The 144,179-nt window shown below is 37.6% G+C and overlaps 4 protein-coding genes and 1 long non-coding RNA gene across 18 annotated transcripts in view; 3 read left to right on the top strand and 2 right to left on the bottom strand.

Annotated features, from left to right (window-relative positions):
- bcas3 (BCAS3 microtubule associated cell migration factor) overlaps window positions 1-27,819 on the top strand; it is a 207,671-nt gene extending 179,852 nt beyond the window's left edge. For 3 of the 4 annotated variants that reach the window (XM_052577233.1, XM_052577237.1, XM_052577236.1), the window contains 2 exons: window positions 13,821-13,988; window positions 26,280-27,819. In XM_052577233.1, the coding sequence (XP_052433193.1) occupies window positions 13,821-13,988; window positions 26,280-26,431 (320 nt within the window). In that variant the 3' untranslated portion in view covers window positions 26,432-27,819. The remainder of the gene's footprint in view (window positions 1-13,820; window positions 13,989-26,279) is intronic. The other variant, XM_052577234.1, reaches the window with a different exon arrangement.
- A 401-nt stretch (window positions 27,820-28,220) lies between these two features.
- LOC127973144 (uncharacterized) lies at window positions 28,221-35,777 on the bottom strand. Its single transcript, XR_008157251.1, has 2 exons — window positions 35,111-35,777; window positions 28,221-28,537 (listed from the first exon to the last, which is right to left on the bottom strand). It is a non-coding gene; the product is annotated as an uncharacterized LOC127973144 (long non-coding RNA).
- A 14-nt stretch (window positions 35,778-35,791) lies between these two features.
- tbx2b (T-box transcription factor 2b) lies at window positions 35,792-43,759 on the top strand. Its single transcript, XM_052577238.1, has 7 exons — window positions 35,792-36,718; window positions 37,540-37,807; window positions 38,945-39,091; window positions 40,163-40,239; window positions 40,425-40,591; window positions 41,116-41,726; window positions 42,284-43,759. The coding sequence occupies exons 1-7, from the start codon at window positions 36,357-36,359 to the stop codon at window positions 42,716-42,718; spliced, it is 2,067 nt and encodes a 688-aa protein (XP_052433198.1). The 5' UTR covers window positions 35,792-36,356; the 3' UTR covers window positions 42,719-43,759.
- An 11,680-nt stretch (window positions 43,760-55,439) lies between these two features.
- Window positions 55,440-73,695, top strand: tbx4 (T-box transcription factor 4). Its single transcript, XM_052575566.1, has 9 exons — window positions 55,440-55,844; window positions 59,030-59,175; window positions 59,554-59,648; window positions 64,082-64,201; window positions 65,610-65,757; window positions 70,541-70,693; window positions 70,806-70,894; window positions 70,970-71,205; window positions 72,394-73,695. Exons 2-9 carry the CDS (start codon window positions 59,032-59,034, stop codon window positions 73,023-73,025), a joined length of 1,617 nt encoding a protein of 538 aa, XP_052431526.1. The 5' UTR covers window positions 55,440-55,844; window positions 59,030-59,031; the 3' UTR covers window positions 73,026-73,695.
- A 1,723-nt stretch (window positions 73,696-75,418) lies between these two features.
- Window positions 75,419-129,207, bottom strand: brip1 (BRCA1 interacting helicase 1). Of its 11 annotated transcripts, none has more exons than XM_052576928.1 (24): window positions 129,038-129,206; window positions 128,511-128,630; window positions 128,253-128,364; window positions 127,082-127,270; window positions 126,828-126,970; window positions 126,573-126,737; window positions 120,507-120,809; window positions 117,812-118,033; window positions 117,058-117,257; window positions 116,701-116,833; window positions 116,464-116,618; window positions 115,722-115,890; window positions 115,475-115,615; window positions 115,076-115,237; window positions 105,063-105,234; window positions 104,868-104,989; window positions 100,144-100,256; window positions 99,960-100,042; window positions 99,382-99,660; window positions 97,658-98,326; window positions 95,031-95,351; window positions 94,852-94,942; window positions 94,716-94,771; window positions 75,419-75,656 (listed from the first exon to the last, which is right to left on the bottom strand). In XM_052576928.1, the coding sequence occupies exons 2-23, from the start codon at window positions 128,601-128,603 to the stop codon at window positions 94,741-94,743; spliced, it is 4,068 nt and encodes a 1,355-aa protein (XP_052432888.1). In that variant the 5' UTR covers window positions 128,604-128,630; window positions 129,038-129,206; the 3' UTR covers window positions 75,419-75,656; window positions 94,716-94,740. The 11 variants fall into 11 exon arrangements, with proteins under 11 accessions (XP_052432888.1, XP_052432880.1, XP_052432885.1 ...); XM_052576920.1 differs by having other exon boundaries at window positions 94,852-94,945; window positions 95,031-95,354; window positions 128,511-128,697; window positions 129,038-129,195; XM_052576925.1 differs by having other exon boundaries at window positions 94,716-94,768; window positions 94,852-94,945; window positions 95,031-95,354; window positions 128,511-128,697; window positions 129,038-129,195.
- Window positions 129,208-144,179: the final 14,972 nt, after the last annotated feature.

Genomic DNA, 144,179 nt, shown 5'->3' with positions numbered 1-144,179 from the left:
GACAACTTTTTTGCAAAATCGACTTTTACATGGTGTTTGGATATAAATGTGTTGGCCACTGTAAATGAAATAAAAATCCACCCACTCCTCATTGGTTAATTCCCTTTAAACCAAATCAGTCATGTCGTTATAGTGTTTAATTGTATTTGTGTGCTTACATTCAGTATTTTAAGCTTGTGAGATTAGTTTGTGCCATTTGTAGCATGAGATTTGTTCAGTAGCACAGTCGCGTGACAGGTCTGCGAGGCGCGATCTCTTTAACGTTTCACTGTTTCTTCCCAATTTCAGTGCATTTGGCTTTGCATATGTACGGCTAAACACCGGTTCTCTCACTCTGTGCCATGTTATGTCTACTGGCTGTTTATTGCTGTAGACATGAAATGCAGAGAGATGTATAGGCAACACCCTATTCTAGGAATGGGGCAGGAATATGCAGCTCATTTGCATTTAAAGCCATACACGCCAAAACAGCTCTCTTTTTTTTGACACCTCAAAAATGCCATATTCTAGCTGTTATAATAAATGATCTGTTGGGTATTTTGGGCTGAAAATTCACAGACAAATTCTGGGGACACCCAAGACCAATATTACATCTTTTAATGCATGCCCTTTAAGAATTGTTTTTATTATAGAGTTTTTATTATAGTTTTTATAATAGTTTTTATTATTATTATTATTATAGTATGTTGTTACAGTATTCTTAATAGTCATAAAATTATGCAAAAATTTGTAATTGTAGTAAAATAGGCATAATTGTCATTAATGGGGAATTTTGTGACTTCCCTTGACATTTTTCATGAGAGTCGCTTAGTTTAGTAATGATTAGCATTACAGAGAATCAGCAGAGCCCATAAAGGATGTCAGCTCACATTGTGCCCATCTGTCCACCTTTGCATCTTTCCCCTTAAACACATCAGAGTCGCGTCTCCACACACTCATCAGTCTCCGTGTCTCGCTGTTTGTAGTGGTGTGGCGTTGAGACCGTGGTTAGGATGATATCAGGCTGATATAATGAGGCCGTTCCAGCTTCCCTCTCTGTTTCTCCCTCTTCCGCTCTCAGATGATGTGGTTGTGGTTTTTGCAAAGAGGTCGCTGCCTCAGACATTAGCTCAGAGCTCATTGTCCGTCACAGAGCCTGAGCAGATGCGGCGGCTTCCAGTTTTTCACCTCTTTCTCGGTTCTTCTCCCCAGGAAAGTTTACACAAGACAAACTGTTCCCGTTCTTTGCTCTGAATGTAACAATCTAGCTATTGCTTCACTTTTCCACACCCAAAACAGATGACCTTCATCCCAAAATGTTGAAAATCTGGCCCATGTGTTGATGGAGCACAGTGCTGCTGTATGTTCGTTCTCCTCTGCTGCCTGCAGTCTGGGTGGAGGAAATCCGACCGCCGCTTTGATCAGGGAAAAGCCTCGCTCTGCTGCGGGCTGCCTTGCGGTGGATCAGATCTAATTCTGACACTCTGTCCTAATTCTGGGTTCAGGGGCTGTGTTTGTATGGAGTGGAGTGTGTGTCTCTCTTGTGCTTTTGCTGGATCTTCAGTGAGTGAATCATCGCTCTCGTTTCAAGCTGTGGAGACAGAGGTTCCTGCCAATGAGGCATCCTTCATCCAGTGGTGTGAGCTGACCAGGCGATTTATGTTCTACCTCAGCAAAAAAAAACTGTTCCATTTGCATCTTATTCATTTCATATTGTTCCTAGCTTGTCTAGCGCTAATGCAGACCACATTTTACTCTGTTTACAAGTCTTACTAAGTTTTGAGAACATTGCGTTTTAATTTAGCTGACTTTGATGTAATGGCAGATAGATAGATAGATAGATAGATAGATAGATAGATAGATAGATAGATAGATAGATAGATAGATAGGAGCGTAAAAAATAAAAAACAGTTGTGATGGTGATGGAGAGAGAAATAAGAAAGTCACATTGCAAGATGTAAAATAAGCTCACAATTACCTTTTTGTATGTTTTTATTTTGTTTTATTATTTTTTTTAAGCCTGTTTCTGCCTTGTAGGAAAAGAAAAATGGAATTGTGGATCAAAAATAAGAAATAGTCACTTTTCAAGATATAAAATTATGGAATGTAAAATTTTGGAATTTAGTGACAGCTATGAGAAACAAACATACAATAGCATTTATATTATATTATATTATATTATATTATATTATATTATATTATATTATATTATATTATATTATATTATATTATATTATATTATATTATATTATATTATATTTATTTTTTACTTTAATGCAGAAACATTTTTTAGCAATTTTTATTTTATCTGATATTTACTGGTTCCTGGTTTGAGATTAGCTGGTTTAATGGTCTGGTGCAGAGCTGAGTTTTCTGTTTCTTTGACATTAGTGTAGTTTCTCTGTGCCTCCTCTCTGAGCAGAAGTTTGCAATGTCTGTAGGGACTTCTCCTGCCTGAGTGTTTTTGTCTTTCAACCTCATTAGCTCACTCAAGTATCAAAGTGAAAGTTTACTCAGTGACCGAGTCCCGTCTTGTCTCATTTTTGCAGAATGCCCAGCCGTGCTCGGCTCTTTTGGCTCCTGCAGCATCCTCAGCACCGCCGCTGCTTGGGCTGTTCTCAAATCAGATTAACCCGTCTCCATTTTCCATCCGGCACAAACACTTGTGTGCAGGAGCCTTGTTTCTGCACTCGGTCACCCCCTCAAAAAAATCAATGCGGTCTTTCATTTATTATTCTTCTCCATCTGGAACTGTTTTATCATTGATAGGTACATTGTATGCTTTAGTGAATATGCAGTTCTTCCAAAAATAATATTTGTTTATTTGTTTATGCACCTTTTGTGCTGAAAAGGCTGCCAGAAGTGGTGATAAATGGAGTATGAGAGTATCTTTGATCCAAATTAGATCTATGTGAAGTGTCACACATTAGTGCCAACAGATACGATTTAACAGAATCATTCATCTGAACTGATCATCCCACCATTGTTTGTTAAATTAAGCATCAGCCTGCAGGTGTTTTTGGGTAAAGGGTGTGTTTGACAGTAGGTGGGATGGTGTGACACTATGTTGGGGGGATCCGTGGACTGTAGGGGTCACTGAAAGAGACTGACCCTGCTCTGCAGACTCCTGTCCTCCTGTGTTTGGCTTGGCCTGGTCCAGGGCAGATCGATGGTCTGTAAAGTGGATTTGTTATTGCCTTGTTTGCTTTGGCAGGTCTTGAAAGCGTCCGGCTGATTACAGTCCCAGATGTCATTGCGCACATTACTGCTCGGCGTTGCTCCTTCTAAAGGCGGTTTCTTTTTTTCTTCTACTCAGGCTGCCTTGCTTCCGACATTTTATTTGCATTCATACATGTCTGTGCACACTTGGCTGCTTTCAGAATTTAACCATCCAGGTTATGTTTAAAATCTAATTTTAAGTTGCCTAGCATTGATTCTGCTGCTAGTCCTTGACCCTTCATAGCTCAGGGTGAGTTTCTCTATTGTTTGAGTATTTTCAGATTCAGATACATCATTTTAGATTATGTACTTTTTTAATTTAGTAATGGACTCTTAATACATTTCAGTCTTATATCTTTACGTCTTATTCTGGAGCTAAGACTGACAGGTTTATAGTTGACCACATGCAATGTCAAGCTAGCCATTTCTATAAACTCAGTTATAATCATTCATCCAAATTACTTATATGAATTATTTAAAATAATCACTAAATAAAAAAATTCAGTTTAATTGCGCTGACTTTTTTAGTCTATTTCATTAGATTAAGTTTTTAACGGTGATACATAATTAGTTTAAGTGACATTGCCAATGAAAAGATAAGTCAAGTTCCTCACTTTCTATGACTAGTTATAGTACAGAATACAGTCTGTTCAAAGCGTTAAAGCATCGCATAAATCGTTTTAGTTTGCGAAACTAAAAGTGTTGAGCGGATCTGATTTTATTTGCAGCAGAAATAGGTTTCTGTGAAATTCTTTACAGTGTTAGGTATCCTAAATAATAGTTGGTTTTTCAGATTACTGGTTTAAACCCCTTAGGAGACCTGGACTCCCAAATGAGGAGATTTGAGACAAGTCGGTGGAACGGGGTGATGTGTGCGTGATAAGCAGCTTTGAGTGCTGGAAGGAGAGAATGAGTGAAGTCCCAGGTGGACGGCTGGATTTGGCCACAATCATCATATCAGATGCTCCTCAGTGGCCTGCAGCACACAGTCCTAAACTCACTGACTGATGAGACGTCACTTCTCTCCTCGGTCTCTCCAATAAGATTACTTTCACTTAAGAGGGTTTAGACTTGACAGTGGAGAGGAAATATAACGAAGGCTGCATAGTCTGCGTAATAACTCGAAAACGCTCAGATTAAAGACACATTAGGCGATGATTTCTCATTATCAAATGGGATTGTGACAGATTGCACCATGTCGAAATGAAAATCCTCTCTGCCTACTCTCTTTGGTGCCAAAGTGGGCCGTGACCTCTGCCTGTACCCTGGGGACGGCAGGCTGGCTGTTTGGCAGTACGGATGGTGCTTGTCCTGCATGGCCCTGGAGTCTGGAGATCAGAGCTGTTATTACTGCGAGGAGGCTCTGCTTCACGCTGCCACATCAGAACACAGCGGTCCTGCGCACGGCTCCGCTAACCCTATAATTCAACTTTCGGCAAGATGCAGGAAGTGTTTGTAAGTGATTATAAGCAATATGTTTCCCTAAATCAGGCCTTTCATTAGCTCCACAGCTTGTTTTTTCAGCCTCATCTGCAACAAGTTTTTGTTTTATTGTAATGAAAACTAAGGGTGAAGTTTTGGCCCTTTTCTTTGAATAACAATGAGAAGAGGGTTTGTGTCACTCAGCCGTCCAATGAGAAGAAAGTGAGACTGCCTCCCTCACAGAAACTTGTAGACAGCTGTTTTTAAACTCGGACTCACACAGTGCTAAACTTGAAGTGAACTGTCCTTCACAACCACTGTTCGGTAATAAAGAAGGATGTTTAATGAGAAAATGTTTAAGATGGGACTTGATTTATTATATGGTTTTTTTCAGGGAATTGATTGGACTGTGAAAAGAGGTGTTACATGTCAAAACGAGTTCATATTTTCTGAAATGATAGCTGAATGGCTATTTGTAATATCACATTTCCTGACTTAATTTGGAATATCATCGTATTTTCTGACTAAATTTGAATTCTAAGTAAATTCGGAATTATAAATGGATAACCATTCTTATTATTGTATATATATAGAATTTAGTCAGAATTCGTATTTAGTCAGACAATATAATGAATGACATTTCAAATTTAGTCAGGAAATGTGAAATGAGATTTATTATTTTATGAACAACAACTATTTATTATTATTATAAGAAAAAGAAGAATACATGAAGAAATAAATGAACAAATATACATACTATTTTGTTTTGTGTACCATGTGGTGTATCGGTTGCTCTGAACAAGAGAAAATGCATTTAAATCTTTTATTATTATTATTTTATTATTCAGTGCTGTCAAACGTTTAATCGCAATTAATCGCATCTACAATATAAATTTTTGTTTACATAATAAATGTGTACTGTGTTTGTGTATATATATATATATATATATATATATATATATATATGTATGTATGTTAAGTATGTTAAGTGTATATATAAGCATATGCATGTATATATTTAAGAAAAAAGTTATATTTATATATTAAATATTTATATATTATATAAATTATATAAATATATGCATGTAAATACATACTTGTAAATATTTTCAGAATATATACTGTATGTGTGTGTGTATCTATATATACACAATAAACACACATATATTATGTAAATAAAAACTTTTATTTTTGATGTGATTTATCATTTGACAGCTCTATTATTATAATAATAATAAATGGTGATGATGATTAAATATACTTCAATTGTTTTGCTTATGTACCATGTGCTGTGTCAGGTTTGCTCTGACCAAGATAGGCTTTTCTATGATTTTGTTTATTTGTTTGTTTGTTTGTTTAATTGTAGTCAGAGTGTAAATTAATTGAAGGTTGTTTATTGTTGTACATTAATGCACATGTGTTTATTAGTTATTACATCATGGCTTATCAAATAATATTTAACAGCTAAGAGCTACAGTATCTGTTTTATAAATACAACATATACAGTTCTTCCCAATCATTATCTGATTCGACCTAGTAGTCCACTGCTGCTCTGTCATGGAAGAAGAGAATCCAGGGTCCACAGTCCTGGTGGCCAATCAAGTCATTGTTCCAGTCAGGTGTAACAGTGCTTCCAATCAATCAGATCACATTCTCCCATAGTGCAGCCTCTGTGGTGCACTTCACCAGTCTGATAGATAATGCCATCTGACAAGGCCAGGGCCCTGTGGACGTGTCTGTGCGATGGTGGAACTCTACGGCGCTAACCTCCCATCTCACAGCCAGCTGAGACCTCTGTCCTCTGCACGTCTTCACTCTCTCTCTCACTTTCTCTCCTTTTCTCTCGTCCCTGGTGGACATGAGACAAATTGTTGTCCATGCAATCCTAACTTAGTTAGCCGGACAAACGCAGGAATCACCGTCGCCATGTCTGTCTGAGCATCCCTCCTCGTTACAAATGAGATCACAAAGCCCCCTGAGTGCCCTGAGCGTGACTTTCCATTTCTGCTCGCTTGAGAATATCTAAACACACTGCTATTTAGTCATTGTGCATTAAGGCAACAGTAAACAGAACGCAGTGTGAGTTTGTGTTTGTACTGGGTCATTTCCTGACTGAAAGTGTGAACTATCAAGACGCTTGGAAATGCAAACACTGTAAATAAATGCTGAAAGAGACAGGGAGAGTGTCTACAATTTGTTGCATGAATTGGAATGCTGGGCAGTAAAATGTATTTGAATGCTTAAGTTTCACATAAAAATGTATACATTTCATTACATAGGCATAAACTGTAATAAAAATGCTGACCAATAGTGATAAACCAGTAGTTATTTTCATTTTATAGGCCTTAAATGACCAGTATGCTAAATAAATTTAAACTAAAAAAAACTAAAAATAAATCCTTTTATATGCTGCAAGTGAATTTAGGCATCACAAAGTGTAATAAATCCTGGTGTCATGCAGACGATTTATTTTTTTATGAGCACAAAGTCCTTTGTATTTATATCATGGATGTATTCCTGTAGTCAGACCAGATGTAACAGGAATGTTACATTTCAGATTTATTGCATGAACCTAATGCATACTGTATTTGTCCCTGTGTGCATCTTCATTGCTCTGAGGTATTAGAAGTATGTGTGTGTGAGACTGACAGAGAGAGTGAGTACAGGTGTGTGTTTGTGTTATGTGGGGATTAAGGCCATGTCCATCCGTCAACTGCGGGTTGGCAGTCTCAGGCGATGCGTGGGCTCGGGTTTCCGCCGGCAACAGCGGTCTGATGGATGGGGTCTGCTGGGATGGGCGGTATTGTGATTAATGTGGATACTCACCCCTAGCGCCAGATTTTACGCGTCTCTCATAGATCTGAGAAACATGTTCATGTCCACACACACGGTATGCTTTGATGACACCCTGTCTGTCTATCTGTCTCTCCATCTGTCTGTCAGTCTCTGTGTCTGTCTATCGTTTGTTCATTTGGTAGTTTATTAATTTGTGGTTTGATGGTTTGTTTGTTCGTTTAGTAATTTGTTCATTTATTCGTTTTTCGATAGTTTTTCTAATTCGTTTAGTAGTTGGTTCATGTGTGGTTCGATACTTTGTTTGTTCATTTATTAGTTTGTAGTTTGTTCATTTTGTTTAGTAGTTTGTGGTTTGATAGTTTTCTTGTTTGTTCTTAGTAGTTAGTTCATTTGTGGTTCGACAGTTTGTTCATTCGTTTAGTAGTTTGTTCATTTGCTAATTTTTCATTTGTTGTTCTAGTTATTTTGTTCATTGGTTCGTTTGATGTTTGTTTGTTTGTTTGATTTATAAATCTTCAAACAAAAAGGCTTCTTAAACATTTTTCAAAATGTTTAAACAAACCTTTGTCAATCCTTTGACTTCACAAGCTTTTTTATTCTACTTAGAAATTTCTTATATGAATTAATTTTAATTTCAGTTCATTTTAATTGTATTTCCTTACGTTCAAATTGCTATTCTGCTTTTATTTACATTTAAATTACATTAAGTAAAATTTAAAAGATTCTTAGTTTAATTTTGAATAGTGCACAAAATTATTTTATTTTCTAGAAGTCTTTGTTTTATTATCAGTTGAGTTGGAACGTTTAATTTTACAAGTCTGATCACAGCCCAAGTGACATTTTTGACAAATATTGCAATTTGCCACCTGTAATTACCGTGAACTTCAGCCAGGCTGAATTTATTAACAAATACAGCTTAAATATAAGTAACTGTCTGTTGTTGTTTTTAATAAGATTTGATAGTATTTTAAGTGCTGATTGTTGAGTCAAGCCCCGGCGTCATGTTTTGTTCATGGATCGGTGCGGCCCTGTAGAGTTTGGCTCTGACGAGCTTGGGAGGGGCTCGATATGTTCCAGCCTGTCAGAGAAATGAATGCACTCAAGTAGCTGTGAAACACATTAGCTTCTCAGCATAAACAAGACGTCTGCCTCATTAAGTTACAGCGTAATACAATACTCTTCCATATCAATTAGGCGTCCCTGCCACTTTGGCTGGTGGAAAACGGCTTCTCGCTCGTTCGCTCTCCATCATTAGGCCGCTTTCTGTTTACACCGACTCCATCAGCTTCATTTATTAGAAAAGCCTCGGGACACACCTAAGACGCGAACACTGTTTAACTCAGTAGCATATATTACGCTAATGTGCTGAACTCCGGCATGAGTGGTGAAAGACTCGACTGATCAACACTCGGATGTGTGTATGTAGTGTGTTTGCGTGCATATGTGTGTGAACCCTGCTGAACAGGGCCATTGGAGTACGCTCTCTCGCCCGAGCTGTCAGAGAGCGGGGCAGTTTGTCAGCAAACACACCCTGCAGGGTCTGCTCTGCGTCAAGCGTATCATTCTCTTTTAATCATTGCCGGGACCGCGGCGCTCTTTATTATTAACGCGGTCCCGTGGCCCTCCGATTCGAAGTGAAGGAATGGGAAAGGAAAAACACACAGCAGTGTTGTCCCAAGTGAGGTCGCACTCATTTCTGCCCTCGTTTATTTCCCGGACATTGAGCGAGAACCGCAGAGGCTGCAGCAGCCACGCTGTTCGCTAATGCTGATGTTTGATGTTGAGTTATGGGGTTCTGAGGGCTTCTGCGAGCAAATACTGAGAAGAGTGGCTTGAACTTGGAAATGGAGGTGGATGGGACGAGTTCAGCAGCCCCACTCCTGCATGGAATTGCTCTTAGGGAGGGGAAAGGGAGAAGCTGATCCTGTATAAACCAGTGGGTTTTAATACTGATGATGCCCTCACCAATCACAACATCACCCCTGTTGCTTTAATCATCAATGAAATGGGTTTCTTCTGACATTAGCAAGATACACATAGCACCTGTGCACTCAGTATCAGATGGGGGCTTGTGAAAGCTCCTGTATGTTTTTACCATTTGACATGGACGCACATGGACATGAACATTCATTTTGTATATAAAACTTTACACAAACTTTGATTTTGATTTCTAGTGCTGCATTTCAGGCCACCTTTACATCTTAGCATTCTACTAAAGTAAGCATGTTTTTTTTTTAACCAGAATGATTTACATTGACTCCAACTCTTCCATCAAAGTGACATATGATTATTAGCAGTGTGAAACTTAATTGCATATAATGCACATATCTGTAATCTAATAATAAAATCACATTTGCATTGATATCTTCAATAAATGTGGTCATAAACTATTTCAAACCATCTAAAAATGTGTTTTCAGTAATGCGCTTCCCTATCCTATCACCTAAAACGCATGTTAATGCCAGATGTAGTGGATGAATTTTTGGCTTTCCTGTTTGTGCCTCATCTCCATCCCATCTCTCAGTGGAATGAATAAGTGTTTTGAAACCATATATAATTAAAGAAGGAGAATACAAAGGGCAGAGCATGTGAATACATAAAAACACAGGCTTGTCTTAATCTGTTAAAGGTGTTCGGGAGCCCAGGCAGGACTTTCTAATCCAGATAAGCTCAATGGGTGCATTATGATCCAGTGCTATGATTGTTTCACAACCCTTTTGTGGAGACACCAGGTCATCATAACTCTTAGCGGCATTATCATGGATTTAACCCTGATTTTTGATCCTCCTCCTGCAGGAAGAGCCGTTTCACACCCATGGAGTGAATAAAGGTGTTTTTATGAATAGGAGACAGAATGTCTCTGAATACACTTTCGCACTGACAATTTAAGGAATCGCAGCCAGCGCCACACACGAAGCATTGCTCTCTTGGCTATTAAAGGTTTAAGGCTAATTGCCAGACGGCGCTCTGTTTTTCTAAGTTTGCCGACCTGGCTTTTGAGCGGGGCAGAGAGTGGCGTGGCTGAGTGAGCCGGAATCCATTGTGTGAACGAGAGTGTAAAAGCCCAGTGAGGGTATTGATGGGATTACTCAAAGTCTCACAGCTAAAGAGCGAGAGTGAAAAGAGAGAGTGAGGGAGTAAATGATTTAAAAGGCAGTGTAATGTAATGAGGATGGGGGCCTTGGAGGTGAGGGAAAAGACTTCCTTATGGCCATCTATCTGACTGCTAATCCTCAGAGCTTACATCTACATTAACACTCACACATCGCCGCTAACAACTTCTGGCAGCTTTTGGGTCCGTATCGCTCTAGCCGTGGTGTGCTCGTCTGCAGCGCTGTCAGACTGGCTTTTAGGAGCCGTTGATGCTGTGTGTGTCTGTATACCGGCGGCACTTTAAAGTGGTCTCTGATTAAGAGCCAGTGAAAGCAGGGTACATCGAGGAGCTGGAGGGCACGGAAATAAAGCCGGCCTGAGTGCCCAGTGTCGCTCTTATCTAGAGAGTGGGACGGCTTGATCTCTTCAAAGAGGACACTCACTCGAGCAAGGCCATAATCAACTGATAATAAAGTTTACTTGACTAACTAAAGGACTCAATTGAATTCTGGCCATATTATTAGCAGCTAGTCATAGTACTAATATATATATATATATATATATATATATATATATATATATATATATATATATATATATATATATATATATATATGTTTTGCTTTTTTTTTAGTCAGCTTTCATTTAACTTGGAATTAGTTTTTGTTTATTTGCATTTATTTTATTTATTTTTTTATTATTTTTTTTATTCAGTCAGCTTGTAATTGGTGCATATTGTGTTGATCATGTGGGCACTTCCCTGTCCTCCGTCTACCCTCTTCTAAATAAAAGTGGCAGAAGGCCAGAAAATGGTGGAGGTCTTCTCAGCAGATGCCTTCTTGGACAAATGGCAGCCTGTGATTTACACACTGTCCATTTTCCACGAGAAGCCTGTTTGTTTTTAGATAGAAGTGAGCAACATTACACAAGTCTAACACACTTTCCTAGGGATAATTGCTTGTTAGCTCAATTTCACTTATGGCCCCTTAATAAAACCTAATTGAATTAGCCCCACCTTTGCTGTTCTTCTAGGTGTTTACGCTTCTCTGGTACCCCTTGTAGCCCAGAAACGGGATAATGTGTGTCCCCAGCATGCCTCAGTAAACCTGCCGTAACCCGAGGCTGTCAAGGTGCATGTTCTTTGAACTATATAAAGAAAATCTCAAAAATGAGATAAGTAGCCCTGCGTTTGCCAACATCTTAGAGATGACTAACCCACATGGGTTTTATGATGATAAATGTTTTTTTTTTCTCCGGCCTGTTAAATGTTAACATCACATCCTCATACCTCAGTGGTTCAGACAGGATTTCCAAGTGAAGAATCAAACGCAACACGCAAGGATCCACGTGGATCCGCTCAGGCCTTTCGTCTCACCCAGAACCTGCGGCAGGCGTTTTATTATTGAATTGGTGAGGCTGAGCTCTCTGACGGGTGTGAATAATGCGGAATGTGGGCTGTGGCGGCTGTCAGCCTGTCTGATGAAGAGATCTTCCCTATTGGTGGGGATGAACTTCTGACCCCACATCTTCTGTGCCATTCTCCTTCAGCTGTTGGGCTGCTTTAAAATAATGCTCACAGACATACAGCCTCCTAAACTTGTTTCAAACTTTCAGGAGTTTGATGATACAAAAGAAAGCACTTTGCACTGGTCAGGTGCTTGTCTGTCTTCTGAACAGGTTGCTCACCATTAAGCTGAGCAATCAAAGTTTAGGAAAATTATATTTATTTATTATAATTTTTATCCAGCACAGGTTTTAATCAATAAAATTGATTTTAAATAACAGGAGAGACATTTGTAATGTTTTTAGAATCCTAAAAAGAAACATGATTTTAACAAAACATTAAGCAGCACAATGATTTAAAACCATAATCAGAAGAAATTTGCACCAAATCAGGATCATGTGACACTGAAGACTGGAGTAATGGCTGCTGAAAATTTGGCTTTGCCATCACAGGAATAAATGACATTTTAAAATATATTGCAAGTAAAAAAGTTATTTTAAATAATACTTTACAATATTACTGTTATTATTGTATTTAAAACAAATAAATGAAGCCTGGGTGAAAAAAAACAACAACAACACTTACTGGCCACAAACTTTTGAATGGGCAGCGTATATATCAGCTACATTATATAGAGATTATCATCAGTATTATTACTTAAAAAATACTAAAATTCCATATGTATATATAATTATGTACTGATCCAATTCCTTTTGTTGGTGATTTTAATTCAAATTCTTTTGTTCAAATGCATTTTTATTTTATTTTAATTTATTAAAATTTTTTGGTATTTTGAAATATCAAATTCCCATTAGACCAAAGTGCTGTTCAGTATGTGCTTTAGTATCTTTAGTATTTTAGAGCTGTTGATTGTGGGCAGCAGGCACGGTGGCCACTCCCACTCTGCCTGCAGGAAGTTGCTTTGATGGCCGGCCTGTTGACTTGGGCGATTTCAGTGCTTTGAGGAGTCAATGGCAGACACAGGACAAACAGCTTTTTATGAAGTGGTATGAAGTTATCTGCTGTCTGTGAGTCTGGCCGGGCTGGTGTTTTACAGCAGATAACAGCAGGCCTCTTGCCTCCCTATCAGCGCTGCTCCACCGGCCGCCCGCGCATTAGCGCCTGTCAGAGGCCTCGAGTGTGGCTGAAGGTTTGCAGGGGAGGCCAGACAAAGCCAGATAGCCGTTGGCCTGCAGATCAAAGGGTCTCCCTACAGGCCATTCAGATAAAGCAGCTGTATTTCATGCAGCAGGTATCTATAACAGAAAGACGCCACTGTCTGAAATGCAGCATCACGGGAGACAGACAAACTGCGCTACCTTAACACCCCCCTCCTTATGCAATATCTCTTTTATTGGCCTAGGCGCTTATTGCTGGAAAAAATGAGCCCAGTGTTTTTGTTTGAAGTCATATTGGCCCACAGTGGTGTTTTTCAGGGGTCAGTCATTTCCTCTTTGCTATCCCAGTCAGAGGAAGGCTGGGGGGGTCGGATGTGTGCCAGATAAAACACAGATAGCTGTTTATGACCTCCGAGTTACACCAGCGTAGTTATGGACACTTTTTCAGGTTCATTATGTGTTATGACTTCAATGAGACTTACAGAACTGAAACATTTTCAAGTTGGTTACTTGTGTGTTTATTTTGGTGTGATCATCAATTTTATAAAAATTGATAAGCAACAATACATAAAGAACAGACAAAATTGCAATTTGCAGTGATAATATGTACTCGTTATGAGCTTTAATGCATTGCGAATCAAAATCGTGGTTTGAACTGTTGTTCTTCTCTCTGTTTTTTGCTCTGGCAGGCATGTTTGACCGCAGCGTCACCCTGCTGGAGGTGTGTGGCAGCTGGCCTGAGAGTTTCGGACTGCGTCACATGTCCTCTGTGGAAGCCACTGAAGAGGGCCTGAAGGAGAGGCTTGCAGACGCAATGTCAGAGTCGCCCAGCAGAGACATTGTGGGCTCTGGGACAGGTGAGCGCAAACCCTGTCATTTATGGTATTATGCACATCTTATAGGCACTGGATGTCAGATAACATACCATTAATAAATGCAACAGTTAATGTCACAGTTTTAAAAGGGATGGTTCTCACAAAAATCTTTTTTGTTTTTCAAAATTTTTATGACTTTCTTAAAAAGTAAAAAAGTTTCAAATCTTTTAGTCCATATAATGAAAGTCATTGGGCCCCACTGAATTTCTTTGTATGGACATTTTATGTGATGTTCAAAAGTAGAATATGTATTGATAACTCTGTATACTAAGATAAAAAGGTATAACACTGTCACTGGGATGTTTCCCTTTCATAAAGTACTAACATGCACTTTAGCTGCTGCTACGTATTTTTAAAGTACTAATATGTAGCATGTAAGGTACGAAGTACATATGAGGTACTTACCTTTTAGCTTTTGTACCTTAGGGTACCACCCATTGCCAGCTTTGTACCTTTTTTTCTTGAAGTGTATAGAAAAAAAAAATATATATATATAATTTCTTTTTTTTTTTTGTTAAAGACCTACAAAAAGAACTTCAGTCATGTTTTTTTCTTCTCATTAGTAGCTCATTAAGCTCGAAAGCAAACAAAGTCCCTCAGAAGTTAATATGGTAAACCCTGTTTTGTTCAATTGTTCTTGCGTACTCCTCCAGTGACTTGAGGAATCAGTTATGTCTCCTCAATTCTGTTTGAATTACACAGAGATTAGAATATGTCCTGGCGTATATACGTGATTTCTCGGACAGATCTTGGAAAAGACACATTTCAGAGGTTTTACAATAACAAATTAGGTCATTCGCATTGAGGCGGCCGAGCGACGCGCAATGAGGGGGGAAATTGCCACTCTTGACAATCCAAATATTTAACTCAGTTAGGAAGCTGCTGCTCTCCGGCCCTCCCCCTCATCTGAACAAGACTTTCTTTGATATCTGGAGAAGATGGAGGTTGGATCCTAGACGCCGCTGCTTGGAGCAGCGAGGTCACAAGGCCCTAATGCATTTAGCATCGACTGGCCCTCTCTCGTAGCGCGTCTATTAGGCACTAATTTGATTTGTACCTATTCATTTGCAGTCCCTGCAGCAGCACCGAGTTGGCCCTCTCCATAATTGGTTCTGTCTCTATTTTTGCATCATTAGATTAAGCCCGACTCCCGGACACTTGTAGTCTGCGCTTGTCCATCCATTTATACAGCCTAATGTAACACAAAATTCATTACTGATCACATTACTCTCAACTTTTGGCCCCATGGGCTGGCGGATGAATGTAACGTTAAGCATCTCCTGAAGCAGGAAACCCAGAGTACGGACGAAAAATGGATTGCGGCGAGAGGCTCTAAATAAACAGCATGGTGGCTGGGGACAGGGTGCTGGAGCCTCTGATGAGCGCTAACCATCCGTTATGTCAGTCTGTGTCTTTTTCACCCAGACGTCCGGCTGCAGTTAGGAATCGGTGCCAGACTTTAAGAGTTCCCATTTGGGTCTTTGTTGAAGGTACCGAATAATGTGGCAGTAAGTGCTGAGAGTAACGGGCGAATATTGGTAATTACCCTATAGTCATCCAGAGTAGCCTCTTCATTTGTTGCCATGGGTCGTGTCTGGGATGTGTCTAGACGGTAACTGGTGTTCTGTGAAAAATCTTGCAGGATTCATGTGCGACAAAATACAGTGTGTTTGTATGTTGCAGCAACTCGCCAATTATGGTCGACAGGATGTACGAGAATGCAATGAATTTGTTGATTTCCATGAAGATTGCACATCAAAAGAAAAGCAGAGAATGTGTCAAAGTGATGATCTGACATGTGACCAAAAGTAAAAAAAAAAAAAAAAAATCAATTTTGAAATTTCATGACCACTGCCTGAAGTCTCTTATGCTTACCAGAGCATTATTAGTTAGATAAAAATATAGTAAAAGCATAAATCACAAAAACTTGAACTATTGCAATTTCACTTTATTTGTTTACATATATTTTAAAATATGGCGGTAAAATCTGAATTTTCAGAAGCAATTTCTCCTTCATTAAATGTCACACAAATCATTTGAATATGCCGATAAAATTTTTGTGTAACCCATGATTCAAGGATTACAATTAATTAAAATGAATACATAAATACTTTACTGATCTCAAACCTTTGAACAGTAATGTGTCTGGATGGATGGATGGATGGATGGATAGATAGATAGTAGTGTAAATAACATTTATTTTCCCACAATAACTCTTTTGGTCTCTAAATGGGCCCCAAATTCAACCTCTTTTATAGTGTGTCATAAGTGCCATAATTTTATTCTTAGACTTTCACAGATTGAGGATTGCCATCTAGACATGACTGTACAATACAGCTGGTGTGGGATTTGTCTGATCGGTTGTAAAGCAGGGTGGGATTGTGTCCTTGAGCTGTTGGTGAGCCAGTGCATCTGCATATGTAATATCTGAACAGCTTTCTTTGTAGCTGTGGGACGCCCCGTTTAATAAGACAGGTTCAGCCGGGAGCCTCTTTGAAGGGTCGAAAGCAGATGGTTCAACACTTAGCATCTCCTCACGCACAGGCGCTTCTTCAGAAGAGGGTTGTAGCATCAGGGGACGTCTCAGACTCTTCTTCTACTTTATCAGCCGCTAACTACTTCTCCATGTTTCATTCCATCTATCCCCTTCCTCCACTCCATAGATTTTGCATTCTTGCAAAGTTTAACAACAATGAAATTGGAAAACTGAGAACTGGGAATTTCTTTCTCATGCAGGTAATAGAGAGCGAACGCAAGACTCCCAGTTTACCGTCACGCAAGGAATGTAAGAGAAAACTCTTGAAATGCAGTCATCTTAAAATTAGATTTTGGCCGGCGGCATAATGTTGCAAATTGGATTTTTGTCATTGGTGCTAACCTAACATAAATTCCATTTAAGCAGGGGGAAGAGGACAGGGCTCAACCCTGTCAAGCGCGGCGTCCCTCCCCACACCACCGCTGCCAGTGTTTACTGAGGTTACACACAGGGATTATGTCTCTGTCATTCTTCATTACTCCAGCCGCCCCAAAAAACACATTTATATCTATTTCCCCGTTAAGCCTACAGTACTGAGTGCACACTCTCAAATCCCCATCCCCCTTCAGCCTTACAGAGCTCCCAGAAAGACACGACTCTTAAAAATTTGATAATGCTAATACACTATCTGTCTTTAAACAAAATGCTGCAGCGAATATTTTTCTCACGTTTATTTCATTTTAGTGAATCGGTTCATTTGGTTCACAGTCCAAACGGTTTCAAAATCAAATAATGCAATTGTCCTACTTATGATACCCAGTGTTTTCTAGTAGTGGTGTTGTAATGACTTGTGAAAATGAATATAGCAATGCTAAAATGTTGTTAATGTTTCTTCGTTGATATAAAGATTTGAATGCATGCTTGTATGTTTTGTGTGGGTGATTAGCACAGTATTGTGATTATGGAAAGGTTTTACAGAAATTGTGTGTCAAAGTTGAAAGGCCCCTCCTTTGTTGTCCACTGAACCAAATATATGTGTTCTTTTAAAATTATTAAGGCCGATGGGTTTTTGTGCACTTGAAGGAGAGCCCACACTGTCAGAGTGGGACATGCCACAATAGCTTCATTGTGAAGAGGATGTTAGCGACAGCTCTCAAGCACCCTCTCTTTCTTTCTTCCTCTTCATCCTTGAGTATTCAGTTCGACCCTCAGGGCAGAGCTTCACTTTGACAGCAACACACATACATACACTCTCTAAAACACACATACACAACACCTTTATATATACACACGTCAGTGTTGTTAGCTTTTTAGTCATAATTTATAGTGTTGCGAACTGCTTATTCAGCTTGACTGTAGTTGAACTACTTTAATTTATGAATATCTAGTTGCTTGTTAAACTACAGTTTTGACGTAGGTTCCCAACACTGAAACATTCACATGGCTGGCCCTTAAACGGTCATGCATGGCAGCTGGTAAAAGAAAGAACACATGTACATGAGCATAGTTTTCCCGACATAAATGGACACTTGCATGCTGTGACCACCACTGAGCTGACTGAACTGTGACCGGCTGAACTTACGATGATTAGAGCTTTTGTCACGAAACTAAGAACAATGCGCTTACATCCTCCAGTAACACTCGTCTGCACATACTTCGCCAATGGCTAGACACTCCAGGGCGCCAAAAATCTGTCTTCCTCTCGATTGGCTGTTAGCACTCATGAAAGAAGCAGGATGTTTGTTTTCCAACCTCTCCAAAGCCATCAAAACATTCATCACTCGATATTTTAGCCTTTGCACACTAGTTTTCAAAGTTTCAGAGTTAATTGTAAGACCAGGAATTGGTTATTGGGTCTCATGGAATCTGCGTGCAGAACTCCACAGAAAGTTCCTCGGGTTTCCATAGAATTAGAATGACGTCATTCTGAAAAGTCCCCGAGTGCTCGTGTGTTTGTTTATTTAATATTTTTGCAAATTTGATGATGCTTTCATCTATAAATAACCATGTTATATTCTCAGCTTTAAACTTTTTACTGTTTTAATTTATTCTTTCATTTTCCTTCCCAAATAAGCACAGAAATGTGAACGTCTTGCTGCAGACTGACATCACTGATAGTTTGAACTTTAAGTAGATTTACAGTAAATGTCTGTGGTAATGCTTACTCAGACGGAGCCTCACCATCTACTATTTATTTCATGCATGCTAACAAAAAAAAATTGAGGTTTGATTGAGAATTGGGCATGAAAATGTATCAAACAAGCCTTAAGTTGGTAATGTGCAGCAGCTAATTACTGGCATGGCAGATTATTCCAGAGCACAATAGGGTAGATCCTGTTCTGGGTGTACTGAAAACCCTCTATTGTTTGCTTACCTGGTTAATGACAGTAATTTTCCCTGTTTGAATTGGACAAACTCACAAGTATTATTTCGCCAAATCGCAAGCTATTATCAGAAAGAGCGTTCCGTGTCTTAATGTCACGGCTCATTTTAATGTGGTGCGATAGTCATCACTAAAGCAACAAGACACAGCTGAAAGCACAGCAGCCCAGTCACTCGCCACGCAAAGGACTTAGCTTGTGCTAATCAATCATCTGCCACCTATACGAGGCACACGGACGATGGATTGCATAAACAAACCCGGCTCTAATCTAGGTCTGCTCAATCTCCTGCCAAACCCAAGTTCCTCAGTGAAAGTGTGCTGGACCATGAAGTTGTGCTGCAAGTTTATAGTGTTTAGCTGCTCTATAATGCCTGGTGCATCTGAGTTTGGTAAGTGTAAATACCTCCATATGTCATTTCAATCTTCCTTCTCCTGAAACTGCCCCTCTGTAAACTGCATTTCTTCCAGCACGCAGTGACCCTGCATTTGTGGGCTACAACACAGGCGTGATCATAGAGATATTAGGTCCGTTTCTGTATGCCGTGTTGATCTGACCTATGTGGAGCTGTTGCTGAGGATAGGGCCTGCAGCTCTCAGTGAGTTTACTGGGCCATTGACCCTGATGTTGAGCTCAGCTGTAGCTGACATCATTACTTACATTGTCTGAGCTCAGGAACACAAAAACAAATCTCTGTGGTTCGTCATACTGTGAGGATATCATTCTTCTGCTAGCCGACAAACTAGTTGCTAAAACAGTAAAGAAAAGGACGGAAGCTGGGATTGAGGGTAGAAACCGAAGCTTGCAGTAAATGGGCTTTTTGTGGGATTTTTTGAGACTGCACTTAACAGCTCGCTCAAGGGAGCGACAGTCAGAAAATAGCGTCTCGGAAAGAAAGAAGGGGAAAAGAAAGTGAGACAGCTGAGGGGGCGGAAGGGGCACTTTTAAAAGATGTTCCAGGATGTCTAGACATGGTGTTGGTGAAACATGACGAAAGCGGCAGGCATTTGAGAGCGCTGCAAATGGAAGCAAGAGGCAGGTGTCAGTGAGACATGCTACGTGTCTCAGCCGTGATTCCACAACCGATCCGGACTCATAGGGCATTTACTGTGTTTAGCCTCTCCAGAGTATAAGGAAGAGTTCATTATTCAATACCTCACTTACTTAGCTCTTTCCTACTTCTCCAAACTCTTCCTCCCTCTCCTTTCACATCTACACATGTGCATGCTGTATATATATCAGTAAAAGAGGTTGCATGAATTAGAGATAGAGGACATAATGGAGGGTTTCTTGAAGGTGCAGCTGAGAGGCGTTACAGCGCCAGCGGTCCGCACCGATATAAGATCACTGACCTGACTGCAGCACTTTCCAGGAAAGTGAAAAGAGGAGAGAGGATGTGAAGCGAGCGAGGAAGAGAGAGTGTGAGTGTCGCTGCCTGCGCCGCTGCCTCTCTTTCACACACACACGGTTCTCTAATGGCCTCACACTTAGGGAAAGCACTCACACACACTTCTCCCGGAGCTGTGAATAAACATTTTCTCTCTTTCTTCCTCTAGAGGCGTTCCGACACTTTCAGGTGATTGTGCGCTCAAAGAGGACAACATCATTTAGTGCTATTATTTAATCGCTTAGTGATGATCGGACTAATGCAAATCAAAATGGCAATTATGCAAAGCAGAAAGCCCATTGCTGTTTATTTTCTAATGTGTTTGTGGCTGGTAAAGTCCGGTTTGGTATTGGTGAGCACATGCGAGTTTGAGCTTCGGGGTGAGTGAGTGAGCAATGGTGCTTTTCAGTGAAAGACCAGCTGAGTGCAGGATTCCTCCTTGGGCTACAGGGCTTTAATGAAACTCACTCCATCAGCAAGACTGTGTGTGTGTGTGTGTGTACATCTTAGGATGCTTGGCATGGCGTACAGCTCCGTGGCCGTCACATTGACCATGCCCATCAATCAAAGAGACATAAAGCGGTATGGACAGCAATTAAATCAGCTAATTGAATCAAAACTCAAATGAAGCCACCAGCCTGAGTGGTTTGTAATTGTAAATGGCATGAGCCTTCCATCCCACTGGCTTAAATTTGAGACCTGCGCCTTGAGCAACTATTTAACCAATTACTCTGCAAGCAGTAATAGACCTTCTTAATGCCGGCAGAATCGGAGTGATTTTGTTTGACTTGGGTTTTTATTCTGAGGCTGTGGTCTAGTGCGATAAATACGAAATCTGTTGTGTTTGTTATCTCAATGGATTTGGCCACGTTTAGTCCATTTAGCACATTTGGAAAGTTTGCTATCACTGTATACTATTCAGAAACAATAATAAGAATAATCCAATTGAATCACAAACTAAATCATTTGAGAGTCATTAGTGACGTTGTTAAGACAAGAATCGCTATAAAGTGTAACCATGCCTGCCCACTCTGGAAGATTCATAATGTAAGAGTTACAAGGTATGTCACAAAGGTGAGTCCCAACTTTACAAACTGGATTTTAAAGCTATATATATATATATATACATATATATATATATATATATATATATATATATATATATATATATATATACACACACACACACACACACACACACACACACAAAACAATGGTACAGCATACTTGCCATTTTAAATTAGAATAAGTCAAGAAATTAATGTTTTCAGTTCAGCAAAGATGCATTTTTGTTGATGTTTTCTTTTACTTTTATTCATTAAAGAATCAGAGAAAAAAGTATCATGGGTTTCAAAACCAAGAGTTTCAACACTGATGATGAATCAGCATATTAGAATGAATTCTGAAGGATCGTGTGGCACTGAAGACTGAAGACTGGAGTAATGGCTGATGAAAATTAAGTGCTGCATCACAGAGATAAATAATATTTTGAAGTATATTAAAATAGGAAGCCAATATTAGAAACCGCAATAATATTTCACAATATTACAGTTTTTTTCTGTGTTACTTAACAAATAAATACAGCCGTGATTAGCATAAGAGACTCCATTAAAAATCTTACTCTTCCCAAACTTTTGAATGGTAATGTATACCGATAATTAAGTTGTCAGCGTGATTTGTGAAAAGTTCAAATAATACAGACTGATGGTATTAATAGAAGTTTATATTATTGATAAACAACCCCAAGAGCCTTTAGTAGATCTGCATTTAATGATTTAAATTGTCACCCTAAAAATGAGTTTTGTACGAGCAAAGACTGTTTTCTCCTTTCACGTTTTCTCCAGCAAATCTAAAAATCTAGTTCAGACTCTGCTTCTGTGGAACAGCACAAGCAGCTGATATATCAGATACGGCAGACATGAGCATCCGAGGACAATATTTCCTCTCATATTTCCTAGAAACATTCTCTCTGGCTCTTCCGACTCATTCATCACCATGGTGTTATTTCAGTGAAAGTAAGGGAAGGAAAAAGCATAGTAGAAAATGAATGATTTAAGCTCATAAGTATATGTGTGGAGAGTCATTCACACCTCTGTGCTAATGCTACACTAGAGCCTCGTTGAGCTCGGATGTTACATGCAGGGACATGAATATGCTTTCATTTCAGCATGCACTCAGCTCACTGTGCTCTAGTTAGAAACGCCACAGCAATGTGAGATCTGAGAGTGGTGCACTGCAAGTTTTAACATTCATAACTCATATTCCTGTATGCAGCAGTTCTTCTTTTTAGCACTCACTCACTAGATTTCTTTCTTGCTTGCTGGTTGTTCGGGTGGTCGACAGTAATAAAAAGAGCTTTTTGTGAAATGATCATGAAGCGATAGACTCCGTTCGGTCTGTCTTATGTTTGTACCCTCCAGGCCGTCTGTATGCAGTGAGATGATGTCTGGTCCCTCACACGCATCACCATCGCCTCCACCAATAGCGTGGCTCTGTTTCTAATGAGTAAATGAGAAATGCGCCCTTGCTGGAGGATGGTATGTGTCAGGGCAGCAGAGGTTACAGTAGGTTTTCATTAAATATAATTGAAAGCATAATGGAGGCCAGCCACCTTTACCTGCACTGCTCATAAAAGCTCATTTTGTAATGACCATGAAATATGGACTTCTGCATGTGGGCTGGGCTTATGTCTTCCATCCGTTCTGATAGGGTCTTGTCGGTTTGGCAGCGACTTTGCTTCTTATCTGGAAAGGGGTCTCTCTTTCTCTCTCTCACACACTATGTATAGCCCAGACAGAATGAGTAAACTGGATGCAGGATGAGGCCCTGTCCCAATAATCTGACCCGTACACACTCACAATGCCCCTCAGCTGGGGTGTTGCAAATGCCCACTTTTTGAGAGGATAATTCCCTTAATGCCAGCTCTTCATCTGAGTGATAAACTCGGAGGGGCTGTGAAATAACCATCAAGTGTGTGCGTGATTGTGCGCACACCAGAATGTGTAATATATTCTGTAAAAGTCCTGCTGGGTTATGCAAAACACTTCACTATGCATTATTCAGACTCCAGAGATCATGTGTAAACTTAAAATTGTATTACGGGTTTTGCCACAACCCTTTTTTTTTCAGTTTTCTAGTCACATAGCATGGATTTCAAACTTGTTTGAGTGTGTTTCTAATGCATAGACAGCCAGGGTTTATTAAAAGCCCATCTTGTCAGGCAGAGACAGATGACCTGGAGAGAAGAATGACGAGTGTGCTAATCAACTCCAGCTGCATCCATGCTACGATTAAAGCACAAACAAGAAGCTGAACTCTGTTTAAAGAGAGTATATCAGAGTAAGTTACGGCCTCTGTCCCGTTCACCCCCTCTTTCCCCCATACTGAGGGCACAAATTGGGTCCACTCTCTCATTGGCATTTACACTGGCAGCAGTCTGATGAAGGGCTGTTTGATCCTGTTTGGTTTCCTTCTAATGATAGCTGACTCCCCCTCAGTGCCCGCATGTTCTCTGTCACTCAGTCGTGTTCTTCTGAGTGAGTCGAATGTGTAAGCATGTGTTGGTTACCCACAGCAAACAGTGTTCTAGGATCTGGAAATGTCTGTTCCACGCTGGACTGGTGTTTACTGCCGAAAAGCAGCCTGTTTGATAATGTTCTGCTGGAGCCTGCCGCAGGGACCCTACAACAGTCAGACGTGCCTGCAGGGATGCAGAAGAGGGAATAGAAACAGAAAGAATTTCACTGTTTGTGTGTGATGTGCCTGTAGTTTTAGTTTTAGTTTCTTTTAAAAGAGATGGCTGTTGGTGAATACAGTATAATGAATTAGATTGTGTATTTTACAACTTGCCACTCATTTAATCATAATTGTAATGTATGTAAGTGTTTCCACAACTAAGATTTCTGTGCTTTTTCTCTGAATTCTGAGCATAGGTCTTACAATGGAATAAAATAGTTAAGATAATTGTGACTTCTTTATTTCTCACAATTCTGACTTGACTTCTGGCTTTTCTGACAGTTCTCAGAAATGCACCATGAGTTCTGGGGGGAAAAGTCACAATTTACTTTATTTATTTATTTTTGTATGATGTATGCATGCATGAAGCCACTGTTTTTTATTATTACTGCTTACATCAAATTATAGAATGAAATTATTTGATTACATTTGACTGTAAATACCATGCAAATTAATAGTATTATATAATAGTTATAATTACGCAGAAGTATACTATTTTATTATATATGAAATATTTCACAAATAAATAGTAGTAGTTGATATAATTCTATTATGAAATATTTTCATTCATTGGATTTTACTGTTAATAAAATACTTCACAAATAGCACTTTAACAATATAATTAATTATATGAAGTGCTATTCATTTGTGAAGTATTTTATTTACGATAAAATCCAGTAAATCAAATATTTTAATAATATAACAATATAATTTAATTTACTGGATTTTACTAATTTGATAGATAGATAGATAGATAGATAGATAGATAGATAGATAGATAGATAGATAGTGAAACTAAGTAAACAGTGACTGTCTGCCCCTGGTGTATGACATCATTATTTCTTCTGCGCTTGAGTTTCCAGCGGAAGCGTATCATTGCTGGCTCTCTCCCTCACATGCAGATTCACAAACAAACACACACCACACCGGCACATTATCCCGATCCAGGTGTGGGCTCTGCCTCTGATTACTCCAGCACCGCACGGCATCATTTAAGCTCTGTTTATTTGCGTATGCCCACGTGCGAGCGGCTTTTGGCTCTGCCCCACTGTGTTCCTGTGCTATCTGCTGGGCACACGAGGAAAAGCAGAGTCACCGTCTCTTCCCTGGCACGCTTCTTTCTCTTAGGCAGTAGAACAGGATTTACGAGCACCTGTCACAGGGGTATGTGCCTCCTCTCCTCCTCCACCAGTGCAAATCATCAGGGGGAATGTGGCCACCCAGTCCCTGCTATCGCTTTAGCACCGTCCAGTGTGCGTGTTTGAGATCTTCTGTATACACACCAGATAATAACTGAAAAATTATGGACGCCACCATTCTGCATCTGATGTATGTTTAAAACACTGCATATATCTCAGCGGTTATGAGTCCCTGCTGGCCAGGACTGTGTATGCAATGGACAAAGTTTAACAACATGTAACATCCACAACATATACAGTACAAATCATGCTGAGAATAACACTCTCCACAACGTGCCAAAACACAGTCTTCGGTCATTATGTCCACAAATATTTCACTATTCACTTTCTTTCCTCTTTCACTTTAGTCATCTAATTTTTTTTTTAAACAAGAAAGGATTATTTCCCCCCCAAACTGATAGCATGGTATCTCTGTATTTTCATGCAGCTTGTTTTGAGCAGTGTGTGAATTATACAGTAATTTTTAGGGAGGTTGATTTTTCCTCTGGAAATTTTCAGGCTGCACAGGTAACTAAACATCAACTCATATTAAAGATATTTGAAACAACAAAGAATCATTTGTGTGGAAACCATTACATTTTTCACTTACTCCTGAACATAAATGATGAATAGAAAGTAAAAAACTATTATCAAATTATATTTGAAATAGTAATCTCTTGTATTAATATAAAAGTATTTACTGTCTCTCTCTATCATTTAATGCAGCCTTATGGAATAAAATTTAAAAAAAAAAAAATTATAATACTTTACTGTCTCCAAGCCGTCATATATCTTTCGATTTTATAATTTACTTTAAAATCCCATCTTATAATTTACTTTAAATAGACCAGAAATTCTTTATACAGTTAATAATCATTTCCCTTTTATTCTAAAAGCTGAAACATTGTTTAGAAGTTATGAATCTTCTTAAACTGCAAACGTTTCACTTATATTTAAAAGAATTAAACACCTTCAGGAGACTAGTGAGATCTTTTTACAGCAATACAGTGAACCATTTCAAATCTTTAATGGCTTCAAGCACTTCGGTCATGTTTAATGTTGTTATTTGCTTCATCCTTCTCTCTCTCTCTCTGTGTGTGTGTGTGTTGAATGCAGCAGAGCTCCAGAGGGAGGGAAGCATCGAGACGCTCAGCAATAGTTCTGGCTCTACCAGTGGCAGCATTCCCCGAAACTTCGAGGGCTACCGGTCCCCTCTCCCCACCAATGAGAGCCAGCCCCTCAGCCTCTACCCCACCGCCTTCCCCTAAAACCAGCCGTCCTGCCCCAAGGAAACTTCTCTGTCCCCTTTGAACAATCTTGACAGTACAACCACAACTCCATCCTCCTCCGCTATATCTTCTCTCTGTTCTTTGAAATGTGATTTTCCTTTAATCAAACCTGGCATGCAGGAAAACCCTGTTCAATCAGGCCCTGCGTTAACATCCTTCGTCATTCACTTCCCTTGTAGATTAATGTTAAAGAGAGAGAAAGAGAGTGCATGGATATCGGCTGAACTGTAGAACTGTTTTCTCAAAGATGTCATATTACCAATATCATTTTCAATCGAACTTCCAGTGCGCATCTTCATTGAATGCATGCGTGTGTGTGAGTGTGTGAGAGTGTGTCCTAATTAGCTCTCGGTAGTTGAGTTTAGCTTTGAGCTTACAAAATGCTACGCTGATTTAGTTTGATCAACACATCAGTAGACAGTGTTTGATATATTTTAGTAGAATGTATTGTAGTTCACATTTGAATTGATTTGGCTTCGGTCATGGTCGTGTTTACAATCGAATCTTGTTACGTTATAGTGTTTATTATTATGCACATTTTTCTGTATATTTGATTTCATTATTTTCAAGAGTCAGTTTCTTGGATTCAGTTTTATTTGCTTTATAAATTCAGTGGATACAAATGATTTAAATTCCTTTCAATTTATGCGTAAATGACATGTATGAATGATTCTTTCAAAAAGGGATATTTGTGTTCTAATGTTCCCTTGTTTGACTGGCTTTTTTTCCGAGTGATATTTAGCAGTGGTGGTCTCAACGATCCACAGCAAACTTATTTTGACACTACCCAAATGTGAAAAATGTAGTTCCATCATTATCATTCTCATCATCTATATATCATTCTGTATTAGATTGTTTGTTTAACTGTTTTAAATGGCTTTGTTTAAAGAATGTCTTTTAGCTTTGCCTGACTGGATGTAACGTTCCTCACACACACACACACACACACACACACAACCCACAGTTATTGATAAATACCAATTAAACAAGAAATGTGAATACTTGGTCCTAGTCATCAGCTTGTCAAAAGGTTTAAAGATCTCGCTGTTGGCTGGCAGCTCTGTGCGTGTTGAAAGCCTCAGAAGCTGGAGAGGAAACATCAAGAGTTTGTTCACCATCATTTATAACACCATTCAGTTTGCCATGACTTAAAATCTGAATGCATTGCACATGCTTTGTATGGACTATATATTTTTTGTAATAATACGCAATGTGATCTTGAAATGGGTATAATAGTCATTTATGTGTTTGCTTAATACAGCATATCCGTTCTGACTTCCTTAGTTTGTTGTTTTCCCTTGTTAACTTACCATGCTCTCTCTTGAATATATTTGTTATACAAAAAATAAATAAATGCATTTAAATGACGAGGTAAAAATGTGGGCCTGAGGCTACAAATCTCAATCACTGCCTTCGTTTAGGGAACTGTTTTTTATCATCATGAATCTACTACAAGCTTCAGGACACAGGCTGAGATTTCTACCATCGCTGCTTTAATTGCACGTGTGTACACTTTGTGTTATGATATTATAATGAAAGGTGTATTTGCGATTATATAGAGCAGCTGAATTTTCTAGCAAATGTATCAATATGTTCTGTTAAAATATTGAGTGTGTGAAATTAATAACATCATAGAGTAATTATATTTAAATTTATCAAATTGGCAACAATATATAATAACAGGTAACTTTGTCATTTAATTATTTAAAAAATAAAACAATTCTTATGCAACTTGTCTTGATAGACAGAGAGTATAAAAAAGCCACTGTTTTGTCATCATAGTGATCTTTATTGTACTGAGTCAAACAAGCAGATAGATTTTTTTATGCAAAGCAAAAGGTTTTTTTTTTTCACTTTTCCATCCTCTCCAGCATCTTCAGGCGTCTTCTCATCACTTCCACCTTTAAAAACAAACACACACGCACACAATCACCCTTAAACTGGAATGCTTCCCACAGTGTCTCTAAGGTGACGTGAAGTGGTCATCTAGACGGTGTAGAGGACAGTGGCAGAGCTCAGGTCAGCCCTCGTTCCTCTCTGTCTCCCTCCAGACCCCCAGTGCCACCTTATCACCGGAGCGACAGCCTATAAATACCAACAGAAGATAGCAAGCATTTCAGTGAGGAGTGTCAGAGGTTTCCTCCTCTCTGCGGGGTCAGAAGGCTGCTGTGCAAATTTGTACATTTAGTTAAAGCAGCATTAATCTATAAACAGTCTGCAGTGGCACTGATACACAATCTACCATGAGTCAATCTGTCAAGGCTTGTTGGCAATCCATGTAAGATTTTGTGGCTGTTTGTTCCAAAACACTCCTGGAATCCTCCAGACTCCATGTATCCCAATGGGAACGAGCTCCATTCAGTAACAGGCTGTTTTCTGGCAGGACTGCAGGTCTCTCCCCCCTTCAGAGGTCATGCATCCCTTAACTTCTAACTGAACTAATGGCTGCTCCTCTTGAACCATAAACAGAAAACATAAGCTTTCTTTAAAGGGGAATAAATTTGAGAACAACCACCTTAGAATAAAGTATATTGGAGTATTTTACTGTTTCTTGTAGGTATTATTATTTTTTTAAATCCAGTAACTTGTTTTTCATCTGCATCAAGTTGTGCAAAGAAAAGCTTGTACTTTGCAGTGGCTTCGCTGATTTTATTTGTATTATGCATGTTTTTAGAGTTTAGTTGGAAAGTTATAAAAAAAAAAAAAACATCAACCTGGTTCAAATTTAAAAAACCGTTATTAATAAACATCATTCAAGTAGCAAGTGTCTCTCACTATATTGTGTTAGGTATACAAAATATAATGCAAATATCTTTTATTCAATAAACAGAGCTTATATTTAACACCTTGTAGTCATGAAAAACTGTCAACCCTGTTTCCTTTTTTTTTTTTTTTTTGGAAAAGGCAGTAGACTATCTATATCCAGACATGTTATTTACATTGTACAATCCCACTCATTATATTTTAAAGACACTCTTTGTCTGAAAATAATGTTGAGAAATGCACCTTCTTGCTTTTGTGAGAAAAAAAAATATTACGATGCAAATTATTCGAGTGAGCTAAAGTTCACCACATATTTTATTTGCTGTATTCTTCATAGGCCTATACGACATGCATATTTACATACACGAATAAAACAACGTTTTTCCAGGGGCTGGATGACGGGAGGTTGTCTGTTGTCTTCCAGCAAACCGTAAACAGTATCATTTTGTAATCGCTTCGTGTTGTAAAAGCCTGTTACTTGTCAATCAGACGAGGCGTGTAAAGCACTCATCTCCATGCACAACTGTTTGAGAGACAGTAAACGGGATCATTTCTGACAGCTCCTGGAGGATTAAAGGGGTCAGTGTTGACATTAATGTGTGACATACACTATTCTCAATTAGCTGCTGAATAGCCTCGATTAGATCAACTTATCTTCAGGATCCCACACCTGGATCAGCGTTCTGATCGAAACGATGGGCGTCTGCTCGATGCTTACAGACTCAGTGAGAACAATCTTCCTTTATCTTGAGGTCATTCTCACTGAATAGAGCCAGATTGATTGTGAAAGGGTGGTGGTTTTGTATTATTGATGTTATAAATTAAGAATTCCCCTCTCATCCCTTATTTTGTATCCTATTACAATGACAAGTTGAACTTTCCTATTTGAAGCAGTCTGTGGAAAACCATTATTTAGCAGTCTAGCCTAAAAAAATGCATATATATTTAATGTAATTAATTATAAAGCAGGAAACTTGCAAATCGTGCATGCAAATATAATGTAGAATTTTTGTATTTTTTTATTCACACTGCACACGACACATTTCTCATCGGAGGTGATCATATGACTTAAATGCCTTTGTATTTTACGAATATTCTTGGAGAGAAAAAATACGTCAGGCTATTTGCTAATCGTGAGTTAATATAATCAGCACTAATGTTCAGAGTAATAACATCTAGTCTTCGATTGCTGTTTTAAAGCAGCAGGATAACAGCACGTGTGCCACAGAAAGGAAGAAATACAAATAAATGAACAATTATTTAACGAATGATAAGTCCTATTTTATATATAGGGCTACACACGATTCAATAGAAGAAAACTAAATTAGGATAAATTGTATTTTCATAAAATATGCAGCAAATTAGTTCCTTGTTAATTTCTGATTATACTAAAAAGTAAACAGACAGCAATTGTTTGTTAAATGCATGGAAACAAATATGTTTAGTAATAAGCCCGGTTAGTGTGTAATTACATTAGATGTGAAGGAAATATAAATCAACCACAAATAACTTTAAAATTTACAAAGGGGTAAGCACTTGTTGCGTGTATTGCAGAATGAGGCTTCAGTCAAGTCAGCATCACACAACACAAAAGTATGTGCGCGCGCGCGCGCGCGTGTGTGTGTGTCATCATAAAGGAAACAATTAAAACACTGATGTAATTACTAATACAGTGTGGTATTAACATCTAGATACATCTGTACCTGTACATGTTATTTCTTGTGATTATAACATTTTAAAGGTTTTGGGTTACACAATGTAAGGCTGTATCAACAGGTTATCCCTACTACGACTAACGCATTAAACAGAGACTATTATTTTCAGTTGGTGCGGATCTAATGCTTGCAAAATACAATTATCAATGTGTAATAGGCTACTTAACATTATTTAGTATAAAATAACCGAGTTAGCACTCAGGGTGCTAAACCCATGCTAGAAAAAAATATTAAAATGAGAGAAAAGACCAGGATTTCCATACTAGACAACATTTTATGGTTTGCTTTGGTCTCTGATGACTCTACACGGCAGTGAACGGGCTGCAGAAGCAGGTAAACTTCTTCCCTGAGGTCATTAGAGCGCCCCCACCTGTTACCTGAGAAAGGTGTAGCTTCTAATAATCATCAGCCCTGCTTCGACCAAATCAATTTAAGCGTCTTTATAATAAGAATAATAATAATAATAAGTCATTTTGAGTGGATTCTGGAAGTTCAGAATTATTAAAGCATTAAACTTAAGGATTTCCTGATACTATTGAATATTTAATAAAACATTGCAAGAATAACTGACCATTTCCACCGAGAAAACTAAAATATCTTTTTTTGTTTGTTTGTTTGTTTTTTGCAGCGATTGTTGCTTGATCACTGATGCCCGTGCATATTTTTCGTATCTTCCTTTTTGCCCTAAATGCCTAAAACCCGGAAACCTATGATCTTTACAAACTGTATGTGTCCCCATTATTAAATTACTATAAAGATAAGCGAGACTCGCTTTCAGCATATGTCACCTGTCTTGTAAAATTACAACATAATTATAGAAATAGGAAGCTTTTTTTTCAGTATTAGTAGACTACTTTTTCAAAAAGTTAAACCTAATGTTAATCCGTATAGCCTATCTCTAATATGAGTTTGATTTGGTTTTGGTTCTCATTCAAGAAAATAATGTTTTGTTGTAAATCTATTAAAATCAACAGGTTTATGTGAGGATAAAGATTATCTGAGATCTTCGTTAATAGCCTAGTGAAAGCAACATGCTACGTGTTTTGGAGTTTGTCAATATACTTTTGGGCAAAATGAGAGTGTGGAGAAGAAGCAGAGCACCAGAGCTGTCTCTAAAACTGTTGCTGAGCATCCATCAGATACAGCATGTCCACGTCCAGAGGAGGTTCTGCTGACTCGGTTGGATGATACAAAATGGGCTATGCGAAAAGCAAATTGTACGATTTGGCAAAATAAGCACGAACATATCAAATACGCTGTCCTAATAAAAAAGAGGAGACTTAGGGAAATGTATACAGGGTGTGCGTGGTAGGAAGATTGGAGGAGAGAGAAAGGAGGAGAGAGGGGGCTGCTAGCTGGTATAGGCTACATGTGACAAGGGGAAATATGAGGGACTTTGACAGGTCTTAAACGGTCTGGCGCCAAGGCCTCAGTCTACTGGCTAAATATAGCAGGAGAGATGATGCAGAGAGATGATGAAAAGATGAAAAGAAGGAGCAACAATGTAAAAGCTGAAAAAAAAAGAGCAACGGTCATTTAATGATCAGCCCTAGAGGATCATCTGGTTTCATATATGTGAGAGGTATTGCAAAGGTTTGCGTTATCTTTTTGCAGGAACATATTAATTTCCTAAGAACCTGGAAACACAATTAGACACATTGTCTTCTAGCGGACACCGTCTCAAGGACACAAAAGCTGACAGAAGCAGATCATGCAGAAAAGTTTGGCACCGGGCTATTTTTAACTAATGAAAATGTCCTCTGGTCGAAGCTGATGCGCATAGACACTTTTCTGCATCTCCTGAAAAACTTTTAACGATGATTTTCATCAGTAAAATTATTGGGAATGGAAGTGGTCATTGGTTTTCCGACGCCTCGTTGTTTTGGCAGTAAACAGTGGCAGTGCTGTGAAAAGTTTTCCAGCATGAACGCTTTTTAAATCATGTGTGATAAGAGCTCAGCGCATGATTACATTCTTGTCGGTTTAGATGTGTACAGCAGGAAAAATAAACCTGGCGTAATTGCAGAGACTCTGTTGATGTCATTACTTCCTTAAGTATATACATAGAAAACCATTACCATTCCCATGTGTGGTTAATCTCTTCCCAATCCAAATCAGTCTCTGTCGAGGTTTTAGCCCAGAGATCAAAGAAGACTATTGATTAGTCCAATTTCAACAACGTGCTGCAGGTAACACTTTACATGCAAAGAAAAAAAAAATGTTGCCCATATTTTTCATAAACGATCTTTAATATGTGCATGAAATGCACTCGATAGGCCTGTTGAGTAACAGTGGAAACGGCATTTTCAGTGTCAGAAAAAAAAAAGTTTAATCACTAAACCAGGAAGTATATTGATCATAAATTGGCAGTTTCTCCTCTAGAATGTGATTTCATATTAACATTTCACAGGCTTTTTGGGTTTGTCAAAATGACGTTCGCATAATTAATTCGATATTATTTCAAGTTATCACTTAATATTCTAAATGACTATAAAACTCAGCATAGGAGAGTTATGTGCTTATTTTATTCTCGTCTGACTTTGAAATAATCATCTAAAATAATGTATTTAAGCATGGCTCTTACTTTTAGCTTTAAATAATTAATATTTTATATCAAGAGACACCTACTTTTTGATTTGCCATTTCGTTTGGCTATATTTAAATATTCTTTATCACAAAAGCAGAAAAACGTTTTATTGTTATATTGTCATACAATACATATTGAACATGTTACGTTCGTAATAGTATTGATTTATTTTCATTCTGTATCCTATTATGTTTATTTGGTAGGCTATTGTTTTCACGACTTTTAAAACTGTATCCTGTTTACATAATTAGCATACCTGTCTGGTAAAGGCGTGCATATCCCATATTTTACTGTCAGTTTCAATAAGTCCCGCTTTAGCTCTGTGTCTGTTCACTCGTGGCTTCGGCAACAAGTGTCTGCCTACTTGTCTCTGCTTTCTCCGTTCACGGCGCGGATTTAGCTTCTAATGCAATGTTATGGTGTGAATGTGTAATTTAACTTGTCAAAAGACAGTCATGAATTAGATAAACATGTTATCCTTGATTGATATTTAATGTTCAATTTGAAAATGCGCGTTAAAATTATTTTTCACAAAGATCACATTGTAAGATTTAATGACATTATGACGTGAGCGGCAATGCGTAATGCAACATATGCTCTCTAAACCATTTTATGTCCAATTCAGTAAATATCACAAATCGTGCAACTAAACAGCTAAAAAAAAAAAGACTATATTAAACGTCCTCACTACCTTTTTTAAAGAACAGCTGCAAACGAATCAAGTTTCTGGCCAGCTGTTGACAATAAATAAATTAATTAATACACTGATATTTTTACTTTGTAACTTTTCAGTAGTAGGCTATTTTATAAGCAACATTTAATCACGCCATCAGGACCTCTCTGGCACAGTAAGGGTTAAACATACAGCCTGTCATCATGTTCTGCTGATTTGTATCGAAGTGTAAAAGTGACAACATTCCGCAACCGGTTGAATCCGTCCGCACAAAAACATAGATTGGACACTGATGCGTTTTGGAAATATTGGAACTATTCAGTGCGACATCTGATCGAAAAGCATACACTGAAATACTAATCTATAAAGATCACAAGTCATTTGGAGACAAAGAAGGCAAGCGCAAGCCAAAACTTTTGGCGTAAATGCTAAAGGGATTGGAGTGCACTGTTAGAGGATTTTGGAGTAAATATGAACTGACAAGAGACGGTTCTTACTGCGGTACGTCAGCCGACTGGCGCCAAGCGGCTATCTAACAACCCCAATCCCAGTAAATCTAGAGTCCACGAGTGGATTTCTTAAAGGTATAGACTACACTTATTGGTCGATCCACTGCTAAAACTACTGGTCGAAAATTTATGGTGAACGTTTAGTAGCGTGGCACTTAATCCTAAATGCATTGAAATGTATTATTATTTTTCCGAGAATAGAGCCGAGCATAAACTTTTATCCGCTCACCTGAAGCTCATCAGCGTTAGGATCAATAAAACATGTAAATTCGTGAATGCAAAACCTTTACATTCCCTAAACAGTTGTCTTTGTATATTCCCACATAAATAGAGTAAATAAAAATAATATTATTAAAAGTTAACCGCGGATGCCTGTTAAGAGTTAACAGTTAAGAGTAATGCAGCACTCACCAAAATGATCTTTACATTGCTCTTTAGATTCCATCAACTCTCTTCCTCTTTCTTCAGTATAGCGCTCGGCTGTGCGCTTTGAATGACCCGGGGCAGAATTTAAAGTGCCAATGTCCCATTATTGGCTGCTGTTCCTCACATGAAGTCTGTCCGGACACACGCAGGAAGCACGGAAATAGTTATTCACACAGTGAAACGTTGAATTCAATTGATACGCACAACAAGGTCCTTTGGCTATGAGTGTGCAGTGCTAGGCTATATCATGAACAAAATACTAGTACGCGTCACTTTGACATGTACAGCGAAAAAAATCTACGTCATTTGGTGTGTTGCTGATATTTTTATTGACCATTACGAATAGTTATCCTCAATTTGCAATGTTTTAAAATGTGCTACCAATGAAAAACATATATTTTGCACTACTTGATCATAACAATATGCACTTTTTGTTAATTTACACGTTAATAATATTAATTTCTAGTTTTCAGTGTGTCGAAGGGTGAGTTTGTTCCTCGAACAAAGAGGCATCGTAATTATAAAGCGTAAGCCGACCGAGGTGCAGTCACCACCGGCTAAGCACTGAGGGCTGACCCGCTGCTTGGCTTGGAGACGGGGGTGGGATTTCCCGATCTTTTCTGTCATTGGTTAATATTTTATTCTGTTGACATGTTTTCTTACTGCTAATGCTTCCGACACCTTCTTGTCCACCCCCTCTCCTTGAGCCTGGCCGGAGCTGTCAAAACCACGCCTATGGAGGCCCACAATTGGTCCAGAAAGCGTAAAATCAGCAATCAAGGGGGCTTGGTTCATTAGTGCTGGGATCAGAGCAGGAAGGACATGTGAGATAGTTACAGTTGTACAGTGGACAGGGCAAGATCTAACCATTTCAACTCCGTGTCTGCGTAGAATGACTGCGCTTGAATGGACATCTGCATCGAAAGAGTAATCTTTTTATGAGAGCAACTGTTGGAGAACAGGAATCCCCAAATCTGCCTTTATAGCGTCGCTGCGCTCACTTTGACTGATATTATTGCGGGGACTTCGTGGAAACTAGCAGCTACGGGAGTTAAAGCGGAAGATCCTTAACACCGTCTTTGCTCGCCTTTTCGCGAAACACATTTTGCCTAATTTGCCTTGTTGCGCTTTTATCCCTCGTAGTGAGACAATCTATCGCCTGGATACGCGCTGCTTTTGGCAGAAAACACCACTAAATATATTTTTTTCACTACGATTGTTGGATGCACCGATGAGAGATCCAGTTTTTACAGGGACTGCGATGGCTTACCACCCTTTCCACGCTCACCGGCCGACCGACTTTCCCATGTCAGCTTTTCTCGCGGCCGCGCAACCCTCCTTCTTCCCGGCGCTGACCTTGCCTCCCGGGGCTCTCACAAAGCCGATCCCGGACCATGCCCTCGCCGGAGCCGCGGAGGCTGGGCTCCATCCGGCTCTGAGTCACCATCATCAGGCAGCTCATCTTCGCAGTCTTAAGAGCCTGGAGCCAGAGGAAGAGGTTGAAGACGATCCAAAAGTCACACTGGAAGCGAAGGATCTATGGGACCAGTTCCACAAATTTGGAACAGAAATGGTTATTACGAAATCTGGCAGGTGAGTTCATGGTTGCTATTTTTAGCCTTTTGTTTCAGTCTTTATATGAGGGAATGCTATGATGCACTCAGTGTTTCACATAATACTCCAAAATAAATTCGCCGTCTGTTGCTCGGACGTGTCGGTCGACGGCTGTGTAGCTACAGCAGGCCCAGTAAATTTATTACTTAATTTCTCTTTTTCACATCGATGTCGTAAGCGATTTCCCCTTTATTCCACTATTCATGTTTTGCGCCCTGAACTAGCTGACCTAATTATTATGTCAAAGAGACTGTAGAAATGAATGTCTTACTGTCAGAGCATGTGTAGCCTACCTGAACGATTCATCTGCTCATTTGACTTGTGAAAACGAACTGGGGAAAGTACAAGCGATGTGTATTGTGTGGCTAGCAAAAAGAAAATAGCTGAGGCTTTTTGTTGCTTACATTAATGCCAACAAATAATGACTTTCAAGATACGGTGTGGCACAGTTAAATCGTGCTTTCATGTATTTCGTAAAGAGAAATGTTTCTCTTGGTCTGCTTGTGCACTGAGGTGAGAAGAAACTATTTTATGTAAATAACCTGCCACTGTCATGGAAGATTTAAGTCTTGCGGCGAGCTAAATTATCTGCAGCCAAGTAAAATGTTAATATTTGTTGAACATGTATTTTTAGTGCGGTTGTTTTATTTAATAAATAAGGTAAACAAAAACGTTTACATGTGATTTGGTTGTTTTGTTAAAACGTTAAGCTTGCATCTGCCCATATTCGCAAAGAAAAAACGGTTTTGATTTATGGACATATTTCCTTTTTTTTTTTTTTTTTTTTTTTTTTTTTACAGGAGAATGTTTCCACCTTTTAAAGTCCGCATCAATGGACTCGATAAAAAAGCCAAGTATATTCTATTAATGGATATTGTGGCTGCCGACGACTGCCGCTACAAGTTCCACAACTCTCGCTGGATGGTCGCGGGGAAGGCCGACCCGGAGATGCCAAAGCGAATGTATATACATCCGGATAGCCCAGCTACTGGGGAACAATGGATGGCTAAGCCTGTTGCTTTTCATAAACTGAAGCTAACCAACAACATTTCGGACAAACACGGATTTGTAAGTAAACCCCTTTTTTTTTCCAAATAACTCGTTTTGTGTGTTGCATGTAGGCCTGATGTAATTGTGTGTTGCTGTGTATAATATATAAATATAAATTGACTGCCATCCGTGGGCTGTAATGCTCACGGTTGTAATGATTGTGCATACTTATAATTTCCCTGTTAATTCGTGGGCGAAGAGAATTATGGATGTTTTAAAATATATATTTAGCAGGCTACTTAATTTCTTCGGCCCATGCACAATTCTTTACTACCGCTACATTCATTTCTTTCTTTGTTTCGGAAAGCTCATAAACCAGATATGAGGTATTAAGTCATAATTTTATTCGTTATGAATAATGATGACATTGACAACTTGGTTATGTAATGTAAATACTTCATCCTGAGTTTTTTTTTTTTTATCTTGGCCACTGTTACTTCTATTGTTTATGATAGGAGCAGAGCGCTATAACTTTTATGAGGGGGAGGAAGTGACAAAAAATGAGGTCAAAGGAATCTGAGACCTTGAATCACGCTACAGTAAATGAGTTTGGAAATAGCAATAGTGAAAGTGTAATTTGGGCTGTTTTGAGTAAGCGCAGAGCGACCTGTGCAGTCTCTGATAGTGCAAACGCAACGATGCTGAGCAGTACTCGAGCATGCAGTCAAATATAGTGTGTGACCTGCTCCCTTACACGACTTGCAAACAAATCGACTGGAAACAAATGAAACATTTACATGCATGGCACAACCATTTGATATTTGTACAGTCAAACAGAAAATATATACATATATGTTTGTGTGTGTGTGTGCGCGTGTTGATCATCACATTTTATTGTTGTAAGGCTTTCTTAAAATGTAAAATTAATAAACCTTTATTTTTATATATATATCTATTTCAGATTTAATTTGTGTTATAATGATAGCACCACCAAATAACTCATGTTGCATGTTCGCGTGACTGTTTTCTGTCTACCTGCCACTGGCTAGAGGCCTGTTGTTATGTGATTTAACCCAAGAACAATATTTCCACTATTACTACATATATTATGCGGTATTTATTGTCTAAAACCATTTTAAAGACTAATGACTTAAATGGATAATTATTTTGACAAGCACTAATGTTTTCCATTCCTCTTCCTCTCCTTCTCATTAGACCATCCTGAATTCAATGCATAAATACCAGCCCAGGTTCCATATTGTGAGAGCCAACGATATCCTGAAGCTTCCGTACAGCACTTTCAGGACATATGTTTTTCCTGAGACCGATTTTATTGCTGTCACAGCTTATCAAAACGACAAGGTATGTAGGCTACTCAAACTATAACATTTATTAAAGCAACCGTGCTGTGGACCTTATAGATGTGCACTATATAATATAGTAGAACAACTTCACAATGTTCGCATTTTTGCTTTCGTTCTGCATGTTCTATATTTGATGGGATTTATATCTTATGCTCACTTAAGATGAGTAATATTTATTGAAGTAGTGGGCCTATTTTGAATATGTGGACGCAAAAGAGTATGCTATCTCTAAAACATTTCACATTCCTCGTGTCCAGTGCTACTTCAAGCTACTGCTCATGTTAATTGTAGTTTGTGTCCGAGGGGCCTAGTGAGCTTGTCGGTATCGTAAAGTTTATGACATAGAGTCACAATCGATTAGCAGGCACTTAAGCTCGCCGGTTTGTCCGGGAGCTACACACTCTGAGGCCCAGCAATCAAAGCGTGTCAGTTACTAAACGCAAAAGCAGGGTCCATCTAGCTTAGCAATCTATGAACTTTAAGGCCTTGGTTTCTCCTGAATTTATAGCCTACAGCTTCCAAATCACTTGGGCACAACGAAAATCCTTCTGTTACATCGCTCTGTATTTTCATGGAACTTGTAAAAACTGGCAATGATTCAAACCACACTATTAATTATTGATAGCAGGTCGGCGTCACTCTTCTAGTTCGCCTCTCTTGTTCTCTCTGCTGTGCTGCGGAGAATACCAATTTGACAAATGGAAAATGTTTACCCGTGGAATTTTCTCAGGGGGGTCGTGATTTGATCTTTTTCATTAAACATATTTAATAATTAAATTATCACTCTAAAGTTGTCTGTGCAGCGTGTTTAACTGTTTGGAGATAATAACTGATGATCAGACCACTTATAAGGCCTTTGCCTTTTATGCATTTAAATCTGAATATAATAGGCTATGTTTGCTATGCATTCGTGCAGCATAACTGATAAAAATGACCACTACTACGTTTAATAACATTTTAATATTAGTAGACTGCTGCTGTATAACGATTTTAACTATGTACGAACACATTACGAAAAATTATATATATATATATATATATATATATATATTTTTTTTTTTTCATTCAGATAACACAGCTGAAGATTGACAATAACCCCTTTGCCAAAGGCTTCAGAGACACAGGGAATGGAAGAAGGGAAAAAAGGTAGGTTTTGGTTGGAAACTTTATAGTTCACATGAATTACGCAATGTAAAATGACCAAAGAAACCGGATTCAAAGCCTAGCGAATTTAGATTGTAATGGGTTTATTTATTATTTGTTTTATTATGTGATGTGGGTCAACTTAAGTTATTTTTCTTATTTTTCCACTTTATTTTAATTTTTTTAAGGAAACAACTGACCCTTCCATCATTACGCATGTACGAGGATCAATGTAAAGTGGACCGTGATGGCGCGGACTCTGATGCTTCCTCGAGCGAACCTACAACCGGCAGAGATGCTGGTCATTCACCTGGACCGGTTTCCAGCCCACTTAGATTTAACCGGAACAGCAGAGGTGAGTCTATGAATAAATTATATTGCTATGCTTCACGATCACTGAGCATAAACATGCCTAAGTGTCATATCATTTACAAGCCGCAGTATTATGCCTTTAGCGTTTTTCAAGCCTACTTTAATAATTGACAAAGTCTTTTAAAAAATGTTTATCATGAAACAAATGTGCTGATAAATTCAATTTCTCAAACAAGGTATAAAATGAATCAGACTGGAGCAACACACAAACACACCGATCATTCAAAGCTATTCCGATTTTTAAAATTGGATAATAATTTCTATTTTATCGAAATTATTCTCAGTTGTTATCATAGTTAGTATACCACATATTATGTTTAGCAATACACAGTATTATAAAGTAGCCTATTATAAAGTGTACAAAAATTGTCAAACGTTATGAAATTTACGATTGGAATTGGGCGACTCTAAAACGACATTTGAGCAAATTATAGCTAACTATGTAAGTAGGCCACTATATATATTTTTTTGAACATATGGATAAAAAAATATTTTGTCCCACCACAGACGAGAAAACATGCACTGACAGTGAACAAGAATTGGACCACCAAGACGAGAGGTGTGGTGGCTCCAGCAGTCCTGGACCAGAGCCTCCGTCTCCATTCAGGTCGAGATGTGAGGACCGGGACCGGGGACGGGAGAGGCCTGTTCTGGAGAAGAAAGACGATTATCCGGACGCCCGAAAATCAAGCGATTCCATATTTAGCATAAGAAACCTGGAGAAAGACAAACTAGAGAACAGGCCGAGGAAAGACACGGACTTGTCAAAGAAGGACACGGAAAACGGTGGTCTTAGCGGCAGTAAAGACAGCTTCTCTCCTCTAATGGTACAGACAGAGAGTCCTTCACATTTTGGGGCAGGGCACCTTCAGAGTTTGGCGCTTTCTGGCCTACACAGTCAACAGTTCTTTAACCCACTAAACACCGGACAACCTCTATTATTCCACCCCGGACAATTTGCAATGGCACCTGGAGCGTTTTCAGCCATGGGAATGGGACATCTATTGGCTTCAGTAGGAGCTGGCGGCCTGGAGAATGGAAGCCTGTCGGCCCAGGGAGCTGGGAGCACCCCGAGTGCCTTTCCCTTTCATCTATCGCAACACATGTTTGCCTCTCAGGTAAGGGAACTCTCTTCATTCAAATTTAAATCTAGAGCTATGCTATCATACATCCTGTCTGGTTACGGAAGCACGTGAATAAAACAGACTTCTTGCGATATACTTTTTGCAGAGATGCTTTGATTTTGCTTGCCTGTAAATCTCAATCTTTTTGCATCACTTAGAAATATAGGCTATAAAGGATTACAAAACTTTAGCTATTGAATAAAGCCAGATAAAGATTTAAAAATATCTCAAATTGTTCTTGTAAACGAGTAAGGCCTATTATTTCATGAAAAACGATTCGTGATGATAGTGACGCAGATTGATTGGCACGTATTATCTTTGTGTTTTACAGTTGTCACGATCAGCAATGATTCCCTGTTGCGTTTGTATCTATGCGCCCTAAAAGTCAATATAAATACGCCTGCCATTGAAATCAGATGGACTGCGAACAGGTGGAACTAGTTAATCTGCGCAAATAGCTCTCTGAAAATTCGCCATGATGTAGACCTATCAGATTCTCACCTTTCAAACTGTTGCATGTGCTAGTCGCTAACTAATGTCTCCTATTACAGGGCATTCCGATGCCAACCTTCGGTGGACTTTTCCCGTACCCCTACACCTACATGGCCGCGGCAGCTGCAGCGGCCTCCGCCCTTCCCACGAACAGCAACACGGCCTCCTCGCTCTCAAGGAACCCGTTCTTAAGCAGCTCCACCCGCCCTCGTCTGCGATTCAACCCTTACCAGCTCCCCGTGTCGATCCCTCAAAGCAAAAACCTGCTCACCACCGGATTGCCAAGCGGCCTAAACCCCTCATCCGAATCGTCTAAATGCGGTAGCAGGGAAGCGAGTCCCGTGCCTGATCACAAATCGGGGGCGAGTCAGAGAAACGGCTCACCTAAAACAACAATGAAGGAATCCGTCAATGAACTTAAGAACATTCAGAGACTAGTGAGCGGCCTAGAGAGTCAGCGGGAGACTTCCTCACCCAGGGATTCGCCCAAGTGATCAAGCATCCCCAAACCTATCCAGGGCATGACTTGAATCGCCAGAGGATTTTATTAAGTGGTTCTCTGCTAGAAATTTGCGCATGGATGACTGGAGTGGAAAAAAGCAAACAGCAGTCAACAAGTAACAATTAATAAAAGAAAACGTTGGACTCGGTGCTCTTGGTGGTAAATATCTACGTAGGAAGCGCTGCGAAGACAATCTATGGTGTAGCCTAATTGACTCTTTATAGAACATGCTGACAAGACCACATCAATCTATATACAAAAATAAAAAAACAAAAAAAGAAAGAAAGAAAAAAATGAATTTACAAATACGTTTTGCGAAACGTCAGTAGGATCACTGCTGGTTGCAATATCTAGCCTAAATGGTGATTAACATAAAACATGTAGACTAAAAACATCCAAGCTACATCCAAAAAGGAAAACTTAAAAAAGAAGAAAAAAAATAAAAAAGGATATTTCAAAAGGGACTGACATGACAGTTGGACCGTTAGTTAGGCTAAATCCGACAGACAGTTGTACCTGAACTATTTAATGTAATTATTAATAAAAGAAACCTAATTCTGTAAATAAGCTACAAGGACCTAAGAATATGCAAATTGGTATTAATTTATTCAAAGCTGTACATTTGCGTGTACATAATATTTAGAATTTAACTCGTTGCATTTTCTTTTCTTTTCATTTTTCACTATGGTTGTTGTAAATGAAAGCTATAGCGTTTGTTGTTTGGAGACAGAAAGTGTTCCTATTTGTGATGCGTTGCTGTTTAATCTGCCTGTGACACGTGATGAAAGCGTGTGCCATCATTGCATTGTAGCAGTCGCTGTAAAACACTTACCACGCTGCGGGACTCACCAGGTTTGGGAAGCCTCAGGTTAATGTACTCCATCAGAAGAGACCCAAATTCCTCTTCTTGAGCTGAGTTTATATAAAGAAATATATGAACGTGTCCCTTTGTGTTGGCTGTCCGGATTTTTCTGTTGTTATTGTTGTAGGATTCTTTCACAATTTCAATAAAAAAAAAATCAACGTGTTTAAATATTTTTTATAATTATGGCACTACTTTATCTCAATGACAAGTTGCACACTTACTAATGGCATGATATCAATTAATAAGGTATGTAGCTTATGGGAAGTGAAAATGTTTGTAGAATTCTTGAAGATTCCTATGAAGAAGAAAAATAGCAATATTTGGATAACTGCAACATGGAAGCAGAAACAAAGTGTTTATATATATATATATATATATATATATATATATATATATATATATATTATTGCTGCTAATTAAGTCACCCATTCCCTCATTATTTGTGATTACTAGTTAGATGTAATAATAATAAACGTCATGTTTTGTAAGAAATAATATGTGGAAAATATTACGTAGAAATACTTACAAATTCATCATGGTTTTTAAATGGGGTTTTCAAAAATGAAAAAAAGCATTGCAGCCTAGCCAAAGCAAAAGCTAGTGCGCCCTCTGTCGTAGATTAATTTTCCGGCTTATTTTACCCCTCATCGACATCAGCGTGATTCTAAGATAACCACCGCTACAACAGTAGCCTAGCTCTTCAATTAGGCCTTTATAAAAAAAAAAGTTGATTTAGGGTTGTTTATTATAATTATTATTATATTAGTATATTTATTAGGCTACATGTAAATCCGTAACAATGTGAAAAAATGACAGCGTTGGCTGTCAGATGAAAAAAAGTGCTGAACACCTTATTACTTACAATCTAATTAATAATGACAACAGACGAATCATAATAAAATATAATATTCATAAAAATACTACATCGTTGTACAAAGAACAGGGGTCTAAATTAGACCCCTTTATCGTTTCCAGTGTTTCCTGCGGAGTACAATGCAAACGATTGTGTTGTTTTAAGCCTATTTATAGTCGTCGAACTGCACTGTACGGGTATTTATAGAGCAAGCTTGACTCGGAAGCAGAATACCCTCGGCTCTCCCCACCTCCTTTCCTTCATTATCTTTCAGCGACCCAGATATGTTGTGCGCTTTTTGGCACCGACCATTAATGGTTCGAGCGCGCCCAGAACGTAGTCTTCTAGGCTGTCCAGCCGTAATGAGTTGATAAGCTGCACAGCAGAGTCGAAATATTAGGGGGGAACTACTCTCATGTTATAGTGAAAGGGTTAAGTGCTGCGGATAGGAGGTTAGGGAGGATGAGAGTTTGGACGCCGAGCCTCTTTGGCAGCAGACAGCCCTTTGTCCAGCAACCGGCGCCTGTCGCCTGCCTGCCGGCCTCGCAGCTTCCACACACCCGCGTACAAAGGGACAGATCCCGAGAGTTACAGCTCCTAATTAGAGATCCCCCCCTTGTTTCTCTTCTTTTCTTTCGCGTGCTATAACCACAAGCCCTCGTTTTCATTAAGGGGCCATTGTTAAACGCTGTTATATTCAATTAACAGACCGAACAACGCAAGCTAACTCTTTGTCGAAACTAATCAGTCAATGACCAATCAATAGACTGCGATGACAAGCAATTACGCTTCTGGAACACGACAAAAACCAGCCAAGTGTTACATATTTAGCTTTAAGTCACCCAAATCGGAAAGTGAGAAGGACCGAATCTTACGCACACAGGCCGAAAGTGACATTAAGCGTAGAAGCCAATTACTAGTTGTTTCTTTTATATTAAGGGGAAAAAACAGACAAAAAGAACCATTGACAACGTCGAGTTTCTCACAGTCGTCTGGGTTTGTTTTTATCTGATCTGCAGAAGCTGAAACTGAACACTGAGAAGCTTGAAAATCTATGAAGGCACCGAGGGGTTGAGATGACTTGTTGCCGATATCATTCAATTCTATGAGCCCCAGGAATACCAAGTAGAAAAAAAGATCAAGAAAGAACCTACAGGCTTAATTGCTAGTTAAAATAATAACAGTACTGCATCAAAATTTTAGCTCAGATGCACTTGATCAATCTCTACTGGTTTATATGAATTGTATGAAGAACTGTGGATCACACATTTTTTTTAAAATACAGATTTAAATTAGTGTATTTATATACTAATGTTTGACAGTTAAAACTAAAATGCCTTTCTACACCCAAAATGACACCTAAAATGAAATAATAAAAAATATATACAATTAATCATATAATTAATGTACAGTTTCAAAATAATAAAGGTAATCAAACATGTCACCTAACATTGATTTTACACCCACAGTTCAGAATGTTCCTAAATTAGAATATATGTTGTAAATGTAAAAATTCCAGTGTTATATTTTTGACGTGTTGGGTGAACAAGTGATCAAAATAAAATCCTACTGGGATACATTCAGGCAATTGCTAACAATATATAATGAATGTGGTTTTAACTTAAAGGAAAAGTATTTTCATAAACGTCAGGCCAGGGCAAAATGTCACAAGTATTTTAAATATTTAAATTTGTAGAGTTTATAAAGTACAGCATTTGCTAGCCAAAACAAAGGTTCAATATATATATATATATATATATATATATATTTTTACATTTGTTGCTGGATTATCTCGCTTTCAATGAAAAGCCTGTAATATGCTGTTTAATGATGACATCTTACACCCTATAGAGTGACAACACTATCTGTATGTTCTGTGAAATGTACCTGTTTGTTTTCTAGGCGATAACATTGAAAATGTAAACAAGCACTGTAGCCAAGACAAGAAGAAAGAGACTTTCCAAAAAAAAAAAAAAAAAAAAAAAAAAAAAAACCCTGATAAATTTTTCAATGCAGTAAAAATGTGACAGCTGACACCGGTTCTGACAAGCTATAAAGTTTTATTTCGTCTCTGTAAGTGGGAGGTGAGGAGCAGTAGGTTTCATAATGTACCAGGTAAGACAAAGTGATTTGATAGATTTTTTTTAAATATTACAATGCTCAAGACAAACATGTAATTCTCATCACACCTACTTGTTGAAGCGTTTCAAGCTTGAGTGAAGCTGTCAGAATCTGTATAGATCCTGGAGAGGAGCCTCATTCTCGCACAGGCTGTGGATTTCGAAAGGCTGATGGTGGGTTTCTCTGTTCTCCTGTATTTTTTCAGTGCATTTCAAAGGCATTCTGTTAACACACACAAATCACTTCTTGATCAATCAGAATAAATACAATCTGAACAAGGGATCCATCGCCACCTTCTGGACATATTAACGAATATAAGCGATTGGTAACATTTAAAGTCTACATTTATGTTATTGGTGCATGCAATTCATAATAAAATTGAGAGATATCACAAATTTAGTGGAAATTACAAGGACCTGTAGCTGAGAATACATAATGTACTAGAAGATAACAATACACAAGTACAATTCAAAATCCAAATAATAATTCTGTATCTATTAAAAGTCAAAAAAAAAAAAAAAAAAAAAAAAAAAAAAAAAAAAAATCAATAGGAAGAAATCGCAAAGCTTTTAACTTAAAAAAAAAATGCTTTTAGTGAAGGAATGTGGACAGATTACAATCATTGTTTGTGTAACAATGTATGATATATTACAAGACCCAACACCCAAACATCATATTGTCCTTAATATAATTGTAACATTCAGCTTTTTTTTTTTTTTGTTGCTGTGAACAATTTATTGATGTGAAGTTACATATCGTCCAATGAGCACAGACCACAAAAGGTCTTCCTCTGTATCCAGCGGGTTGTCACCATGTAGAAAAATAAATAAATAAATAAATAAATAAATCAGCTCACCATTTATGCAATATATTAAACCACCACTAGGTGTCGCAAAAACCTTCTAACTTTTCCTTCACTTTGTGCAAATCAAACAATTCTGCCTCATAATATACTGTATATATATATTTTTTTTACCAACCCTAACCTGAAACGATTGTAAATACTTATGAAAGCACTCCAAATTCATGCCTTTAATGGTACAAAATCCAAGTTCATGATTGCTCAAAAGAAAAGATGCACACTAATGAGTGTAAATCCCACCTTAGAAGCATTCAAACATAAGAAAATAATAAGATTTTAGAATGAATAGGGCATCAAATTTAGCTTCTTAGTAGAATTTATACTATCAAATCTTCACCACAAGACAGAAATAGGACCAACTGATATTATATAAAAAAAATAAAGACAGCCTTTTCTGTTGAATGTCTCAGTGCTATTCCAGGTAAAAGAAAGAGATCAATGATTATCACCATTCAGTCACCAGAGTGGCTCAGGCAACAGGCGTCTCCAGAATCCCACCACAATAGATGAAGTTAAAGAGGGATTTGTATGTCTGACCCATACTTGCCAGCTCAAGTCCTGCCACAGAGATGAACACGAGATTACTAAAGACTAACAGTTGATCATGATGAACGAAGTGTCAGGCCAGGGAGGGTCTAAGACTAAACTAGTCAGCCCTTCTCAAAACATACAATTCTCTCACACTTAAGAGGCTACAGTGTATGCAAACAAAGCCTCAAGTGCCTGGGTAGTTTTTGGGGTGTTTTATTAGCTTGCTAATTTTAAAGTTGGGAACTAATTAAAAAAATACCACAAACATTTAACTTTTTTTTAATTATTATTATTTGCTCTGGGTCAGAGCTGGTCAGACATGATAATGCCTTTGACATGTGCATTAGAGAAAATCTGCCAGGTTCATTAGTGCTGGAGCAAAATTTGGGAGGTCAATGTCAAAGGTCATTTAAAAGTTTTTTTTTAGGATTATAACCTCTGATAAGACTTTTTGAAAATGATATTATGAACCTTAAGGAGTCTATGCCAGTGTGCCCTCACAGGTTTCATCCAAAGAACAGAAATTGTAAATATATTAGCACACATTATAATAAATGCTATCATTTAAGTTGTCTTAAGTCAATTATCTAAGGTTAATTATCATCGACAATGACAAGCATAATAAACAGCTGAAATCAGACTTCTGGCTAACTGAAACACAACAACTGCTAAAGGCCAGACTTTTGAACTGCAGCTTTTTATTGCAACACAAATCCATGCATATATGCAATAATTTACATATCTGTGAAGTATTTAATGGGATTCATATATAAACTGTTCTTTGAGTTTAAATTGTGTGTTTATTTTAGATAATTAGCATTTGTGCAATACGATACAAACATACATTAGAAAGAATTCTTGTTCATTTTATAAGGTTGCTAATGCTGCAGTTTTAGTCATATTGTGAGGCTAACAGATAATTCAAATATGTATTTTCAGTGAATCTACAGGAAACATATGACCCATGATGACTCACGTGTTGATTGTTTAGAATGATGCCCCTCCCAACTTTCCCTATTCATCATTTCCACTTTGCAAATCAATACTGCAGCAATACACAAATGTTTGTTGTTTGAAAGCAACGGTGCTTATGGGCCATGTGCAGGCTTTTCCTTGAGGCTGTATTCAAATCCCGAGGCAGAAGATAAATCACTTTGTCTGTAGCTGACAGGTGGTGAAACATTTGAGAACGACACCTGTGCATGTCACACGAGGACTGTAAGAAATGAGACGGGAGCTGAAGAGAGAATGGAAACTATATTTTATAAATTGATCTATTGACGTGCGATAACATGTTTTCATTTGGACAGCAGCTACGCAAAAACACTAAACATAATTAATGGTTTTCAAATGTTTAAAGTGCTATAATTGACTTCAAGATATATTCAATCCTAACACCAATAAACCTAAAGAAAAAAGTGCAGTTGTGAACCGTGGCCATGAAATTCAAAAGTTCATGCATTTGGTTTTCCTATACCTCAAAGATGTACTGCACTTCTCCCCGTAACCATCTGTGCTACATCATTTTGCAAACATGAGATCATCATACTGTAAGATCTATCAATGTACAGATAGGTATTGCCTGTGACCATGGAGTTTGACATGAGTGTGAGGCTAAATAAACCACTGAGTTTTTATAAAGATTTGTACTATAGCACCTTCACTCGATGACAGCCTTGGGTCAATGTTTTGCTAGCTTTCAACTAAGCAAATCCTGTGTATAAACGGTCCATTTTTGATGATGAAATGCTGCCATGTGACTGTGTATGAGCACAGTTACAGTACATTGCCCAAAGTGGTCAGTGGGTCGTTTCCCGCCTAATTTCTGGTTAAAAGGTCACAAATAACAGCACTTGTGTAAGAGCGCAAAAGGTTTTGCTCAATTAAAAAAAAAAAAAATAATAATTAAAAAAAAACTTTTACCAAGTTTTGGGCAAAATTGATAGATTTTGGATTTATCAGTTTAGAATGACAAAGTTAGCTATGCAACATATGTCGGAAATTAATCCTGACCATTTAGGCTGTAAGATTTTCCTTCTTGTTCTTGCAATCATAACTTTTACAGTTCTTGCATTATATCTTATAATAGCTTAATAAGATAAAAAAGAAATATGACTTGACCATTTTCAAATGTTTTCAGTCGCATGAAATAACACAACCAAGCCAAATAAGTCATTATGACTTTCTCAGCTTAATCAGACACAGGCTGTTTTCCTTAATTGGACATTATTTCTTGGTGTGTTGAAAAAAGACCTGTTCAAGAAATGTTTAGGACTATATAAATATATTTGTAGGCCATACTTTTGTGTCAAAGGCAAAACCAAACCATCTGTGATTAGATGGTTTATCCCACTGATCAGTGCTGCATTCGTCCAATGACAGAGAGGCAGTTTATCAAGTCTTCTGTTAACTGAACAGCCTGAATAGAGCAAGCATATGACTGCCATATTAATATCTCATGACAGTTGATACATAAAATACACTGAATTTAATTATCTTAATTATATCATCCTAATGTTTATGTTAAATCGAGTAAAAATCTGAAATGAAACTAAAGGGTAACATTTTCAAGACTCAACGCCATACAAAACTACAGTGAAGTATTGTATATATTTACATACTTAAGGCCTATAACACTGAGTAATTCTACTATTGATAAATCAAAGTTGTAGTGGTATATCAAAGTTCAGATGGTTCACATCACTGTGCAGGTCATGACAGAATTAATAAACATTTGATAATACCAGGCAAAACTCATAGGCTTACATTAAATAATGATAAGATTAATCCGTCCCAGTTAAACAACCAAATTAGGACACTAGATCTTTTTACGCATATTTAAATACTCAAGCTAATTAAACTTGATAAGATGGAAACTAGCCAATGAAAGGATTTCAGAGATAAAAATGCTAATTCAAAGCATATGCACCCTCAGAAAAAAAGGTACAAAGTTGTCACTATGGCGGTACCCTATAGGTGGCCCTAGATGGTAATTTCCTCCTATTTGTATGGTAAAGGTACATATTACTGCTTTAAAGTACACATTAATACCCAAATTGCACATATAAGTACATTTTGAAAAGGCACCACCCCAGTGACAGCTTTTGCACCTTTTCTGAGAGTGCATATGCTTTGAATTAGCATTTTTATATCTGAAATCCTTTCATTGTCTAGTTTCCATCTTATTTAGTTTAATTAATTTACTCTAAATATAAAAAATCACTTACAAAAGCATGCAATCAGTTTTGCTTTCATATTACATTTTGAAAGACACATGCAAAAAAAAGTCAACAACATATTTTTGCATGCACCCAGGCAAGCCTGCCATACTATGAAAATCTTCTTAAGTGTTCACTGCTCTACACACAGGAAGGGTGCTTATGGGAAAAAGACACAGCATACATGCTAAGCACACTGACTGCGCACAGACATCTGAGCTAATGACTATGGCAGTATGGGGTTATGCTGGTTCCAGGGTGGCGGGTCGGTCGGAGGTTTTACTATGAAGCCATTGTGATGTCACTGCTCTGTACTGACTATCTGCCGCCGGGCATAGACAATGACCTAGTGTAAAGCCAACTGCACATAATGCTCTTCTGAGAAATACAGCAAGCCGAGAAGAGACGAGAGCATCCTCACCCGATAATTTCATGCCAAAGAATATACTGGGCACTGTGTTACCACAGAATAAACCAGTTAAGTAGTGTGAAAAGACTGGATCTGTGCAGGATAAGCAGGATTTTGGAAACATTTGAGAACATAATGCAACAGTACTGAATGAAGATTTCAGGTATGAGAAGGAAAAAGGAGAGAGAAATGTAGAACGATCAGCCTCCTTACTCTTTGTTGTTTATTAGCAGAGACCCCTCTTGCCCATGACCAATTATACAGGCAAATGTTTTTCTAAGGAAAAAGAGCCTGCACTCCCATACGCATTAATCACTCACTGATGCTTCCACAGGGATACTGATTCAGCTGACAGAAATACAGCAGTTTTCTTAAAATCTAATTTAAAAATCTTTAGTCAAGCCATTTTTATATTAGGAATTAGGTAGATAAAACCCCATCACAAATAAAACAACTTTTTACAGTAAAAAAATATGGTAATTTATATGCTAATTTATGAGGGTACCATAGAGGTTGAATACAGGCTAAAATGAACCATAATAATAACCTCATGATGGTATTAATCTCCACTTCTTCTAAATGACAAAACTCAACAAGAAGATTAAATCAAGGTAGGCCTATAGCCTAATCATTTTTGCCAATTTAAACCTAAAATTAATTAGTCAAACAAAATTTCATAGCATTTTATGCTGAATATTCAACCATGGACGCTAAATTTGATTAAACATGTTAACATACTAATAAAAAAAAAAAAGTAAAGCCCAGAGGAACCACAAATATATAGGCTATATATTGTAAAACGACGCCGATTTATTTACAATGTAGGCTATGCTACTTCAGTAATCAAGGTTTCAGCATACATTTTTAATGATTATAGCATTTGTATTATTAAATGAGATTACTGATTTATTATAGCATCTATTTGATGTTTCCATCCGTAACAGATGTTGTTAACGGTAAACATTTTTTCACGAGGCAGATTAGCTAAACGAAAAAGCAGCGTTCTGACGGTAATGCTTCAACTGTAACGTGTAAGTTTTGAGAGCATCGCTCAGTGTCCATTCGGTAACACCCTGCTCTCAGTACATAAACTAACCCTACTGCTGTTCCTAATTTCAAGACCACGTGACGGTGGGAGTGAGTGAAGTTAAAATTCCCTTTCAGAAAGGCAGCTCAATTCATCCTCTATAAAAAATCATCCCTTTTATAGCGACATCTTATATAGCACGCTAAGGTATCACTTGCCTAGTTGAGGAGCCCCAAGAAAGCGCCCATCTTTAGCGAGTCTCACCCAGAGGTTCACACACACAGAAGGTGTATCAAGATCAGTGAGGTGGAGGTAAGACCAATTATTTTCAATCACGTGTGATATCGGCAGCTAATGCACTGGGGTTTAAGCAAATAAATACTGAAATTACTATTCCTCATGATAATATTTTTGTGCTTCCAGACTATTGGCCTATGACGTTTTAGCTGGTTTTATTAGTTGTGAGATAAACATCAAGCTATTTTTTTTCTAAACATTGACAGGATGTCGGTAACAGTTGAGTAATTAGCACAGTTTCGAAACAGTTTCAAGAATTACATGATTTGAACTAAAAAATTAATGACCTATGGCCCTATAGGCCATATTTAATGATTATTACAAACAAACTTTATACGCCTTTTAAACTGTAGAGTAGGCTATATATGCTACTTCAATATATAAGTCTATTGACAAAAATTATTTGACTTATTGAAGTCTGATGGGACAAATAAAGCAGGCGGGCCTTCACGTGAATATAATCCGACATTTTGACATTTGGTAAACGTGATTTAGCCTAATTATATTTGTTTCGGCTTACATTATTAAAAGATGGCCGAACGTCTGGACAAATATAGTTATAGAGCACTATTTTATGAAAAAGTGATTGAAGAGACATTGTATTTGACAGCAAACACAGTAGCCTACAGTGGAAAAATATCTAAATTAAACAGGTTATCGACAATGAAATAAAGTATAAATTGCCTACATTATTGTCCGTTCTATTATTATTATTATTGTTTTAATATTTTTATGTAGCCTATTATACAGTTATTATTCATATTATTATATGTCTGTTTTAAATAATTAAATAAAAGGTTTAGAAATTGAGCGAACGTATACCTACATATAACAAACTAAACAAACGTATCCTATCGAACGAACGTGTAACAACCTTATTTGAATGTCAGTCTAGTTTTATTTTTTATTTTGTTATTAAACACATAGGCCTATATATTTATTCACACAGTGTAGCAAATGTTTCAGCATTTAAGAGGACAGCCTGTACAGATTAGTATTTTTTAAAAATCAAAACACATTTGTCTACATCTATAGACGAAAGAACATATAATATTGGCCTTATTGTGTCGTCCGCAATTGCTCTCAATAAGAGGGAAAAACAAATATAACTAACCTATATCATTACACCCATGACTGAGGCCTATCTCCTAACACAGAAAAAACCGTCTTGCACTATTCCTGCGTTTATTCTTATCTGCATGAGCTGTTTGGGAAATTACACTGGCGCGAATGACAAACGGGTTTGAGAAGGACATATTCTGGCTGTTGCCATTCATTTGGTCATGTCACCAGTAGATATAAGTCAAGGCTCCCACGGCCCCAGAACTTCTCCAGGTGATTTATTGATCTTTCAGCCTTGTGCTTCGACCCATTTACTCTAAAACCGCAACCATATTTCACTGGAAATGCTTGGACGTTTAAACGAAATCCCCATAGATTTTACATTCAAACATGCGAGCGTTTAAAAGCGGAACAAATATGCAAAACAACTAAATCATTTTAAACTGTGAAAATGATAGAAAGCTCGGGAAATACAAACGTTACATTGTTACATATACATGACTAACATTCAACCTGTTTGTGCCCGAGCATGAGTGAGTGATTCTATTAGTTAACGAAACTTCTTCAAAATGTTTCGTCTTTGTTAAAACATCTGTTAAAGATCTGATGATAACATTGATCAGGCTTTGGGTGGATTTTGGTATACTGTGTGATCAAACATCTTGGTATAATGGCATAGTGTGTGATGCTGGATTGTTTGGATGTGTGATAGTAATGATGTAAGATGATGTCATTTTGACAGAAAGAGCCTTGGACTTGATAAATGACAAAAACAAAGTATTGTACTTGCTAATACTCGATTTAAATGATTTCAAATGAATTCAAACTAAATAATAACTGGTATGTAATTGGTTATGACAAAATAAAGCTTCTTTTATCACGATCCCAAAATCTTAAAATTAATTAGGCTATATATAATCTTCAAATTGTTACTTTGATGTCTTGGTTCTCTTATGTAATTCTCATTTTCAATAAAAGGCAAATGTCACGGAAAATAGTTTAATTTTTTTTTTTTTTTTACAACTCAAGTGCTGTCTAAAATGTTTGGCAATGAGAGCAGACATACTTTGATACATAGTTTTTATATACTATGGCTATAACCTGTATTTAAAACAAGACAATCTGGGGTTAAAGTCAAATTTCTATCATTTAAATGTTTGTAATGGGTGGGGAAGTAGCGGAAAATATAGAAAAAAAAGTTCACCATAAAAATAAAAAAAGTTAATATATATATATATATATATATATATATTTCAAAGGAAAAAATTTCCCCCCTATGCCAAGTAAAAACATTCCAAATGTTTTTTTTTAGTAGTTGTTCTGATAATTAAGGTATTTTGAATAGCCGCATTTTATATTGTTGCCGGGGAAAGAGTAAGAGACGAGGCTACAAGTCATGTTTTACGATGAATAGACTTGCTTTCCTCACGAGAGGACCGTTCTGAGTGGACCCTGCGCATCGGGTTGTGTCGGGTTTGGTGTTATTGAGAGCAACGTCAGCGATGAGGCGCGGGGGGAAGGAGGGAATGAGTGAAGGAGCCAACATATTCACCCCAGTGCATTAACAATTCAAGCTGTTCTGCGGATACTTTGTGTTTCCAAGAAAACATCACGTAGTGACCATTTGCCTCTGAGACGGGCACTCAACGGTGTTTCCACGAGGCTCGCGGCGGTATTTGAACAGAAGCAGACGCTGGGGAAGAGACAGCTCTGTCTGCTCATGATCAGAGACAGGGGATGCTGAGCTGCTTCTAGTGCACTGGACTCAACGCCACACCGGGACGTAACTTCCTGCGGTAGCCTAATGTCGCATTGGACAAATTATTGCTGTTTGGAATGATATGGAGGATTTCAGAACATAATATTTTATGAGGTAATATTACATTTGTTTTCAGTAGGTCACATCATGCTGCTCTGAAGCCCTTGTGCCGAACTGAACCCTCACTTATGTGTGCATGGAGGGCGGTAATGCGATTTGACGCAGTTGATCTATCCTTCTTTATCAAATTAAGTGATCAACGAGAAGGCGTCACTCTTTCATAAATAAAACCCTGGTTTGGTCTTTTCTTTAACAATATAAAAAGATCGTCTTAGCATGTTATGTAAACACGCAACCTCAAGTTATTACTGTACACTAACTGAATATAGTCATTCTATTGTTTTTATTATGATTCCTAAAAAAGAATCATAATACAAACCCTGTACATCCCTTATTTTGCAGTAGCCTATTTAATACTACATAGGCTATATGATCTTTTACAACACCTCATGTTTTGCATGTAATATTGCGTCTAAATGTGATATATAACAAAATAAAGCATTGTGGCCTATAGGCTGCGTGCGTTCTCGATTAATATTTTTAAATAATTGTTGGGTGCACATTGTTTACATGCATAAACATCTGATAATGCAGATAGCCTACTTTTGATCTTCGTGTCAATCCCTGATCCATCCTTTCACCGCGTGGGATGGAGTGGACCTAAGGCCTTAAAGCATCAGCTTAATTCATTCGGATGGCACAGTGCTTGGTAAACTATGATGACAAATATCGCTATTATTTAGACGCTTGTGCGAAATAAAAATGTTAAAAATACAATGATTATCGCAAATAAATGAAGATTGACGTGAATGCAAAAGCACAAATATATTCTCACGCGTAGCTTATACTGCGTAACTGCTCATTTTAAACTACATCTTTTGTTCATTTATTTATTTAATCAAAACAATAATAACTTTTCCTATTTAATTTTAGGTTGGTGAAACACTGAAATTTCGGAATAAATTAACCAAAAAAAAAAAAACACGTATTTGCACACAAACTGAATAATTAAATTAATAATCAACAGCATCTATTAATAATAAATATTACTATTAGTTGCACTCTTTTATATCACAACGAAGACTAAAATAGTTCTACCAGACAGATACCAAAAATTATACCGTTATCTTAAACTGTTAATCTTCCCCCCTCACTAATTCTTGAACATAATCCAAAAACAATCAAAAGAAAGCTAAAATATGTATGCAACGGAATAATTTAAGTTATACTAGAACCCAATTACAATATTTTATTTTTCATATGACTAGAGGGCACCTGAAGGGCCAACCCATTTCCAGCATTTTTCATGTTCCCAACTGTGATTGTGTCAAAATGGCAGAGACAAAATTTGTGCAGTCAAGGGATAACAAAACCTACATATGTTAAAAATGAATGTTCTAATAGAATACAAAAGGGTCTTATTCCTTTCAGAAGAGCATTATAGAACCCAAAAAACAATAAACCATTCACAGAAGCCTATAATGAAACTTATATGCCTTTTTTTAAATCTACAAAGAAATGAACAAACATAGTACTCAATAACCATATACAGCTAAAAGGGTTCTTGATAAGAAAAGTGTACATTACTAAACCGAATGTGCTCTAAAATCTCATTGAATAAATACTGCGGAATATCATTATACTCACGTAAGAAGGAAACAGTGTTCAATCTGGTACAGAACCAAATGGAAGGCCAAAGATACTAGGCCACTATTAAAACATGCATCAAAAATGTATTTAAAAAAAAAAAAAAAAAAAAAAAAAAAAAAAACAACAGAACAGGCTTATGGACTACCTGAAAACTCATCATGGTTCCAGACAAAGGATTATTGCAGGTTTCTGGGTGAATTCTGTCCACAAAAGCATGGCCAATATAGTGCAGCCCATCCTTAAACAATTGTATTTTATTATTTATTTTTTTTTAAACGTAGGGGTAGTTGAAATTTGGTCAGTGTTGAACTTTTTGTACAACAGGCTCTGGAAATATCCAGCCAACCTCAGTGTGCACAGAGCAGTATCTGCCAGGAATAGTTTAGCGGATTATATGTCTGGGGTGACAGAGATGTAAACAGAGCTCTCGCTCACTGGGCTTAGTTAAACAGTGTAAGTGAAAGGCACATTTTGGACTGGAAAAGTCCAGGGTTGACTTGCTGTAGCCTCACGGTGCCTGTCAGACTTTATCTTTATTAGCTTTGGCAAATGCCTGCCCGAGTTTACACGGAATCCCGCTCTTCTCCTTTTATCTGAAGGACGCACACTCACATTGTTTACAAGCGTGAGATTAGGAGTGGTTGGATTTCACGATGAGAATGGTTTGGTGCAGATAGGCAGCATTTATGGAGGCTGTGTGCTGTAGTACAGTAATGAGACATACCTCTGGTGTGATGTCTGAGTGTGAGCAGAGAAGGGGCGTGAGAGCGAGGCTACATTTGTGACCTCCCTTAATGGAATCAGCAGTGTTTAGCATGCTTCCATAAAACCGAGGTGCCCGAATGCTGGAAGTGTAAATATTTAATCTTGCGATACTTCAGAACAAACGGATCTCGACCCCTTTCCTTGAAATGAATTGGCCAGGCCATGTTATGAGGACAGACTTTACCTCACAAAATGTAAACGTTAATGTATGCTATTTCTCAAATTTTGAAGCCCATGTCTTGTCTGTGTGTGTATAATCAATTACAGCAGACTATGAGAGAACAAAGAAAAACTTTGGCATCTGTGGTATTTTCATTATATGGATATCATTCGGTTGTTTTAGCTTGTGTTAAAACTACAGAATGAGTTTAGGTTTTTTTTCTTTCTTTTTTGTTAGTTTCAATTAAGTATACACTATTTTGTATTTACATCGGCTGAATTACTGAAAAAAAAAAAAAAAAAAAAAAAAAAAGGGCAAAGTATGTGCTTGTGTTATGGTTGTTTTTTTGTGAACATGAATTCTCATTAAAACATTTTTTTTATTTTTTATTATTGAATGTATTATTTTCTTAGATTCATAAAGTATATATCATTTTTCCACATCATTTTGCCAGGTTTTAGCAGAAGGAAAATAGAATAATCAACAAGATAATGCATGAGCATTCTCAGTTTTCCTATTTATTTTATTTTATAATAGACGCTTGCCAAAAAAAGTGGAAAAAAAACCCAGGTTTCAGTTTTCATATTAACCTGAAAGGATTTTTCCTATTGTGAAAGTTATATTGTGAAGTCATCATTTAACTAATATTTCTATAATTTTACAGAAATGCTACAGGAGAAGGCCTCAGCTGTGGCTGATGAAGGTATGACCGTGGCCCAGTTGGGTGGGCAGTCTGAGCTTGCCAGTGATTCCTCACATTTGTGCCTGCCTACAACTCCCAGCATTCCCCAGAACAATGAGTCTGACCAGGTAGCCAATCAGTTGCATTCTTTTAATGACGCCTGACTTGTAGGTCTTTACATATGTCAAGAGATGTAACGAAAAACAACATTGATTTATTAATTATTATATATATATATATACACACACACATATATATATATATATATATATATATATATATATATATATATATATATATATATATATATGTGTGTGTGTGTGTGTGTGTGTGTGTGTATATATATATATATATAATAATTCATAAATCGATATATACACACATATATATATATATATATATATATATATATATATATATATATATATATATAAAGCACAATTTTAAAGTATTTTCATTGACAACGACTAATCAATATTTATCTTTTTCTGTTTGTGGACCTTCAGAACATTGAAAACATCAAAGTGGTTCTTCACGACAGGGAACTATGGAAAAAGTTCCATGAGGCCGGAACCGAGATGATCATTACCAAAGCAGGCAGGCAAGAAGAGCATCATTTCCATTTTCCATTTCAATCCATATTCACAGAATTCTCACAGATCCTCGATTTTCATAGATTTGAAACATTAGCAGACTCAGCAGACAGAGATACAAAAACATTACTAGGCCATCTCACTTCCAGTAAGAAATGCAAATGTAAAACCTTGTTGTCTAAGCCAAGTGCCTCGGTCACATGAAATGTGACGGCGCTTTTAATGGAATGTTTATGAAATATTACGTGACCAAGGTAAAGCAATGCCGAATTCCTGTGCCTACAAATGTCTAATTGAAAACACAAACGGCTGACCCGTGTGTTAGATTTAATGTGCCCTGTGGATTAAGAGCAGGACCCTGGATATTAAGCAGAGAATGAGTCAATGCTCTCTGCCAGGCTTAGCCAGCAGTTTCTCAGCGCTTCTCTGTGGAAAATGCAAAAGGTCACCACAATTTTTCTTTAATGCTGTAACATTGTGAGGGATGGGCTTCCCCTTGTCCAACTGATAAAGTGCTCCAAGAATCCTTAAACCCTTTGAAGAGCCAAAGCACTGTTCAGTCGGACAGCTGTTCACAGAACAGGAGACTGTACATAGTTCAACAACAGATGGGCTCATTTCATTTTACATACTTTAGTGTATAATGGACACCAGGCTCTGTTAAAGATGCTCAATATGTCAATCGAGCCATGAAGCAGGAAGAGCTTTCCACCATTTCATTTTCTTTTTTGAGGGGACATGACATGTAGGACGTTAGACAGCCATTCACTGAACTGTAAATCTTGAGAAAACTCGCCAGGTTTCTTCACGATGGCTCCCATTACACAAAATTGAGGCCAATTTCATGCAATGATTCTCATCGTGGTCTTGTGTTACATAGCAGGCTTGAGCCGTGTCTGCACGGCCGTCTTACAGTATAACTAGGTTTATACTGAAGAAGAATACACGGTTACATAAAATTCAGCGGGTGTAATATAGAAACAAAAAAAAAATCCAAAGAATAATATCATGTTAAAATGTTAGTGTTTTAGTTCATCAAAAAGCAATTTAGTTTAGTATAAACAGTAAAACAATCCCCCAATCATGCGGACATCACTACTTTATATGCAGAGAAACTGGGTCATACATAATTTTAAAGAATATTCTGGGTTCAGTACAAGCTCAGTTAACAGCATTTGTGGCATTATGTTGATTATCATAAAAACTAATTTCCATTAGTCCCTTTTTTCCTGGGTTACATTTATAAACATTAATATATTCACTTTCAATAGTTAAGCCACAAGACATAAACAATGAGTGTGTTAGCATCATTTTAATATGACTAGAATTCTGTTGACATGACAGTATGAAACCTAAAATCACAGGGAAAGTGATGATTTAAACCACTTCACAGATTATTCAAGTAATATATACATTTTAACCAAATAATTCAGTGCATTAATAAAATGACACACATTTCTGTTTTTGAATCCTCCAAAACTGGACCCATTTACTTCCAAATTAAGTGCCTTATTGTAACCTCGAAGTTTTTTTTTTGGTGTGGTAATCAACATAATGCTGTCATTTGAACTTTGTGTTGAACTCAGAATATCCCTTTGAGGAAATGATGAAACTTAACTGAACTCTGGTACAACATGCGCATATGTGTCTTCGGTCCAGTACTAAACATGACTATTGAAAGCAGCCGGCTGGTGTTACTTGTACACAGCCCGTCAGAGTAAGCATCAGCGAGGCTGATGAGAGAAGACCGGTGCCCCGTTTAATCGCGTCTCCCAGGCCCTAAAGGACCTCTCTTGCTTCATCATCGAGCACCTTTTGATCTAGGCGTTCTGCCGACTCTTTGAGATAGCATGAATCACTGAAAGCACAGGCGTACAAAAGCGCTAAAAGAAACAGCTGGCATAATGCAGATGCTGACACCGACACGATACACTTTCATACTTGCCATTTCTCAATGTCGTCCTCACACATATAAACTGAAGCGCAGGCCCACCCATAAACAGTGCTTTTACTGAGATAACTAAAAAAGTAATCATATCATTTGAAAGCATTTTCACTCCCTTGGATATCTACACACTTGACACATAATATATACCAAAAATAAAAAAACTGTCAACGTTTAATCACTCTCATGGCTCACATGTCCGACTTTCTTCTGCAGAATACAAAAAAAGACATTTGGAAGAATGCAGAGGTCCTAAATAAACTGCAATATTTGTTCCACAGAATAAAATTAGACATATGCAATGACATGACGATGAATAAATGATGACAGACTTTAGATTTTTGGGTGAACTATTCCTTTAAGCAATAAGAAAAAGAAGGACATTTTGCAACGTGACTACTTCCAGCAACAGAATACTGTCACAGAGCCACTGTAAGGCCCCTTTAGACATGCCATGTGATCTACTGTGGCAGCCATTATGCCAAAGCGTTGCATAAATGGAAAGAGCATTACATATCCCTCAGGTGTTTACATAGGAGTCTTGAGTAAATGTGTTTTACTCAAGATTTATTACATCCTCACAGTTAGTACTGTAAATACTGATGTTAATTTTTCCTAACTGTATTTTCTTAACATTAATAATTTATTTTAGATAGATTTGCATATTTTGAAACCGTCTACATATTCAGTACATAAAAGTACACAAGAACTCTTGTACTGTTTAATGAAACATTTTACAGTAAGTTTTATTTAATGTAATAGGTATCATAAAATAGTAACATTAGTAACTATTGCTAAACTATATTTTAAAGCATTTAGGTTTATGTTAACAATTACATATACCGCCAAAATGTAAAAGTTATATAGATATATGTATTACAAAAGAACAAAGTGAACAAAAGCTTATTTAAAAACGGACTTTATAAATATAAATTTATAATTAAACTAGATTTAAAAAATACAGTTTAAATAAAAATAAAAATTCTATAAAAATGCTGTAGAAGTTATTTTGTTTGTTCATCATACTAAAATGCATTTAATTGAACCTCATTGTAAAGTCTTGAAACAAGGTTGGAACCAAAACAAGACAGTGGATGATAAATGTAATTATTGACAAGGAAACACATCACTGTCAGAATGAGTCTGGTGAACAGGTTTGTTTAAGATGTACCTGATGGCTTAAAGCACCTCTTTTGCAATCTCTTGCCCAGAGTGATTTACATTGATTGGATTGCAGGCCTGGGCCAGACATGGAGCTTTACTTTTCCCCGAGCTCTTCCTCTGGGTATTAGAGGTAGTGCTCTCAGGAACTTTTTACATTGTGCAGGCCTGAGCAGCTCTGCATTTGCAAATGCAATGAAATTATTCACATTTATTTGCCATAATAAATATGACTGCAGGTGGACCCCTTTAGAAAGCCCTTAAAAAAGTAATGCAGTGCAGTGGAACTTTTAGAGGAGCGGGGTGGTTCAATAGGGCTGTTTAGCTGCCCGCTGTTTAAAAGATCTGCCATTAAAAAAGCACTCAAAAATTTATAAGGGGACTCGACCTTTTTGCAACTTTGGAGACGAGATAAAAAAATATTAGTTTGGATATTTCATGTGAAGGGGTCACCAAATGTAACTCCATTGATTTGTTTTATGACTGTGTCTGCTATATTAGCATATTCTGTCTGTCATCTCAGCTTTACCTGTATTTGAACAAAACAGAGATCCCACATTTTATAAAGCGGCTCCTTCAAAACAGAGTCAATCCCTAAAAATATATATCTGCCAAAAAGCAAACCAGGTACAGATCATGACTCCTTATATGGGGCTGTCGAGGGTAACAGTAAAATTTTATGCTTTACGTTTTATGATTTTATTTTTTTGAAGGGTAGCCTTTTATAGTAGAGCCATTTGTGTGAGATGATTTGCAGAGGATTGTCTTGGGATACTTGAGTATGCAGTCTTCTTTGAGATTTATGCGACTTTGTGCATCTTAAACAACTAATCTGTCCTAAAAACAGGTTAAGCTGTTATCTGATCACTAATCGTGCATTCATCCGCCCAAAACAAACACTTCCCGTGATTCTCTTGCACTTAAGGCCTGTTAAAACCCTCGAAAGAGCTGATAAGACAGACTCATCCATGCTTACTGTCAGTGCTCAGCTGTTGCACACGCACCCTGGGCGTAAGTAGTTCAGACAAAAAAGCTGGTTCTGTAATGAGCAATAAAGACGACATTGAGATACCTGAATGACACAAATGGGATAAGCCTGTGTAGATGCGATTGAAAGAGAATGACCTCAGTGAGCACAAAGCGCATTAACAAGTCACCAAGTTAGATCTAAATGTCATTTAAGGACAAAACAACGGTTTAAAAACACAAATCAAATGATTAATCAACCTAAAATAAAATAAGTAATGAAGGTCTATCTTTTTCAATGGTAAGGCACTTTTGTTTTTTTTTTTTGTTTTTTTTTAACCCTGATGGTATAATTTGCACTCTTTTTAGGCGGATGTTTCCCAGCTACAAAGTTAAAGTCACAGGGATGAATCCCAAGACCAAATACATCCTCTTAACTGACATTGTTCCAGCTGATGACCATCGGTACAAGTTCTGTGACAACAAGTGGTGAGTTTAACATCCCCTGTCTATATTTAATGTTTCTGCAGTGGAAGAAAAAAGAACAGAAAAAAAGCCAAGCTCACAACAGAGTAATTAGAATAATCACATTTTGGAAAGTTATGTTAAAAGCATAAACTCTATGCTTTTGGAAATTCCACTTAAACATGCAGTCACAGAAGTGACTGAATCAGAACAGTGACTGGTCCCTTGAGGCATCTGGACAAACACTTACTAAAACTACATTATGAAGAGACAAAAATTAGCATGTTTTATATTCTGCTGTCTCCTCCAGTCTATGTGATTCTAAATTAGTTGACTTGAGTGAACAAACAGTGCCATTCTACACATTACAACATTTAACACGCTTCATACTCTTTCTAGTAAACATGAACTGCAAATAAACTATATAACACAATATAATAATTATTAAAATAATTAATTATGTAATTTGTATGATTTACAGTATAGAAGTAATGGTTATGGTCAGTATTTTTACTTTTACAAATACTTTGGTTTCATAATTATAATGTTGTTAAATAATAAACAACAAAGAATGCATTGGCTTTCAACAGTCTTTTCGTAATGAGAATTTATCCAATAAATCACTTTTGCAAAGGTCAACACTGAAAGAAACTCAAATTACAGCCATATTTATAGGCAAACAATGTGCAGTCTGCATCATTTTAACTATGCAATGCTAGCTAGTTCTGGCTGTGGATTGTCATTAGCACACAGTTAATTACTGTAGGCCAGAGCAGGCAGTCTGTCAAAACCAATAGGCTTAAAACAGCTGGGTTATGCATGCTGTCCTCTTTGTGACCCTGTGCCTCTGGCAATGCCACTAGTTATGGGCACTATCCACCCATGCAACAATTGGCACCACAAATAAGTCAGATCTGGTTGAATCCAGCATGAAAAAATAAAAATAATGATGGCACGCAAATCTCAATGAATTGCATGTTGTGTTACGAGAACAAGCATTTTATGACCATTTTTCAAAATCTGTGGTATAGACTGGAATTCCAGCATTTGCCAGCAACGGATCTGGAGATCTTCAGCGACACCTTCGAGGCACACAATTAGCAGTGATGTTATGGTCAAAGCAGCCACCCCAAATCTTTGGGAATTACTCCCATAATGTCACGGACATAACTACTCGCGCTCTGAATCTGTCGTTTATGTACAGATGTTCTGCATAAATCCCTTCTGTAGCCTGCTGCTAAATCCTACAGAATGTATGCAAAACTGAAAAACATGATGTCAGAGGTGCTGGAAAACTATGCAGTACTACTGTTGAAGAGAAAATCTAGGGGACAGGGTCTAAATCACTACACAAACAACTGTTATAAATGTTGTGAGTGCCCTTTAGGGTTGTCAAAAAACTAAAGAAATACTTATGTTTTTTTTTCCATAGGATGGTGGCTGGAAAAGCAGAGCCTGCAATGCCTGGAAGACTCTATGTCCACCCAGACTCTCCTGCAACAGGGGCCCATTGGATGAGACAGCTAGTCTCCTTTCAAAAGCTGAAGCTCACAAACAACCACCTTGATCCATTTGGGCATGTGAGTAGCTGTGAACAAATCATTTTCAAAAAATCTAAGCTTTGATAATAAAACTATGGATTTGATGAAAGTGAGCAAAGAAGAGGGAATTACAAGTTGGACTACAGTAGGTTGCACACCAAACGTAGTGAACATAGCAACAGTATTGTGACATAGATCCAACTGAAATGGATTATTGAAAAAAGAATGAAGTGTAGGGGGCGGGTTGGTTCTGTTTGTTACAGTAATTACATTGCAAATCCCTAAATATTTAAACGGACTTGCATTTCTGCATCCTGTTCAGTTAAGACTGAAAACACCTAATCTGAGAGATATGGTATGGGTCATCTTGCGAAAGTAGGAGAAAGGAGAAGAGAGACAGTTAAGCAGAGGTGATGAGTCTGACCGTGGCAGCACTGCCCAAAGGAGCTTGTGGACCTAGCTTGTCTGATGCAATAACATCAGAAGCAAGCTCATTAGGTTCATAACCTGTCAGATCGGCACAAAGTTGGCCTGTCAGGATTAGTTGAATGCCTAGGAAGTGATAAGGGCGAGTAATGAGCTCGGAAAGAGGTTGCTAAGCTCTACTGATGCCAACAACAGCAGGGACACTGTGGCTGGCTGAGAGCCTTAATACAGGCCACCACTGTAGCCATGCTAGTACTCACTACACGAGTCACAGTCAAAACATACGCTGACGCTAGGAGTCACAGATTTAAAAACTGGGCTGATAATTATTTTCCTGTTGTTCTTAAAAAAAAAAACATGATTATTTCCACAAAAATATTAAGCTGTCAACAAAAAAAAACAGTGAAAAAATTATACAGATATAATGGGCATTCCTGACCATAGCTGTTCCATAACACACAAACATGAAATAAAGACCTTAGTGCGTTAAACAATGAAGAGTATGTAAAGCATAACATGACCAAATTCAAAGACTAGGTTGTTGCAGTGCACTCAACTATATAGCTACTTTTGTTTCATGTATGGGAGCTGATATTTATTGGTATTTCCATGACACCATGTTTTGATTTCATTTGCTAGGCCACTGACCACACACACACCAAGTCTTCTGTGGACAGAATATGCAACAGTTTTTTTCAGTGCAGGGCCATATATCTTTAAGGACACAACATAACTTCCATTCCCAAAAACAGATCTTAGATTAAAAGAAAACATTGAGATGAAAGGCATGGGCCAGCCACGGAGTCTGCATTGATCTGACACAGGTGCTTGATTAATATACTTGGACAGTGCACATCCCTGTATCCGAATCATCAATGCATCTCGTATCACATGGTATTACCTCAAGACGCCAGCCAGCCAACCAGGCAAAGGTCACATTCGTTTGGCTGGGGAACCGTCTGTGTCTGAGACGGGGGGATTGACCTGAGGTTGCCCTCTGTGCACTGGCGCTCCTAACTCCTCTTAAAAAAGTGCAGCTATGAGGAGAGCTGCCTCACTCTCTGTCTGAGAGTCGACATAACAAAGGGAAATGCCTTGATGCTTATTGGCCCTGACACAACTGTGTTGGGGATGACCCTAACCAAACGCTTCACTGAACACCGAACACATGGAGGCACTGAGCAGACTGGTGCTAGAGCACTACGATCAAACACATACACAAAGGATCCAATTGGATTACTTTCATACAACACAGAACAATACCTCTTAACGTTAACATATACTGTACATTAACGGCATCATTAGTGTTCAACGTACAGTTTTTTACATTCCCTAAAACCTACAATATGCGTGTAACAGGATCATACATAAAGGTATTTTTGTATTCACAGCTTTACATTTTTTTAAACGTATTGTAGGAATATATATATATATATATATATATATATATATATATATATATATATATATACAGTACAGACCAAAAGTTTGGACACACCTTCTCATTCAAAGAGTTTTCTTTATTTTCATCATGACTATGAAAATTGTAGATTCACACTGAAGGCATCAAAACTATGAATTAACACATGTGGAATTATATATGGAATTATATACATAACAAAAAAAGTGTGAAACAACTGAAAATATGTCATATTCTAGGTTCTTCAAAGTAGCCACCTTTTGCTTTGATTACTGCTTTGCACACTCTTGGCATTCTCTTGATGAGCTTCAAGAGGTAGTCACCTGAAATGGTCTTCCAACAGTCTTGAAGGAGTTCCCCGAGAGATGCTTAGCACTTGTTGGCCCTTTTGCCTTCTGTCTGCGGTCCAGCTCACCCCTAAACCATCTCGATTGGGTTCAGGTCCGGTGACTGTGGAGGCCAGGTCATCTGGCGCAGCACCCAATCACTCTCCTTCTTGGTCAAATAGCCCTTGATGCCTTCAGTGTGACTATACAATTTTCATAGTCATGAAAATAAAGAAAACTCTTTGAATGAGAAGGTGTGTCCAAACTTTTGGTCTGTACTATATATATATATATTAGGGGTGTAACGGTTCACAAAATTCACGGTTCGGTTCGATACGATACACTGATGTCACGGTTCGGTTCGGTTCGATACGTTTTAGATACAGCAAAATGTAAAAACATCTCAACTTTTCAGAATGCCGCAAGCGCACCGCGGGTCATGTGACAAGAACCAACCAATCAGCTTCATCCTTTCCCGTAACAACGTTGAGAGCTCAGCCAAGATGAAGGATCAGCTGATCATAGTTGTATATGGATTGCAATTTTGAAATAAATTTAGTAGCAGAGCTACTGCAAGCGATTTTTAGAGCTGCAAATCCATTTATCCTTCGCTGAAATTTCCGCGTCTCATGGAGAGAGCACGTCATTGTTGCTTAGCAAAGACAGACGCCTCATGAGCGCTTCTGCCCGAGCGCTTTGGAAAGGAAACCACTCTCTTGCCATCACCATTATAGCTTAAAGGGAATCCAAAGTGCATCCAAACACCAGACCTGTTGGTTATTGGAGGATCTTCTCATTTCTAGTCTGTTAAACGCATTGGCTATTTTGCAACGAGCCTTCAGCGCGTACTGAGTGAGCGAGCGCCTGCTGAGTAGCCTAACATAAACATATAAGATGGTGTTTTTTTCTTCTTCGGGAGTGTCAGGGGCGTTGCCTGTTACGTTGTTTTTTTTTTTTTTCAAATATAATTAAATACTCCAACGAACCGTTCGGTATACATAATGCGTACCGCGTACCGAACCGAAAGCGTCGTACCGAACGGTTCAATACGAATACGCGTATCGTTACACCCCTAATATATATATATATATATATATATATATATATATATTCTACAAAGAAAGAATAAAATATATATATATATATATATATATATATATATATACACACACATTGTTGAATCTATGCCACAAAGAATTATGTTCTGAAGGCAAAAAGGGGTCCAACCCGGTACTAGCAAGGAGTACCTAATAAAGTGGCCAGTGAGTGTGTACTGTATGTGTGTGTATATGTATATATATATAGTGCTGTGAAAAGGTTTTTGCCCCCTTCCTGTTTTTTTTTTTTTTTCATATTTGTCATACTTAAAATTCAGATCATCAAACAATTCATTTGCAATTACTGGCAATGAGTCTTTCACTTCGCTGTGGAGGAATTTTGGACCACTGTTCTTTGTAGAATTGTTTTAACTCAGCCACATTGGAGAGTTTTTGAGTATGAATGGACTGTTTAAGGTCAGGACAGAGCTTCTCAATCAGACCATCACACTACTACCACCATGTTTGACTGCTGGTAATATGTTTCTAGTAATTACTTTTTATGAAATGCCGTGTTTGTTTTACACCAGATGTAACGTGACACACCTTCCAAAAAGTTCAACTTCTGTACAGAATATTTGGATAACAATGTTGGGGATAATCAATATACTTTTTGGCCAAGCCTTTGTGTTCCTTTTGGTCAGCAGTGGCTTTTGACTTGTAACTCTCCCATGGATGCCGTTTTTGCCCAGTCTCTTCTTTCTTATTGTTGAATCATGAACACTGACCTTAATTGAGGCAAGTGAGGCCTGCAGTTCTTTAGATGTTGTTCTGGGTTCTTTTATGACCTCCTGGATGAGTCGTCGTTGCGCTCTTGGAGTAATTTTGGTAGGCCGGCCACTCATGGGAAGGTTCACCACTGTTACAAGTTTTCTCCACTTGTGGATAATGGCTCTGACTGTGGTTCGCTGGAGTCCCAAAGCCTTAGAAATGGCTTTATAACCCTTTCCAGACTGATATGTCAACTATTTTGTCTCTCATCTGTGCTTGAATTTCTTCAGGATCTATTTAAGTGATTTCTTGATTAAACAGGTCAGACAGTAATCAGGCCTGGGTTTGGCTAGAGAATTTTAACTGGAGGGGGAAATTTATTTTACACATAGGGCCAGGTAGGTTTGGACAGCTTTTCCACCCTTAATAAATGAAATCATTTAAAAACTATTTTGTATTTACTTGCATTATCTTTGTGTAATATTATATTTTCTTGATGATCTGAATCTTTTAAGTGTGACAAACATGCAAATAAATAAATATATATATATATATATATATATATATATATATATATATATATATATATATATATATAGACATTTATTTATGTAATTGATCAAATACAATAAATTCAGCTCAATAGTTTAATATTTTGTGACCCTAAAAGGATTCGTTAACATATGTACATATCTAATGTCCATCTTGTGCTACATGCTGTATGTTAATAATTTATGTTTCAGTTCTATGAAAATATGCATGCAATAGAATTAACAAAAAATGGAAAAGTTTTTTTTTTGTTAATGTTATTTCCTAATGCAGGCATGCATTTCTGTTCTCAGATCATCTTGAACTCAATGCACAAATACCAGCCCAGGCTGCACATCGTGAAGGCAGATGAAAACAATGCCTTTGGCTCTAAGAACACAGCCTACTGCACTCATGTCTTCCATGAGACAGCTTTCATCTCTGTTACATCCTATCAGAACCATAAGGTACCAATAGAAGCAGTGCATAACACAATAGTGTCAAATATATCAACTATTGCTCACACCTGCAGTTATTTTTAATAAAGATTACAATTACTAACTTCTTTGTTTTTTATAGATCACCCAGTTAAAAATTGAGAACAATCCTTTCGCCAAAGGTTTCCGTGGCAGCGATGAGGGTGATTTGCGTGTGTCCAGACTTCAAGGGTAAGGGTATTGTTTCAAATGTGCTGCATAATGTACCAAATAGATATCTTACTGATCAAGTGCCCCTTTTCCTAGGAAAGATTACCCTGTAATTTCTAAGAACATGGTCCGGCAGCGGCTTATCTCATCACATGGCCATCTGTCAGGAAAACTGGGTGCAGGTGTGCTGAATAGCCACCCGCAGGTGGTTTCTCACTATCAGTATGACAGTGGCATCCCTCTACCGAACTCCGATTCCCAGGAAGCTCTCTCTAACTCCTTCCCATCTAGCCGAGAATCCAGCCTTCTTTACCACTGCTTCAAGCACAGAGGTACAGGGCTATAGCAACCTCCTTATTTAGGCATCATAAAATTATATATATACAGTGGGGATCGAAAGTTTGGGAACCCCTTGCAGAATCTGTGAAAATATGAGTAATTTAAAAAAATAGGAGAGATCATACTAAATGCATGCTATTTTTTATTTAGTACTGTCCTGAGTAAGATATTGTGCATAAAATATTTTAACATTTATTCCACAAGACAAAAAAAATGCTGAAATTATTAAAATAACCCTACTCAAAAGTTTGGGAACCCTTGGTTCTTAGTATGTGTTCTGTTACCTGATGATCCTTGACTGTCTTTCTGTTTTGTGATGTTTGTGCATGAGTCCCTTGTTTGTTCTGAACAGTTAAACTGAGCAGTGTTCTTCAGAAAAATCTTTAAGCTCCTGCAGATTCTTCAGTTTTCCAGCATCTTTGCATATTTGAACCCTTTCCAGCAGGGACTTTATGATTTTGAGATGCACCTTATCACACTGAGGACATTTGAGGGACTCAAACACAACTATTTAAAAAGATTCAAACATTCACTGATGCTCCAGAAGGAAACAAGATGCATTAAGAGCTGGGGGGTGAAAACTTTTGAACACAATGAAGATTTGTGTTCAAAATTCGTAAGCAACAGAAGATACTTGTATGTTTCCCGGTACACAAATTAAGTACAATTTACCTTGATCTTCAAATTCCAAAAGTTTTTACCCCCCAGCTCTTAATGCATCCCCAAACTTTTGAGTGGGGTTATTTTAATAATTTCAGCATTTTTTTTGTCTTGTGGAATAAATGTTAAAATATTTTATGCACAATATCTTACTCAGGACAGTACTAAATAAAAAATAACATGCATTTAGTATGATCTCTCCTATTTTTTAAAATTACTCATATTTTCACAGATTCTGCAAGGGGTGCCCAAACTTTCGATCCCCACTGTATATATATATATATATATATATATATATATATATATATATATATCAAATATTAATAATAATAGGAGTATAATCATTAACATAACATGACATAATAATAATAATATAATAATAAGACTATCGGTATGGGTACATCCTTAATTCTGACATAAATTCTGACTGGTTACAGTTTTATGAATTATTTCAAATGCACTTTCTCAAAATGTGATTAATTTCCAAGCTTTGTGTATTCAAATATTACACTTTCTTTTAGATAACACAAGGCATTTGGAGTTGGGATGCAAACGCCCCTATCTTGACACAACATCCTCTGCAGTTTCAGATGAGCACTACTTCCGTTCCCCTCCTTCCTACGATCCACCCTTGCTGTCGCATCCATACTGCAGCGATGCGTTGGGTTCTAGAGAGGCATGCATGTACGGAGGAATGGAGGGAGAGGCAGGGGGCACAGTAGGTGCCGATGACCTCCCGGTCCCCTCCCTGAACTGCAATATGTGGGCGTCAGTGCAGCCGTATCCTCGTTACGGCATGCAAACTGTGGAGGCTATGCAATACCAGCCCTATCCCGCCCACTTCAACAGCACAGCCTCTGCTGCCTCTGTGGTGCCCCACCACTCACCATCGTCCATGCAGCGTCCACATCCAGCACCTCCCGACCTAGTCACGTTTAGCACACAGCGGGTCTTGCCACCCACACCTTCTTCAGCATCCTCACCCCGTGACAGAGCACATTCCTCACTGTTTCATAGGAAGCCTGGGTCGCCGGTTCGTTCACAAAGGGATTTCACAGGGTATCCGACCCACAGCCCCACTTCAACACGAGAACCAGGCTATCAATACCAAACAGGCCTCAGCAGCGTTGGGCCACACTGGACTGACAGTTAAAGAGTGACCCACAACACTATCTACAACTATATTCCTCTTAAGCTAAAAGCAACAAACTCTTTCTGAATAACAACTGCAATGAGATTATTTTTACATACAGCCATGATGCTAAACTGTAAAGCAAAGCCATAAATCTATTTAGCCTAATAGTATAGGAAACCTAAAATTTGTGGCACTGTGTATTTAATTTAATTTGAGACACGACTAGAGTTGTGCAGGTGGTAAAGCCAAGCAGAAACGGCATACCTAATGCACTATTGTTGGCATTAAAGAGATTGTTCACTCAAAAATGAAAAATTCTTCAACATATTCTTCTACAACAGTCACACGAGAACAACATGAAGGAAATTAAATAATGACAGAATTTAAATTTTTGAGGGAACTGTCCCTATAAGATTAACCTTTTTTGACTTTCTGTATGAAGCACAAAATGTGTGTGTGCCAACTGAAATTATGCTACACTTGAGAGATTTTGTGTATTAGGAGCATAATGAAAAAGAGTCAATGGATTATATTGAAAAGTTTAGTTGTTAGTTAACCTAAACAGACTTAGTTACTAAGACTGCCTTTTTCCTCTTCAAATGTTAGTGTGCAAAAACCTGTGCCAAGCCCAAAGATTGGTTGGAGTAATTTTCTGGGTGTTATTAAGAGATTCTTAGTATTCTTATTATTGCAATAAAGTTTTAAACAAAAAATGTATTTTTTTTGCCCCATTTTATATATATTGCATTTAAATGAAATTTGCTCATGTACTGATGCTATGCAATCTTTGTAATGCAACTCAAGCTATTAAATATTAAAAAACCTGACCCTCTACCATAATCAAATGATAAAAATGATGTGTATCAAAAATACATATCAGATTTACAGCTCAGATTAAACCTGGCTCAGAAAATACTCTACAGTATTAAATTCTCTTCATCATAAGTAGTGCTGGATTCTTTTTTCATATTCTTGCACATATTTTGTGTCTAAGCACCTTGTGAAGTGGTGAAGTTGCTCCAGATCCCATCTCATCAGAAAATAACCGTGAAATCTTTAGCTCAGTGGTCTTGAATGGGTCCTTTGCTTTTCCTTCATTTTCGTTGGACTGTGTCTGTCCGGTTTAACAATATATGGTAGAAGAGAAGTGTTAGAGTTGTGAGTCTGGCACCAAATCTTTGTCCAAATTTGTTCAATTAGTGCAATGCGACATCAGAGAATAAATTACAACCAGATGGAAGCTTAAAGAACGATCATTAAGAAAGAAACAGAACTCATCTGAAGTCCAAAACTGGCTGGGTTGGAAATCCTTGAGAGGTCGACAATGTAAAACAGCTTCTGCGGGCAAGCAGCCACAATTCAAACTCAAAGAGAATGGTGTATCACTGGTATTGCGGTTCTAATGAATGAAAACAGGATGTGTTAAGGGAGCATATAGTGGTAAATTTACTCACACTACTTCATCTAAAATGGGAAAACTGACAAAAAAGAAAGTTAATTCAGCATGTGGCTAATTATATCCATAGATATTTCAGGCTTTTTGCACACGTTGAATAAACTGTACCTTTTGTAATTTCCTATAATGAATTCATTATGTAGCATGGTTTCCAAGGCCTCCTGTTTGAACACTTGCTTTCTGCAGTCTATGTGACCCTGAACCACAAAAGCCAAAAAAACATTATATGGGTCAAAATTATCGATTTTTCTTTTATGGCAAAAATCATTAGGATATTAGGTTTTGCACTCTTTGTATCAGTTGTATCTCGACCAAATACTGTCCTATCCTAACAAACCATACATCAATGGAAAGCTTATTTATTCAGCTTTCAGATGATGTCTACACTTAATGCTGTTTTTTTGGTCCAGGGTCACATATACGATGCTAAATTAACAAGACTTAATTTAAAATTGAAAATAATGATCTACAGAAAACACTCAAAATTTAACTCACCTGAATGTGTTCGAGTCAGAAATGTCAGATGTGGTATTTATGGACCATTGGACGATAATTGGTTGCGTTGTTGAGACATGTTTACTTTGTTGCCATGCTGTTACTCACAATAGAATCTGACTTAAATGATCTAATTAATATCTAAGGATGATTTTAAGAACAAATTTATTAGAAAATAATTGCTATTTTAATATCAGCTACCAGTCGTAAGAAAAATAACAAAATATAAAAAAGGGGAATATTGTTTTGGACGTGTCTATTTTTATTTTATAATGGTTCGCCACAAGAAATATGCTCTAATGTATGAAATAATATTTATAATAATAATAATAATACTAATAATCCACAATTCTATAATGAATATATGCTAATGTTACAACTAAACAAAACATTGGATGAGAGTATCTGCTAAACTACAGTATGTTTTACTTTCGATTCATTGATGAACAGAAGTGCTATGTGTGATTTTTGTGACTTTATTTAACTACAATCAACTAAAAAATTAGCTGATTTGTATAAAGCAGGTTTCCTCAGAACATAAGGGAAGAACACAGTCATAAAAAATATTGCGATAAAAATAAATTGTGATAAAAATAAAAGGGACATTAAAAGGCAAATGGGAAATGCAGTTGATTCCTCCGAATGGGTCCCATGGTATTGATTGTAGAGAACTTGACTGCTGATGAAACTAAGCAGATCTAAGGGGAAGGAAGGAAATGAGAACATCAGATTCTGGCTCTTTGAAATGCTCCAAAAACATTTTGATTTACATGAGTGATACACAATCCAAAAATGAATCCCATAAAGTACCAACAGAGTAATAGAACATATGAGCATGAAGCAAATAGCCATTGTATCATACATAACTTCAATGGAGAGCTGTTCTGTATTTGACTGGGTTCAAGTACAGGAAGTGTCATGTGGTACTTTAATATGCTTTTAAAAACTGAAACACTCTCCCTTACCAAATCCCATCTGATAAATCTAGGATCACTTAAAAAGAGCCCTCATTGTCATCTGATCAAAACTTAGCCGGTCTTTTTTTTTTTCTTTAACCAAGCTTTGGTAGCACATAAAAAGACAAACTGGACCTATAAGATTCATGCGATTTAACTTTCCACATAAAAAGTCGTCTATCTCCATTAAAACAGAGCCAGGTTTAAGCCTCTCATAGAATACTCCAGCTTGTAGTATCTATCTACATTGAGACTCGGGGGGGCATCTGGAACTCATTGGAGGAGATCTCCCTTGCCCTCCACTTGCAGCTTTCCCACTGTCGTCCCTAAATCCTGTCTGAGAGCCGCCTTGGCAAGGCAACTCTCTGACCCAGCAGCTTAAGTCACTCCTCCTTGTAAAACGTTGGAAATCAGCTCTTCGAAGGAGCACTCAGAAGCACGCTTTAAATACTTTGAGGAGATTTAATATCAAGTCCATTATGGCCTTTCTGGAGCCCAGTAAATAGTCAATTAGTGGATAATTCTGATTCGATCCACATGCAGCCAGATCCGCTGGGGCAACCGGACAGCTTTGCATTCAGAGGGCCTGCCAACACTCTCGGGAAAAAAAGGGGGTGACTGAAACGGGAGGGGCACCTCATGTAGCCCTTTTTGTGCCTCACCTGCCCATCGCAGTAGGCATAAACGCTGTCAAGTCTAAGTTGCTTTTTGTACTTTCGGTGACTTTGGAATAAAAACAAAGTCATAATCCCTCAAGCTGGAGTTGTTTGTGGTCTTGCTGCATTGGAACTGAGGGGGGTTGACTGATCTCAAACAAGAGGGTGGGCTTCAGGGGGGAGGCCAAATTGGGAGATTCAGAGGTCCAACTCAAGGCGGTATCCCTTGATCAAAAGGTACATCTGGTTGACTCCAATAAAACATAAACCCAACTGTAGAAAATTGGGGTCCAACATTGCTAAGTGGCTTTGGATAAAAGGACCAATAAAAATTAATAATTGTATAATATACATACCAGTTTGGTGGATGGATTAATCTTTTATCCATCGGATTATATAAAGGCCTGTGAGGTTGATATATAGTGTGCTGCGATGGCAGAAGAACACAGGCAACAAACAAGCTCAAATTTGGGCCTAATTTTTATAAAAGGCTATTTAACCAATCACAACAAAGCTTCACAAAGTGAACAATGTTGATCTGTATCCAACTACATACTTCACTGGAATACGAAGATTTTCTAGAAAACAGGATATGATTATAAAAACTGCTGCGGTTGGATTTGAGGACTACACATACATAGTCTTCACATTACCTCATTGTGGCATCCCATTTGCTGGCCAACCATGGCTTAGCATGAAAACCTGTGCGGGTGCAGAAAGTGCGGTTTCTGAATGGCAAATTAAGCGTTTTAAAGCATGATACGTCTTTGTGCACTTCAATACTCCACCTCTGCACTCTCAACAGAGTTTCTGTTGGGTCTAAAGAGCCAATCAGCTGTTAAAACACCAAGGGCTGCCCCTTTCTGAAGCCCTCCCCCCAATCTTAACCCAGCATCTTAGAGCGTGTGCAGAGAACCAAAAGGAAAGGCAGGAAGTGTTGCACTGAGTAAACCAACCAGCGAGAGGATTGTTGCAGCATACAAATGACCTATAAAGCAACCAATCAATGATTAAAGTAGCTGAGTCTGCTTACCACTGTATTTTATCAGTGATAGAGCAGCTGTACAGATCAAAGGAAAGATTCCTCAGATTCCTTAGTCACATGACCAGACACACAATTAGGCATTGCTGGTTTTGAGAACAAGGTGCAGCATTTGATCTTGAGGGGGCCTCCTCGAGTACACAGCATCTTAGTGACGAAAATGCGTTTACAACAACAGATTCCTTCCTTCCACAGGTCCAACTCCCACATCAGAACTCCTTTAAAGGCATTAGTCATTTAAGGAAGTGGAAAACCAATTTGTTTAAGCTCGAGACACTGTTTATGCTTACCTCATTTGTACCAGTTCTGTTACTACAGCACATATTCCGTTTATTTGACCAAAATAACAAATGAATGAAGTCAAGACTTGACAGAAAAGACTCAATAGGGGCTATATGGTGTGGAAAGTACTTTGGTTTAATGAATATGGACAGGTCTATTCAAATAGACAAGGTATTGTGTGTAAGGAAAGGAGAATGCCTGCCAGTTTTCAACCATCTAGAGTGCCAATCCCCTCTACTGGCTGAGCAAGGTTACTGCAGAGCCATTGAGGTGTTGGACAAATAAGGTTGTAATTTAATGACACTGTTTCTGTGACAAGTTATTGGTTATCCATATTAAACAAAACAAGGAAGAACAACGTTGGAAGTGAACATGTAATGTTAAGTTTAAATGGATAGTAAGTAATTGGTGACAGAACCTGAGGCCCGTGTCTTCCAGAATCACTTCTGTCACTTATAATGTTGCTCCCAGGAAAGGCTGGCAATCCCATAAACTGTGAGAGAAGATCTTGGGATTAGCCTGGAAAAAGCAACTGCAAAGCCCCTGGCTAATTCATTTGTCCTCTTTAAAATCCCAATTGAGATTCTTTGCCTCCCAAGACCTCACCTCCAGCTGATGCCTATGCACAGATCAAGTGTTTAGTTTGACAAATACAGCTTATGGAAGATCAGGCCGCCAGTGACAGACAGAGCAGGCAGAGGGGATAAGACCATCGAAAAGTGATTACCTGGCTAAAGGAGGAGCATAATACAACCTTGTTTGTCATTTTGCACGCTTTGCTAAGCAAAGCCTGTAATGCTAATTAGCCAGATCCACTGGGCAAATAAAAATAAAACTAAAGCAGATTGGATTCGTGAGTCATCTGCCACGTCCACCTGTGGGCTTTCTGGAAAACTCACAGTTTCAGGGTAGCAGCATACGCAATCAGTTTAGTACAGAATACGACACGTTAAACGAATAAGGATGATGTTCTGGAATCAAAGTAGATAAAAGCCATTACAGAAATCATTACACATTGAGATGGGACAGAAGAAAATCAAGCACTTTTCTTACACGAAAATATCATTTGTTTAGAAAAACAGCCGAAAAACTGCAGATTTGATCCATAAGACACAGTAATTAACATTTTTCTTTTTTACTTTGAAAAACAACGTGGAAAGATTTCTCCATGTACAAAAGAATCACTAATGTATATAAATAGTTGGGAGACAGATCTAAGAGTATGCGTTTAGCACAAACAAAATTTGAATTTAACAAAGGACAAATGTACTTTTCCGGGGCATTTGGCCAAAAGCGATGCCAACTTGTGGCGCTGTATGTGCCCTAAGCCTGCGATGGAAGGCAAACTAGAGGATTAAGGTCCTCAGTTAATGCTCAGAGAGTCTTTACAGGTGATTTGAAGCTCATCCATGCTGGCTTATGTAAAGCTGTCCTGAGCTGATATGGCACCTTGGTGGGAACAGGTGTCTACTGCTTCATGTTGACAAGCTGCACGAAAAAGTGGGCCTGTGTAGTGGCTATACAGGAAAACCACATGCATTAAAGGTCTTTTTTCTAAATCAATAAAATGTTCTAAAATGAAGCTAATAAAGCATTAATATTTAGTCAGTATTTACTTGCTTACTTTACTTAAACCATTGGTTTCTGAGCATTCATCAGCATTAAAGTTCAACAACAACCCGAATTTCAGCTGGGAATTTTCTGCTCAGTCTTGTGTAGCTTACCTTCGTGCCCTCTAGTTTGTTTTGACTCCCTCCAGAGGTAATGAGGGTAAACAAGTTAAGATTACATATACTGTTAAGATTCAAAAGATAAAGGGAGCACACTGTATTACATCTAAATCAATGTTTCTACCTTTGACAAGCAGCCAAGCAAAACAGATAAAGTGGCAATTCACATAGGCATCTGCGTTGAGGCTCGGAATGAAGGGCAATACACCTTCATGTCGTGCTTGGACACCATTGAAACACTGCAGGAATGGTGGGTATGTGAAGAACGCTTGAAAGGTCACAAGATTAGTGACCGGTCGAGCTGTCATCGTCACGATCAGTGCCAGTGAACACATTATCTTTCTCATACCCTTATGTGTTTCAACAGGCCTCATTTTCAGTATGGTGGGTGGTTGTATATTAGTAGAAGTGCTATGCAAACAAAGATGCCAAGGTTAGACCACTCTTAATGAGTTTGAAAAGTCCTAAGAGAGCAGAAGAATGTTGTTTCAGTCACAGACGTGTGTTTACTTCAAGTGCTATTCAGGTCATAATTTGTGTGTTTGGTATGGCTTATAGACATAGAACAAAAGAAACAGCTACTGAAGCAAGAAGGGCTTTCTATATGAGCTGCTGCAGTGGCCCAAACCTCAAATAAAATTCTTCACATCAAATGAGCAAAATTCAAGTTTACTGTATGAATTCAGGTTTCTCACTCACTGATATTTTCAGCTTTGGGCAGTTTCTTAGCATAATTTTTGAAACCCATCAAAATAACAATAGAATGGAAATAAGATTGCCTAACCCTTTTTTTATACCAAAGCTTGATTCTAATCTTTAAACCTCACAGACAAAACCAGCAAAACAATTTTTCCATTACCATCCTTTCACACGAAACGCAAATCATCAAATGGTATAAACTGTAAAATACGGTAACTCTGAGAAAGCTTTAGAAGTGTAAAACATATCAGATGGCTGTATGAAAAGGCAAATATGCTGCAGGCAGTGGAATCAGTGCTGAGAATGAGATTCCAGTTCACAGACTGTTCTCTGATGGCACAGATAACTGTCTGCCACCCAAGACAGCAAATTTGATTACTTTGTAGCAAACGCAAAAAGACAGTCTGGATTGTAATGTTTCTGCAGCTGTTAAGATTTTCTTAGATGTTCCGGATATATTCAAAACCATGTGAAAAACAATGAGAAAAAAAAATCAAAAAGGAATTTGTACTGAGGCAGTAGAGATGTAGCAGAGATTTCTAAGTCTGCGTGTCATTCTAAATTAAAATGTGGAGGGAAATTTGGACTCCTGTACAAGGCTCAATTTATATAAATATACATAAATCTATTTTATATTTTAAATATAAAAAGAGAGTTTAAAGTACAACTAAAATAGAACAAATTTATTTTTTAAAACTAAACTAAACAATAAAAAATTATAATTATGAACATATGGTAAGGTATGGTACCACCTCTAGTCAACCAAGTCTGATTAAAAACAATGACTCTTCCACTGGAGGTTGATACGTCCACACATTTGGCATGTTGTCCCAACATGCTTTAATATCTTATAAAAAATCTAACCTTTTGACAGGCTGAACAAAGCATGAAAACACATTCCTTTCTATAGAATAATGCTACTTTAGTAGTGAAATCAACCATGAAACTTGCTGCTGAAATAGTTTAACGTGTCCATGCATTTTGTAACCGACATGGCACACCATTTATGCTAAATAAACAGCACTGTGTCAATCACTTGCATGAACCAAATGACAAATAAATCCAATTACACAACCTCCTCACCATTAATTAACAAAAAACGCAAGAACAAAAGAAACGCGACCCACTCAGGTCAGGCTAAAAACACTAGAGAGTGAGATTGACAGTGGGCAAACAGGGAAACATACCACATAATACCTCTCGACTTGTCTTTTAGCATGGTCTTTTGTTTCCCACTTTATTTGTTAATCATTTCTGAATTAGACAAAGCAGTCTGATATTTCTTTTACTCTTTCAGACATGCTGACTAAGTTTTTCCTCTCCGGTTAGGTACAGTTTCCTGACTATCATGGATTACACTCTCAATTTTGAAAGGGGTCATATTCTCAGTGACCTTTGTATATGGCTCAGGCCTTTATCTTGTCATCTTACACACCAAATGCAAGGCATGTCAGGTCAGGTGCAGTGTGGTTTGGAATCTGACACTGATGGATATCGAGAACGACTGAGAATGTGACCTCAAGATCTCATCACCTGATATTAGACCAGAATGGGGCGGAGCTTACGGTGGTTGACTTGGCCAACGGTGAGAAGAGATCTTTGGTGCAGTAAAATATAACTGATGCACAATGATAAATGCATCATTTGCTCTTTTAGGTCACGTTCTCTAGGCCAGTGTGATTCGTTTATAAATTAGCCAAAGGGCAGTACGAGTCGGGTAAGTTGTTCTATCCCCCAACTGACGCAACAGCTTGTCTCCTTCAATTCTTCATTCTCATCCGGATTGAGCCGGCAAACATCCTTGTGTCACAAGAGTGGACTATCGCCGGGTGTCTAAAGTGCAGGCTTAGTTGACATCCTGTCAGTGTACAAAACATGCATGGCAAACAATCTGTTCGTGCATGAAGACGATTGAAAAAGCATGTTGTGAACTCAAAGCACACACAAATCTATAAATAATAAATCCATTAGTGGCCAGTTTGTTGAAGCTTTTAGGTTAGTTTTTACCAAAATATATGTATGAACCAGAAATATTACAGCAAAAACAATCATTTATAAGTGAAAGCATCACATAAGCTGTTGAAAATGGATGAATGATCCTAAGATAAAACAAACACTCTTAGTCCCTCTTCGTGAGAGAAAGTATTAACAGTACTGTTAGTAGCAGGTGGCACTCTCTCCGATGAATCACTTATTAATATTTATCTTTTGCTTAACAGTGAGAAGAAAATATTGAAACATAATTAACTATTTATTAATGGTGCTAATCTAAATCAATAAAACGCTGAGCTGGAAAACACTTTTGGTGAAGTCTGACTAGATATAAGCTTGGTGAAGCCTGTAGAAACATACATCTCTAGCCTCTCCCCAAACTCATGGCTTTGCTCACTTCTCCCAGCTTCCCAGTACCCACCCTTGTTTGCTCTTTGGATTACTCTCATAGCTTCTGTCCCATTGGTCTTTGTGTTGTGTGTTTGTGTATACACTATGAGCACAAGAGTGAGAGAGCACACAACTCTTTTGTTCAAGTGACAACATGTGTGAGAAGGGGAATCCTTAGGCTTTCTCTGTTTTTTAGCAGTAACACCCTTGCTGTCATTAGAAATCTGATTGCTAATATAAAACATCACTCTAAACTTCAAGTTTTAAAGAGGCTCAACTGTTAGTCGGGTAAATATTGACTGTTAACAATTAAATTTTGGTTCATGAGCAAGATTAAGCGGAGCTATCAAGCCAGAGGCTATTGTGTACAGCGCAACAGAGGAGGAGACATCCATGACATAGAATTGCGTGACTCAAAATCATTTTTATTCCTTTGTCATCAGAAAAACTGTTTGCTGTTGAAAATCAAAGGCGAGCAAACATACCTTACCGTGTGAAGGAAACACTGCATCTGATCTCACCTTTGCTGTCACTAATAGACACACTGGGATGTTGAGGCTCAGTTTTATCACTTATGAACTTATGGTATGTTTAAGGATGCTACAGTAAAAGTACTGTAATAACAGCTGCAGCTAAAGCTGTAACCTTGGCATACACACAGTGAAAAAATATACAAAATTTTTAAGTGCAAAGTATGAATTAGCATAGAATCTATAATATTTTACAGAAAAACACAAGTACTTGTACATCCAGCAAATGCTACACTTATGTTTTTCTGCACAAATTAACAAAATGTTATAAAAAATACAGTGAGAAACCATCTTTATTTTATTTTATTCCTAATATTTTTGTAATCGATTATGAATATTTAAGTGTTATGGCTGTAAAATGTAACAAAACACCCAAATATACATAAATTATATAAAAAAAAGACTTTTACGGCTGCAGAAAATATACGTTTGATACACTTTTAAAACGATCAGTTAAATTCAATTTAATTTTTTTTTTAATATATCAAAATTATTATAATTTAAGTTATGTTAATATATAAAAAAATTGCTTTGTATTTTCAGAACTGGACATCAGGATTAAAACACCAGGAGATGAATTTAGGCCTAAAAAGTTGTTCTGGTCTAGAGATGGGCATTGAAGGATCAGTGTTTGCATGCTTTCAAGATGATGTTAGCTAACACTTATGAAACAACAAGTCAAGTCCCCCTGGGAAACCTTGTTGTTTTAGACACTCAATTAGTTTTGGGGGGTCAGCAATGTGTGCTTTCTTTTCATTTTCTTTGCCTCTTCAGCAAGACGTCCTTATAATCTTCCCTTACACACTTTAAAACTCCAAAATCCTCCCAAGTACGCCAGAACACAATAGCCTGCTCCGGTAGACAAAGCATTTTTGGTGAAAACTGCTAGGACAGACGAATGATTTGCCTGATACAAAGGAGGGACATTTGCTTGTGTTTGCATTGCTGATTGGTGGAGGATTCCAGGAGTTTGAACAGCCGGTACTCTATGAGACGAGATTCAGAAGCAGATGTCCTCGCACCATTGGCGAACTTACATATCATCCACTTAGCGATAAGTAAATCTTCACGCGACTCTCCCAAATCGTAAAGAGGAAAGTCCATCTATTTGAATAAACATAAAGAGGTGAGCAGAAGTGTAAGCGGACAGTGCCCCCTGTCTGCAATCAAATGAGATGTAAAATAATGGGGTGAGAAGGCGTTTACTGATGGTGAAAAAAATGACAGGGTGAAGTGAGCATGTTGGTGACACTTTGGCGCTACCAAAGAGGAAGGTAATTAGAAACAGCGCAACTATCCAATCGGCAAACTCAGAGATGCACTGTCCCTCCTCCTTCCTTCACTTCACAATTGGACACATGACTGGAGATGCACAACGGGGAGCTGAAGCCTCACGGGCAAAAAGTGGGTCACGAATGAAAGCCAATTAACAGACAATGATGGCGCCATTCATATAAAGCACCCTAAAAATGAGGTTAATGGATATATCTGGGTCATATTTGCCCACAAAGATACTAATATAACTCTAAAGCCAGGAAATGGTCTGAACGTGACAGGGTTAACAGCTTCAGTCATATCTGTGATGATCTTACCTACCTCCCAGTGCACTGGGAGTGTGTGCTACGTTCACACAGCTGGTGGAGACACCTCTAAAGCTCTCTTTGTGTCTATGTCAATAATCCTGTTTGCCTTCTCATTATCCCAAGCTTTAACGCCTCCGACTCACCCCTAATTCTGCAAACGGCCTCAACAAAGATAGAGCTCAGCGGCGCTGCAGGATATGTGTATGGCAATTATCAACATGTTCTCGTTTCTAATGGCAATTCATTGTCTCTCATGGTCTGGGTGCAAACGTTAACTCATAGGAAAGCAGAAGAGGATCGCGAAGGCTTTATCACATGATGACAGAATTGCTGTCACATGACCCCTCTTGGGCCTTTAGGAGAACGCAGTTCTCCAGCCAATCCAAGCATGTGCCCTCTGAGGTCATACACAGAAAACATGTCCTGCTTTTCATAACACACCAGCAGTACACAGCCAGTGAGCTGCTATGGAGTTCAAGAGTGTACAGTTGACATCACAGCTTAAATCGATGACCATGTATGAGATGATTGAGCAGAAAAGGAGGCAATGAATGCCAGTTGTGCAGAAGCATATTTGTACATATTTATGTCAAGCAGAGACAGCTGTGCTTCTTTGTTGTGACATGTAAACTGTTAAAATCCTGCTGCAGTCAAAGATGTCATCAGCTTTTCAAATGACTATGAAAGGCAGGATGTAGATATTGTAAGACAAAGCATGTAAACCAGACTATGCTGGGAAAACAGAAATGATGTGGAGCATACTGCCATCTACTGACCTTTAATGAATGAATGAATGAATAAATAAATGTCCTAACATATTAGTAATGAATGAATGTATTTAACTAACTATTTAAAATGGTTTCACAAAATGAGATACATATATAAACATTATTTTTCAAACAGGTCAAGTTTTTTGGGTGATTTTGTAAAATAATTACTTTTATTCAGAAAAAAAATATTAAATCGATCAAAAATGATATTAAAGATATTTATTATTTTACAAAATATTTGAATTTCAATTTTAAATCTATTCATCAAATAATGTGAGTGAAAAGTATTGTGTTTATTAATATATTATTATATAAAAATAGCATTAGTTAAAATGATTTGATTGATTACGTAATGCTGAAGTCTGGAGAAATGGCATCTGAACACTTACAGGAGTTTTCAGGAGACAGCTTTGCCATCACAGGAGTAAATTACTTAAATTAAAATAAAACAAACGGTCATTTTAATTTTACAGTTGTCTAAATGTCATTTTAATTGCTGCAAATGAATGAAACTATGGTGAGCATTGAAAAAAAAAAAAATATATATATATATCTTACCAACCCCTATTTACAATTTTAAAAATAAACATACATAATAGCTGTAAATCACATTCATTGAAGAAAAAAAAAAAAAAAGTCAACCAGAAACGGATTGGCTTGGTTTTCAGCAAACAAAAGAAGAAGTGGGAGATGCCGAGTATGAGAGCACCTCAATCTTTATAAACATAACTGAAAACAAAGCTTATCACTGCACTTTCCTGTGTTCTCAAAAACAATGCTTTGTTGGGTGTGATTGCAAAGTCAAAGAGAAAGCAAATACAGGTCGTAGTGCGAATAGACGGCCACAATACATCAGAGCAGCGCTTTAATGTAACACCTGCTGTCCAGGCCTGCAAGTCATTGTGCCCCTAACAAGGCACTCAGGGGCATAAAAGTGCAGTGCTCCCTTGTCGCTTTTGTGGCCAGCTATGGTGGTGTTTGCTTTCGAGGTGTTCTCCTGGTGCGACAGCGATGCTCTCATTGTCAGAAAGCCCATGGGCTTTGTGCGCTGACACGCAGAGGAAGGGAGGGGAGCTGCAGATGCGTGAGTGTTTCTGGACCTCGGCCAATGGAGCTTCAAAACAGTGAGAGGCACCTGTGCTGACACCTCCCCTTGTTATTTTACATAAGTAATCCCTCGCTTGCTAAAGCATACAAACTTCTGAGCACGGATCCTTTCACTACAAAAGTGCCTTTCATCCTTTTGGAAAAAGACAACACTGACTTGTTTTCAGTTTCTAAGGTATCACCTCTCTTGTTGTTGCGAAGATTCTGGCTTGGGGCTGTTCTGACACCATTTAGTTTTTTGGGTGTGATTCCTGGTACTAAGCTGGGAGATATTGTATTAAAAGTGATGGTATTTTATCTCTTTGACTTGGGAGTCACACCTGCTTCTGATCAACTTTTATTTCACTGTGAGGAAATCTAACTTGTTACCTTCCGCAACACTTCAAAATAAGGTTCAATTTGTGACATTAGTTAATCTAACTTCTAATCTTGAACTAACAATAAACAAAACATGTAAAGCATTTCTTAATCTCTGTAAATGGTAACCTATATACATTATTTTTTTACATTTCCATTTTTCATGCATTTTAATAAACTAATAACTGCAATATTACAGTGGAAAAACAATGTTACATTGGCTAACACACAAAACAAAATGCAATAAACAAAAAACCTAATAAATTAACGAGTTTGATTTAATAAATGTTTTGGGTAAGTAAACTGTTTTTAACTATTTTCTGAACAAGCTGAACTTTTAAAAAAGTACTTTTAAATTAAGAACAGAAATAAATAAATTGAATAAATACATGAGCATTAGCCTAGACTAAAAAATTTTATAAAAAGAGAATTACCCGGACACTTAATAAATTAACCAATGTTAATGAATTGAACATTACTGCAAAATGGTATTCATTCTAAGATAATGCCAAAGTTTATTGCAGAAGAAACTTGAAGTATAAAAAAAAAAAGAAAAGTCATGCTTCAATGAAGTTGTAAAAATTTAAAGTCAACTACTTAGGAAAAAATGCGCTTTAAATTTGCGCTGAACGCCATGCTTTACACAGCCGCGCTTCAGATGGCAATTCATTAGTTCTTCATAACTCATTCGATCTTTGTTGTACTGAATCTTTTGAAAACCTTGAGACATTTGGCAATGTTGGCTTGTGTCCACATGCTAAACTTCCATCTTTGAAAGGCCTTAAACCGGTTTTATCAATTTGAAAATGAACACCACTGATCTTGGGTCGCGCTGAGCCGGATTAAAGGCAACAGGGAAAAAAAGTGCAGAAAAGAGGCAAAATATACAATTGCCTTTTTCACAATGCTTGTATACTGTGTAAGAGTGTTGGGAAAAAGTGTGCATGCATAATTCACCCACCCTCTGTCTCTTACACAGTCTGTCTGTCAGCACACAGAGTGCCTCTGCCGTTCGGCTGCCACTTTGAAAGGCCTGTGAAGTTGCCTCTCGACACAGAGGCACGAAGGGGAAGGGTGCGTCTTAGTATGTGTGTCTGTGTATAAATCCTGCATCGGAGCTGTCTCTGCCTGCACATTAGGGCAGATGTCTGTCAGCAGAGTTCATTTGCTTAAACAAACCGCCGTGGCACTCCACATGTGGCCCCCATTCATTAGCGTGGCACTTGAAGCCGTGTGTGTTTTGACACACTGTGTCTCAGAGCTTCCAATATTTACACAGCCACAGACCACCTACATTCTAGCGAGGCACACAAATGCGCTCACGGGTGCGCGTACGTGCTTCTAAAGCATTCAATTTTCACTTAGGTTTCCTTCACTCATTTGCAAGCTCTGACACTTAACCAGAGAGAGGAGGAGTTGGGCATTCTCTCATAGCCTGGAGATTTTTTTCCACACAAACCTCTGCAAACAGATGAAGCATCCATCATTCTGGGGGCTGGCAGCTGGATTTAACAGTAGACGATTGATTGGCTTCTCTGATGAAATCGCTGAAATCGACTTGTTAAGAACATGCTTACTGTTTACTTAGTAATGGTGCTCTGGCACATTGCATATGTCAGAAAAAAAGAGAAAGTATATGTGGACACCAATGTAATTAAGATTATTATATAAAAAAATGTATTTGGTAACATCCAGTATAATTTATTAATAAAACGTTTATTAGTTTAAAGTTAACTTATAAACGTACAAATGTTCTTTGTTAATATATGCTCATTATACACCACTTGAAACTTCAAAAATGCATTAATACAGAAATGAACTTAAAAAAATCTGTAAAAGTACTGTTCACTGTTATTTCACATTATAGCATTAACTAATGTGAATGTATAAAACTGTATTGTAAAGTGTTACAAGTGATCAAGTAGTAATTATTAGTATTAAAACTAACTCACTGCCTACAATAATTTAGCACATTTCTGTGAACTGGACTTAAATTAGGTAATGCATATCTGTAAACTCATGCCTCACAACTAAAAAGTTACACCAAGCTCTAAATCATTTTATTTAGGGATTACAAATGTTTGAGTAAAAGTATATATATATTTTTTAATCCTTACCCTTAATTCTCATTCACCAAATAATGAACAGCCATGATTACTATGGAAAATGGGACCAGGAATCAAAATGGCTGAGATTGACAACCATTGTACTTAAATTATCCATATCTTAAATCAGTATCACATTAGTCAAAATATTTAGTAAAAAAAAATGGCGCTGTGCAGAGTTACAACAGAGTTCAAATAAGGTGGAAATCTGTGAATGTTGCATGTTCATTTGGCAGTTAAACTAGAAAAAAAGGGGAAAAGTTTGAAATATACACCTAAAGATGTGTGTCTAACTGCACTCTAGAAACGTAGAGAACTGTAAGTCCGCAAAAAAGCACTGTCATATCAATGAAAGAAACCATAGGATCAGTATCTTTTTTTTTTAAACACAATCCAAACAAAGATAAACATGTACACATGAAGGGTAATATTAAGGAACTAAATGGACCTTGTATTGAATTTATGACCTGCACTGATATCAAACAAAATATCTTGTCTGCAGCATTTAGATGGCAGCAAATCACTAACAGCATGATACGTCTACCAACAAGGCCCATAGTCGCTGATTTACATTTAACCTTACATTTAGCCTCTTGACATTCTTTAGTGAGCAGGAGACAGACCCTCAAGAATGGTTATTTAGCACCCTGGGCAGGAAGGAGTGTTCTCTCCTCCAATAGGAGAGAGCGCTGGGGCTTATAGCATGGCATGAAGACCGCCAAGGCTCGTAGCTCAAGTAATCCTCGCTACGACAAGCACTGAGGAGACAGTTCAGAGAAGTGAACTTCACAAGCCTTCCACCCAGCCTACAGTGAAATTAAAAACACATGGTGGAATCAGACAACTTTATAGGCACCTAGCTCACAAAACAAAGGGGAATGTGAGGTAATATATGAGCAGTCCAGCAATGCCACAGCAGAACAAGACAATGAGAGGCTGTTATCCATTGTCTGGCTGATTTGCTGTTCTCTGTGGCCCTGTACCAGACAATGCTTTTACCTGAATCACAAAGAAAGAATTCAGATAAGTCTCTGATCAATCTAAGCCATGGTGTGTCTGACTACTGGGAGCAGCTAGATCCAAAAGGGTTGAAAACACAGTAACTGGAGATGAAATAAAAGTATAAAAGTTTAAAAACATAACTTTAAAACACTGACAGGCTGGAGTCCAGATCGAGTTGGGATAAAGTCCCTCCAAAGAAAGAAGTACACTGCCTGGTTCAATTTAAAGGTCCATCAGCATCTCTATTAAAAAGTCAATTTTATTGATTCACTGATGTGTGTCAACAGCAATGTTTAACTGTATTAATTAACGGACAACACATGATTTCTCTCTTATAATGAAGAAATCAATTTCCTACCAAATGGAAATGACAATAGGGAGTTACGAAATAAGTGTTTAATTAATAAAACCCAAAATAAAAAAAGTTAAATAAATAAATAAATAAATAAATAAAATATATACTCGACACGGTAAAAAAAAAAAAGAAAAAAAAAAAAGAAAAAATACTTTTGACAACAAATTCAATTACGACTATAATTAAGCTATAACACATGAGGTTAAACTCAATCACCTAACTGACCATTGGCTTCTATGATTTAACAGAGATTACGGTTACGAATATTTTTTTATTTTTATTAAAGGCTCAAAACAACAGAGGATGAACCACAATGAAGAATGTCTATACTCAGATCAGTCTACTTATCAAATCGTTAAGTCAGATTAAGCGTCTAATTCTGAATAAACCTCTGAAAGAAATCCGGGTTTATTGTTCAAGGGGCTCCAAAACTATAACCCAAGCCAAGATTTGACAGCTGTGTCTGCAGACAGATTGAGGGGGAGATGTTTAGGAACTAAGATGATCAAAACCAGCCAACAGCACCTTCAGACCCCCAAACTCAAAAATTACATAAAATGTAATACACTATATCTCTTGCATATACTTAAATCAACCATTTACAATAATTTAAACTGTTTTAGTTTTAAAGACCCAAACACAAGGGGCATATCAGACTTATTCTTTGTGTGTTCCTTAATGCCGTTGTCTGCTCATGAGCCAATTATAGCTCAGAGATTATAGGTCTAAACCTCTAACAGAGCCTCTTCAGCCCATAAGCGTTTTTATTCAGGTTCTAGGCTGTAAAAACTGGCATCCAAGCCAGCACAAGATGGTACCATGACAGACAGATTAACCAAAATGAGGATTAGCTATCCATTACATTATAGATTACGCCTCACCTGCCTAGTTGCATCCCCCTTTGAGAGAGAGAGGAAAAAAACAGGATTTATCAAGACTGGTGCAGACTGTTGCTGTAGCAACAAACATTCAGTGACTAGGCAACCACCTGTCCACAAGCCACTCCTAGTTAAAGCACCCAAACCTAAAACACAAGCAGTTACAACATCACCCCACCCACCGGCCCTAACAATGCTATCACAGCTTCTGGCTAACAGCTTCCTTTGCCATGCAACGTGACGCCTCGGGGACACATGGCCTAAGATATAGTATAAAACCTGAGTTCATGTCCTGTTCATTGTGTTTACCTTTTCATATCCAAGTCCACTGCTCATATTGAAGAATGGATAAAGGTGGGAGTCAAAGATAGATGGTAAAAAAATCTTGTACAGATAACTTGGATTCTGTAACTTAACATACAAAAGGCGCTGTGACATAGAAAACATCCACATAAATCGAAATATATGAACTTATGGTCGAAAACAAATTCCTAAAGCCCCACCAAGATATTCAAAAGTGATTAAAAGTTATTAACACAATATGAAAAAGGCTTAGTCATTTGGCAAATAAATGAAGCAATGTTTTCTTTTGTTTCATCCAAAAAGCAGTGAAGTGAAAAGCTCTGCTCTGAATGATCACATTTTATACTCAGTGAAGCGTGATAATTTCCTCTCATGAGACAAAATGATCCAGTTTAATTACAAATATAACGTTAACCTCCGTAATGGGGTCAGAGTCTGTCAACCTTCCTTCTCCACATTAAAAACCACCAAACTAAGCCATGTGCGCAGAGCTCCCTACAGGCTGTGAATAATGGCCAATTATTTAATGTGCCCTCAACGTCCTCGCCCATTATGAATTAAAGTTTGGACAGCGTTGAGAGGTAAAACGGCTGAGGCTAACACTTCTGAGAGCTTTCGAGCTTTGCTCTGAGACAAAGACAAAAGGCCGAGAGCAGGGATTGCAGGGCTGGACAGCAGATGAAGCCAACATTACATACCAACGGGAGATATGTTTAACGTGGTGTGATGGTGGCTGTGCGAATGATGGGATGACACCTCTGGGGAGTGTATCGGTCCCATTCTACACACCCAAATGGAGGTCAGGCCAGAGGGGTGGAGGATTTGTCAGGGGGAGCCTAGCACTGGAAGGTGACAAGAGTCGACTGTAGCATAAGTTTAAAGCAGGTGGTGGGCTGTAATAAAGATGGCTACAGGACATCTTCCACACATGTAGCATCTTTTCCTTACATTAAACAAGCAAAATTTTTATTTTAAAATGTATTTTCACAGTTTAACAGAAACGGCATCAACAATATATTAGGTGACACTGAAATTTATTTCAGGTTGGAGTTTTTATTTTTATAAATGAATAATAGGGCTGGGCAATATATTGTTCCATAATGGATATAAGCTGATACTACCTGTATGATACGATTTTTCATACTGTAAATTTGTGATTTAAACAACATTTTTGTTGAAAAAAGATAATGGAATCTTAATATTAGTCTTTTATAATCATCTATTAATCAGCTGAAGAGTATTGACATGAATTCCAAATAATTGTTACATTTCTACTAAAAAACAAAAACAAAAAAAACATACTACTGTTCAAATGTTTTGGTGTCGTATGATTAAGTCTCTCATGCTCGCTATTGTATTGTATTTTTCTTTTTTCCACTTAAATTTTAACATTAATTCCTGAGATCTGAATTTTCAGCAGCCATCATTCAGTCTTCAGTGTCACATGATCCTTGAGAAATCATTCTAATATGCTGATTTGGTTATCAAGAAACATTTCTTATTAATATCAATGTTAAAAGCAGTTGTGCTGATTAATATTTTTGTAGAAACTGTAATGTTTTTTTTTTCAGGAAAGTTCAACAGAAGAACATTTTGTTAAATATATTTAGTCACTTTTGAACAATTTAATTTGGATCTTAACAAAAACAAAAACCTTACTAACCCCAAACTTTTGACCAGTAGTGCAAAAAAAAAAAAAAAAGTGTTTTGACACTATAATATGTTGTCCTCAGTTAATGGGTCAACATGAGTCCAGACACACCAGACGCACTAAAAAGTTATGACTACTCAACCACTGAAGATTTTGTGGATCAATAAACTTCTGTTCATTTGTGGGGGTGCAGACTATAATAGCCTAATACCAACAAACCAATAAGCCCTTCTTGTACGATTTTGATCAATATTTCATGGAATGATAAACTGATTTATACAATATTGGATATAGATCTCTAATAGACTGGACTTCACAGTGTTTTTAATTTGTAAAATATACACAAACAACAAAATGACTTTTATTATTATATCTCCATTGTGTTTTTCAAGTTCCTTATGGCTTCCTTTTCTTGTCTAAGTACCTGTCTGGTTCTGATTGATTTAATTAAAGCTCAAGGACTTCCAATCAATAAGGATTTTTGTTCCCCCAGTTTGAAGAATTCATTCCATATGGTGTTGTACACGAACATGGCAGATATTTGTGTACGAGGCGCATGCATCTACGCGCTCTCGCCTAAAATAACCACAGAAGTAAGTGCTGGCCTAATATTGACTAGGTGTCAGCAGACCAGCACAAACAGCAAAAAGACAAGCTAATGTTTCAGAGGTCATGTTTGTTCAGCCTTTTCACTTAGTGACACAGAACCTCATCACTGAGAATTTAAATGGGTTATAAAAGGGAAAATAAAACTGGTCTATTGTTCTACCAAAAATATGAGGTTAATACAGTACAAACTGTAATTTCCTAATTTGGAAATAAAACAATTAAATAACTGTAATTAATTATGTGACACATAGCAATATTCAACCGGCCTACATAAGTAATTTTGCCAGAAAAGTAAATTATCTGGCACTCTGAAAGGCCTTGCTGGGTCAAAATGCATCATGGCCCGTTTGCCCTTCTGTCAGGTGAATAGACTGCACTGATCTACACAGGGTACAACAGATAGTGGCGGTTTGCATAAGCAGGAGCTTATGCAAACCACACCCCAATGGGACATTAATGGTGTGAAGCACTTGAATGTGGTCTTAAAGCAAACAGTTTACTAAATGAAGGCTACTTTTCAAAATGTAGTTTTTAAATATATTAAAAGTGTTTTTAAATGGTAATAATACTTCAAAAGTACTGCCTTACGTGTGTAGTGTCCAACACACATCCATTTACATTTAGCAGTAAACAAAATGCTCTGAACAAACAAGTTCTGATCATGTTAAAAATGTATCAAATACTGTTTTGGTGAGCACAAAGCACTAGGAAACTGTGGAGTGGTATGTTTTGCCAGCAGCCGAACCCTAGTCTCACTTACCTTGGTTAAGGACTCCAGTTCAAATTCAGTCACAAAGGCAGATTGACGGATAACTGCTGGAATAGAAAGGCCCCATGTCACAAAAGGACAATTCAAACACTGAGCATCCACTGCAAACTGCCAACACTTGGCTAACCTCTGTGTTTGGGAAAGTCTGCCCTCAGATGCCATTTTAAGCCTCTTTGGGAGCCTGTTCTTCCTTGAATATGATCTGTGAACTTTGATTCCTGCTTTTTGGATCATGGAAATAAATACAAAATACTAAGATATGTGTTAGTACATTACATTTAAGGACATATAAGCAGATATTCCTACCTGTCTTGGTCTTTAAGCTGTCTTTTAGTACAGGTACATTCAGTAAAGGTGTAGGAAGCAAAGATTCAACTGTTATACAAGTGCCCGTTTCACTAGTTCTTCTCTCCCTTTTTAATTTCTCTGCAGATGACGCCTCCGCTCCCCCAAATTTCTGCTGGTTACCTCTTTGTGTCTGCTCTCTTTCTTTTCTATTTAGGATATGGCCTTTCACTTTCTGGGTTAAGTCTAGTTTAAGTGTGGTTGGAGACCTTGAGCTCAGTTTGCGTGGTGCTTGGGACTTCACTGGCACTCTCTCCCCGATGCTTGTTTCTGAACTTTGACCTGCTGAATTCAAGCACATGCACCTTTAGAATGGGCATTGAGAAAATCATAATGCCTGAATAGAATAATGCTTAAAACAGTGGAATGAGCTTTCTTGTACAGCACTGCTCTAATTAAAAAAAACCTTACTGATACTGGAGAGACAAGGGGTGAATTAGGCTAATTCAATTAAGTTTATTAGTTTAATAAATGGCTAGCTGGGGCAGGGTCCAACTGTTTTGCAGTTATGCATGGCTGCAGACAGCTTATTATGATGTCTTGAACTACACATATTCTCACGCCTTAGCCTTTAGCATCCTCATTCAGATTGATACTAATGGGCCGGTCTCAGCCCGCCATGCAATTACAATAACGAACTGGCTGCCTCTGCACAGGGCAGATGAAGAAGGATGAGCTTTAATAAAATGCCTTCCTTTGCCCCCACATTAACGGTGTTGCCGTTTAAGCCCCTCTAACGAGACAAATCTTGTCAGGCTAATGGCGGTTAATTTGCTACAGCCTCCCCCTCTCTGCAAGTCTCAGAAGAAGAAAAAAAAAGTCATTTAATATGTTCCTAGGAACGTAATGAGAGTAATAACATATTTTAGAGTCCATTTTCGTTCTTATCACAGTCAGACTATTCGAATATTGCTGCCAGTAACAACACCTTTCAAAAATATTATCTAAAAAAGCATTATTCTTTAGATGTGGAACAAACACTGTAACCACATACGGTCCTATCTATGCATTCAAATACAAAGATTACTTTTTTTTTTTTAGTTCTGCTAATAGACATTAGTAGAAATGTTTGTCCATTTGGTGACTGATACATTTTCTAAATTAACAATTTAACAATAAACAAATGCAAATATTTTTTGTTGTTTACAGTCATGTACACAAAGAAAGAGAATAGAAATCCTGTTTGATAATAATAATAATAATTTATAGAAGCAAAGGTGATAGATAATGGTTTGTTAATAGTGAACTTAGAATAAAGTTGGACCAGTAATAATTATAATAATAATAGCTTTCTTTGTTGTTCCAAGTCACGGAAATAAGAGTAATGTTATTTTTAAATATAAACAAAACTTGTAAATACAAAAGCCCAAATTTTATGCAGCATTATAAAACATTAGGCTGGGTTGCACCAACAAGGATTAAATTAAGCAAAATTTTAGGTTCTATTCTGGGTTCTATTTTAAACCGAGTTGTGTTGCATGTACCACTACATTTTAAACTTAAATGAACAAATCGTGGATTGGAATGCTAACCTCGATTAAAACCTCCATCTACGATTAATTAATTATCTCAGTGTGTAGCGTGACCGTGCAAAACGAGAGCTGCAGCCACGATCCGGTCTTCTTTTCCGTCGTATGCTGAGATGCACCGAGATAAGTGACAGATTCACATCCTGGACTCGAAGGCAGATCAGATTTAAATCTGAGTTTAAATTTATGGAGAAAAAGGATTAAAGTTAAAATTATTTATAAATAAATCAAGGATCCAAGTGATGGTTTAAATGTAAACCTGCTTATTTTAAAACAAGGTTTAAAATTTGGTGCAACAGAATTATTAGATAAGCCTCGCTTTAATCTAGATTTAAGATAAATACTTATAATAGTATTAACATTTTAATTAAACGCTATTTTCGTAATTAAACAACTAACATTACTACTTATAATTATAATTTGAATCACCACCTTATATTGAAAATACTTTACTATAGAATTAGCTCGGTTCAATGCGTTGTTATTTGTGTGTTCATGAAACATAATCCTTTACATGTTGCCATTTCTTAGAGCTTTTAGTGAGAGTTTAGAGACCTGCATGCCCTTTGGCGCCCCGGCCCCCAGCACTACACAGCTGCCCCCTGTTTACATTCAGAGTTCACACAAATAAAACTTTACTGGGCTGTAATTTCTGAGCAAAAATGCAGAACCTCTCAGCCGAGTGAAATAAGCCATGTACACCCCATGCCCACACCTCCTTTCTCCTTTTAGCCCCCACAGTACAATACATCTCATTAAAATCAACTCGGTCAAGACATTACATCACAGAGAGGAGGATGTGCTTGTCACTTATTTTAATAATTCTTATAAAAGATACACATATTCTCAGGAGCTAATTAAAGACAGATCAGAAGCCGTATGTTGATTTTTTTGGGGACACGATTAATATGTTCATTATTACACCAAATAAGACACAACAGACTTGCATACATTTGGTCTTTTCTTTCTTCATCATACACAAAAGACATCAGTCATCAATTGTAATGATGCATGGTTGGCTAGTTGGGGACACGTGTTTAAAATAGTTGGTGAGTTTACCTGATGCTGCTGATGTGCTGGGCCTTTTCTGCCTACATCTGGAGAGTCTACGTAACCGACTACTGCTGGCGCCAATATCCGTCCCGCAGTTTAAACCTGCCTGCTCTGTACTACCCTGTAACATTGTGTTGTCTGGGATAGCGCTGCTCACAAGATCTTCAGACAATGTCATCTTTACTTCCTCTGAACCAACGAGATCCTCTAAAAGAACACTGGCTGTGCTATTAGCGAGAGGATGGCTGACTTCTGGAGGAGATTTTTCCACCACCGTAGTCTCTTCCTTCTCCTCCTCTTCTTCTCCTTCAAAAAGCTCAGGGCTGTAGAAGATACTTTGTTCATCCTCTTCAGTATCTTCATGGTCCATTTCGCTGGTGGTGTCCTTTGAAGTAGAGGGAGGGATCACAAAAACCTGCTCAAGTTGAGGTTCAACTGAACTGTCATTTAGGTCAGGAACAACATTTATTTGGTGCTTTGGTGCCACAGAAATGACTTCATGCTGAACTTGCTTGTTGATCAATGAACTCGCATCTGGCTCGGACTGAAAAATAGGAGTCTTGAATTGGCTACTGACTGGAGTGGAAGTGAAGAGGTGGCTTGTAGGCCATGGTTTTCTTCGGACACTATGTTCTCTGCTCGGTTCAGATGGATGCTGCATATTCTTTTTGTTACCTGTTCAAACAGACAGTCACAAAGAAATCTGAGTGACAATTATACAAAACGCTTGGGTGTGTATACCAGCTCAAATGTACGCCTCAAAGCAGAATCTTTGGTTAAAACAATACAGCCTGCATTGTTCGTCAGGCAAAACACGTTTGAGGGTTTGCTCTGATTGAGTGGTGGAGCACAGGGTCTACACAAAATTGCGCATGGGGCTTTAGGTTTGGGTCTACAATATGGTTTATATGTTTGAATGAGTGGAGTCCCTGATTTGTTCTCAAGTGTATGCAAATACTCACGCTCAATCTACCACAAACAAAGGTCAAAGGGATTTCATTAAAAGCAACAGTCGGACATCTGCTCATCCCAAAGCTGTTCAGTCAGTCAGGGGCCACAGAGTCTGACAGGAGCAATGAGGAGTGAAGAGCGTGTACAGCACACACGCAAACATGTACATGCCACATAAATGCACGCTCACTTACCACATGGTTTTACATAAAGGTTCCCACAATGTTAAAGAAACAGCTGACCCAAAAATACATATTGTCATTGTTTACTCACCCTCACATTAGTTTAAATCTATTCAAGTTCCTTAGTTTTCTTTGGTAAACTAAAGGAGAAATCTTGAAGAATGTCACTTGTTTACATGAACTAAAGTAAAAGTTCTAAGTTTCAAAAGAAATAAATATAAAAATAAAGAATAAATAATAATGAAATAATAATAATAAAAAAATGACTGCAGTTATAATCAGTCATTCTTCTATTTTGTTCAACAGCAAAAACAACAACAACAAAAAACATGTTAATTTACAATAAAATAATTTTTCAGTGAACTTTTCCTTTAAATGACATCAAGAGTACGAGATGTAAATAATCTATAAAGGTCTCATTTTAAAAGACAGAAATAAAAGTACTGCATGGGAGTTACAGGGCTTTACTGAAGTGAAGCAGGAAACCGTTGGCCCAACAGTTATCCATCATCACCAAATACTGTGACTTTCTTCAGGTTGCAAATGAGAATGTTGAACAAATATAATTAATTTTTTTCCCCCACCCAAGTCATATACCTGATTCAGAAGACCTGGCCTCAGAGTTGGCCACCTGCACCTCGGTGTGTAGGTTCGGCGTTGCAAGCGTGTTGTCAAATGGCTTGAGGGGGGTGATTATCTCAGGAGGGGGTGAGGTAACAGTGGAAGGGCTGGGGTGTTGAGGGGCAGCCTGAGACTGTGTCTCTTCGAAGGTCTCTACTGCCCCCTGCTGGCCTTGAGAAAAGGACTCCAGGGACTGCATGGCGCCAGTGAAGGTGTCATGGTGCCTCACTAGCTGACGCACCCACTTTGACAGGCCTGAGAGAAGAGGACAGCCGTGTTTGACAAACATTTAACCACTTTACTTGACCACTATTTTCATAACACTCTACCACAGTACTGTCAATACGTGTAGATTTTCAAGTAATGAATGTTTTCAACCCCTCACTGTTACATGTAAAAGAGCAAGACCTTGTGTACACATTATGTGGCCGCAGCCCACAGTCAAAACCCCTGCGGTAGGTCATTACCTCCATCTAGTGATGCAGAAAGGAACTACGGCTGGGTGTCACAAAGGGGCAATCATTTTTAGCACTTTTAGACCATTATTAATTTACCTGTGATGTATTTGTTCGGGTTGGTCCTAAACCGGTCATCAACCAGTATAAGTGCCCCCCAGTCATTCCGATGTCGTATACACCTATGAGGGCAGCAAACACCAAATTGGTCTATAAAGATTTGTACCTTGTCAGAGAAATACATATGTGTAAATACCAACTGTAAAATTCATGTGGCTCTGACCTTCCGAGTGCCTGGTTTAGTGCCCGATATGCCTGAATCTCGTACCAGCGCCCACCAGGCAGAAGCCCTCGTGACTTGGCATGCTTGTCATTGTATTTCATCTTTAGTTCAACCTGCAATGAAAAAAAAAAAAAATTGGACCAAAATAACTCCTATAAAAACTTTAAACATAGAATTTCAGGAGATGGTAAGGGTAAAATAAAAATGATCACTGGATGAGCATAAGCTGCATAAAATATTAAGACAACTGTAGGGTCAGAAGAGTTACTGGAATTTCTGTTTTTATTCAACAAGGGTTCATTAAATTGATAAAATAAAACTGACAGTAAATACATTTATAATGTTACAAAAGATTTCTTCTTTTTAAATGTCTCTTTAAACTTTCTATTTATTAAGGAATCCTGAAAAAAGTATCACTGCTTCCACAAAAATATCAAACAGCACAGTTATTTTCAACATGAATAAAAAAAAAATCAACAACTGAAATATTTCTCAAGGATTATGCGACACCGAGGAGACTGGAGTAATGTCTGATGAAACTCAGATTTGCCACAACTAGAATAAATGAAATATTATAATATATTTAAATAAAAAACTAATTTTAAAAATTATACAATTTCACAATATTGATTTTACTACATTTTTGATCAAATAAATGCAGTCTTGGAGAGATTCCTTTTAAAAACAAAATCTTACAGACTCAAATCTTTTAATGGTAGTCTATGCACATACATTTTACTGACTTTTCTCTATTCTGTCTATTTTATAAGCCTGGAAAACACTATTTTAAACTTCTGATGAACAGCCTGAGCAAAATAAACAAACAGTATTGGATAAGCACTGTATAGTGGTAAATTTACATGTCTTCTAAATGGAAGGTCGGTAATTTTGGCAATTCATGAGGCAATCCTGAGGCATTGTGATTAACCTAGACCTACTTTCTTCCGTGAAACCCAAAAGACTTACAAGTTGAAAATGACAGTACACTGACAGAATTTTGCTCTTGTTCAAATAAAGATTCTATTTTAAACTATCAAAGAAGACAGTATTCATCTTCACCAACTCATTCTTAATTCTTCAGTAGACCCAAAAGCCCACAGCTGGGAATCGGGCAGCTGCACCACCACCGTGCCGCTCATATAGAACTAATTAGATTAACACTGGCAGGAGGTAGGGCTGGCGAGCAGTGATCTGCAGAGAGCAAAACTCCCCTGAAGATGACACCCTGGGCCTGAAGTGCTTTCATACTCGCCTGCCCACACCCGCTGATCCATTGCAAAGAGGCGGAAGAAAGAGGCCACCAGACAATAGGCATCTGCCTTGCCATAAAAATGCCAAGGAGGCATCCATCAATTTTCACCCACTGTCCTCACGGTTTTAACGCTAACCTTTTTGAATTGACAAGTGAAAAGTTCAAATACCTTCAGATGGGACAGGATGGCCAAAGCCTAAACTATTTGTGACAGGTACTGTGTTTTCAGATGCCACAACCTGCACGAGGGCATGACCGTCGCAGGTAAGGCTTGTCTCTTGTACACATCAACTCTGCGTCATCCCCGATGTTGTCACACACCTTAATCAGGAATATTTAGAAACACATGGACACGTTGACATACACATGGGGCTGAACTGAAGAGCAAACACTTCAGCATGACCGAATCCACAATCTGATGCACGATCTCAATCTCTAACCCAGTGGAAGGGTTAAAAGCATCTGGATAGAGATCCTGTTGTCAACTAAAGGCCGCTACCCCGAGGCGAACTGTCATATAAATCCAATCAGAGTCTATTTCACTATCAAGGCCCTTCACCTCCCGGTATCATGTCAACACTCAATCCGACATGACAGCTTGCATATGTGAAAAAGCCAATTCTCGCTGCTAGCCAAATCTCCTCAATGTGCAAGAAACCGCAAGCTGGAAGGGATTACGTAAAATGTCAGGAGATAGCCCACTCTCACATCAGCTTCAACCTCCGTACCTGTTCATCCTTAAAAACAGACATTTGACCAAGAGGCATGCATTACAGCGGAGCGGAACACTGTCGCCGCCGTGCCGGTCACCGAGATCTCGTAGCCTGCTGTCTGTCCGTGTTAGGAAACAGCAGAGCGCGTCACACTAAGAGTCCTCGGCTCCGTAATAAAAAGGAAAATCAAAGAGAAGCGACATACAACATTCCACGCAAACCTTTACAATTTAACACACTTTCCATGGTCTTGCAAAAGCTGTTCATTAGGCATTGAGACACGGCATCAGCTGGAATAGTCCTTTTACTGCCTTTTAAATCGGAGATTATTTTTCTTAGCGAAACAAAACATGTTCCCTCCAGTTTTTATGTTCACCAGAGGCTATTTTTATGTGTGCACCATTGGCTTTCAATGCTTTAGACTGTTTAAAGTTCACCTTTGATCTGGTTCCCAATAACGGACTAATAAAAGCGATAGTCTCGTTTCAGAGGCACTTTAATAGCTTTTCTGTCTATCTGGGAAGACTGTGCAGGCATCGACACAACAGGAACTCTACTCTGACTGGAGAGTAGAAAGTTAAGCTACAAGTCGCAATGAATTCAAGCATGTGCGTACCTTTCTGAAAGCTTGAAATGAACAATAAGTTCAATACTTTAGTGTCAATACTTTAGTGTCAGTGTCCTCTCATTCCTTTGCATTAATAGGGTCATATTCTAGATATCCCCAGGGGTCATCTCCACCTCCCATGCACCCAAAAGCTTACATGCAGGCTGTCAGTATATATAAACATTGTTGTGTTGTTATTGTTGAGTAAACTGTTGTTTCCTAGTATCCATAAAACGCTTGCATAAAATGGATTTCCATGACCTTGCCAGTCATTTGTGATTACAGAATAAAGACTCGTTTTAATAATTTAGATTCAGACACATTCTGGAAACTGAATCATTTATCATTCTGGAAACTGAATCATTTATCATTCTGGAAACTGATTTGACCAATTCCAGTCTGCTCAAAAGAACAATTCAATGACAATTGGAAAATCATTAAGGCTTGCAAATTAAATTAAAGAGGTCGATGATGCGATTTAATTTTTTCCTTTCTCTTTGGAGTGTTTCACGCTCTTGGTGCAGAAAGAAGATCTGTAAAGTTGCAAAGACTAAAGTCTCGAATCCAAGGAGTTATTTTTTATAAAATTTAAGTCAGCCACGCCCTCCTAAAACGGCTCGTTTTAACACATCCCCACATGTTTGTGTCACGATGTGGGAATATTTGCATAACACCACCTAAATGTTCACACAACGAAAGAAGGTGTAACTTTTATTCTTGTTGTTGCCAGTGCTGCAATGTTGTGGAGACGCTGTGTGTTTCATTGTGAAAGTGAAACTACTCTGTTTGGTCTTTCAAAAGAGGACACAACTAGAAAATTAAACGTTAAATTGTGTTCCAGAACAGTTCAACCCAAATTCTGTTTAGGGTTAAATACTGAGTGTGTACAATTAATCAAATTTCTAATTGCAATTACAATTATGGATTCCACAATTACGTAATCGTTCAAAGCTGCAAATAGTCGTTCAAAGTCCACTGAAACCTGAAAAAAATGTTGAAATTTAAAAAGATGTGTTGAAGATAACGTGGAGAAAGACTTATTCCCCCACTGCAAAAATAATTCTAATTTCACAAGTAGCAAAGGTTTCAGCAAACTCTCTTCTCTGTTTAGGATAAGAAAGAGCCAAAAGTCCTTCACCATCCTTCATCTTTTAACCTGCACTAGGCAAACGAGGCAAAGCATCACCTGTGTCGATGGGGGATGTATTGAGGGGAAATCAATGGCAGCAAACAAACACATTTGAGTGCGGTCAACCACTTCATGTGGCATTTGAGACAAGGAGAAGCATTACGGTTGGCCAGGTGCACTAGAAACCCCTGCCTCCTTGCTCCTCACCCCCTCTGGCACATCAACTCATCACTTGTACGCAACAAGCCACATGATTAAAATCTACCTCAGAACCCTCCAAAACTCATCCAAAATGGCAAACTCAATCGGACTCCACTGGAGCAGAAGTGAAAAAAAAATCAAAGGCCTTCCCCAGAGGTAAGGGTACAACCACGCCAACAGCTTCTGCTAAGGTGAAGGGCTTGGAAGTGTCAATCATCTGTACATATCCCCATGGTGACAGACCCAGTTAGCAGAGCTTCAACATACTCTGACAGCAAGGTAGACAGAGGGGGAAGCTTAAAGGTCAGGTCTATCTGCCACGGACAGGCAGAACACAGCACAATTACTATTGAATTCATTTACCGATCACACAAAGTAACTTTTTAAAAACATGAACACATATGAGGGTTCAAATGAGGATGTAAATGAAAAAGAAAATTCAATCGGTTTATAAAAAGATTAGGTGAGCCAAGCAAAATTCCTCTCCTAATAGGAACCTCTACCATCAGTTCACAGCTCACTGAAGCCACTTAGATGGTTTTGAATTATCTTGAACGATGCCCCCCACCAAAAAAAACCTCACATCCAGTTGACTAGAATATTTAATAAAGCAAAAAACTTTTCAAGGTCAAGAATTGTAGTGACTTCAGGAATAATGCAAATATGATGGCATGCTTTATTAAAGAATTCCATTAATTAAATTACTATTTTTGATAGATTTGAACATGGCTCATTAGATCGATTAAAATTGAGAAACTTCATAGACATGCCAAATACAGTATATGCAATTATAATTGTCATAGGATATTTGCAGACCATCACCTGCAGGTCTTTGATATTGGGGAACGGGATACCAATGGTGACCACTGCTCTGGCATTATCATCAGTGAAGTCTAACCCCTCGCTAACCTTCCCTCTGCAAACCGCAACCAGCAGTGCTCCGTCTGGTAAAATAAATCATAATCAACACACAGCCAACACATTTAAACAAGGCATTTGGAATGAATCAACACTAACCTCTGTTTTCACTGTTGGCTGCTGTTCCTCTGATGGCCTTGTAGTATGTCAGCAGCAACTCATCAAAATCACCCTTGCCACCACCACGTGGCTCTGTAATTACAGTCTTCCGCTCCTCAAGCTTGTCCCACAGACCTGTGTTCATCCAGCGGTCCCTCAGTTTATCTAACATCTTATAAAAACACAAAAAACATAACATAACATATTAACAATTTATTATTTGTAACGGACCCCCAAGACAATCAAGACAATGTGATATGTTTTACAATGCAATATGCATTTAGTAGTCATTATTGGTACATACTGTAATATTCAGTCTATAATAATATGCAAGTTCAATGGGTCACCATCATTTTTATTCCTGTTCTGACACAACACATTAGTAATTAGTGTAGAGTAATAATAGCAGTGAGCTAGAAGGGTAAACAGGGATTCTTTTAATAACAAACATAATGAAAACCAAATTCTGGAACGCAAATGTCTGATTCAAAACTGCAGCATTCATGTGGCACCCATTAAAATAAAAAAACAAGACCCAGTTGAAAGAGGAATGTCTGAACCCTGGGTTGCCCAGTAATTCATAGTTTAATAAATACAGACCTCCTGTTTGCACTGTAAACAATTTGCTGGTTTGGAACTTTTTTCTTTTTCGTATTTTAATGAATAATGGAATACGCTGCTCAGGCAGATTACACTGCACTCTAAAAGCCTGAGAACAAAGCATCACAGCAAGACACAGGATGTTTTCTCTAGTTCTCATTACTCAGAGCAGATAAACTGCAAGTTTAAACTTAGTTCATAATTAAAATCACTGTTACATTGCTATTGTTAGTGCAAAAAAGTCAGTAACTCCCAAAGGGGGAACACTGATCTAAAAGCTCTTCCACACAGAGAGCAACTCTTGTCTCTGCTGTACACATTTTCCTCTTGAATAGGCATGCCTTTACAATCCAGGCAAATCTTCACTGGCTTGGAAATGTGTTAGAAGGGTCAAACAAAAGTTCTGATTGTAATCAGCAAATAACTTCACATGACTACAGGAATTTGTGGCTTCATTCAGATAAACAATTACATAAGCACTAGAGAAGTGCCTTAAGGCTAAGTATTAGGATCAATGCACTTTTTTATAGTTTAGAAGACACAAAACCTAAGCATGACCAGACTTCAATGAAGACAATAAATTAATCTCAATTAATAACATTAGAGGTCGATTTTTTGGCCGATACCGATAGCAAGGTTGGACCACACTGTCCAATACCGACTAATTAACCGATAAGTTTTTAAAATGCATAAAAAAAAAAAAAAAAAAAAACGAAACAAAAAAATGAATAAATAAATAAAAAACGGTACTGAACCATACTAATAGTAATAATAATAATAACAGTAATAGTAAATGTTGAAATTACCACACTCTAATAGGGCCCTATGAAAACAGTAAATTTTTTCCTAAATTTTATTTCATTTATTTCCATATTCTGTTATTTAATTTTTCTGGATTCTGTTTTTTTCCATTTTAATTGTACTCCACTCCTTTTTAATTGTTAAATTAAAGTTTATTAATCATAAAGTAAGTCTAATTAAATAAAATCATTAAACTTATATATACATTTTCAAATCAATTTAATAAAAGTTTAATAAAAATTACATGATTAGGGCCCTATGAAATTTTTTTTTTTTCACCACATTTTTTATTGTTACCAAATTGTTTTAGCATGTCTAATTATTTGAAAGCATGAAACAACTTTATTTTTTCTCAAAGAAGCCTAATAATTTTTTTCCCTCAAAAATTCTGTGTGTATTTAAATTTGTATTGTTTTCAAATCAAGGCATGAAACATTAATTTTATTTAAATACTTACTTAAAATTCAGCAAACTTTTTTTTTTAGCAAACAAAGGGGATTTACTATTCAATATAAAACATGGAAGAAATGTTGTGCGATTATTCTTTTAAAAATAATGTTTGTTTTATTTTAGTAGTAGTAATAGGCTATGTACATTCTACTGAAAAATAGACTTCATAAACCAGACTTTTGTTTTGACAGGTTGCAAACTAAATGAATACAATTCTTTCTTTGTTCATGTGATATGATGCTTTTGCTCAAATCAAATGGTCAAATGCTCATGAAGTGACTCTCAGAGCAGTTCTGGAGAAGTTCTTCGTGTTTTTTAGTCCTCATTTAGTGACGCTGAAATCACCGCGAGTGTCACACGCTAAACTGTGAATTCCGTTTTTATGAATGGATTTCACGATTCCATCCACGTTTTCTGCATCACGGAAAATATAGAGCCTTACAATTATACCAGCACAATGTTTACTCTTGCACTATAACTGCATCTATTATTTACCAATTAATGATCATCTAATCAAAATAAAAGAGCAGCGCTGAGTCTCACCTGTATCACACACACTCCGGACTAGGGCTGTCACTTTTGTGAAAAAAACATTTTTGATTTTTAAGACACAAATGTTCATTGAATCAACTGTAAAATTGATTTTCCATGTCTAAAAAAAAGACGTTTCCTTTTTCAACGTCAAATAACGGATGAACGTAAAGAGAGCGCTGGAAACGCACAAGTCAGCAATATTTCTTATTTATTGCCATGAAGTTTCGTGCAGAATAACAAACAGCAACAGGAGTGCAAATTCTCAAAAAAATATATGTGCAGGGGGACGGCTGCCATAACAAAATTAAAACATCACTGCAGGCTTCAACACGGCTGAATTTATGATTTAGGCAATTCAGAAATCTCCCAGATTATTTGAAATAATGATCAATCCATTTTAAACAACTTCTCAAAAAATGAAACTTTAAATGGACTTGAGAACAGGCCATGTGTGTTTTTTATTGAATGTAACCGACACTTAGGCTAGGAGGCACTATGCAGGCATAATGAAATGCTCAAAAAGGCTAGGGACATTACAAATTTATTGGACAGGAAAACAAGTCGATCAACGTTTCGGGGTCCAGAGCAGAGCGTTTTTTATTCACTATATGTCCAGCTGTTGAGAAGACGCGCTCCGACAGCACTGATGTCCCAGGGACACTCAGGTACAGCTGCTGAAGGTGGGGATATTACTGGCAATTTTCCACCACAAAAGCCGGTCACTGTCAGCTTGCAATGGTCCTTTTCATAACTCAGAATCTCCTGTAACTAGATGCGCGAATGAGGCGAATTTGCGTCTACTGCACCGCGAGACCTCCAGACGCGAGTAAACGTGTCTTTACATTGACTTAACATTGAAATCATTCGCACCAAACACTTTATTCACGTTTGGTGTGAACGCAGCATAAGAGGTAGCTTTCGACGTCACTGGGTCTTATAGGCATGTAAAATTGCTGGTATTTTCTGTCTAGCATTCGCAATCCATACAGCACTTTCGGGAATTTTTATTTTCTTTTTCTGATTGTGAGTTTTTTACATCTATTTTTTTTTTGTTTAATTCTTTTAAAATTAATACTGTACATATTTGGTTAAAATCGATTCCCTATTTTCATTTTTGAAACTTTTTTTTTGGTTGGTCCGATCGATTGTGCAATCGATTTTCGAACTAAAAGTGAAAGCCCTACTCCGGACGCTCGAGTTCAACACGAGTAGTGCTCTAAAACTGTTTATTTATTCACCAAACGGACACAAGTTTACTTCAAGAATGAACAATGAGGCATAGATAAGTTTGAAGTTCAGTGTTTAAAAAAACGGAGCAAACAGAAAGAGCTATCTATATTATAGCTCTATAAATGAAACATCCAGACTATATTAGAGCCAAATAAAGACGAACGTTTAGATGGAAATGCTCGATATATAATTCATTATGTACATTAACAACAATTCGTGGCGAATATAATGTAATTTAAAGGAAAACTATGTGAATGGCGGTCTGAAGCGTGGCAGTATTTTCTGTCTGATGATCGCTCTGTTCAGTGTGCAGCGTCATGTTTCTAAACAGACAGCACGTGCTGTCAGTGATTTCTGCCACTACAGGCCACTCTCGCACTGTATATTGAAAACAGAGCCTTATCAGCCACTCCAGCAACGGACGAAACGCGGAAAACTATCGGCATGGATTTTTGCAGATAACCGATTGTTCAAGCAATCAACTATCAGTGCCGATTAATCAGCAAAACCGATAAATCGGTCTACCTTTAAATAACATCACCTAGCATCTCACCTAAAGTGGCTGAGACTTCTGCACTATGAAAACAACTTTACGCAATGATGTTGCTGTGAAGTGAAGCAAGCACCAATTTCATCAGGTCTGTGCTTATAAGAACAAACCAGCCACTTGTCTTCAATAAAACATGACATTTGTGCTGAAGATGCAACAGCCCATTAACCGTACTGTTTCAAACACTAACAGTAAACCAATTGTCCCACATTTGCTTCAAATCCAATAAGAATAAAAGGTGAATTATTAATGCTCTCTCTCAGTAGAATGCCCAAAGAATAAAACAGCACATTATACACCCTGTACTTGGCGGAAATTCAGATTTCTGAGGAAGAGTTCATAACAGGAGGAGGACAAAAAATGGATACATGGATGGTCATTTCGATGGATACAACTGATGGGTTTGGAAGATGTATTCGGCATCCTGAATTTACCTTAAGGGTCAACATTATTAATTTGTGCTTGATCTGAAGTGTAACCTGATGATGACCTGAGCATAACCTGATTATAAAATGCTGGTCCTTAAAAGACAGGGACACATGCAAGCACAGAGACTCCTTGTATAATCTTGTTGTTTATATTCCCAGAGCTGTAATTTGTAAGGCCTTATAAAAGCGGGCGAAATACAATACAGTGCCACTCCAGGAGTCCCTTGGCTCAAAGGGTAATGGTCCTAATGCTTTTATCTCACAGACACTGTGAGTAAACATCACTCTATGTCTGCTTCTATGCAGTCATTTTATTACAGGCACATTTTCCACATCCCTCATCTTGACAGACTAGAGCCATAGTTTGAAAACCAAAAGGCAACCCAGTCAGCAGTGAGCTAGAAACTCAAGATTATCGCCAGCTGTTGAATTCTAGACTCATTACAGACTTCATATTTTTCAAGAATAATTAGCTCCTTTTTAATTTGTTATATGGAATTTAAGTTGAATTTGGCCACAGGAAGATGAATATTAATGTAAACTGAATAAAAAAAATAAAATAATAATAATAATTATATATATATATATATATATATATATATATATATATATATATAGTGTATCTTATCTGTCGTATCCATCTATCTAATATAGATAGTATCACTTGTATCACCAGTGTCTATCCTATATACAGTTAACTATCCATCCATCCATTTTATCCCCAGTATACCCATAACACCTCACATTTGATTTGAATAAATGGACAGCATCCAATGTTGCCAAATGAAATTAATTAGCCACTGCAAGTGTGCACTTGTGTTTTAAGATGTTAGGACAAGGAATGGGAGTTTGTGGGGGTGGTGGTGATGGGATGAGCACACAGCCTTCATGCCTAATTCATAGGCATTATCTGACAAGAGCAGCGCTGTTTCCACAGGGCCTAGACCAGGAGACAGCAGAATGAAAATGTCAATCTGCACACTTGGCTGAGGCTCAGGTGCATAAACATGTCAGAAGTGACCCTACACCATCCCTCTCCGAGGTCAGTGACAGTGCCATCAAACAGATGGCGTGCTCAAAAACGACATGAACGCACTAATACCAAACAAACTCCAACAAATGATAAGAGGCATTTAACCTCATGCAGTCATTTCATTGTGTACATATGTAGAATGACTGCTTAATATCAGATTAAAAAAAGGTTTGAAGTGCTAATATAATGATTTCCAATGATAATATTACAGTGAGAGTGCTTTACAACGAAGTACTAGGCTACATTTAACCATCAGTATGAGTGTATGAGGTGTACGCAGCCCCATTTCTGACACCTTGTCTCTCACACTGCTCCCAAGGGCTGGAGCACACAACATCAGTGACCCACTCTCATGTCTTATTCAAGGCACCATTACAGCAGAACAGAAACTCACATCTTCACAACTCTGTGGCAGGCTAGCATTATCTGCAACAGATCAAGAACAGACACATTGTTCACAAAGTCAATTATATTTACTAAGAGGTGACTCTCAGATGATCATGTAGGCTACATAAAATGGAGACATAAGTGAATCAAATGTCATGTACCTTAAGTCAATCCATTTCACTATAAGTTGGGTACCAATGCCTGTAGCCTGTTACAACAATAAATAACAAAACTTTATAGTAAATTAGGTTTAGTTTTTTAATGGTTCCATCTCCCCTTGTATTCACCCTCTATTCACTCAATTGATGTTTTGTCTGTGTCTATAAACCACTTGCCATTTTTCATAAAATGAGTCTTAACATTGGTGATTAACATCACGCACAAAAAAGATAAACAAACAAGCAAACACAATACTGTTAAATGGAATGCTTAGATTAAAACTATTTGATTTAAAAATAACACAATCTAACAATATCTAGCTGGATCAATCAATATTTTATCAGAAATATTTAGAAAATCTATTTTAGCAGGACATGTATTGATTCACTATTAAAATTTCTAAGTAACAAAGTGGTGGTTAAACAGCCATAATTCTTAAAAAAGACACCAAATTGGGGCAAGTGGAGTGTCAGTGGGTTTGATCGATCTTAATCGCAGTAAATCCCTACTCTGACTACTGGGAATAATCAAACTGTTTGTGTACATGTGAATGTTGCTGTCCTTGACAGTAAAGAGCCAAATGTCACATCTCAGAGATGTCTGCACAAGACTGGATTAACATTTAGAAAAGCTGTTGATAAAACAAAGTGGAGTGAAGTCTATCTAGCGAACATCCACAGGCACAACAAAAGGTGAATAATTCATTGTGGTTAGTCGACTAAATATATGCATCACTCAGCTTGTGTCACCATGCTAGATTAAGTCGACCGGATGCAGTCCTCCGAGGGGAGATTGTGGTGAGGTGGTACTGCGAGGAACAACTGCATTCTCTCTCTCACGCTCTCATTTTCCTCTGTCACCTACACTGCTCTTTATCTATTTTCCTCCAACCTTGACGCCATTCTGTCATGTGGCAACACATTGCTGTTTTTTATTTGCAAAAGGCCTCTAAATAATGGACAAACTTGGTTGTAGGGTGGCATAAATGAAACATAGGGCCCTGGTGGCAGCAGAAGACGTGTAGCTACTGTAAATAATTCAGCTGTCAAATATCACAGTGACGATCACGCCAAGGAAGGAGCAGAGTGGCGCCCCTGCCGCCTGCCTGCAAGCACCCACACTCTTCAGCGCTGATGTGGAGCAGGCCATTAGTGGGAGGCCAACAGTGAGAACTGAACTCCAGATAAAGAACAAGATCTGCTGAAGTATGGATCTGTTGTTATCTAATAAATAGCTATAGCTGGAATAAGGGCTTGCCTCACTAATGGACAGCTTCAAGAAAGAGAGTTACACACTCTACACTGGCACGACAGCATAGTACATAAACATTTACTTTGATACACATCTGACATGGATGGAGTTTGAGCAGAACAATCACACTTAGTGATGGGAAACAGCACTGCTCCTAATATATGGTCCATTTATGTAAAAATTCCAAAACTTTTAATTATATCCACCTTTCTCCTACACAAATAATGTGAGAAACTTCAATTTATATTGTAACCAATCAGCAAAACGTTCTATCAAAAACTATTCAAAAACATTTGAATATACTTTTTATTTATACTTTTCATTTACTTACAGTGGAATAAAAAGTAAACAAAAATAATCAGGAGGAAAATAATGCAGCTGGCTGAGAAGAGCCATTTCTATAGATACTGTTGTTATATCATGTCACATTAATATATCTAACATAACATTATTCACCTGACTTCTTAAAATTTACAGCCCACTCAGTGAAAATGACGAAAAAATATTTTTGGTAGCGCAATCTTAAGATTTGAAATGATTTGTTGCGATTTTCCCAAACCAGAAATGACTTCAATAATTGTATATTCAGACGCGCACACACACACACACACACGTTTGTTTTGTGAAAAGTGGGGACATCCCATAGGCATAATGGTTTTCATACTATACAAACTGTATATTGTATCACCCTACACCTAACCCTCACAGGAGCATTTTTACTTTCTCAAAAAAAAAAAAAAAAAAAAAAAAAACACAAAAAAAAAAAAACACTAATTCTGTATGGTTTATAAGCGTTTTGAAAAATGGGCACATGGGTTATGTCCTCATAAGTCAGCCTCTCCTTGTAATACCTGTGTCATACCCATGTCATTATACAGAGTTGTGTCCTGATATGTCACAAAAACAAGAGCGCTCACACACACACACACACACACACATTACAATAAAAACAAAACAAAAGATTGTTATATAAATAAATACAGTATCTCTGTAATAGAAATCCCTTGAATCTCAAGTGCTGCAGTACCTTATACTGATAATGCTGAGACTGCAGACAATATGCTGAAAGGCCTTGGGGGCTCATAGCCTATGCTCAGACCCCCTGTAGAGCACTTTGAGATGATGCAAGTTGCACAGATACATCCTCCAACCCCTCCTTTTCAACCCACCTCAAGCACCAGGCGCCAGTTTAGATGCATCTTCACATAGACAGCTTGGCGACGTCAGTTCTAATGGCCCTTATCTTAATCTGTTTTAAAAGCATCCTGCGTTTCCACAAGATCTTTTCACCTTTCCTAGCCCACATTTAATAAGCAGGCCCTCTTAGCTGTTTAGCCCTTCCTGTCATGAGGTCATGACAGACAACATGGGGCAATATGGTTAACTGGGTCCAACTGAGACGGGTTGGAAGATGCAAAACTACACCTCGAGAACCGCAAGGCGCTTGCTTGCGTGTCTATTTGTGTGAGTTCTGAATGATATTGTTGAGGGGCCTGAGGGTGATATAGCACAATTGGTGTCATGTGGACAAATAGCCAGAACAGACACACATTGACATGGTCCCTTGAAGTGGAGAGAGATAGGGATCAAGCAGGAGTGTTGAGAGGTGTCTGGAGACTACAGATGATCTGCTTCTCCTCAGACGGGACTTTCAGGCTCCAGAACCTCTACAGTCTCCAATGAGTCCCTAAACTGCTCAGTTTCCAGATTAAATATTAATCCACATGGAACATTCATACAAGGACATGATCTAAAATTGGCAATTTATGTGGTCAATATATAAAGAAACTGGTTATTGTAACTATTGTAACTGGTTATTAAATTTTGGGAAGCATACTATGATCCTGATAGGTCAAATTTATTGGATGAAATATATTTACAATAACATGATATATTTACATTAAAATGTGTGCACAGACAAAGACACACACACACACACACACACACACACACACACACACACACAAAAGATAGATATTTAAGAAAGGTAATCATCCCCTCTGAGAATACATCATGACAGGCAGCTAGAATAGTGCTGAATTATTCATGAGCTAAACATAACAAACAATGAGGAACAAAGTATTCTTCAATGGCTTTCAGTAATTTAACCTGTTACCTGAAAAGGGATACAGAAAAACCATGAGCCAGCACTCAAAAGCTTTTGTTCATTATCTATAATACATTATGACTACATATTAGTGTATATGATCATTATTTGACCACTGCTATTGAATTTTGTAACAGTTACTTTTTGAGTTATGGCTTAGTGGATCCTCTACCGGAATGTTAGACAGAAACCACAGTCTTACACAGCATGCAGATGATTTTTTTTATATAGCATTTTATGGAAAACATCAGCATGTTGTGGTCTCTAAGGCCTCCCAGTGGCAGCTTTGTAGAGCTGCAATAGCAAACTGACATGACTTACTGTAAAAAAAAAACATTAACTAGTGGTTCAGAATCTTACACTTTGTACGCATTATTTATAAGCAAAGAGACTGAAAGTTGGCACTGTATTGCCATGCAATTGGTCAAATATGAGGAACAGAGATGTTTATACTATTGCTCATTGCAAAACTGTTGTATGTACCTTGTAGGATGGCAGGAAGCAGAGAACCCCTCGGCTCACTGTGTGGCAGACTTTCAACAGCAGGGCCCCTACTTCATCCTGGAAGGCAAATGTCTCCGCATGCTGAAATGTGGCGCAAAGTTTACGACCCTGAGGGCCTGCACCGACTGTACCGACCCAGACCTGCAACATAAACCAATACACAACTCTATTCAAAAGTTTGGTGTGATGTTTAAAAATAATTTTTTTTTTTACTTTTATTCTGCAAGGACACACTGAACTGATCAAAAGTGATAGCAAGGACATTTAGAATTGTATAAAAGTTTTCCATTTCAAATAAATCCTGTTCTTTTGAAAATTTTTAAATCAAAGAATGCTGATTTAAAAAAATATATTAATATTAAAATATCTAACACTGACCTGTGACTTATTGATGACATGATTCGCCTCGAGCTGGATGGAGAATTTAATGCCCAATTCAGAAGAAAAGGAGCCCATGGGAGACAGAGTCCCCGAGGTCAGCACGATACTCCGTACTGAGCCGCTCAGATCTGAAAATGCCTGTCGTGACACACATTACCAGCCATAACAGCTTATGATCCATGCTCATACTGACAACATCCTAATCAGATTTTAAAAGTACTAGAGAAATAACGGTTGCTCTCACCACAGCAGGGTTGAGGCACCAGAAGCTCAGCGTGTGCACCAGAGTTTTGGTGCGGGTGCTCTGTCGGCGACGCTGGGGTCGTGCGAAAAAGCCCTGAGCGTCAGGCAGGTCTTGCTGGGTGGTCCACATGTAGCTCTGCTGGAGGGCCACACGGTAATCATCTGCAAACCTGTACATATCGCCAAAAATAATTTTTTGTAAAACTAACAGATGAATGTAGAATAAATAAAGTTGCTTACCAGAGCATGTACTATAGTAGAAGATTTTATCAAAGTTTTACAAAGACAAGGATTATTAAGTACTCTGAAATACATCATTTTATTCATTAAATGAGGTCTGGAAGACGTCAACTATTCAACATGCATTTGTGAAGATTTTGCTGCTAACATTAAATTATACAACATTTTAACATTTCCTGAAGACTGCGTCATTAAACTAATTTCACCAACCCTCACTATCCCGAGACTTGCAAGTATGATAGAATTTAGACAGCAATGTTTTAATAGTGTATCTGATTAGAAGTTAGTTTATTTTGAATGTATGGTTCCTCTATCCATTTTATACTTAAATCTTGTCAACTTTTAGGAGTACACCAGCATAAAGACGGCCTTAAAGCTAAAAGACATAGACTAGAAGCCATAAAACTCCCATTGTGATTTCAAGGGGTCTTTTAAAATCACTGCCAAAAACCTTTTTAGAGATAGTAAGGTAAGAAGAATGATGGGTAGTTTGTGATAATGACCTGCAATTTTGTCTGAAAAGAAATTCCAGCACCATAAAGAGGCTTTTGAGCATTGACTGAGTGTTGGAGCTGATGGTGGGAACCTGCACCGTGTCTTCTCTCCCGTTCACTAGCCCAATCCGCTCCTCCTTCTCCAGCACTGCTGCCAGGTTTTTCTACACAAAGCGGAGACAAATCAGATAAAAAAAGGGATAGACTGTTAGTATACTCCTGCTGGTCAAAGGGGAGGAAGGATACCTGTAGCAAAGAGAAGGTGTCTGCTGTGATGCCAAGGCCATGGAAGATGCCAAGAATCTCGGTCCCCGTCCAGACCTTACAGGAAGACTCATATTCACGCTCCTCCAAGCTATTGCAGCTTTCCTGCACCCAACTATATAATTGTAAGGAAACAAACATAATGAATTTAACTTCCCTTCTTTTTAAAAGAGCAACATTAAGCTCACAAGTTAACACAAATTACAGATTTGTCCAAATAAAGAAATATCAAGAATCTTCGGAAAGCAGATCTCTGACATATTATATCACATGACGATGCAGCATATGGATATCCTACTGCCTAAGATGAGAAACTGTTGGAGAAAAGATGGGCCATACTTGGCAAGGCTGCAGCAGAAGGCTAGCAGAGGCCTGTGTTGATCGCGCCGAATGTTGTGCGTCACCATTCCATCCATCTCATCACGTGCATGCAACAGCTGAGCTTGGTTCAGAGTGTAACTGGCACTCTCACGGGCACAGTCCTCTATGTTATGAGCCTCATCCAGCACCACAATTTGCTCCTTCAGATTGATTTCCATCTGGCAGAGGAACAACACGAAAGTGATCACCATATGATAAATACAGAAATACTTCAAATACAGACAGTATCCTAACAAATGTGTCATCTACCTTATGCGAAAACTACAAATGACTACTTTAAATAAGTGGTGAACAGACTGCATTAATGTTTTTAGTCTCTTAAGTATGCATTTGCTGCATTAAATATATAGAAAACAATATACTGTCAAATATATACTACTTTAAATAACTATTAATTAAAAGTTGGTGCTCCAGAAACAATTCTTATCATTACCAATGTTGAAAACAGTTTTTGCTGCTTAGTATTTTTGCGGAAACTGTTATTTTTTGGGGGGGATTTTTTTTAATTTGGTGAATAGAATAAAAAAAATGTTCAAAAGAACATTTATTTAAAACAGAACAATTCTGTAAAATTTAAAAAAGTCCTATCTGTCACTAAAATGCTTCCTTACTGAATAAAAGCAAGAAAAAACTGCAAAAAAGTCTTAAATCTATATAAAGCAACAAAGTTATGTTATCTAGATTATATTGTAGTTTATGCATTGATGCTCACACTTTCACGAATGAGGGGGTCCAGCAGGTAGTTGTAAGGACAGAACACGATGCAAGCATCTTGCATGAGCTCCCGAGCTGCGTAGTAAGCACAGGACCGCAGCTTACCGCCAAGACGGACCAGATCCTCAATGTCCCAGGCCTGATGTAGCCCATGAACCCATTGTAAAGTGCTCTGATCACGCATTTTATGCACATTGTGATAGTACCGACATGACATTCCCTGAAAGACATAAAAATATATAAACACACCCAAATAATACCATTTTATGAAAACAGGTAATGTTTGAGATGCATAGCAAGCACCACCAAAACCAAGGTTGTGGGTTTGAATACCAAGGAATGCATGAACTGATATAATAAATTATTCATTTATTGAAAAATTTACATGTTTTGTTGCAATTAAACCACATAATTGATATTCCTAACACTTGCTTATAATAAAATGTGTTTTTATACAATTATTTAGGCAGGCGTTTCTCCCTGCAAAAAAAAGGGAAGCATCTATGCATTGTTTGGTGATTCACTGGAACCTGTAACATGCTGCTGAAAGGCTAATGGCAGCTTCCAGTATACATACTCAAAGAGGGATTAGCCATCAATGAGAGCACAGGATAAATGTCAACCTGATCGTGCCGTTTTGATCCCCTGTCCTCCAACTCTTATGAAAGTGATGATGGCACTGCTGAGGGGTGTGCGACCTAATGACAAGTGTCTGAAAGGCCTATGCTCTTCAGCCATTCAGGAAGACCAGGAGAGCGGAATAAAGACTCAAGAGATGGGGCCCCAGGGAGGATGAGGAAAACGACAGCTCATTCTCTCCTCTCTCTGAGCGGGGTTGTCGGCACGGACTTCCCCGCTTTCATGTGCAGGGGTGCGACACAGTCGAGAGGTGAGTGGACACCTGTGGTGACAGCATAATAGGTATCATTACGCTGGCTGCCCGATGGTCAGAGACTAAGCAACCCGGATGATAACGAAACTCCCACTGGAACAAAGTGAGTTTGAAGCCTTTGACAAGGCTGCACAACAAAAAAGGTCTGTATGACTGATTGGGGATATTATCCCCTGTAACTGTTCTCCACAGCTTTGGTGACGGAGATTAAGTTTGTGAAACCTTAAAGCTAGGGTTTGCATTTCAGTGTCGCCAGCTCGTCTTCTTTTCTTACGACTGTGTTACAGTGAAAAGAGAAGAGGGTTCACAGAATAAGTGGCCACACTTGCTGTTTGGCCTGCAGGCTCCTGTGAAGATCAGGAAACGAGGTGTTTGGTTCCACAGAAAAGAGTGGGTCAATCTCCGTTCACAAGATCCAATTCAAGACTTTCTATGGCTAACAAATTCATGATGAGTTGATCACTACTTGGGTCCAACACTTAAGGATGAATAGGGCACTGGCCATGACCTGTACACTTAGAAGGGAAGAGGAAATAGTTGATGAAGTGGTTATCTTTAGCTATACACACAAAAGTGAGACCATTCTAATAATGCACCACCAATTTGGATCATCAAAATTGCTAATCTTCAGTCAAACGCTGGTTTGCAGCCAAAGAAAACAGCCCAACATCAAAGACAGTAACTGTTAGTGGGTGGCCACATTTACTGCTGTTCAGTGGATTTTGTGGGCAAAATCCAGTCATTTCCATAGGCATCCGGAATTCCGGTTTCAAGTTAGTCAAACGGACTACTGCATTGACCAAGATCTTTGGTTTGAAAGTGACTTTTGTATGAACTGTTCTTCATACATTTGCTGACAATTGCTGAAATTATGTTAATTAGGGCAGTGCGATAAATCGCATCGCAAGTCAGTAAAGCCGGTTCTGTAATCAGCTCCATCAGCTGCGCGATTTCACATGGAGCAGAATTAACTACACACTGCCGTTGTTCACTGACAAGCTTGTCAGTGAACGACGGCTTGTTAATGTAATCAATTGCACAATAACTATAACACTTCTTAACTCTTTGTTTGGATAATATCATCATTGCACTGAACAACATAAGCACAATTGCAATGTTTCAACCTTTATACAGCTATACAAACAATAACAAGAAAAAAAAAGTGTTAAATAAGATATTCTAATATTCATGAAATATCTAGAATATGAAAAAATATTACATCAAATTTAAGTTATTCCAAACAAAGGCTAATTTAGGATTTAAGCCCATTAATTTTGGGCATTTTCACCTTTATTAGGATAGGACAGATCAGAACTAACAGGAAGTGAGAGAAAGAGAGAGAGAGAGAGAGAGAGAGATCGGGAAAGGTCCTCAAGTCGGGATTCGAACCCGGCACCCCTGTAGCATAACGACAAAGTGCTGTCCACAAGGCTATCAGCACAGACAACAAATGCAAAACTTAAAATAAGTACTTTTAGTAATACATTAAGCTTTTATGGACTAATGTCTCCAAAATGCTTGTTTTTAAGAAGTACTTTTTTTTTAAACGTACTTAAAATATAAGTGGGGATTCTAGGACAACCAAGAGAATAAGATGAATTGATTATCTTTAGGTTTCTCTCAAAACACTAATATTGGTGGAGTTCAGGGTTCAGGCCTTGAACTCACTGAACCAGGAGATGTCTAAGTCTACTCTCTTTTATCCTTCTGAGAGGCTCTAATGATGACAGATGAATGAAGAACCTGTGCTCAAAGGTGGTTGCAATGTCCCATGAAGTAACATGGGAAGAGGCCGACTCACATTCTTGGCCTCCAGCAGCTCCTTACAGCGCTCGTTGCGGTTAGCATGCGGCACCACTTCGGGATGGACACAGGTGTGGTCACGGCTGGACAGTATCGTCATGGGCACGGTGGAGTAAAGCGTCCGTTTGAGCTCCCGTGCGATCTGTGTGATCTGCTTATGGGTACGAGTGCCAAAGAAGATCTTTGGGATCTTTTTCCTTCCACTTCCATCTTTGTCTTTATCACTGTCCTTGGACTTTTCAACCGTTTTCTGTCCTGCTTTGAGGTTGGCGCAAGGACAGAGTGAACAAGACACGGGAGGCTGTGGAAAACAAAGAGAGGAAAACAAGTCAAGCATGAATATTACAAAGAGAAACAACCCACTCGAAGCAATGCTACAGACCTTTTTTTGTCCAGATCATGAAAAGGCTTTTGTATTAGTGGTGATACAGATAATCATTCACATAACAGGAAAATGCTATAAGTCAAGACAGAATGACCCCAAGCAAGACTGTAATTTTAGACCATTCCATTGTTAATGCTACTGGCCCCTCTGATTGGATCTCTTTAATTGCAGCTTTCACATAAAGGGCTATGCTTGCCTGCAGCCAGCTCTAGTGGTGAAACTGATCTTGAGGATGGTATGAGCTTTTTAAGTGTTCCACTTTCCCCTCCATTCATGGGAATGACACACAACTCATGTGTAACATAGCTGGTGTCAAGCAGAGAGTCACTGCTTCATTTTGTGGGATCCAACAGTATTGTCTGAGTATTGAGATACTTCATGCATAAATCAAGAAAAGCTTGTAAGTGTTTAAATATACATTATATCTGAACTGCTATGCCTGGAGTATTTAATATAGGAACTGTTATAAAGGAACTGGACAGAGTCAATATTTCTTCACCTTGAGGATTGGTGGGCTTAATCTTTCCCTGCATGGTTATGAATCAGGTTTCTAATCGTTGCTGATACTGTAGGTAGGTGTAGATGGAAGAATAACTTTTTTTGTGTGTGTGAGAAAAATCAGTAGAATTCTGTCAAATGGATTTAAGCAAGCAAAAGTTTGGGGTCAGTAGGATTTAAGATAAGTTACTTTTTATTAATTAAAGATTACTGAAAATATCACAGTTTTAACAAAACTATTAATAAGCACAGGTGTTTTCAACATGGATAATGAAAAATGGACTAATTAAATTACTTAATGGTTGCTGAAAATACAAATTTGTAATAACATTTCACAATATTAATATTATTATTTTTTATCAGAAAAATGCAGACTTGGTGAGCAGAAGACATAAAAAATCACTACTACCACTTTTGTATCTTGTTCTTGTATCTTGTTCTTATCTAAAAATAAAATGTGACTTTTTCTGTGTTTTTTATCTATTTATATTATTATTTTGTATAAATACATTAAAAATAAATGCACACACACACTAATGATTTTAAATATTAGAAGTGGATTTAAGCATCACCACATTATGCATATAAAAAAGTTCTGTTGATTTTTAAATTGGCTAAAGATTACATTTAACTGTTATGAAATTATTAGTAGTATTTACATTCCAATTAGTTTTGAACGTTAAGTGTGCGTCAGATGGTGGCAAAGGTAATCCAAATAAACATGTACAATTAAATATCCAATACTGATTGATACCAATAAATAAAACCTCAGGTCAAACAGTATCTTCTTTTCCTTTCCTAAGAGTGACAGTAAGATTATCCCTCATAAGCAAATGCTAAGTCACGGCGTGTGTTACACCTTCACATCAGGGATCAAGCTGTCCTTTAGCTTGCACTTCACTGAAGAGCTCCGGCTCCGGTTACCTGAGCTGCTTCTCAAACCTTGTTTGTCATTAAATATTACAGTAAGTGATAGAATGGAAGCGAACATGAGCCTGTCTTGCAAACCGTCCCCCGATGGGACAAAGACCCGGGCCGACGTGCTAAATAAACAGAGAGCTGGCAGCAGCTAAGGTTACGGCATCGCAGGAAGAGTTACGGCCCTGCCGATTACCTTACCTGCTGCTGCCACATTCAATAGGCCAGTCCAAGTATCCTGCCTCCTATACCGAATAATTACTTATGCATCGCAGGGGGGAGAGAAAGGGCTGATTGTGAATGGGAGGCCTTGTCAGCAGCCGTGCAGGAAACAGATTACACAAGGGTATCCGTTACATGCAGCCTGCCACAGTTTCGGCCCCTCTCACTACCGCACAGCAAATAAGACACCCCTGGAATGCAGATAACAGCTTCCACTGGCCAAACCTGCCGCTACAGACACATTCAGGTGGAGTGGCGCATTCTTTCATGGCGAGGCCCTGATATCAGTGGAGCAGAGAGCTACACCTCAGGCCTCTCCAGACATCAACAGCGGCTCCTAATAAAACAGTGCGTGGCATTGTGTGGGAGCATTAACCCAAGCATGCTGTTCCAGTCAGGGGCAGACACCTGCAGATGCATCCAGCAGCTCATTGCACTGCTAAGAAAATGTGGCCATTGTTCTGGCACTAAAAAATGAACAAGGATATTGGGAAAGTGTCTTTGGGGGTTTGTAGAAGCACGGGTGTACAATGACAGTGTTTCACAGCTCTTCTGGGGCCTAACAACTAGTTACATTTCAGGGCCAGCACACACATACTACAAATACATCAAATAAGCTGCTGGTCACTATATGGTGTATTTTAGGGATAATGGATATGTGAAAAGTAGAGTATGGAACTAATAATTGTTTTCTTTCCAAACCAGAACTGAATGATCTTTATGATATTCAGTACAATAACTATTCCAGCATGTGCAAAATGAAAGTGAGTTGGAAAGTATTTTTTAAGCAGCATAAAACATACAGCACGACTGGTGTCGAGCATATGGAGAAAAAAAATTATAATACAGTGCAACCAATGAAGTCAAAAGACTGCCAAGTGAATGACTTTTAGGACCCGGTTCTATTTAATGAATCAAAAACATACAGTGCTACAAGTGTAGTACGCTACCCATGTTAATGACTCTTAAAAGCCAGGTTTTTCTTCTTTTTTTCTTTTATTTCTAAGTAAAACAAACATATTGAGCATGAACAATAATGCCAGATTTCCAAATTACTTTTATGAACTGACTTTACATGAATTAAAAACTAGTAAAGTCAGATTCCCAAGCAAATGACTCTTTTGAGCCAGTTGCTTTTAATGAATCAACCACAAAGTATAATCAATGAATTCAAAAGCATCCCAAGTGAACAACTCTCAACTCTATTTTTTTTTTAAATCAAAAACATACAGCATAAGTATCGATGTCTGATTCCTGAAATAAAGAGTCTGATTTACTAAAAACAACTAGCTTGTAAAAAACATACAGCAAGAACAATGAAGTTGACTTTTATAAAATCATACAGCTCTACTTACAAAGTTAGATTCTCAAGAAATAAATAAACTTGAAATAAACTTGTTATTAGTGATTTAAACACGGACTGAGATTAAAGAAGTCAAAAGATTCCCCAGCGAACAAACTTTATGGACTGTTTTTCTATTTTAATAATCAAAAACACAACCAGTGAAGTACGATTCTTAAGCTGATGATTCTGATTCACTAAAAACAACTGTCTCAAACACAAGTCACAAAACTACTAATGAAGTAAAAATATTCCCAAGTAAGCAACTTTAATGAACCGTTTCTTTTTAATGAATTTCCAAAACATTCACAGCAACTAATAAAGTTCTATTCTTGTGCTAAAGTTGTTTTATATAATCGCAAACACATATAAATTAGATGGAAGAGTCAATGACATAAATTCAGAAGAATCTCTAGTGGAACCTTTAAGAAAGTAAAACTATTAAGACGAGTCGGCATCAGAACAGGAATTGTTAAATTCCTGCGTGAAGAGACAGAGGATTCTACCAAGTACTTATCGGTCACTGGTGAAAAACATTATAAGAGCTGGGTTTGTTCTGTTAGACAGTGGCATTTCTGTTTGCCAGGTGAGGTGTGGAGAGAGCAGCTCCTGTGTTTGAGATGGTGAGGTTAGATTGTCTGTGCTCTGCAATGGCCCTGTGGTGGAAGATGCAGGCCTGAGTGTGAGCGGGAACAATGGAGACTGCATTTCAACAGGCTGGCTCTGAGAGCCTGACACCTGAGAGACTGAAATCTCACACTGTCCGCCTGCCTGGGCCACTGCACCCTCACCATACAGATGGACAGAGAGAAAGAGATAGCAGGCGAGAGACAGCGAGTGAAGCATTTCAGTGAGGTCTTTACTCCCTATAGCCCTCCTGATAGCTGCCCCGGAGCCCCCCACCCCGCAAATCCCCAATCTCACAAAGCACCTGTTTATCCCTGGAGCGCCGTAACCAGCAGGTGAACCCCATTCAATATTTATCCCCGGCTTTCACAGATCACTGCCAAGCAAGGCAAACCTCTTAATTAAACTGGAGCTCGCTTCAAAGGGCCCATTGAAGATGTCAGTCAGCGCTGGCAGGGGCCGAGAACGGTGTCAGGTGGGAGAGTGAAACCTAAGGCCTGCTTTCTCTTCACCCCCCTACCCAACAAACCCATCGGCCCGCCCATCAGGCCAGGGCCATCCTCTTCGGTGACAGTCCACCAATCTTGAGGAACGCATAGCACAAGTCACTCCTTTTCCATTGTGCCAGTTGTAAGCAATATGTCCTACGGTGTGACAGTACAATCACGCTGACACAGATTCTTTTCACCACTGGCTATGTGAATACTTGTGGTGTTTGTTACATTGCATCAGATTCTCTAAGAGCCTTATCCTGCATTTTATAGCCCTACATATTAGCATCACTCAAACAAAACAAATCTTCATAAGAACACTATCACTATCTTCATAAGAACTATCTTCATAAGAACACTTTATAAACCCAGATAGGAGGATTTCTGCTTGATGGAAATGATGAGGTGCCAATTGTTTGTTTAAGGTTATCATATTATGTATATAAAAACTGAGGCAGATTTCCAAAGTGACATCCAAAAGGCTAAAAGCTAAAACTAAACAAATACAGCATCCACAAATTTCTACAATAACCCTGTTTTGCATTGACGCAGACATTGCTTTGGTGGCATCCTAAAGTAGGATGAAAGCAACTTTGTGTGCATACATTTAATCTGGAGTCATATGGCTTGTTGTGGCACAGTACTAGTCAAATGACACTAATTTAACAGATAACTCATGCTTAAAGAACACATAATAAAAGAGTCCAACAGAAGTGTGAAAACCCCTGCAGTAAATCCAAAAATATCCCCATGAACCTTTGAAATATGTTTTGAGCCATCTTCTGCTGCCACCAAGTGGTCAACAATAAAATAATACAACATATGCAATATTACATTTATAAAAGATTACAGAATTTATTTAATAGTTATAAGTTGCAACTAAATAATTTATTATAATATCTTTTATTCTACTCTTTTTTTCTTTAATAAAACATCCTTGGTAAAACAACTGAAGTAGGGATAAAGGAATAGTGCACCTTAAAATGACAATTCTGTCATCATTTACTCACCCTCATGCTGTTCCTGCATGATTTTCTTTCTTTCATGGAACAAAAAAGTAGATATTTTGAAAAAAAATTAAAAAATGCTTATATATTAGTATATTTCCATACAATGGAAGTCAATGGTCACCAAAACTGTTTGGATACCATAGATTTTTTTTTTTACATCCTCTTTTGTGTTCAGAATGATCTTCTTTTGTGGTCATATAGATTTAAGCCCTGTTCACACTAAAAGCAACAAAGCGACACAATCCCTTTCATTTCCAGCGACAAGTGCTGATTCCTGAAACCTAATTCGCTGTCAAAACAACCAGTTGTGAGAACACCCACTAGCAACCTCATCTCCAGTCCCTGGCGACACGCAGAGACAAAGTCGCTTCTAGTGTGAACGCATTGACATGACATGAGGGTGAGTAGATCATGACAGAATTTTCATTTTTGGTTAAACTATCCCTTTAATGGTATTGGATGATGAAATGAGGAGAAATATCAAACAGTGCTCTCCATGGCTATTACTGACACTTTATTACATCATAGTCTCCCAATTAGAGATAAGAAAATGTGTCTGAGGTGCACTCACACAACACTGTGACTGTGACTGGCAGCTCTCAGCTCTGGCACCACTGTTCAATTCCATGGTCCAACTCTGAGCCCTGGGCACCAGTCTCTCTAGATGCTCCTCCTCTTCATCATCATCATCATCAATGTAAATCACTCCTCGCTCGAGACATCTTCGCTTGATGTTCTGTGGAAAGAAATAAAAACTGAGTGTGATGACAAGACTCAACAAGCCAATCAATAATGTCACAGGAATAGAAGCTATTTGCAGAGGTACCTTCTGCTCTGTGCTTGGTGTACGAATGCGCTTCCTGTCAATCTTAAAATCATCATCTTGTTCTCCATTGGAGAGAGAGGCCTGAAGTTTCTCAGAGAGACGGGAAGACAAAGTGGACTTCTTAGACTGGTCACTTTTGACTGCTGAAACAAGAAACCATACTCTATGAAAACAGAAACCATTTATTTAATTTATCATGGTGTTTCATGTTTTGTTTTGTTTTTTTGGGTCAAAAGGTTTTGGAAAATGCTTACCGTGTTTTGAGAGAGGGGTTGTAGCTTGTGCAGAAGTACCTTCACAAGGAAGATCACCCAGAGATGGTATAGATGCTGTTCTGCTGGAAGTGGGGTGTGCATTTTGGTTATGGCACACACACTGACATGGAGTAGCCACTGCTGGTTTCTTACAGTCAGCTGAACTAGAACCTGCATCCTGTTCTTTACCTGAACACATGACAAAATAGGAACCATTATAATACATTGTTTTATAGAGTGAAGAAAGTTTATCCTCACAGAAGTCATAGACAGATTAGCTTGTTTCTGTGAAGCATAACAGAACAGTTCTTTGGGGTCTTGGATATTTGATATGAAATGGAATTTACATGGAAATTGTGGTCAAATTTGCAAGAAATTATTATTATTATTTTTTTCAGCAAGAATGCATTAAATTGATTGAGTTCTTAAAACAGAAACACAATGGATACAATATAGTATGCTCGTTTGAACTTCCTTATCTTCAAAGAAATCTGAAAAACAATCTGATTTCTGAAGAATCATTGTGTGATACTGAAGACTGGAGTACTGGCTGCTGAAATTTAGCTTTTCCATCAAAGTAATAAATAGCATTGAAAAACGGTCATTTTACATTTCTATATTGTTTTGCAATGTCACTGTTTTTGCAGTATTTTTGATCAAATAAACGCATACTTGGCAAACAAAAAAATGTAAATAATAATTCCTGACCCCAAAGTTGCAGAGAAGTGTATGTATGGTTTTCTAGGCATTATTTATCATACACATTGCTTGTTTTACCTATGGCAAGTTCCGTAAAGGTCTGAAGATCATCAAAGAATAATTTGACCTATAATAAGATGCCATACAGCACCTTTGTCTCCTCTCTAGTGTAGCTACCAGAACTATGGACCTTTTTCACATTTACAGGTTTTTTTTAAACTGTACAAGTAATCTTAGGTGGGTAAACTTCTAAGGCAATAAATGGGAGACTACATAAATATATATTTTGCAATCCCATTTGTAATTTAATGCAAAGGTAATACAATACAAAGTATAGTGATATAAATGTACATTTTTTTCTTTTCTTTTTAAATGAAAATGTAAAAAAAGTGTTGAAAGGCATCATCACAGTCTTGTCAACAGTCCATTGACAGAACAGTTTAAATGTTGTCAAAAAGATTTTTAGTCATACCAAACTGTGCTTGCTGCCATGCGAGCGCTGAACAAAGCAAAGCAAGACTCTTTCCACTGCCAGTAGGGCTCTCCAGTAGACAGTGTTGGCCATTGTTAAGTCCACGAATGATCTAAGAGAGATTAAAACAGTAATGACAGCTATCGTTTCAAACTAAAGAAGCTGTTTTAAAAACTTTGTATGAAGATGTTAGGATACAAATCATTAGAGATTGACTGTAAAACACAAGACCAAATCTGTCAGTACAATAGATCTTACTGAGTTCATCATGGCCAGCTGAGAGGGATAAGCTTTGCAGGGGAAGTTTATTTTCACCCCTCCTATGGTGTACTCCACTGGAGCTGCAGCCATTCTGTGTCCAATGGAGGGTGTCACTGTCTGAGGATACAATCAGTGGAGCTGCATAAGACTGGAAAACTGGCCTCATTTGACAGCTCTGCTCCACCTAAGTGAATTGTGGGTAAACACTAAATTCACACCAAGTTTGGCTGACCACCTAAACCGACTGATTATTTCAGAATGTGGCAAAACAGATTACAGAATTGAAAACTAACTTTTAACTAACGTTAATCAAATTTGGGGTATTTGAATCTGCTCCAAATTAATCTATCTACATGGATAATAGGGACTACTAAACACTATTCAACCGGTTACAGGGGTGATAAATAAGTGTTTTAACGTAATCATAAGCATATAACGTTACGATAAAACCGACTGACGTCACGTAGAAATATATTTTCTGCTATTACTGCATTTAAACAACATACATAGGTTTCTTAATTTACCTCAGGGGTAACGTAAATGAGAGGAATATCAGATGAGTCACTTCACAAAGAAAACATGCGTTTTGACGGTTAAAAGTAGCTGTGTAAACAAAATAAGGCACAAAAATAAAACTCCCGCGCAGGCAGCAGCAGCACCAAACTATACGTCCGTACGTCAACGTGACGTCTGCAGTCAAAATAAAAGTCACTTAGCTTTTGTCACCTGATTTTTTTTTTCTCAGAAATATGAACATTATCACATATTCCAGTTGTTTTTCCCCCGAAATGTTTTGAGTTTTGAGTTGATTTGAAATTTAGAGAACAGTTATTTTGTAGCTAAATAAGTAAATAAATATGAATATATGAACGAATATTCATTAAAAAAAAAATCCAAGTAAGTTAGTGTCTTTCCTATAAACATCCGGTGAGGATTTATGAAACAAATTATACATTTTTATTATTATAATTATTTTATCATTATTAAGCAAAACTGTTTGGCTAAAGAACATTTCTTAAATGCAAAACTACGTTCAGCTGTGCAACTTGATGGTAGTGATAGCATTATTAATAGACTATATATTATAACTATAATATATATAAATATTATAACTAAATATAACTAGAGAAGTATCACATAAATAAAATAAAATGGTCTAGCGCCAACTCTTTTTTTTCCAAAATAAAAGTATCTCTCGATGAAGTCAAATTATAATGGAAACAACATTTACAAGTTACAAGTTTCTACATGTGTGACTGGATATGGGTGCAAGTAAATAATCCAGTGCACTTAAACCGAACTGCATTTGTGAAAATGAAATGAAATGAAAAATGTCACTGGACGCATAATTTACGAAAATATTTCGTGAATACAGCAAGTTGCCCCGAGATACCACAGAGCTTGAGAAGGCGGAAACATATCTCGTTCTTGTTCAAACCTACTGTCTATGGTTCAAACACTGATTTATTTAGAACTGTGGCAAAAGAGCTGAGCTTGTTAAGAATAAATAGAGTCCTCCATTAATTTTTTCACAATATGTGCGTTTTTCCTTGGGTCAGCATCGTCAGATCTAAAAATTATTTGTGAATTTTACATCTTGTCAGATGCAGCTTAATTTCAATAGAAGGACAAAAAGATATATGATTTTCAGCACTAGGTTTTGTACAGCCATTTGTGTTTGTCTGGTGTTGCTTTCTGCTAATATTTATTAATTAAAATAATAATAAAAAAAGCAAAGTAAGGTAAAAGTGGAAGAGAGCTGACATATGGTGGTGACAGAAAAAAAAAGTACTATTGCTTACTATTTCTAGATAAATAAACAAACAAAAACAACAAAAAATAACACCTGTGGGTCATTTTGGAAGTCAGAGTATGGGGTCTTTTTAAAAAAAGAAGTTTATCAAGCCAGGCTTATTTCAGTTAGTCAGACTTATTTTGAACAATCAGCTGACAGTAAGTCAAACTAACTGAAATAAACCTGGTTTATTTGGTAAAATTCTATTATGAAACAGGCCCCAGGTAAAACATATGGAAAGTGAACCTTTATGATGAAGACTAATTTTTATTTCTCCTGATTTATAAGACGTCGATGCCATTTTCTTAGGAAAAACAAAGTATTTTAAAATGGTGTTATTTAACAGGAGTCTGGATGGCACCAACAAGTTAATAAGGATGTGGCAGGATTATACTGAAGCGTCATGCACAATCTGTGATTATGGTGATCCCAAGATGCTTGGTGATGTAATTGCACCTTGAAAATGTGCCCGTAATCCCAGGATTAGCATTATTAACATGATCAGAGTGCCATAAACCTCATTTCCATATCACTCAGCATTTCAGATGTGATATTTCTGCAGGTTTGGTGTTCAGAAATACTCAGAGTGAGAGGTTTAATTCTCAATCCTTATTTTCTGCATGTTTGACAGTATGCAAACTGCATATGGCTCCAGTGCTCCAAATTAAACCAAAACAGTAACACATCCTTGTGCAAATCCCAGCAGTTAAAACAATGACATTTAAATGTTGTGTCCAATTTTCTAGACCTAAAGACATAGCACAGGTATAATGAGTCATTTGTACATGCATGTGTGTAACTGAGAGAAGAGACTGATGGGAATCTAGTGATATTATCTCCACCCCAGCAGGACCAGCATCTGACCCCATGACCTACATTCATGATGTTGTGGTATCACCTTAGATGCATATTAATTATGCAAATAACTTTCTTTATTTGTTAAGTTTCAGCAGAGGAGTGCAGTAGTGCTGATGTCATTGTCCAATGTAATTGACAGTGCAATGACAATAAAGATGAATCTAATCTAATCTAATCTAATTGTGTCTCAGTATTGCATTTCCAAGTGTGTGAATGTGTTTGCTTGCAATTGCTATGGCATTATGTTTTATTTATTTATTTATTTTTACTGATGATTTTGAAAAGATAACAGTAAAACAAAAAGAGCTGCTTCATTTATTCAGAGTTAGTGACAAAACCAGTAGAGCAGAAATAGATTACACATGACTTAATGTATCAGTGCAATCTATTAATAGTCCCCAGATTCTCTCAAGCAAGCAACCGTCATCATCAAACGTCCAAGGACTAGATTTATGTACTATTGTCTTGTTGCTTCTTTTCTACTTTTGTCAGATATTGTGATTTTTAATTTATTTTCAGACTTTATTATCATTTAATTGCATTAGTAAAAACCAGCATGATAGATACATTGTCTAGATCCTAATAAGAGATTAGAGTAATTTATTTATGGTTTTGTATGTCTGTTTATATATATATATATATATATATATATATATATATATATATATATATATATATATATATATATATATATATATATATATATATATATATATATATATATATATATATATATATTCTTTTTTTTTCAGGATTGTTTGATTTATAGAGAGATCCATAGATCAGCATTTATCTGTAATAATGCATACTTTTATTTAGCAAGGATGCTTTAAATTGATCAAAAGCAATGATATTTATAAAGAAATTGATGTTATAAAAGATTACTATTTCAGATAAATGGTGTTTCCTAAATGTTCTATTCATCAAAAAAAAAAAAAAAAAAAAACCTGAAGAAATTATACTCTGCTGTTTTGTTGAGCAGCAAATCAGAATATTAGAATGATTTATCAAGGCGATTTATGATGAGTAATGATGCTAAAATCATGGGAATAAAGTACATTTTTACATATATTCAAATAGAAACCAGTTATTTTAAATGTTATATTTATTTTTAAAAAATGTAAAATTTTCACTGTTTTGCTGAACTTTGGATAAAACAAATGCAGGCTTTGTTATGATTACAACATTACTGTATAATTTTATATAAGAGTTTTCTATTTTGATATATGTTAAAATAATTTGTTCTTGTGATGGCAAAGCTGAATTTTCAGCAGTCATTACTCAGTTCTTGAGTTCTTTCTGACATTGCTTCACGTTATCTTTCAGAAATCATTTTGATATGTTGATTTGGTGATCAAGAAACATTTATTCTTATCAATGTCAAAACTGCTTAATGTATTTGTAGAAACCAATACAAAATATTATTAATAGCAAGCATTTATTATTAATAGAACGGCATTTATTTAACCAATTTATCATGCATCCTTGCTGAATAAAAGTACTAAATTCTTGTTTATGATTTTCGTATGATTTCGTTCATGATTTGGTATTGGTGCTGCAAGGTGCATGTCTGGTCCATTTCTTGACAAACCACACAGCTGTGCTGCTCTCTGACCACAGGATGGCAGTATGATGCCAGGACTATTCTTAGAGCTTCTTTCTTTGTTCTCTTGCCAACACATGTTGTGCTGTTTTTCTATAATTACTAAGAACAGAAAAAATGTATCCTCGGGTTAAAATAAATAGCCTTTCACAGTTAATTTAATTGACTTTTTGCACATAATCGAGGTAATTCTGCCTCTGCCTCAGCCACAAACAAGAATAACAGTGCTTGTGCAAACGTTTGCCAATGTCTCCACTGTCACTGAGTTTGTCAGATAAACTGCAGTTTTGTGGCCTAACTGTAGCACTTATTTTATCAATAGGAAGTAGGTTGTCAGGACACATGCACAGCTGCACACATATTTTTCTGTGACCCAGTCAGGCTGTTAAGAATGGCATATTCAAGCTGTACAGCAAGACTTTCCCTGCTCGCTCGCTCACTCTCTCTGAATATCCACATTGAGTGCCACTACTGTGGCATGGTGTAAATTGAGGTCACAGTCACGCTTTGTTTTGTATGCTGCTCAGACTAACTTCTTAATCATCTATCCACTGCCCCCTCCCCACACACACACACACACACTTTCACATCCGTCTGGTGGCAGTGTGTGTATCGGAGGCGCTGCTTTTTGTGACAGTGAGTGCTGTGCCCCTGCCGGCCCAGGGAAGGTACCCCATGCTGACGTGTTTAATTGTGTGCGTTCCCAGTCTGCTATGACAAGTACATGTTCACATTGTGCCAAGAGAACAAGGGCAGCCTTGCCAACGTATGCCACTACTCTGTCATAGAAAGAAGTGGCCACAACTGACTGTGCCCAGACCAAAGGAATGGTTTGAGTCGTAGTGATATTTGTGGAAAATTACCTATTAAATAAGCTTCAAATATGTAACATCACATATCAGTCATTCTTTTTCCAAAGCTGAGCCCCTGAGTGAGGACTTGGATAAGGGTTTTGTTGGTTCTTCTTCTTCTAATTCTGCTACTTCTTCCTCCACTTGCAGCCTGTAGAACTACTTACTGTACAAGAAAATTATTAAATTTTGCACATAGAGGACTGTCTTAATTTTTACCACAGCATTTGGCAATTGGAAGTCATTATCTCAAACCCTTTAGTGCCACCAAAAGCCCAAAGTTGCACTCATGTTTATGCTAATAACTTTTGAATCAGAAGGACTAGAAACAAAATTCTGATGGCCATGAATCTCACCTATTCCTATTCCTTGGGTCATACAATATACAATGTTATATGCAGATTATATGTTGTATTTCAGCAGCTGGTCATTTTAATTTATGTCAAAAACCTTATTCAAACATCACCAAATTTTACACAGACCACCACTGGACCATGCTGGGAAAAAAGTTGTTAAAACATTTTGATATAGCAAAACCTTTTTGTGTAGCCCAACCACAACTTTGAGGGCATGATGCCAAAAACTGAGGCTGCCTTTCTATGGCATATTGATGCTAAACTTAGCGTGTTGTTGTCATTTAGGAACAGGAACAGCGCATCCTATTTGTCAAATGTAATAAGAAATCAAATCACATAACAATTGATTTTTTATGCCTATTTTTTTTTTTTTATCGTTATTATTTATATTTTTGCCATTTTGCCTAAAATCATGAACAGACTTACAGTTGCTCATGTTCCCTGCCATGCTTGCTTAGCTCCTCATTTTGTCTCTTGTGCTTGGCCCCTAAATTGCTCCTTGCAAGCTATATTTTAATTTACATTTTAGTATATAATGTATAATTAAAATTTTTTATTAATTTTGACCAAATATTAACTTATCTATTAAATATCTATTGTGAATGAATGTTGAAAAGATGCTGAAAAAAAGTGATCACGTGTTCCACAAAAATATTAAGCATCTGTTTTCAACATATATAATGAGAAATGTTTTATGAGCACCAAACAGCGTTTTAGAAGGGCCAAGGGAATGGCTTGATTCATACTGTTATTTGTGAAAAATGTCCAATTAATTATGATTTAGCATGACATGTAACAACATACATACATATCAATATATATATATATCAATATATCAATATAAATAGCATATTTTGTCCAGTCAGAAGCACCTGAGCCTCAGATCTGTTTGGATGAGGACTTCTGTAGATGAGAGAAAGTTGGGTTGTGTTTGGGTTCCTCTCTTCTCATCTGCTCTCCTCTCCTTCTGTCTGGGATGGTAAATAAGGTTGGGTGTGTGAGAATCTCATTATCAGGACACAAAGCGGCATTTCCTCTGAGGATTGAGTGAGGGAGTGAAGGAGGGAGGAAGGGAGGGGGCGAGGGGGGCGAACGGCCAGGCTCAATCACGACCACGCTGATGGGGAGGGAGAAGGAGGCAGCTGGGTTCCCGCTCAGGCCTTCAATTTCCTCCACAGTCCAGCCACTCAAGTGTGTAATTACTATGGGGTGTCATGAAGGTGCGATTCCCTCTCCTTGTAACACTCACCCGCTTCTTCCCTGCACCCCCCGATGGCTCTCAGCTCCCCACGTCCCTTGCACTCACCCCCTGTAAACACCCCCATCTCATTTCTGCCCCAGGTGAGGGCACTAGATCCAAATATGTCTGGTGCTTAGATAGACATCCCAATGCCCACCCTCTCCATATGCTTTTGCGACACGACCCCATCCAGGTTAGAAGTCCACTTTCACTTACACTTTGTTTAATTGTCATGATTTTCCAGTATTCTGTGGCAGTGTCAAAACTTTGCATTAAACAATAAGTGCTTTACTACTGTACCCTTTTGTCCTGATCTGAGCTTGTTGACGCAATTCCATTTTTAGTATTTTATTTTATTATTACTATATAATATACAATTATTATTATTTTTCTTTGATTGGTTTAAAATAAATTAGCTAACTCACAGCAACACCTGATTTGGCTATTGTCTTGGACTTATAGTGACACCTAGTGGTGTGGATGCAGCAACTCGCTATATTTAAAATAAAACAATGTAAACATTTTCTCATCTAGTATTGTTTTAAATGCACTACTGTTTAAAAGTTTAAAAGGTCAGTAAATAATAATAATAAAAAACTTTTATTCAGCAAGGATGCATTTAAATTGATCAAAAGGAACATTACAACACAGACTTTTTGTTACAAAAATGTATTTCAAATGAATGCTGTTAATAAAATCTTAATAATGTATAATAATAAAAAAACACTGATAATAAAATAAGAAATGTTTCTTGAGCACAAAGTCAGCATGTTAGAATAAATGTACACATTTATTTGTGTAATGTTTTATATATTTACATATTTATTTATGTGTAAAGCTTTTTTATTAACGAAGATGACAGCCTAATAATAAACAAGCTGATTAGACTGACACAAACTGCTCATACTGGAATGGTTCTCACCAGGTTGTTCCCACAAGTCCTCTGACCCACTACACTTGCTCTCAAAAATCATCAAGTCAGGTTGGCATGCTCAGGCAGGCATAGAAACATATAGTGTCTCATGGCAGTCTTTCCAGCATGAGGCAGCAGACTGGCACTGGCATGCATATATGTGTGTGTGAGAGAGCTTGTTTGAGATTCTTTGTGCATTGCGGCTGGCTCTGGTGCTTTGAAGCTGCTCAATGACCGCACAAGGTCCTCTCTCAGTGGGAGGCGGTGAGCGATGCACGCTTGTCATTTGTATACAGCAGTTTCTTTCATCTGGCCCTCCTCTGTCTCTCTTGTAGCCCTCCCCATCCCAACCTGTGCCATATTCTCCCCACCCAGCTTCCACCTAGCCATCTGCCCCTTCGCAACTACAGCAGAATTTATTGACAAAGACCAGAGTAATCATCAGCTTACTGCTAAAGATGCTAAACATCAACACGCTAAACACATAAACACAGCTAGCCTTTGCTCCCTGGCTGCCTTGTACCCAGCATGCAACGCATGGACAGATATGAGGGTTTCAGGTGGTGGTTGTTTGAGGAGCTTTCTCACCATTAGCCCCAAATGCTCTGGCCCAGGTCTCAGTGAGAAACAGAATGCAGGTGCTCTGTAGCTGGTGTCAATTGCTGCTAATTGGTGCATCAGTGCATACATAGTAAATAAGGACAACAGATTCTGTCTGGGTGTTTTGTGCAGCAGTGTGTTAAAGTTGCAGTTAGGGTGCCTGTTTGAAATTACTGCAATGTTCATGCTATTTTTGGCACTGATTGTATATTGACAGGTATAGTCACACCTTTCTTTGTCTTGGTGCTTGATACTTTTAGATATTTTTATCACTTTTAAGAACAGTTATTAGATACTTGAGAGATAATGGAGCTAACTGTATGGAGGTGATTTTTACTGGCAATGTACAAAATTTTTAAACATTTTGTCACAGCTTTGTTTCATTGCATCAGATATATTTAGATTTGTGAAGTTTAAGTTAGCCTTTTTTTTCCATTTGTTTTGGGGCTGCATTAATAATTTCCATGGTCATCTCCCAGTATATTTGATGTTGAACTTAGATGTAGATGTTGATGTATATTCATTTTAAGCATTTCAAGGTGGAGACTTGTTGGTGTTTAATTGTCATCTCTGTTGTGGTGAAAACTAAAACTTGAACTTTGGGTTGCTTGAGGTTCATCATGCACATAATACAGTTCTGCAGGAAGAAAAAAAACTGGAAACAAGTTGGTTGCTTCTAGTTCCATCATCCTCAAGTAAGTGGGGTTTTTGAATGTGTTTTTGATTAAATGCCTGAAATAAGGTCTGTGGTTTTACTTTTTATTTTCTTGTATTTTTATTTTATTTTTATAAAATACATCAGTAATACCACACTCTTTTTAAAGTTTTTATGTGTGTTGAAAAAGATGGTTGCTAACAAGTGGCTAACTAGTGGCTATAACTACATTTTCCAATACATCTCGATCTACACTTGAATAATAATGATCTCATATTGTCGACATGACCTCCACCATGACTCTGTGTTTTAGTGAATTAAAAAACTGTGAGTAATCTCATCTTCCAAAAAAAAAAAAAAAAAAACATAGTTTCAACAAATTTCATGCCTAAATTCAATCTATACTGACCTATTTCCATTTGATTACTGTGATGGATGTGTGTAATTTTCCTGTGCTATTTGCTGTTTAGTCAAACCAGAGTGATGACTTAAATTTGTATCAGCCAGAGGTGATTTGGCGCTACAAATGAGGAGATGCTCATCTCAACCCTATTACAAGGTTTTGATTAAAAGTGGACAGCTGGGAATGACTTGTATACATAATCTGTCTATGGTTATGACTTTGTCTGATTCTGATACATAAACTGCAAAAAATCAACAGCAATTGTGTGTTAATCATGTACTGTATGTTCGAATGATACGTATGTGGAATGTGGAAAATGGAATGTAATTTAGAGAAGTCTGAGAAATTTGCTCTGACACATGAAGGAGAGTGATATTGACAGATAATGCCTTTCTTCTCTCTTGATTTGTTCGTTCAGAGGCTTTATTTTTATCATCCTCCAATACCCATCGTCATCTATGCAGTAAACACTGTTTTATGAAATAATTGCTTTATTTTGTGTAATCGCTTTTCCATTATCCACAATTTGCTGATTTATTGTTCATGAAGATGTGTTTATAGAAACCTTTCATCACTAAATCATTTTTTCTAGTCCGTGCTTCTTTGCAGTGAAACATCATACCAGCATTAGTCTGCTGTATATCCTTCACTGAGAGGACAATGGGAGTTCTGGAAGGTATCACTGCTCCAGATCTTCATCTCTAGATCCTTCACTCCCACATGTGCACAGGTCACTGGTTACTGTTATTTACACTCTTTCACACTTCCTTTACCTCCCCACATCCTTCCCTTCAATCTCTGTCCATCACTATGATGGAAAGGATGGACACAGGTTTTTAAGTATATTTGATTTTATTTGTCTATTTGCCCATCACCACTCAGTGTTTGGGGTGACTGTCTAAAGGCATGAAGGATTTTGATTATAGCATACGTCAGTTGGCCTGGCTCTAACCCATCCCACCCCCTTCACTCTGACTCTGTGGTTTGGCCCATTTCGCTATGCCAATATTGCAGTGATTTAGTGTCCAGATGCTCTCCTCACTATCAGTTTGGCAGGATGCTAGGACCATAGTGACAAGTCTGAAGGTAAAGAGAGTGATGGCCATTTTTCTGACAATAACAAGACAAGGTAGCAATCAGAACTTATTTGAGGAGTCACTTCTAAGAAGACAGCAGATGCCATGAGTCTTAAGCTGGCAGAAGAGCTTTCTATGGTCATTTAAATCCAGAAACGCTTTTGTCTGGTTATGGTTGGACATTTAATACTTTTTATATATAATGTATAAATGTACTTGGTTTGTTCATTCTTTTATTATATGTCTGTCAATTATTTATTTATTTATTATAATATGTCAATTAATTATTTTTTCAAACATCCTTGACCTAAAATATTTATTTGAGTACAACCTATTTTTTTTTTTTTTTTTTAAGTTGTGTTATTGTATATCCATATTTACAGCATAACATATGTTAAAAAGAAAACGCTTCTCAACCAAGAAAAACACTGGACGGGTCTTGATTTTATCCATCAGGAATTGTTTGGATCATTATGATTTGCAGTTGCTGCAATCTCATGTGAGTGACAGGTTGTCGAGTTGTTGCATCAGAAAATGCATCATTAGAAAGGAGATGCCATTGTAAGAGGGAAGCACGTTATTATGATTATTATTATGATAATAAATCACAATGGCACAAGATAAAAAAATATTTTAAACAATCAAATAAGAATTGCCATTTTGATTTCACAGTGACTTAACAACAGATGTTTAAGGTTCATGTATATTCATTAATGGACACTTGACATGCAGGTAAACAAACTAAATATTTCACCTTTTTGGAAACTGTGATTTTATTTATTTATTGTAATTTTATGATTTTTTTATTTCTTTATTATAATTATTGGATTTCAACAACTCACAACCTGCCTGCAGTTCCCTCATCAACCCACAAGGGTTTTTGAACTCTAATTTAAGTAACCATGCTTTAGAGGGAACATTTATGAGATTTTGGCTATGTTCTGCCTAATTCCCCACCACCTTTCTTGGACTACAGGGGGTTAAAAAAGTATTTTCGGTTGCCTAACCCCATTCTATTTCCTTAATTTCTGAAGTCCACTTGATTGCCCCTGACCCGCATGGATAAAACCCCATTATTTTCAAGAACGTCAAGATGCAGGTGTATAGTTTTGATGTAATTTCTGCGGCCCACCCATTTCCCACTCTGAAATGAATTTGAGATGGAAATGGAACCAAATTTTGGTCTGGAACGCTGAAGGAAATGAAATATTTAACAAAGGTAATTTTCCTTACTCAAATTTGCTAAATTGTAGAGGAGCCGGAGCTGGAGGAGCAATTTAATGGGGGGATCACAGAAGCCCTCCCAATCAGACAATCTGAGATTTAGTCTTAAGTTGGCTTTTTTCAGCTTTCGAGTGGAGGCAGATGGGCACTGAAATGGTTTTGAGAGGAAAAGAATGACACAAGCCGAACATGGTCAAGTGAACGTGTCTTACAATCACCAAACCCTTCAGTCAAAGCCTACACACTCTGCATCTTTACATTTTCATGCCTTTATGGCTTTGCATCAGAGTATACTGTATATGTTTTGGCTATGTGGCCCTGCTTTGACCCTGTAGGAGGTAGAGAAAGATGATTCGGCTCTCAGAGTTTGTGCGTCTTCCTGCGAGGAGCTGAAACTGCACATGGCAAAGGGTAGGCTCTATGCTAAGAGGATTACTAACATGAAAAAGGTAGCCGTCATTTAATTGAAGGCTTACCAGCAGCTAAAAAAGGAAAACAGTCAAACCGAAGGTATATCCCTGCCCGGAACATCCTGAAGGGTCCACATTTGACAAAGTCTGCGTGTTTTTCCCTTTTGCGTCTCCTCCAGAAACGTTCATCAAGCTTTATCATGGAGTCTCAGCCTCTTAAAAACATTCAGGAATTTTAATCGTGCCTTCAGCTTGTATTTTTCTACAGCTGGGATCTGACTGCCTTGGCTGAATTTTCTGCATGCAAGGCTGTGTCAGGGTTTGCTGCACAAAATTTTGAATATGATAACGATCTTTTTTTATATACACTTAAGACCCCAAGATTGGGGTCAGTAAAAAAAATATTTTTTTTATTTTTTATTATTAAACAAGGACATAATAAATTTATTATAATTCACATTTATATTACAATTTATATATTCAGTTTCTAATAAATTATGCTCTTTCTTCAAACATTCCTTAAAAATAAATAATAACCATAAAAAACAGTTTTCAACATTGATGATAAGAAGAAATTTTTCTTGAGCACCAAATCATTATATTACAATGATTTCTGAAGGATCACGTTACATTAAAGACTGTAATAATGACTGCTGAAAATTCAACTTCATTATCTGTTAGATAAATGGAATTTTGAAATATATTAAAATAAAATAGTTATTTTAAATTGTAATAATATTTCACAATATTGCCTATTTTTCTAAATGCTTGATTAAATAAATGCAGCTTTGGTGGGCAATTTTTCTTCTTTGTAGCACTGTACACAAAAGAGCTATATAAATGTGATGTAGCCTGCGAAGTAGCCAGTTTATTGCATTGCCATTGATTTGTGTCGATCTTGTGAACAGTATTTGCTTTCAAAGTTATTCCTTTTTTAATGATTTGCAAATATAGTTCAATTTTGACTTTAAAGACTTTCTAAAGCACTTTTTAAGATGCACAGACAAAATTATTTTAAATATTTACACAACTGTACTTAGCATATAGACAAGACACTAAATAGGCTAATTATATAGCAATAACAATGCATTCATCTATATTTCTATGCATTCAGCCGAAACACACATGCACATATACAGATGCTTCAAGAGAGGCTTCTTTGTAACCAGCTCATGGAGGTCCAATCAGGGCATGAGTGTCAGATAATAAAGGGTGTGTGGTTGTCTTCTCCTGTTGTTATCATCTGTGTCTGATTCAGAAAGATTATGTCCAGATTAGGTCATCAGATACCTGCAGTGTCGCCATCCCATCCTGCTACTGCTACGACACTAAAGGAGTCACTCACAGTGATATGAACCATATCATCTCTAGAAGAACACAGCAGGCCGTGTCACTGTTCACAGTGCATTTGTCTTTGTATGTGGTCCACTTTGCAGCACTGCTCTACACAGTGTTGAAGCACTTTTATGGCAGATTCATTTTAGCTTCATTATGTTTCTCTTACACATCCACTTTTCATCCTGACACCTCTCAGATGTTTTCTAAAGACTGGGTGCTGTCCTGCCACAGTGGAAGTTGAAAAAGCAAAGGTTTCGGAATAGTCACTCAAAAATGAAAATAAACAAACTCCTCGCCTGAATCACCACCATCACCCACTTTTAGGGAGACGTATTGCCCGGGACATGGAGGCTGCAGGTCAAGTTATCCCTTGAGAGCATCTGATCCCAGTGTTTCATTTCAAATCTGTATTTTTATTAATGGTAGTTAGCATTGAATTACTAAAACCATATTAAACAGGTTTCTTTTCTTTCCCTCCCTTGATCTACTAGCCAATATGGTCTATGACATCACCCAAAAATTAAGTTATGAAGTTACTTGTTTCAGAAGCATTTTGCGAAATATAATGATTTTGTTAGATAAGAAATAACATGCAAATATGAATAGTTAATATTCACAGCAGGTATGTTTTTTGTATATATATGTGTGTGTGTGTGTGTGTGTGTGTACAGGGTAGTAACTTTTGACATGTAATCTGGATTACGAAATTAGATTCCCAAAAATATGTACTGTACTTGTAAATACTCATAATCAGACATCAGTTACTTTTTGATCTATCTATCTATCTATCTATCTATCTATCTATCTATCTATCTATCTATCTATCTATCTATCTATCTATCTATCTATCTATCTATCTATCTATCTATCTATCTATCTATCTATCTATCTATCTATCTATCTATCTATCTGTTAGATAACTAGCTATCTAACCAAAATGTCTTTTTTTTTGAGTAACACAATATGAGTAAATGTGATTGTTTTAAGTAATTGTAATTTTCTTTATTTTTGAAACCAAGCAATGTAATATAAGTACACAAAATTTACTTTCTGTCTTTTTTTTCAGTTTGTTCTTTTCCAAGACACTAGACGAGACAACCGCAATAGACGACTGTAAGCTACAGCCAGCATATAAAGGTACTTGTGTGTGTGTGTGTGTGTGTTGGAAGGGCTATTGAGTTCAGCTGGCATCACTGCTCTGCGTTACATGCGCTACTCATGCTCTCCTGTGTGGATCTGGATGGATGACAACACTGGCTCATTTTCCCTCTTTAATGCTAGGATTACTGCCTTTCGCCTTCATTTGATTAGACAACCCAGGGCCTTGATTGCGAAAAGGCCGATTTGTTTTGTGGCCCTCAAAGGTAATCACCAGCATCATTGTGTCCCTCCTTCTGCAATTGTAAGGTCTTCCTGGCGCACACAGAAAAGGTGCTGTTTTCAATTGCCCCTCGCCTCCCTCCCTTCACCACCCCTCTCTCTGAATTAAATCCTATTAAATTAGCCTTCACTCTCCCATGCAGTTGTTTTTGTTTGGCTTGTGTAAAGATTCTAGCTGTGTGTGCCTCCTCCATGAGTGAAAAGTGGATTATGTTTTCCTCCCCTCCTCTGCATTTTGTTGCCAGTCAGAAGTAAAAGGGTTTGTACACTTCACACATTTGGCTGGATTTTAAGCGTTGATTGGCTGCCGTCCACATGCGGAGTTTGTTACACAGAATTTGTCATGCTAATGAAAATTGCAGTGTGTTATTACTATAGTGCTGTCAAATCAAGCTAAGAGCCACAGACCCTAAAGTGCCAGGGATACCCCACATATTTAAGCTCAATTGCTGCTGTTCCGACAAGAAACACAGAGCTCACCTGTAATTCAGCACAGTTCATCTGGTATCACTGCAGAAAATGGGGAGACTTATGCTTCCAGTTACTGAGAAATGTTCCCCATCATTAGTAATCATGCATCACTGTTCCAACAGCTTTTTTATTTTAATTTTAATTTTTTTATTACTGTTATTATAAGTTAATTTTATTATTAATGGTTAATTGTATTGTTAAACAAATTTTATTTTAATGTCAAATACTTATAATAATAATAATAATTTATTATTAATAATAATTCATATGATTAATAAGTATTATAATGTGTTACTGTGATTTATTTAATATTTTAACACATTTTTTTTTTAAATAAAATTGTTGATCTAAATTGAAGAACTTGAAAAGCTTTGTTGCAATTTTCTTAAATGGACGAGTTGTGATTTTCTTGTCATGGGTAATGAATTAGCATGAGTAATGAATGAAAAGTGTCGTATTATATAAAATTATCTTCACTGCAATGCATATTAGG

This window comes from Carassius gibelio, chromosome B15 (genome assembly GCF_023724105.1).
Source record: "Carassius gibelio isolate Cgi1373 ecotype wild population from Czech Republic chromosome B15, carGib1.2-hapl.c, whole genome shotgun sequence".
NCBI classification, from domain to species: Eukaryota; Metazoa; Chordata; class Actinopteri; order Cypriniformes; family Cyprinidae; genus Carassius; species Carassius gibelio.
Note: the sequence above shows the minus strand (reverse complement) of the source record. Positions and strands in the feature narration are given on the sequence as shown.

Bases quoted from the DNA above. Each gene is read 5' to 3' on its own strand.
- tbx2b (XM_052577238.1), top strand. From the start codon at position 36,357: ATGAGAGATCCAGTTTTTACAGGGACTGCGATGGCTTACCACCCTTTC. The intron at 36,719-37,539 runs GTGAGTTCATGG...TTTTTTTTACAG, and splicing joins GTTATTACGAAATCTGGCAG to GAGAATGTTTCCACCTTTTA. The intron at 41,727-42,283 runs GTAAGGGAACTC...CTCCTATTACAG, and splicing joins AACACATGTTTGCCTCTCAG to GGCATTCCGATGCCAACCTT.
- tbx4 (XM_052575566.1), top strand. From the start codon at position 59,032: ATGCTACAGGAGAAGGCCTCAGCTGTGGCTGATGAAGGTATGACCGTG. The intron at 65,758-70,540 runs GTGAGTAGCTGT...TTCTGTTCTCAG, and splicing joins ACCTTGATCCATTTGGGCAT to ATCATCTTGAACTCAATGCA. The intron at 70,895-70,969 runs GTAAGGGTATTG...CCCTTTTCCTAG, and splicing joins CGTGTGTCCAGACTTCAAGG to GAAAGATTACCCTGTAATTT.
- brip1 (XM_052576920.1), bottom strand. From the start codon at position 128,603: ATGGCTGCAGCTCCAGTGGAGTACACCATAGGAGGGGTGAAAATAAAC. The intron at 118,034-120,506 runs GTGAGTCGGCCT...TATGTCTTTCAG, and splicing joins AGCTGCTGGAGGCCAAGAAT to GGAATGTCATGTCGGTACTA. The intron at 115,891-116,463 runs GTCATTATCACA...CGATATGTACAG, and splicing joins CTTTTCAGACAAAATTGCAG to GTTTGCAGATGATTACCGTG.